This window comes from Chelon labrosus (assembly GCF_963514085.1).
Source record: "Chelon labrosus genome assembly, chromosome: 17".
Taxonomy (NCBI): Eukaryota; Metazoa; Chordata; class Actinopteri; order Mugiliformes; family Mugilidae; genus Chelon; species Chelon labrosus.
In genome coordinates this window covers 12247697-12353600 of record NC_140350.1, presented here as the reverse complement: position 1 = coordinate 12353600, position 105904 = coordinate 12247697, and the positions used below count along the sequence as shown (strand labels likewise).

The following is a 105904-nucleotide window of genomic DNA, read 5'->3' as shown; positions in this document are numbered from 1 at the left end:
AAAAACTGCAAGTTTGGGTCTCTTGTTGAATTCCACAGTACCTCTTAAAATGTGTTTTCTTTGGCGCCATCTGCTGGCGATGTCAGGTAATTATTATTTTGTTCCTCAACGCACATAGGCCCGATCACACAAAACACAAAAATCGTACACACAGAACAAATGAGTGGCAGTTTTAGGACGCAGCCTGAATATACCTCAATTAATCATAATTGTTTCTACCTGTCTCTTTTTCACGTTTTGTGAAAGTTTTTACATGATTCATGCATCACTCCTTATAAACAAAACGAGTTTTTTTCGCATTGCTTAAATGATCCAGCAGAGGGCGCAAATGTGTCAAGAGAGGCAGAAAAAACCCGTCTGAGCACAAGGATGCTCTGCCAGGTGTCGGCTGCAGCATCAGCACCACTCCCCCTCCTCCTCCTCCTCCTCCAGTCTGCAGTAGCTGCATCTCTCTCTCTCTCTCTCTCTCTCTCTCTCTCTCTCTCTCCCTCTCTCTCTCTCTCACCCTTTCCATGCATCGTTCCTGCTAACCAGAGAGTGAGGAGGGAGTGCAGAGAGACGCGCTTGTGTTTTGCAACTCCTGCATCATTTTCACCGACATCCTTCAGTGAATCAGCGCCAGAGAAACCTGGAGGTAAGACGCACAACTAAAAAAAAAATAAACACAAAAAACGCACTACATAGCCTACTGTATTTTTGCAACGACGCTCCGGAGGCCGGGTTTGATTCCTTGTAGAAGTGTCGCATTTATTTTTTTGCTGGTAGGAATCTGGATCTCGCTGCCGGTTCGGTCCGCCAGGCTTTCTCAGCTAAACGCGGACCTGATCAATTTAATTTTCCTCAGGCGAGATTTGGTGCAGTTTTGTGGGGGAATATGTGAAAGTGCGGCTCGTTTCTCGCAAGGTGGAAGTTGAACATGTGCAGGCTTGCAAAATGCAAAAACAGAAGCGTGTTTGGAGAGAAAGTGAAGTGAGAAGGAAGAGCGGGTTGGTGTGATGGATGGAGCAGGTCAAGTCTCTGAGGGAGTTGCTAATGATCAAGCATAGATTACAGGCTTTAGACCTTCCTCCAGCTATGATCCACTGTACTGTGCATGGGCATCCAAGAGAGTTGGGAGGAATTTGTGCTTATTTCTGGTGAAATGTTACTTATTGTTGACACAGTAATGAATTCAGAACACTGTAGAGATGTTGCTGTAGTATTTTAGATGTATTTGCTTACAGTGTTTTCATCCAGGCTTGGACTTTTGTGCCATTTACCAAGGAGATGGAAGTTTTCCACACAAGCCAGGTTTTGAAGTGGTATGACCCCCCCAGTACAAAGTTTAAAGTCTCTTTTCATGTTTATTTTTTTCACCCTGTTGTCCTTTTAGGTCTGTAAGGGCATGATTGTGACTGCTGCACACTTGTATCTTCCAACAGTTTCTGCAGAAAGAAGCGCGCAGTGCACAGTGGCAGTACTCAACACTTCACCGACACACTACTTAGAGGCGTGAGAGTAGAGACAAGACAGGAAGGGATGGATCAAATAAAGATGAGGAGGCCGAGGTCATGTCTTTCACACTCAGCTGTCTCTGTTCCTGATTGATCGGTGTCTGATGATCAGGTTGTCCTTGAGACTGTGGGGGGCTGTTGTTTTTTTTTTGTTATTTTTTTAATTTAATGTGCAATTGCTCTACCTGTTCTTTATATTTTCAGCTTTGTATCTGTTTAAAAGCTTGCCTTCACTATTCAAATTCACAGTCAATATGATTCTGCCCTGAAGATCAATATGAAGTATGTGTGGGAAGTGTGTTTTTTTTGTGTGTATTCATTGGATTTGTTTGCAGCCACGATTGATCCCAATATCAGAGTCTTCCCACATTTATGGATCTTCTAGTCCATCTTGCTAAATCTCGGCAATCCCTTACGGTCATGTTGATGTGGAGGTTGACGCTGCATCAAAGCGGGGCTGCACATCCCGTGGCCTCGGCTTGTGACCGTCTGCTGCTGCTGCTGTAGTTGCTGTTCTAGATGCTGATGCGTGTGTGATTGATTTATCACATCTGACCTCGGCTGTGTCTGAGCAGGGATCAATTCAGCAGATCTCTCCCAGGAAAGCCACTCGCAGCGGTGTGTAGCGTTTGAGTGCTTGATTCCAGGTGCCTCTGCGCTGTGTGTGTGTGTGTGTGTGTGTGTGTTTCTGCAGGTAAGACAGTTTGTCACAAAGCCCGTGTGTGTAACGCACCAGTGCGACCTTCAAGGTCATTTTATAGGACAGAACAGAGGAGAAGGAGGAGGAGAGAGGGGAGAGAGAAAATAGAGATGATAAGTGAAGTGAAGGAGAGAGAGAGGAGGAAAAGTATGTCAGTATGCCTCTCAGTTATATGTGAAAGGTTTTCTTTCTATTTTAACTGTGTCCTGTGTGGTAGATCTTTGCTACTCAATGTGGAAGGGGTTTTTGAAAAGAGAGAAGGCTATGAAGAGGAAGAGGCTGCAGTTATTTTAATAACGGGATTGTTGTGATCATTCATAACAGAACTATTTTCTCAGCGCGGACATGTATACGTGCCAGGGAGAGCCTGTGCATGTGCCTTCCAATTTCAGTGCGAATGGAGTGTCAACACGCACGCAAACACACATTCTCAAATTCACACCGCTTTTGTCTGGTAAGGTGCCGATGAGCCTGTTGTGGCTCCTCCCCTGCAGTCACGGGCAGGGCGAACGGAGAGGCACGCCTCCGCTCACACACACACACACACACACACACACACAAACACTCACACGTCTCCCTGTCCCGCGGGAGGCCGACACAGCAGACCCTTTTCACTTGTGTGTGTGTATGTGCGCATGTGTGTGCATCTATTCGCTGAAAGTGTGCAAACAGTTCGAGGGAACTGCTGCACATTTTATTTTTATTTCTGTATTTTTGTAATTACATTCGTCAGTGAGCTGCGAGCCTTGTTAAGCAAATGGATGCAGCACTATGAATGAAGTCAAAGCATGCAATAGCTTGCAGAACTGAGGAAGCTGTGGTTAACTTTAGTAAAGTCCACGTCATTAAAATTTTATGCTACTTCTCCACACTGTACATCTACGCTCTTTTTTTTTTTTTAACCATTACACTAAAAATAAACCTCTCCATCAGAACAGCAGCACTTGTAAACCCTCCTCCCAAAGGACTTCTTTGCACCTTCATTTATCCGCTGTATGGAAACAATCAGTTTTACTGCCAGTTCGTTTTTTTTTTCCTTTTTGTTTTTGTGCAAAAATCTCGCTCTGTTCTCTGCTCACCTCTCGCTGATCCTTTGCCAGTCCTCCCTCCCCCACACCCTTGGGGTTTACCACTTGCACATTACACATGCATACACATTACAATGCTAACTACAATGCCTCAAATCCCTGTTCCTCTGCAGCCTTGCTCTCTGCAGCATCATGTGTTTCTGTTACTAGATTTTTTTCCCCCCCTTAAATTATAGAGAAGTGACTCAGCCTGTCTGAGATGCGCTCGGCTTTTCTTTGTCTGGGCCGTCTCACCCTCTCCGGCCACCTTATGTCTGACTGCGTGTATGTCTGTGGGTTTGTGAGAGGACATGTGGCAAGTTCCTCACAGCCCACAGAGAATTACACTCTCATTGCATTTTTCTTTATCTGCACCGGTTTGAATGTGAAATTAACTCCTCTCCTCTCCTCTCCTCTCCTCTCCTCTCCTCTCCTCTCTTCTTTGTCCCACCTCATACAGTTCCATCCACCAGCCACGCAAGAGTTAACGTTTTTTTCTCTGCGACACGAGTGAGGGTGGTGGGTGGAGGGGCTTTGCTAATAACAATGCGGTGCTACCAGCAACCAGCGTGGACAGACACCCTCCTTTCTTCTCTCCTCCATGCCACCCCTGTCTGGATCTATATGTCAGATGCGCGGGGGCTCCATCAAGCCACAGTCTCTCGTCTTCCTCCTCCTCCCAAGTCTCTCCCCCAGACCAGACGAGTCAATTTATCTCAAAAGCGTTCTAATTTCTTGACCAATTCCTCTTTAACTTAATACCTCACCTCATCCCGGCTTGCCATGTCTCATTTCTTGTCCTTTACATTCATCATCCCTTTATCATTCACGACAACAGTCCATCATTACAGGCTGCACAGGAAAGTAACACCAGACAGTGCAGCAGGACCCTGTCTGTCTTGGTGCTGATTAATTCTCAGTACCTGCCACATGCGACACTGAAAAGCAAGACAGTCGAAGAGATGCTAAATTTCATCAGTCAGTGTGTGTGTGTGTGCTGGAGTGTAACACACCTCTGTTTTGCAAAGCTGCCTCTTTGTCTGTGCTCCTGCTGCAGTGGTTCAGCCGCTGCCTGAGCGCGTGTAGCTGTGCGTGAAAGGTGATACTCCTGTTTCTCCGTGTTTCATTTTGCACGTACATAAGTTCCACACTTAAGTGTCTTTCTGTATTTCTTTTTGAACACGCTGTGTGTGGGAAAAACTCAGAGACAAACCTCGTGTGCGAGCGTGTTTTGACGGATGTGTGTGAACGCGTGTCTGTGTTTGGCTATTTTTCATTTCGCCTCGGCTAATAAATCCTGTTACCGGCGTATTATATATTTTCTCTCGATTTCATAGCAGGTAGCAAACACAGCCTGCCTGCACGCAGTAAGGAAATAAATCAGCTTTTATTGCAGATGATCTGATTTCCCCATTCTCCTTATTCAGTTAGGTATGACCACCCACTCTGACCCGAGATCCTGCAGAAATCCTGTTACGGTCCCCCCTGAGGTACAAAAGGGTGTCCAAGTGTGTGCATGTGGGAGTCGAGTGGGTGAGAGAGGCAGAGGGGGGGGGAGAGACGAGTGGGGATTATTTGGCAGATGTAGGCTGCTGATGTGCCCTCCGTAAGGGTGAAAATTGGATTGATCACCTCACCCTGGCCTTATTAACCGTGTGATTAAGTGTGATTAAAAAGAGGCAATGAAAGGATGGGAAATAGAGGAAGGAGCAATGGAGAGAGACAATAATAGATATTTTTAGAAAGGGATGAAACAGACAGGAATCACTGAAGGAGCAAAGCTTTTGTTTAGCTGTTTTTGATGTGCGTATATGTCAGTGCAAAACAACAGTCAAGCAGCTGGAGAACTCCATGTCGCTGTGTTGTGTCGTTCTTTTTTTTTTGCTTTCCTTTGCTGCGCACAGTGAGTTAGTGCTCGCTCGCCGCGTACAGACACCGAGGCACACTCCAGTGAATCATCACTTGTGAATTTCTGTCTGCAGGATGTCTATTGTGTCTTGTGAAAATGGAGCGTTTAGCTTATTTCACTGCTATTCCTGTCCGTGTTGTGTCGCTGACGGAGATGGGAGGAGAAGGAACGGATGACTAAAGCTTAGCTTATTTCTGAATAGACTTCCTCGCTAAGCTTTATCCTGCCGGATGATTGTAGGTGAATAGAATGCAAAGAGAGGAATACAGTATTTTCTCCAAAAAAAGGGACAAGAGGATTGTTGTTTTTGTGCCTGTTTATCTTTGAAAGCACGGAAGCCACATGTCGGTAGCTGTTCGCAAGTTCACACTTGTTCATTTCCAACACATTATACCCTCGGGGAAGTGTACAAGGATACGCAAGGGTGATGTCATTAGAGATTAATTGCATGCATGGAAAGGCACTGGGCTGTAGTGGAGGAGCAGAGTTTCGCTGCGTTTTAATGTAAATCCTGCACTAAATCTAATTATGTCATGTGGAAACACTCAGGAGTCATAAATTATGATCAGGCACACGTCGCCGCTCGGTCCATTTCTGTCCCTCCTTCTGTTTCCAGTGTGCTGGAATCACATCTGTGCAGAAGTATGTATGGATGAAAGAGAGATGGGACGGGGGGAATGCATATGCGTGGCTGGGCTTCCCCCTTGGGAATACAGAGCTGTAAAACCTGTCTGCTCTCCAGTGGGGGAGGAGACGAATAAAGCAAAGTGCCAAAGACAAATGGCTTCTGTAATGGCCACATGTGCTGCTGGACCAACAACAAAGACGCAGGGGGAAGGCGTGCAGGCATCTGTTGATGTGTGTCTGTGCAGGTGTCTTTGTGCTGTCGCGCCTCATGTGTGTAATGCAAATGTAAACCGCCACAAGTCGACAACACGTTAAAAGAATAAAATGTGTGTTTTAGTTCCTACCTGTTTTTTTTTTTTTTAAAAAGAGCAATGGAGGAGATTTGTGGGCAAATTCTGTCTCCTATGAAAGCCTATACCATGAATGGAAGTGGGGGTAGGGAGGCAGATTTTAATTTCGTATTAAAAAGCACAACCCTCCAGGCCTCTTTTAAAATCTTCTCTGGAACCTCTCCTTCACCCCGGAAAAGTAAACTCCACACCCTCCGTTCCGTATCTCAGAATATTAATGTCAAATATAACAACATGTTGAATAATTCAGCACCATTCTCTATTTTTGGGCGAAGAGCGGCTAAATGAATCCCCCTCTCCTTTCGTTTTCCTCAAAAGCGTTGAGATATGTTTGAGGATTGTTCCCGGTTTAAATAATATGAGCCATTCGATGCTAATTAAGATGATGCTAAAGGATTTTTATTAATTATTTTGCTCTTCTCTCTTGGGCTTTGAGTCACTTCGGTAAAGGGGCTCTATAGCTCATCATACAGGTCCACGTCATGTATTCCCTTCCATCATCCTAATTGGAAAATCTGTAGCCCTGCTGCTACAACTGTCTTCTTTCCTGTATCCATCTGCATGTCTCATCTCTCCCACCTCCGGTCTGAGTCTCAGTCTTTCACCCACACAGACGGATTCCTGCTCGCAGCCAGAGGGGGGAGAAAAAAAAAAAAAAAACACGAGGAAGGCTTCTCGCTTTTCTCAATTCGACACCACTTTCGGTTTTCGAGTTTTCATCGAGACCCTCGTCACGTCCCCGGCCCCGTCGTTTCTCACCTTGTGAGAGGAGTTTAAACGCAGCACTCGATCGGTTTAGGAGCCCGGTGAAAATCACAAACCTGAGTCCTTCACTGAACTCGATCGGCGCTGAGATAGCGTCTTATCCTGCCCCGGGCTCTCATCACTTGAGCGACGCGGTCTGCCCACACATTTGCAGGGATGCTCTCGGCCCTCCACTTAACTGTTTCTAGTGCTGTGTGCATTTTCCGTGCGCGTTGTTGTGCGCCTGCATTGTGAGTGGGTGTGAAAGTGACACACGGCAGAATATGCATGCACCGTGAGTGTAAAAGCTGACCTTCGGGACTGTACTGTCTCTTTCTAAGTGACCTTTTTTTCCCTGGTGGAAGATGCAGGGGTCAGGTCGCGCTTTCTCTGGGGATATGGCATTTCCATGACAACAGAGACAGGACTGTTCAAATTTCTTTCCTCAGATTTTGCTTCCTGGTGTTTTCCCAGAGGAGTTTGGATTGAATAGTTACTTCAACTAGTGGAGCTCACCATTAGGTGGATCAACTCACCTCGACATGCATATATGCGGCATGGTCCTCTCTAGTGTACTCAGTGCCACTTCTAAGGACTTCATTTAATGAATAATATCATCATCTTATTTATTGATTGTGGATGACTGGTTAATAAATGTGAAAATGATCTGAATGAACTTGCCTAGAGCACTGTCGGCAACATATAAAGCCAAAAATGGGCCCTGTCTACTAAACTTATAGTGTCATAATATGTATGCCACCAAAAGAAGGGAGAACCTGTCAGTAGTTCACTGTTTTATTGTTTTTTGAATGTCCTGCTTCGCATTTTATTAAAACAGTCTGTCAGGTTCTCCCATTCTTTGTCTTCTTGTGCTGAGATTGATTCTGCCAGCCTCCTTGTTAGGCGAAATGCAGCTCATTCTGGTTCAGCCACTGTGACCAAGCCCAGCGCTCAGCCTCCCCAGACTGCCGTCGTCAGCACAAGCTGCAGCGCTACATCAGTGCCGTAATCGATCCGCCACCATGTCCTCGCGGAGAATTCTCTCACTCCCTAACGCCGCTCTCTGTCTCTCTCCCGTCCCCGCCTCTTCTGATTTAGTCTGCGTGGGTGTGTTTCCTAACTATCTAATTATTTGATTGTGTGCGGCAGTTAAGGGTAAATATTTGCAGTGCACACACAGAGGCAGAGTGGAGCAGACAGTGTGAGGATTATCGCAAATGTTGTTTGTCTGTTTGTCGTCTGACCGTATTTAGCTCCGCAGAACTGATGTTCTTTTATCAGGCAGCAATCTATGATGATATCTCTAAATTACTTTGAATATGCCTGTTGAGAAACCCAAATTTGAATGTTTCCTTTCCCAGGGTGCATTTGGAAAGAGTTTAGCTCTGCAAATTTGGAGCAGTGTCAAACAGGCCACAGGCTGTGGGAGCTGCCATCTTATTAGTCAGTTCACTACTACTGCTGCCACAGGACACATGGAGAAGCCACGAGGACACAAACCCCTGCTGCAAATATAATTAGAAGGTGGGAGATCTATCGGACTTTGGAGACTACTCAAATGTTCAGTGGGAGGGCTTGAGGACACATATTTGACTACACAGCGATCATCCTGGTCTAAATATACAGTATTTGCTGCCGACACGGAGAAAAGACAGGAAACAAGTCTCACCTGACAGATAGAATATGGCTGAAGCGTAACTTCAGTTTGTTTGAGGTCTGTCTGTGATGTAGGGAACAGGCGTACAAACTGCAAAAGATACTCTGCCTGCTGGGCCATGAAACTGAATACATTAATATTTGTTGGCTTTAACGCTTCTGGTTCAAGGCAGAAGATAAATTCCTCAGAGAAATTTAAAGAGCTATGCAAAAGTCTTTGCTCTGCGAGAAAAAACACAGTGTCACTGTGTGTGTTGTACTGGTTTATTAAACCATCCTGCAACCCAGTGGTTTAACGGCACCACTGGTTACTTTGAAATGGTATGAAGGCAAATTAAGTTAAAATTGTGCTTTCTGTACATCCTACTGATAGCAGATAACTGAAGCACGGTAAGCTGTTGCTGTGTAGTTTCAAAGTGAGGCTGGAGGTGTTGCTGCAGATGCGGTGACTGGTTTAGTTGAAGAAGTTGTTGTGTTTTGTTGTATTGGAGCACAGGCTGCGGTTTCATCGCTTGGTTTAGTTGCTGAAGTTGTGTTGCAGGTGTTACGCGCGATGACTGATGGAGTTACTGTAGTTTCGCCGGTTGGCGTGCCTCTGTTAAATTTCTTCTTCAAACATATTCTTATCAAGGAGATTTTGCAGATTTGACTTTCATCTTTCTGATCCGCTTTCTTTTCTTTACTTAAACTCATCTTGCTGTATTTGTTTTAGTTATTTATTTTATGTACTTGTTAAGTCGTGTCAGCCATATGGCATGCAGGAAAAGACAGAGAGAGGAGTGTTAATCTCCCGTAGTGATAACACCTGCTGGTGGCTCTAGCCGTCGCCTATGACGACCCCTACACATAATGTTCATGTTAGGAACAAGTACAGTATGTGGTGGAACACAGAGACGATGCTTACCGGTGTTTTGGAAAATGCTTTTATTACAGCTGATTTCACCCAGTCCTCCTCCTGACTCCTATTCCACAGTGTCCCTGGAGGACTAGAGCTTATTACAAAACAAGAACACTCATTACAGAGCACCTGTAATCAGACATCCCCTGGGTGATTCCTTTTACTGTCATCCAAACAGTCCTCTACTTCTCTTAGCCCAGGCATAAACTGAACGTCTCTAATTGTTGTTCCTGTTATTAATGCTGCACCTCTCTGTCCAGCACTCATTTAAAACATGCTGGCGCAAGGTTCCTGTTAAAACAGCATAAAGAGCACCCAGTTGTGTTTCAGATAGCTGCACATTGATATGAGTCACACACATAAAGAGAGATTGTGTGCGCAGTTGATTTCATAAATTGCTGCTAGCCAGTACAGACTAAACATAAAACACCTCAAGTGGCTCCATAGAGGGAAAAACGGTTTTACAAAAGTGTCTGCACTTTTATTCTGCATACTTGTAACTCTTTCTTACAGTTTCCTTTGTGTGTCTTTTATTTCAGATTGAACAGACCTCTGTGTCCCTGAAAAAGACGGCTTATGTGATAACTCGCAGTGCATTCATGACAAGTGGTGAGTTGAAAACATTTCATGAGATGACATTTCGTCCCCGGATTATTCAACACAAGGGCCGACTTCACAGAGACCTTGAAGAGGAGAGGCAGAGAGGGAAGTAGCTTTTGTAACTCCATAAATGGCCTCAGCAGGTGTCTTTGCGTGTGCCTGAAAAAATCGGTCCGACATGAGCATTCCTACTCGCTTCCAGGGACTGAGAGTCAATGTTGACAGAGGAGAAAAGATTGGAAATAAAACCCAGATCCAGTTCACCCAGTCTGGGGATGATAACGCCAATCAGTTATCTTTAATCAGTGATCGGGAAGGAGGAGGGTTGACTGAAGACACTGGGTACAGCGCAAGCTCCATTCCTCCCTTGGTCTCTCAGAGTGAATCCCCAGATAAGTTAGTGATCTGGGACTCGGAGCACCAGTGCATGGAGCCTGAGCTCCGAGACTTTGATCTTATAGAGTGTCAGGAGATACATACATTTTTGGGAAACCGGAGCCAGGAGGAAAACGAGGAAGACGATGATGGGGGAAGTATGCGAGATGGCAAAGACGAGGGACCCATGTCCATATCCTCCTGTTCAACAGCCAGCTCCGCTTCGACTGGTGCGAGGAGAAATGACAACGACAGCAACAAAGTGGAGGGCAGAACAGGCAGGGGTAAAGAGGCGCAGAAAAGGATCGGCTGTCATAGCACTGAAGAGCTAGACACGTGTGTGACGAGCTCAATAGAGAAAAGGGACACTAGGTCAGGCAGGGAGAGAGGGAAGGGTGGTCTGAAGGAGTCCAAGTCTGAGACTAATGTGTTTGTGTCCAGCCTGTCAGCTGTTTCCCTCAGTGGAAGCCTGTCTAGCGCTCTGGATAGTAGCGGACAAGCGTCTCTCGTCTATCCCAACGTCAACAACGCTACCTCAGCTCAGACCAGAAGAAGGGCAACCCCTGGCCCTGTAGATGCCAATCAGAACTGTCCACAGATGCATCCTCAGGAGAAACATGGCTGTCCTCAGTACAGCAGCCAGGATCAGAGACAAGAGGGAAATCATCATAGAAGAGGACTCTCCTCTGATGGGGTGCTGGGCCAAAGGAGAAAGGCTGGGTTTGAGGAGAGAGTGCTGCCGCCGCGACGGCAGCAGCTCGTCAGACCCCTGTGTCAGACGGAGATGGGAAGAGCGCGGAGCTTAGCAGAGCCCCCCATTCAACAAACCGAGACAGGGCAACCCTTCAACTCCCCTCTAGAGTCACACAGCAATGGGTCAAACATAAAGTTTACAAGATCATCTTTACGTGAACCTTCAGATTTCTCGCACCTGTACCACACATGTGGAGTCTTTCAGCCCAGACAGCCCAACCAGCCGTCCCATATGGAGGCCGCACCAGTGGAGAAACAGCCAGCTACAACTGCACAGCATAGTTCCCGTTCCTCAAACCCTTCCGCTTTGGAGAAGAGACCCCAGACTCAACTCACATACAGGAGGAATTGCTCCAGTCCCAACAGGACCGGCATTGAATCCAGATCATCTACACCTCCCCACTCCCCACTCAGGACGCCCCAGGGCTCACCACGCAAGCAAGCCTCCATGTACCTCGTTTCCAGGAATGCCTCTGGAGTGGTTAGACACATCCCATCAGGATGCAACCCTGCTGTACTGACATCAGCTCAGGGCTATGGCAACAGTTGCTTGAGAGCACCAGTCAAATCTAATATAAGCACAAGTGGAATCCCCAAAGCGCCTCTTAACAACCAGCAGAGCTCCCACAACTCCCCCAGGGAGAGTTCCCCATCACCTAAACTTAAACCTAAAGGAGTTCGCCCCAAAATCATTACCTACGTCCGAAAGAATCCTCAGTTCAAGCCCCAAGCTGCCGACGGACCTTATCAGGTATCATCTCTACCATCCAGACTCTCAATGTACACCAACAGCCAAACACCTAAAGACCCGTCCAAGCCTGATGCAGAAACCAGAGCAGCCCCGGTGCTTAGTGCCTCCAACCTGCTTTACGACAAGTACCGCCAAGAGATGCAGACAAACATTTTCCCTCCAGGAATGCTGAACAGGAGTGTCAGAGCTCCTGGGCACACGAACACCGTCCCCCCTGCGCACACACACAGCCACACCGCACCCCCGAAACTGGGCAGCAAAGCGGACAACTTCTACGGGGCGCCCTCAGAGGTGAGTGCAGGCTTCCCTACTGTACATGCTTTTGCTTTTCACGTCTTAATTAGAAAACTTTCACACAAAAATGAAGCTTGCGTTCTGGTTTATGATGCCAAGTCCAACTTCTTCTGTTAGTTTTGTTTCTCCGGCTCATGTCCATATATTATCAGTAACCATGTATAATTGATCACAGAGCTTCTGCATTTTATTCCCACTCTCAGAAGAGCTGCTCATTATCACTTTAAAATCATTTCTTATTGAGGCTGATTAAACAGCTTCATCTGGTATTCAAATTCATATGTCGTCAAACACCAGCATGTGGAAATAAATACTTAATCCTTGCCGGAGTGCAATGTCTACAGGGACAGGCCAATTCTCAGAGCTTCATATGACATCTTGTGTACGCACCGAATGTTAGCATTAGTACGTAGTAACGCCGCTCAGTGACAACACTCTATTGATCGATGTAAATTTATGGATCTCAGTTTCCCTGCGGGGCAATTTTACATTTTCTTTGAGAGCTAATAAAATCAGATTTGTTCTGTGTTTCATCATCCTGCTTATTGCTTCTACTCAAAAAAAATAATCATGCAGCAGAATTCAGATCTGAGAAAAGAAATCCTCACATTCAATCAATATGAATATAGATCACAGGGTGCATCATATGTAAAGCACAACAGCATGTAAATGAACGTCAGCAGAAAAATCCCCACAGGTACTCAAAGACTTTACGACGCACGCTATTTACATCTGTGAAAGCTGGATGTTGTTTGTTGTTTTTTCTTTTGCAGTCGGAGCAAACGCATACATTATTCTAAACGTCAGTTGTGTTGAAGCCTCGCTGTGTTTCCAACTACGTCCTTTAAATCACTTTATTGATTTTGATTTCCAGGTGGGAAGACCCATGGGTTTTAAAGGCAGCTCTGCCGAGGAAGCGCTCCAGTCCCGCACAGCTGCTCAGACCGGAGGGAGCGGCAGTCTCCTGCGCTCAGGCAGAGGTCTGCGTCTGGGTCTGGGAGCTGTCACCAGGACGGCTACGGGCCCAGCCAAGGGCAGAGGACCCACTCAGGGTCAGAGGTCCGCACCAGTCTTCAGTCAACCAGTCCAGCCGGTCAGCCCGGCCCCAGCGACCAATCAGAAGGGCCAGAATAACAGAGGTAAACATTTCCTCGCATTAGTATTCTGAAGCGGGCTCACATTTCAGAAAGTATCTAGAAATTGAGATGGCCTATTTTCAGCTACCGCGTGTGTCAGGTTTAATTTCGGCAACCCAAAATTTGACAAGCTGCCTTATCTTCACCCTCCTGTGCAGCAGTTGTGGGACCTTTACCCCCCTCGACTTGGCTCGAGATGAAGGCAGCTCATTAAAATGCGTTCTCTGAGATTAATTTTGGCTGATGTGATTGGAAGACGATCGAAAGAGACGCTCCGAGGGAACTTGCTCTGCACCGGGAGGCTGCCATCTGCAAAACAAAATAAATAAATAGCTTGCTCACTCTTTCTCTTCGCGCACAGCTAATTCCTTATTCAGGCGATTCAGATACCACCTCTGCCTGCTGAACTCAGCTTTACATTGCAGCTCAATGGAAACCTGAATTAGGAAATTTCCTCATCATCGCACGCTGTTGGCAGGCTGCGCCGTTTATCGCTCGCATGCATTTATGATCTGCTCTTACCCTGTAGTCAAAAAAATACTAAATATACAGAGACTCATATGTGTCCATAAGTACACTAATATATACAAACCTGGCACAAAACCGCACATACAGAATTGATCAGCATAGTGTTACGATGTGCCGGGCTTACTTATCATGATCTCTGTTAATGCATATGCAGAGTGTCTCCTTGCTGCTGGTCCCTCTGGGAACTACAGGCTTTGAAGTGCAAAGCAATTAACACTTAAGTAATGTCAGTATCTTCCTTTTGGAGCCGTCCTTGCCCTATGCACACTGCATTGATAAACAGCCTTATGTCCTTAGGTATATAAGCCGAGGAACCATAGCCACAACCTACCATAACCTTTATTCTCGGTCTATTCATTGCTGTAAATGTAAAATGTAATTTTTTATTTTTTTTGTCTTTTTAGCAATTATACCAATTATGTTGTCAAACTACTTTAACTACTTGCCAAATAACCATGTAGGTTTAAATTCTGTATTGTTATGATAATGAGGACCATCCACTTATATGACAGGACTTGTATGCCGAAGCTGCCGAAACTCGTGCGTGCCCAAGCCCATCCTTTGCTCCGGTAGCGCCTCTGAGATTGCAGTGCGCTCAGGTCTTACATTTTAATAACGTGCAATTTAATGCTTTGTGGAGGAAATCCATGCAGGTTTGCTGCAGCTCACCTTGGGCTGTGATTAAAGTCAGTTGGTCATAACAGCGCCCGCCCCAGCTGCCCGTCCAATTGACTTTTCTGGGGCTAATTCTGCATGCAGTAATTCATCTAAAATGATATTTCGCATGGCTCAGGAAAATGCCTGGGCTTCATGATTTATGGAGCATTTTTCAAACGTGGGAGATCTTGAGAATCCCTATATCAAACATTTTCAGTATTTTTGCAGGTGCACTGTGTGGAAAATGACTGCAAGGTTACATAAATAGAATTCAGTTAAAAGCAAAAAGAATTAAGGTCAGTCAGTGACATTTAAGAAAAGGTGTCTCCTTTTTTATTTAAAGTTGCTATTAATAATGGCTGTTTTCATTCAGGAGGAGCCTCCATCTGTGATATCTAGGCTAAAGTGGACGTCACTCCCTCGCCTCTCAGAGGGGGCAGACAGAGTAAGGAGAGAGGGTGGGAAGGGTAAGATGGAAATGAGGACATTCATCTTTAATGGTCCTGACCTTCTCACTCTAGAGGAGCAAGCGACAATCTCATAAACAGGCCGCACGGCACACAGGCAGATATTGAGGGAGGGGGAAGGAGGTGGTAAGTGTGATGATGCTGGAGGAGGGTTACACCGGAGACTTTTTTTCCCCCCACTTTCTGTCCCACTTTTCCTCTCTCTCACTGTCTCTCTCTCTCTCTACCAACAGAGCTTTCCTCCTTCCTCTCAAAGATTTTTTTCCCTTTTGTCCTGATGTGGTCGTTAGCCCCTAGCATGCGCTGAAGCACAAAGCTGTGCCAAATGGAGAGGAAAGGAGGGTTGCCTACCTTATCTCTGCCTCCAGCGGGGGGATAATGCTCTTCTTCTGCCCAGGATCTAGACCTTGTACTGCAGGATGGGGTAGCCAAGATGGGGCTTTTGTCCAAGGCCTGCAGATTTGCCCACTGTGCGTGCGTGTGTGTGTGTAAAGCCGGGGTTGTTCATGCCTGCACATTTCATCTGTTTTGCTCTTGGAAACCATAGATTACAGAGAAAGGACGATTTCTCCCAATTGCTCGCTGACAATTGCCACCTTTATAGAGCTATGATTACTTTTTTATCCTCACTTACGCTCTTTATTTTCCTCCTCTCCCTCTGTAAAGCTGTGCTCTATCCTTTCTTATCTCTTTTAATCCACCTTTCATTTCAGTCTCATGGTCCGTTTCAAAGTCTGAGAACCGGGATTTCAGGGACAGGGCTTTTAGAAATTTGTGGTAACTGCAGGAGCCGGTGCTCATGAGGATAACTAGCTAGCTCTAAACATAGGCAAACTAGAGTGCACCGTATGTATTTGCATCACCAGTGCCCTGAACTGTGAGTGTCACATTGAATGTCCTAACTGTGTTGGCGCGAGAGAAACCGCTGGCCGCTAGCCCAGTCCGAAAGCGTGACCAGAGCCAACCGCAGCTGTTCACAGGTTGTTGTTGTTGTGTTCAGTTATTATATTTGCTTGCTGTAGCAGCCGGAGTCGTAACACGGAGAACTTCCTGGTGCTCACTGAGAGCTTAGTCGACACGGGATAATGAATGATTCACTGGGGAAATAAACATAATAACTGTGTGGAATCTTACGCATAAATCTTTGCTTAATGAGTTTTTTCACTCACTCACACACATACACACACACATGCATAATCATGCCTCCTATTCAGGACGCACATTTAAACAAAGACGCGAAAATACAGCTAAATACTAAGAAAGATGTTTACCATTGTCCTCCAGTTAAGTGTTTTCTTTTGGTTGTACGGTCAGTTTTAGTATTTTAAAAACTGAATTTGGTTCTTTGCTAACAGATGACCAGGTTGTCACCCATCAAGCCGCTTCTCCTCTGGCTTCGACAGCACCAGCCCAGCCCCAGGCGGCCGCCGTCGCCGCCTCCTCCTCCTCCTCCTCCTCCTCCTCCAGGTCTCTGCTTCCCAAATCAAGTCAGTCGGGCCTGCGTCCCCCAGGCTACAGCTCCAGCCGTCTCCCCGCCGGCCGCCTGGCAGCCTTCGGCTTCGTCAGGAGCTCCAGCGTATCCTCCGTCTCCTCCGCCCACTCGGCCGACAGCACGCAGAGCGACCCTTGCAGGACGGCTCACCGTGAGTTCAAAATCTGTTGACGCTAGTTCGCGCCATACGTGAAATTTGATTCCCTCCTTTCTCCTTTGCCTACTTCTACGTATTCCCCTTATGAATATGGTTTGCATAAACAGCCCCCTCCCACACTCATTATGTTACAGTTAGCGTTCTCGTTCCGAGCTCCACCTCACTTACACTTTACTGTACGTTCGCTGTAATCAATAACTGCAGAGCTTTAGCTGCAACACATAATAAGATCCTTCTGGTGATAGATATTGCCTGTAAATGTGTGTACGGTTGTTGGTTGGGTGCTGTTCATGTTCATGATTAGATGAGTTTAATCATGAAGACATGTACAGATGCTCTACAGAATCCATGTATCACAAATTACTGAGCCAAATAATGGCACTAAGTTTAGTTTATTAAAGTAATGAGGGGAGGCTGACACAGTGATGGAAAGTTAGCATGACACTAAAGAGAAGAGGGCAGTGACTTTACAGTAAAAAAGTGATAGGCCACTGATTTAAGGTGCCATGACTCACCAAACCTCCTCATTGGACGGCTCAGCTGGTAACCACTTTCTCTTGTCTTAAAAATAACAGATCACATGACGTCACTCCCCAGACTCATCAGTAATTTAACAGGCTCTTAACAAGGCCTGTGCTGCAGATTGTCTCAGCATCAGCGGAGATAACGGGTCGACTGACTTTGAGTTGCTGACGACTGCAGGGTGTGGGTTGCTTTCATTTTCACAGTCGACTGGAACTCACAGACCTGACAGCCGAAATTTCAGGGCTGCTCGGCAGGCTGCTCGGTTAGTTGGCTGAATTTTGTGCTAGCAGCATGTGTATTTAATGTGACCTACATAGGAAACGCTTGCTCTTTTTCTCCCAGTTACAGTTGACGTAAGCGCCTCCATTCCCGCGCGCGTCAGGCCCCCTGTTATGTCATCACTCCTTTCGCTCATTCGCCCCTTGAGTACTCGTACTGTTTTCATCTTTTTTTTCTCTCTCTCTCTCTCTCTCTCTCTTTCATTTGTTGAAAATGAATCCAAACCGTGTGGTATCGTGGGGTAGGCACCGTGTCACCTGCTGTGAAGTAGAGGAAAGAAGAATCCCTTGGGTACCTTGGGTCTCCAGAGCAGAATGTGTTCGCATAAGTGGAGAAGTTTTCATTTTTGGAAAAAAAAAAATCTCATCTGTTCCAGGAATTTATATTAATTTTATCAGTCTTTTTATAAACAGTCTCTCCATCTCTGGGAGAAAACATTATTTAAGATGAGTGCTCTTATTGATCAAGAGTGTTTGAACGCATGTTGTGATTCATCGGTTTGCAAATCTGTTCATATTTAAGTTATGTTTAGGTTACTTACTAGACCGAGCCTTATGTCTTTCTGTTAGGAATGCACCTATTTACCAGTTATACACCGATCAGCCACTTGATTAAAACCACTGACATGAGAAGTGAATAACATTGACCCTCTTTTGACAATTCATTGTGTTCTGCTGGGAAACCTTTGGACCTGGCATTCATGTGGATGTTACTTAGACATGTAGCACCCACCTAGACCAGACCAGTCACCCCAACCCCACAGCAATGACACTCCTTGATGGCAGCAGCCATCCCCAGCAGGATGCCGCCTGAACGGTTTGGTCAACGGCACAAGGTGTTGACCTGGCCCCGTATTCCTAAAGATTCTTAGCGCTAAGAGTTGCTCCTAGTGGCCAAATTCTAAGAAAATTCTTAGAATCATGACGTTTTCTAAGAATTTCCTCTCAAAGTTAGGAGTAGCTCCTTGTAAAGATAAAAGGTATTCCTAAAGAATCTTAGCTCTTAAGAGTGCTCCTAAGGTGAGATCTGCTAAGAGCAGGGAGGAGGACTTTTAGGAGCCTTAGGAATTTCTTAAGCAGAGGAGAAAATGGCTGAAAGAAGAGGCAGGAGATATATTCCCCAAACACTGAATGACAATCAAGCTTGTTACAATCGCAATATCACCGGAAATGAAAGACATCACAACACTGAGGTATTTAGCAACAGGAAAAATGCAAAAATGCAACAATGCAGCAGTGATGACTTGGGGCCAAATCTACGTCTGTAAACACTTTTATTCTCATTGACCAGTTGATTTGAACCAACCAACACTGCTTCTTCTAGGCCGGTTAGCAATCACAGAAATTGATGAAAGCTGAGCCATTTTACCCTCGTTAATACCAAATGGGTGAAGTGCAAAATGTTACCAGCGTGGTAAATGAATGAAAGCAAATAAATAGAACTATCAGCATGTGAATACTGTGCAACTGGGCCTGAGTTTAATCACACATTTTATAAGATAATTTTTAAAGTATAGCTTACTATTTATTTATTTTTATGTAAAGTATTATTTATAATTACACAGTCTTCATAGAGATTAGATTCTGTTATTAAGTCTATTAATTTGACGTCCATTCTAGGCCAGTTATCACCAAAAGTGTATTTTTATCTAGCTTTTAGGATCAACCAATCACACCTCTTGAAATGATGACTCATACCTAGCAACGGGGTCAACCACACCTCCTCACTGAGATAAGAGTTTCTGTCCATTCCTTGCTAAGAGTTCTCTGAAAATTTTCTGGAATCACTCCTAAGCTAAGACTCCTAGCTAGGAATGTTTAGGCTAAGTTAGGATCTCTATGAGAGGATTCTTAGAATCTTTAGGAATATGGGCCCTGGCCTCCAAATTCACAAGATCCCATACCAATCAAGTATCTGTGGGATGATCCACAGAGGACCCTCCCCTCAACCCACAGGACACAAACACCCCCCCACTAAGGCCCATGTCCATTCTCTGACGAGTCACAACTGTTTTGGAGGCACAAGGGAGACCTACACAATATTAGGAAGGTGGTCATAATGTTATGCCTGAATGGTGTACATCGTTATCAGCTGATATTCACCTTGCTGACAGCCATTGGCCTGATTTCAAATCCGATTTGTTTCATAGTGTGACCAAGGACTAGAGGAAACAAACAAATGAAAATATCAGTAGCAGTGTCAAGTTGAGGTAGTGGGGTAAGGAGGTTAGGACCCAAATGGACTCAGAGGGTTGAGGCAGGAGTAGGCAAAAGGTATTTAATAAAAACAAAAAAGACAAAACTGAAGGCACTGCAGATGAGGCAGGAAATCCAAAAAAAAAAAAAATCAAAACACGATGAAAACTAGAAAAAGACATGAAAATCTATGGCATGGAAAGACATGAACTAGGCACTGAAACAGTATGACACGACAAGGAACAAAGGGGAAGGCAGGGCTATATATACACACGAGGAACAGAGGGGTGACGAGACGCAGGTGAAACAAATCAAGACATAACAAGGAGAAAGCAATGACCTAATCAAGAGGAAGAACACAGGGAGTAACACATAACAGGAAATCAAGAACTTAACAAAATAAAACAGGAAATAGAAAAACTAAACACTAAACCATGACTGTAAAAATCAAAGAAGTTAACTACAATAAATACAATAAACAGAAACCCAAGAAACTAATCAAACCATGACAGAAAACCATGACAAGCAGGCCAAATTGTTTTAACACTGGTGTCGAGGTGGAACGCAACTAATAAATTCTCAATAAAAAAAAATAAAATGTTAGGTGCAGATATAGGAATAGCAATATTTCTTCTAGTTTTTTTTTCTTCCCTAAATCCATATCAATCAGCTGTACATGGTGACACCATTTTCCCCTGCTCGATTTTCTGCCAACTTCAGTCTTCTGTAAAATCTATTCTCCTGATCTCCTCCTCCTTCATTTCAAACCTCTAACTTCCTACATAACTTCATCAAAGGCTCAAAGTGATATCTCCCTTCAGCTTCAGAGTTAAGCTGTGATCTCTAAAATATAAAAAGACAAGTGTAAAACAGAACATTAATCTGTTCAAACACCATGATGGCACTTGGTCATGTTATGGCGGTTATGGTCATTGTTATGAGCAACAAATGCAACAGAGACACCAGTTATGGATTTTTCCTGCTCCTCTTCCACACAACAGCTTCATTAGTTTGGTACTTTTCCAAATAAATGACCTCACAAATGTCAATACAATGAATCAATGAGATTCGTGCAGGGAGAGCCATCTCCGCCGCACGTCACAAGTTCACATTCAGCAGCATGTATTGGACTTAATGTGACTGCAACAAGTGCATTCACTGAATCCTAAACATACAACGATGTAACAGTGTCCTAACCTCTTTGTTCTGTGCAGATTTACTCCAAGAGACTACATGTAGTTCAAAACTCCTCAGGCGTTTCAGCCACTTTTTTAAATGTTACATCCGTAAACACGCACATAAACACACACACACACACACACGTTCTCCCAAACTCACAAAGCACTTGTAACACCTGTCAGCAGAGCAAAGAGGACTGGAAGTTTTTTTAAAAGCAGTGCCTGCAGCAGAATGTTCCTCCTCCTGCTGCTGAACCGCTGCTGCTCAGCGCACGGTGGGACCGAAATGGAATCAAGGATGATAGACATGAGAGGCAAAAGATTAAGGGCCTTTGATCCTGGTTTTTGTGTGTGTCTGTGTGAGTCAGAGAGTGAGCGAGGCAGGAGGGGAAAGCAGGAACATTTACTTCAACTTTTGACTCGGTGTGGTGCTCGTGACCTTTGTCTGTGAGGCATTTGAACCCTCCAGATTAAACTGGGCTTGACTGTAGATCCTGCTCGGCCTCTACCACTGTGTGAGCACTTGATGAGCTTTAAACAGAAGGTCGGCCGGTGTCTGGCCTTTTTCCGAGACAATGGGGAAACTTTTAAAGTTTCTTTTTTCTTCTGGATTGAGTTGTCATACATTTTACTGTTCGGGTTTGTCCAGAGCGGCAACCTCTGGGGCCGAAAAATGAAGACAAGGCAAAGTTTGCAAACTGCACTTCCTCAAATGGCCAATTCTCTTCCAAAAGATAAAATGTCCAAATTTACAGCAGAAATAAATCTGTGGGTGTTTATAGCTAATTCAACCATTTATGGCAACTGTACAGGGAGAACATTTTTGTATCAGTCATCCTTTAAATGGAGCCGAGGCTTAAAGTTATGCAAAAACTAAAGGCATGTGCAGCTTTGAGTGACAGGTTTGTGTAGTCCGAGAGCTAGCTACCTGCCCGGGCATCACCCACCCACCTCAGCTCCACTCACGCACCACCTCTTTGACCATTTTTGAATTTGAGAGTTAGGTCGGAGCCAGTGCCACCGACATAAAGGTTCAAAATGTTCGTCCGGCTTTATATTTAGTCAGTGTTTTGTTTTTTAACTTTAATCTGAGCCTTTACCTCCCAGTTAAGGCACTGCCATTTAATAACACTGGCAGAATAAGTCTGACATCTCATTCAAAGTGAACTAAAGTGAAGCTTTTCCCTAATTTAAATATTAGATATTGTCGGTTTCATCCAAAAAGAATTGCATCTTTGCATAACCCAAGGCGGTACGCGAATGATTGGGATGTGCTTCTTAGTGACTGCTTAAATCAATTTCGTAGAGGGTATTAGTTTTAGATATTGAACTGGTAAACAATTCAGTTTCTAATTTGCAAAAGCTAAACTGAATCTATTTACTGGTGCACGCACATCCTGCACACGTGTGTGTGTGTGTGTGTATATGCATGTACGGGATGCGTTTCAGCCGTACTCGATTTTCCTCTTCCGCTCCGGGATCTTTGCTCCCTTTTCACCAGGGCTCGTGCAGGGATCAAAGAACATGGAACTGACAGATGAGCTTTCACACATCTTTCCATCAAGGACGTCAAGGGAGCGGCAGCAGCAGCAGCAGCAACCCGGTACCTACTTGTGCCGAGAAGAAGACAGGCCGGGCTCAGTTGCCCGGTTTCCCCATTGATCGGCAAGAAAAACGGACTCCATTAGGGCCCTGGATGATACAGATAGAAGAAATCATTAAGGAGCAATGGGGAGGAAATGATTGCAGTGCTTCAGTAAAGTGGGTTAGAGAAAAATCCCTGGAGTTTGTGCTACTCTCTGTTGTAGTTCATCAACCAGCCCTGATCAGCGCCCTGATGTGTGCGTGCATGTGCATTGTGTATCTGTAAATAAAAAATAGTGAGAGGGAGAGTAGAAAGTACCTCCAGTAAGAACAGCCAATATATATATATATATATATGTCTATTTTTGGACACATAACACACACACTAAGATATTCAAGGTCACATTGAACTAAACTGCTATGGCCTTGATTGATTCTTATTGCCTGTTTGCATATAAATTAACATGCGAAATGTGTGTGCTAGTCCAGCGTCTGGTGGGATAAAGGTTACTCCATATGGCATTGATTAGCTATTAACCCAATCCACGCTGACATCTCCTGAGGTGCTTCACGGATGCGCGTGTGCTTTAGAAGGAGAGCGTCCATGCATGTAAGATGCGGGGCAGATGCGTCGTTAATTCCACTGTGATTGACAGACTCCGAGAGGCGAAACCAGCAGACGGAGGCTGATGAAGCCTGCGCCTTTGAGCCGCGCTGAGTCCAAGACGGAAACTCAATCGCCCAAAACAAACAGAGTCTCATCGCCTCCATCCGTCTTTTGTTTAGGTGATAATGAAATAATGGAGGCAGGGCAGAAGTGAGCAGGCAGCCGACGGGAGCTGAAGAGCTGAGGGGATGAAAGCAAATTCGATGAGTCAAAATGAGCAAAGGGGAAGAGAGGAAGGGGGAATGTGAAGGAGAAAAAAAAAAAAAAGAGAGGCACGGAGAGATCGGCGCAGGGAGCAGAGTGGATGCATACCCCAGATGCCATGGCTCAGATCTGGTCTGTGACTCATGCTAGCTCACTGTGAACAGATGGTTTCTGTGGTGCATGTGCACACACAGCTATACGCGAACATGCATACACACACACACACGTAAACACACACTAGTGGAGCAGCAAATTAGATGGGCCAATTAGATATGGCTGCCATTCTGTGGATGAGGAGAGAAAAACTAACATGGCAGAGGCGTATTGAAGCAGCAGAGCTGTGACAGGGAGGATGGGCTCGATGGGCCTGTTCATTAACTGATAAACTCCCAGTGTATCTCATCCAGCTCCGTGTTAATCAATGTTTATGAGCTTGGGCCGATGGTCCAGACTTACAACAAGTGTATTGAAATCAGATAAACTCCAAATGTGCTCTGTCTAACCTTTCACTTAGTCCCCATCTCCCCAAGATGTGAAAGAGCTGGCAGCTCTCAGGTTTTGCACTTATTAAACTCATCTAAATCTGCGAGCGCCTTCTCATTTTTCTCAATTCCTGTAATTATTCAGGAGACAGAACCTCTGTTTTTCATCATCTCGCCTGCTTGGGAAACCTCATTAGTGTTTATATTGTCAATAAATTACTTTTTCTTCTGCAGCATGTACAAGCGTTCCTCCTTAGCTTCTGCCTAATCAGCCTGGTGTTTTCCCCATCCTTGTCAAAGTGCAAAAATAGTTTGTCTTTTAGCTTTCACATTAGCTCTCACATTTTTCATTTATTTCCCATTGGGGTTCAGTTAATACCCTGCTATCCACTTCAAAACAAGCAAGTAGCGACTGCAAATATCCTTTGAATCGGGTCGTTTTAGAACAGCATAGACAGCGCTGTGGAAGCATTTTGGATTCAAATCAAATGAGGATAAATAGGAATTGTTAAGAACATTTGCCTCCTTATGTCGCATTTGCTGCTTGAACAAAAACTGGTGTCTGTCTGTCAGTCGACTGAAACTCCCTCTTGTTCATTAGTTTTGTAGATTCTTCACAGCTCGGGAAAATATTTTCCACCTGGTCATTTGTGACCTGTAAAGATGGACGGAAACACCAGTTTAAATGTGCCAATGTGAAGCCACTACACCCATGGAAAGAGAGTTAGAAGTGCAGTTTGTGTGTTTGTTTGTATTATACTTGAATAATATGAACCAGTGTCATACTAACCCCTATGTGCATTGAAATGAGCCTGCTGCTGGAAAACAGATCATTTATATTTAAATATTGCATATTTACATTTCTATTTTTCTCTTTTCCATTGGCTATATTTTTTTCTTATAGAGGTTTAAATTGTCTGCTTAATGTTATACCAGAAGCTTCGGTAAATTTGCACTGAATTTAAGACAGCGCCATTCAGGATTTTCTCAAAAGCAAACCAAAAGTGCTTGTTCACGTCGAAACATGTGGTTTCGCGGTGGAGCTGATTTTTGATCAAAGATATTTCAAGTACTTTTGTTGCCTGAACTCACGTCTTACCGTGCCGTTGTGTTGTTGAGTGAGATGATCACTTCCTGCAGATGGTCACCATCAAAAAGCTGAGCTTCCATGTAGCCGTCTGTTAATCTGGCCTCCGGTGCCTTGTTCAAGGACACTTGAGCAGGGATGATTCTGGCTGTCACTGAGTTTAGAACCCAGGCTGTGTGGTTAACAGATGGTCACCTTAGGTCGCTTTTTTTTTTTTGCCCTCACTCTCAAGCACACAACTTCTAGTTCTTTCCTCACTTGGATGAATCATTTCATAACTTCTGCCACTGTGCCTTTCCTTAGAACCAGCACTTTCTATCCAAACCCTGACAGCAGCACTGAATTCTATTCTATGATTTCTTAAAATTTAATTAAATCTGACACTTCACTGATTTAGTAAATGCTGGTATATCCACAAGCATAACTCTTTTGTTGGCCATGAAAGGAGAAAGACTAAACATGTCCTTTTCAGGTGGAATTAATCTTTAATCTCTTGACAGCTAGGAGAAGAAAATAGGCCGGCTGTTGTCGGCGTTATCATCTAATCTGTCTCTCCCTCTGTCCGTGACCCAGGTGTTGTCTCTGCAGAGCCATTATTCTGACCTGTATGTGTTTAATCTTGACTTTCACATGCATCATTGCAGATGCACAACTGGTATTATGTTATATTTATTCTCAGAATATATACAATGCTGTGATTAGGGACTGAGGTGTGTGGGACATTTTCAACTTGCCAGGAGAAGATATTTGGTGAAAACACTTACTTTTCAGTTTTTGTTTTAGTTTAAAGTTAACTCAATAAGTTCAAATATTTTTTAAGTGATCAAAAGCAATATTTTAGTCTTGAATATCAAATTCTCTTCTAAATGTTGCCGTTTAGACAGACTTCCATTTATCTCTTGTCAGGATGAGACATAATGTGGACACTACAGTGTGTACACACTGTATAGTATGAGCGCGGGGAATACAGTGGCCTTCACTTTATGACTGACGGATGGAGACTGACGTTTCAAAGCCAGCCTCGAATAAACGACAGGAAGCAACTATTAATAAGCAGAACAAATGAAAGCCTCTGATGAATACAGTCGTCAAGCTTAATTACACACGCTGTCTTTTGCAGTGAACGGCGCTGAATGAAGCTGACATCTGTCTGTGATAACACGTGGAGTAATTAAAAAAGCCAAAATCAAGGTTAGACTTTTCTGATCAACTAGAAATGTGACTTCAGCGCATAAGCACTGATTTCATTGCACGTGGGATCAAAGTTTGGTGTCAGTGGTTTTAATGTTGTGGCTGATCAGTGTAGTTTCACGGGAGTATTTTAGAAGTACTTGCTATTATGATTTCATATATGATCAGCTTATAAAATATAATGCAGGTTCGGCCATTGAAACATGATCAAATCATACGCCTGGTGCACATTTTTGCATTAAACCCACCACCCATATTAACAGGTATCTCCTATATCCCAATGACCGCATTCATACAGGATGCTTCAATAGCATATAATACAGTTTAAATTATCCCCTTATTTCCCAGAGGATACAGGTTTTTGAAGCATAAGAGCTATTTCTTTGACTTGTCAGCACTGCAAGCTGTGCAGTGGGTTCACTTCAGCAGCCGATGTGCATGAAGGCGCGTGCACCTGGGCGGTCTTGATCAACTCCTTTAGGACAGCAGGAGAGTTTATTTTGCAAAAATGTGCCGATTTGGCTGACGAGCACAAAACAGTTTCTGCTGCAATCAAATGAAAACACCTCCAAGGTCCGAATTTTGCCATTTTGCCATCAAATCAATCTGGTACAGAGCCATTTTTTTTTTTCACACCGGGTAAAAACTCGAAGAATGCACATGGCTCATTGTTTTCTTGCCAGCTGTCTGCTTTGTCTTCTGTCAGTGAGGACTAAGAGAAGTCAGCATTTTTCTACTGGTATTAGTTTTGCTGTGAGGGGCAAGCTGCTCCAATAAAACAGCCTCCCGCTGAGCTGGAAAAGAAAAATCCTGCTGTCTTTTGTTCTCGGCTGTTCACGGTCCCTTTTTAATATCGCCAGTATTTTTCATCTGTCTTCATAATATGGTAAGCTTGCCACCAGCTCCATTGCAGCTCCATCCCAGCTCCATCCATTTATTCCTCTTCCCCTGCACTTTTTATGTCCTTTTGTGAACCTCATCCTCTTCCTTCTTCTGTTATCCATCATGTGGCTGACGTTTCACCAATCAGCGATGCATATCAGCTTGCTTTTACCGTTAATGAGATACATCCCTTTCTTCTCTCTTTCCCCAAGCTCATGAATTACAGTCTCCATTTTATAATTCAGAGCATTTCTCAGTGCTCAGGGAGTTTGGTGGTACAAATTTGACCTTTGACAAATGAGCACATATCTGCTCATATCAACTAGACAGTTGATCTGTGTAAACTAAGATAACAGGGAACCAGTCGATTCAATTTAGGAATTTTCGGTTCAGTGTGGATCTGTGGATCAGGCTTGTTCCAGTGCATCCCACAGATACTCGATCAGTTTGGGATCTAGTGAATTTGGAGGCCAGGTCAACACCTTGTGCTGTTTTTCATGTTTTTTTTTAGTTGTTCCTAAACCGTTTTTGTGTGTGGCCTGTGTCAGGCGGCATCAAGGAGTGTCATTGCTATGGGGTAGGGGTGTCTGGTCTGGTCTAGGTGGGTGGTATGTGTTTAAGTAACATCCACATGAATGCCAGGTCCAAAGGTTTCCTAGCAGAACATTGTATTGTCTCAGGATGGTCAATGTTTTTTCCACTTCTCCTGTCAGTGGTTCTAATGTTGTGTCTGAGCAGTGTGTCAGTATTCACACGATTGCCACAATGCAAATTAAATAATGCGTTCATAAATAGTTCACAGCGTGCACACGTGTACGTGTTTGCTAATCCTATATACATGCACAGGAAGGTGGGATGCTTTTGTCTTCAAAACAATCCACGCCCCTGGCATAGCTGCTCCTCTGAATAGAGGAGGCTCCCCGCCGTGAACTATTCTAATCCTCCATGCCTGAGGAGCTTGGCACGACATGAGACAACGCAGACCAAAAGAAACCCTTGATATCTGCGTTTTCAAAGAATGATGTTTTTTTTTTTCATTGTGCAAAATGTGGATATGGGATGCAGAGAAGTTACGTGTTACGTGTCTCAATCACGTGGCAGCTTCACTTTAAGTTGCTCATCCCTGTTTGTCACGTGAAGTCGGTGGAGTAGTCCATATAGGTTATAGCTGCACTAAAGCCTATGCATGAGCAAAGATGGTGCAAGTGCTATGTGTGAGTGTGCACTGTATTTTCCTGTGTATGTTCCCATTTGGAATTTTCCCCTGCGTGCGTGCGTGTGTGTGTGCGATTGCAGGATAAGTGCGCCGCTTCAGGTTAACAACAGGAAGATTGAGAGCAGCAGCAGTGAGACCCAGAGGTTACAACCCATTTCTCAGTCCAGTGAACCTAAATTTAGACATTACACAGCCACGGCCAAGACTGTGGAAGAACTAATATGTGATTGTAAGAGGGGGGAAAAAAATGGGAATGGCAATTGAGATAAAGAAGATTTGAAAGGGAACTCTCAAGGTTATCCCACCTTATCTGCTATAAATTATTATAAAACTTGTGAAATAGATGAAAGGCCTTTTTAAAAGAATCCAATTTGTATTGCAGGTCTGAGTGTGAGCGAGGAGCCTCCTCTTCACAGGGTGACCACGGGCCCCGCTTCTACGGATCACCAGAGAGGGGCACCATGTCGCAGCAACAGCCTCCAGCCGCCCTCCACCCCGGCCCTCCCCAGGCGCTACCTGCCGCCGCAGCCCAGAAGCTCTCCTGGAGGTCAGTAGGCGTTTGTGTAGCAGGATAGTGCATGATTTATAGATTCTTAGTCTAGTCTGTAATTTGTCTCAGCCAGTGGCGGGACGTGCATTTTTCACCTAGGCCTTCAATGCCCTCCAACCTGATTCAAAACACCTCTTAATATGGTCATTGTGACGAGGAACAGCATCAATACAATGTGTTTCAAGCTTCAGCCGCCTGCAGTTTTAATTGTGAAGGCCAGCAACACGTGATGGTTGAAATACGATTGGATAAAAGCTCTAATGCAAAGTTACACTGCCAGAAGCACCGTAGCTGAGAGACAGACAAGCCATAACATGAAAGGAATAGGCTATCGGGAATAATTTAATAAGATTAATGGGAAAGTATTAAAATGCATAATAAAGTTTAGGCCAGCAGAGAAGGCTTTGCTGGCCCTGACGGCCCACCACTGGCATCAGCATAGTTCCTGCATGAACACTCTGCATTTTAATATATGCAGAAATGTGGTTAACAGACATAACACTGTGCAAAAATGTAAAAAAGGCATGAAGTATACACCTGGAAGAGTGCAATGCATTCATAAACTCTTTTTCAACAATAAATCCACATACAGTTTAGCAGCTGCTGAAACTCACTTTGAAAAATGCTGGTACACACAAATGCAATACACTCACAAAGTCACTTACGGGATGTAATGAGCTGTGTTAGAAATGTACAGTTGTCTTTTTAAGTGCACTTAAATCATGCTCTTTTCAGACATTTATTCCTCTTTGCCTCTGTTTGTGGTGACAGCATTTCCTCCAGTTCTGGGAAATCTGAAAAATGCCCAAATCAAACAGCTTAAAGTCTGTGGTGAAGCACAGTGAAATACAAACACTACACGAGCATTTCACATTTAGTACAGAATAAATCTGACACGTTAACCGTGTCAGGTGTGACACGGCTAATACGACACACATTCTGACTGTGATACTTTTCACACGCGGTTGTATTTCACACATGAGTCAACACCAGAAGCCCTATAGTATCACACTTCACTCAGTCACATGTGAGGGATGCTGGTGAACATTTTACAGTGGCTGCCTGAATGAAGGTCTGGATGAACAAAATTCATTTTAGACAGCAAAACGACACAAGCACTTTTGCCAACAGGTTCTTTCGTCTCTTTGTGTATCATGGATGCAGACAGTGTGGCGGCAGTGAGAACATCTCTCTCACCCCGTGGGTCCTGTGCTGATTTTAGATGTGCCATAAATTATTGATGCAGAAAGTCCCTGTCAAGTTTCAAGCCATGCACAGGCATTGCTTTTTATATGAACAACACATTCAGTTGTTTTAGTCTGTGTAGCTTAGCACAATACCGACTTGTTAAAAACACCCACATCTTATAAACAGACTCCTGCTGAACTCCTGAAAGCTTCAGAGAAAACCCTCTGTGCCGAAAGCCAACAGCGAGCTTCCACTTGAGAGTCACACTCATGTGTATGTGGCCACAAAAGACGAACAACTGAACATAACATTGCAGAACTATGGCTCTGATGCCTTGCCACATAAAATGTGCAGTACACCGATCAGGCACAACATTATAACCACCTTCCTAATATTGTGTAGGTCTCCCTTGTGCCTCCAAAACAGTTCTGACTCATGTTACATCCGGACTAGGGGAACCTAACGCAACAAGAAAGGATGCTCCCCTCTTTCCCCACTCCCAAGGATGACTATGGCCACAGAGCTGCAGTCCAACGAAAGATAATTTATTGAGGAAAATGGTAGCATTAAGCTTCAGGGTGAGCAACTTACCTAACCAAAACCAAAGAAAACAAATTACAGGTTTCTAACCTGACTCCCTGTAAAATAAACAGGAGAAAAAGAGATAAACCAAAAGAGCTACTCATCCCTACAACTACCTGGACTGCTAAATCTCAGCAAACAATACAAGTACAAGTTCAACACAACACAACCTGGTGCAGTTGGGTCAGGTAAGGTCAAGAGAAGAGAGCGAATGTCTCAAGCGGCAGCCATTTATAGCAGCTCCACCAGTCCATTCACCAATCGGCAACCAGCACCTGGAGAGACACCAATGGTGGTAGCACCACCCTCAGGCAGGGAGGAACAACAGCACAGAAAAATCACACATCGAGACCAAAAGAATACAAAATTATGACCATGACCCCGGCTCATAACATTCATCAGAGAATGGACATGGGCCTTCTGAGGGTGTCTGGCAACAGAATGTTGTTAGTGGGGGGCCTTTGGGTGCTATTCTGGTCTGGCCTGGAATGGTCTCGGTGGGTGGTACATGTCTAAGTAACATCCACACGAATGCCAGGTCCAAAAAAGTTTCCCAACAGAACATTGTGTTGTCGCAAGATGGTCAATTTTATTCACTTCTCCTGTCAGTGGTTTTAATGTTGTGGCTGACTGGTGCACCTTAAAGGTGCAGACTATGATCCAAATGTAACCAAATCGGTGTCCTGAAAAATCTGACGGGCTATCATTCTCAAATTGACAGTTTTATTTTTATTCTGTCAGACAAGGATAGTACCAAACCAGCCCACCATGAAACCTAAATTATTAAAAACTAGAGAAGAGGCCAATCCAATGCTTAGTATTGATTCTGATATTGGCCAATGGATCAGGTGTCAGAGGCAAATTAACTGTAATCCAATCCAATTGATTAGCTGTTCAATGCTTGACATAAGTTTGATTTCTGCCGTGACATGTAGACACGTGTCACGAGTGGCAGTGACGAGCAGCATGTGTCACGAAAAGCGGTAGCGGTAACGTGAGTGAGACCTGTCAGCAGTGCTGTCGTTGTGTGAAGTTATTTTAAGTTAAAGAAAATCTAACATAAAGCAACGCTGAATGCAACTTTCGTGGTTTTTGAGTGCAGCAGCAGTGTTGGAAAGTTTGCAAGAAGCATCATGGAAAGGTGTGCAAGTTGCTGTATCAGTATCACTATTGGACATGAAAATGTGGTATTGAGCCTTAATACTCAACACGCTTAGATAGGCGTGCTTTTACAGCCAAATGTGCGAGCATGACACTCCACGGAGGACTGCTAATGGAAACGATTCAGCTGTGTTATCCTGAGCTGCTGCGCGACTGATAAAAATGTGCGTTGACCCTTTGATTTCCCACCAACTCACAGTTTGTCTCATTTTACACACAAATTCAAAGGCTTATACACGGTTTTTGTAACGGTACACTGGTGCAATGTGACAGTCCGTGTATGTACTGGCAGTAATGAGTCACTCCGAGAAGCCACATTTGCATGACTGCATCAACATGCGGGGGGAACACACACGCGCACTGTCTCTGCAGGCCTGAAGTATCTCTCCAGGGTTATGTGGGGATTTGTTCAGGATCAGAGGCTTCTCTCCCAAAACAGGTCTAATTAGTTTCTTTTTCAAGGCCCCTCTCTCTCCTGCTCCACAACAGGCTCCCCGCTAACCTCTCCAAACTTCCTTCCTTCCTTCCTTCCTGCTCCTTCATTCGCAGCGTCCTTTTTTCCTTCCCACTTTGCAGCACTCTGAGCTTCTGCGCTAACACGTCTCACATTAATTGCTTCCTATCGAGCTTCTTGATTTACACCCACACGCCTCACAGAGTCTGCAACAGATTTAATGTGAAACACACGAGGGCACAGCACTGACACCATTTATAAGATATCCTGGGTTCCTGATTTTTGCCTACCTCGGCTACAAAGTGTGTAAAGTCACAAAGAGCAAGGAGGCGATAAGCACATAGGCACATGTGCTTCTCTTTGACCCACGGCCCTGTGGGACATAGTTATGCTGCACAGCAGGGGGGCAAAAATCCAAAGATTGAAGAAGAGCAGTGAAATAAAGAAAAAAAAAAAAGTCAGTGAGAAGGAAAATGAGCAAAGAAATGGGAAAAGAAGAGCATGAGATATTTGGTTTGGTTCTTGTGCGTGTCTGTGTGCGAGGATGTTTGACTGAAATGTGGAGTGGGGTTTTCTGAAGCTAATCAGCGCCCACTGATTTCTTTATCCTTCTCTCATCGCCTACAGTTGGCAGGAAGGAGTTTCAGCGGAGTTCAGAAGTCACGCGTTCCCTCCCGTCCTCCCCAAAGAGGCTGGCGGTGGTTCCTCCCAAACCTCAGTCCCCAGGTGAGTTTTTCCATCGTTGCCAAAACACCACAGAAAGAGAGGAGGAATAAATTGAGAAAGTGTCAGTCCCTTCCTCGCTCACAGTGTCACAATAATTGGACTTTTTTTTATTTTTGGGGGGGGTGTTCTTGGTAGCACCTAAACTTTTGCCAGCATGACAAGTCAGAATGTATTCTTTGAAAGAGTTCTATACCAGAAGCCTGGTGACTTTGACAGGTCAACAAAGTCCAGTACTTTCCTAATGTGGCTTCTCCTACTTCTCCTCTTCCATCAAACCTCTGTATTTACAACCTGTCCTTTATCCAGCCACAAACAACAACAGTTTGCATTTATTTCAAATATCTGCCCCTAAACAGTTTCAGAATAGGAGATAATATGTTGCTTAGCAATTTCATCTATGATGTGATTTACCGTCTGGACTTTCTGCAGTGGTAGAATCACTTTCCAAACGTTCCCTCGCGTCACAGAGTTGACGCACATCTCCTCGGGCCTCTCTCTTCTCTCACCTTTTCCCTGCATCTTCTGTGTTCTCCCCAGACCTTGTCCCCTCCCACGCAGTCACAAAATAAAATTGCGTTTCTTCTCTCTAATTCTCTTCTCGTTCGCCGAGCTTCGACGTCTCGTGTCGTACCCCTGCTCGCCAGCAGAATGCAAGCGCGCTGAAATAAAACCGAATATCTCAGCCTGACTAATGACCCTACTCAACGCGGCCCCTGCTCTCCGTATGGATCGCCTTCTCTCGCCGTTTCTCGCGTCGATACTCCTCACCCATCAACCCCTGTGCTATTATCTGCATGCCGCCTTCGCACACATCCGTATAAACTCATTTAGAATTCACTATCCTCTCTCTAACCTTTCAAGACGATGGTGAGAAGGTGTTATTTAAGGAGGATAGGGGACTGGGAATCCTAACGTGGCTCCAAGGCAAAATAAAAAAAAATGACAGTGATATAGATGTAACACTGCTGACATTTGCAGTTTTGCACATTTTTTCGAAGCATAGCCGGGGATGCTTATAAGGCACGAAAGCACACCTGCCTTTTTTATACACCTTTCTGAGTTTAGTTCTTAAGTTTTTTCGAAGAGAAATTCCCCCATCTTTGCGTTCAGTTTACACCTTTAGCTCCTCTCTACTCTCTAAATTGGTTTTACACGTCAATCACCATTAGAGTCGTTCAGTATCTGCACGCACCCCCTCTCCCTCCTCCCCTCAGCCCTGCTCCTTGAATTGAATTCATTGTCTCTCAACTATTTTCTCTCTTTTTTTTTCTCTCCTCATTTTATCCCCCTCCCCTCGCTACCCCTGCCTCCCTCCACCCGATCTTTTACTCATTACCTGGGTTCCTGCACCCTGAGCCCAGCCTCACGTTGTCATGGAGACCGCTCCCCATGCTTCACTAGTCCTGAATGATATGGCTGAGGCAGGTGATGTGGAGCTGCGGTGATTTCATGTCTCGTGTGAGCTATTTCGGACTCGAACTCCCGGATTGTGAATTTTAGCAGAATATTCCGCAGAAGACGTGTGTGCTCACGTTGTGTGTATGTGTGTGTATATATATATATATATTCTAGTACATGTTCCCACTGCATGACAAGGTGACTCACGCAGAGGTTAATTGACTTGCCGTGTTTGTCAGCCACGACTTAATGGTTCCGCCCTCTGAGGAAAAACGGCTTTCACGTGCTCTTGTTTGTCTGGCCTTTAAATGAGCTCCGATTAATGGATGAAACGCTCAAGTAAACAAGCTCCACCGGTTTTAGTTAAACTCATTGCAAATAACACCCCCCCACCCGTGTGTGTATATACTGTGACAGCCTCTATGGGTTATTACTGATTGAGTTCAATCAGTATTTGATATCGATCTCATTCATCATGAGATCAAATTGTCCATCATGAGGAACACCAGACTAGTAACTACCCCAAGGCTTCCTCTGTAGAAAAGATTCAATTAACTTGCTATCATTTATCATGTGAACACAGTCATTAGCAGTAGGTCAGGTCAAATCCCCTCGGATTTAATGCTCATCAATTTCATCATTGGAGATAGATGTGTCCTTCTTAGATTTAAGAATTTGTACATGATTAATTAATGATGTAGGAAATATGTCGTTACAATATTTCCATGTGTTTTTTTTTTCTTGTAAAACACATGCTCGTGCTCATTTTGGATTTAAATTAATCTTCTGTGTTTGCTTCTTCTTTTTTTCCCCTCCCCCCTGCAGTCCAGTCTGGGCAGCGGCCTGCAGCGGCGGTGCGAGGGTCGGCTCCCTCTGGGTCACCTCTTCGCGTGGCCCCCCTGAGGCCGCAGCAGGAGCAGCAGGAGAGCCTGCAGAAGGAGAAAGAGGAGGCCCAGCGGAAAGAGAGGGAAAGGCAAGCGGAGGAGAGAGAGAAAGAAGAGCAGAGGGAGGAGGTGAGCTATCGAGGAGGTCAGCAGCAGGACCCTTGGAGTTTGCGCCGTTATACTATATTGTTCTGTTCCGTTCTTTGCCGCTTCCAGGTTCAGAGGCTGCAGGGTCGCTGTGAACAGCAGGAGAGGCAGCTGAAAGCTCTCAGAGATGAACTGAAGATGACTTCCCTAGGTCTGGAAGCCTTCATCATCACCACCCAGCATTACTGCCTCAAGGTAGTGAACTGGAACTAGTGCATATATTATAATAACCCTACAATACCACCATGATAACAACCATGTTCCGCTCTGAAGCACCTGCTCTCTGTATGTAAAAAGGGCTTTTTAATTACCTGAGGGTTTACGTGATGATCCTCATCATCATCATATCTATTTCTTCTTCCTAGATTTGCAAACACAGGGCCCTCAATTTACTCCAATCCAGGATTGTGTGACACACATGTGCACCGCGCACACACTTGAACTCGAGGGCACATACAGAATTTAACACCGTGAGTGGAGCTTCACAGCACGGTCAATGAGCGGCGCAATGAGCGAGAGGGATCGTGACTGTGGATAGGGTCTGCTGGAGTTCAGTGTGTCACCGTGGTGGTTTCATTGAGTGTCTGATGGAACGATCCGGCCTCTGAGGTGTCACAGCTGTAATGCTGCTGCCAGACTGTGGTGTGACTGTCTTACTTCTTTATGATCGTTGTGAGGTCTGTGGTCTGAATGCAGCTATCCCTGGCCCTCAGTGTCTAGAGGATAGAGCTCCCTCTGCTGGCGCCAGTGGGATACACATGCTGTGAACAAAAGCACTCTGTAAACACTTACTTCATGTGTAAACAATATTTATATCAGTGTTTTGATGAAGCAGGTTCCATTCAGTTTAATCATCATATCGGGATTTTGTCTACGGCAGTACAATGGCACAATGGTTTCTTATCTTATCTTCTTTTTGTGACTCAGACTCATTTGATTTTGTGGTGCCGTTTGTGCTGGATAAATATTAATTCAAAGGCTCATTATGGATGAAGGAAATGATAAGGTTTTGTTTTCCCAGCTGCCATTTCTATATTGTGTTTTTAGCCATGTGACTTTAAAAACTTTGATAGTGAACAATTCCACCTGGGTCCTGGCCTCGCAAAGCCTCCAGCATCACTTTCGGTTTATCTTGTTACCAGAGGTTGCGCTAAACTTTTTCAGGGTCATAAAAGTCCCGTCATAATCTATTTTTACCCGTCACTTTAATTTTTTAAAATGATAATAATGACACATTCAATAGCATTTCATTTTCATTACATTTTCATTGACTTTAAGTACTTTTTCAGAACAGTATTGACATTAAATGGTTTGGGCTGCCGACTGGGACTGCTAGCGCTAACAGCTCTTAGACGGTACCGTAGGATTGAAGTGCTTCACTGGTATGCAAATTCCATTTTGGTAGCCATGTCTATGTCTGTATGTCTATGGTTAGCCGAGCTCTGACGTGTGCATCAATGTAATCGGTGTACCAGGAAATCGCGCACTGACACAAGTTCTGTGTCATCAATATTCGGTTAACGCGACCCCTGCTTGTTACATTATCCAACAGTTAATAGCTTGTTTAAATGGTATACCCTGTTCCTGGTGTGTCAAACTGACGTTCACTGCCGATTTATTTTCAGAATAAAACTACAGAAGAAAATCAAAGGCATTTGTCCCTGGAAATGCAGAAGATCAGAGAGGAAATGGGTGAGTGAGACCAGACAACGGACTTCTCCGCTGCTTTACTTTGTTTTTGTTGAAAAGGTACAGGTGTTGGGCACAGGTGTTAGATTGGAATTTTAATTGTGTCTCTGTCCTAATCATCTCTCCCGGTAGACTGTAATAGTGTGACAGTGTGCCACCGTTGCGTGTCCCAGAACTTCTCAGCATCATTCCTGTTATTACTAAAATGGATTCTCACACTCATCCAAATGTGTTCAGCGAATTTAAAAGACATGTAGAAATGTTTGTTTTAAACTTCCAGTACCTATGAACGTGAACCACGTCTGCACAGGCCTCCATATACACAGTACAAAAACTGAGAATATACTAAGATACAATCCTTCTCCCTGCACAGCATTCAACTCGGTGCGTTGTGAGAGACTAAAGCGGGAAAAATCAGCCCTGGAGGTGGCCTTCGAGCGAGAGCTGCAGGAGCTACAGGTGCAGCAGGAGGCAGAGCTGGCTGCCATGGAGGAAGGGCTTCGGAAGTGTCACTCAGCCGAGACGGAGCACCTGAAGGTGGAGCATCGGTCCGAGATGGAGGAACTGAGGACTCAGCAGCAGGAGCAGGTGAGAGAAAAGGCGTCATGGGAGGAGGTTTGACCGTTCACGCGGGACCTGATCTGTCATTACACGGTTTCACTGTGCGTGTGTCCACTTGCATGATGTGTTAGATGGAGGAGATTACAGTCAACCACCAGGCAGCCATTCAGGAACTGAGAGACATGCACAACATTACCATGGCAACACTGCACGAGGAGCACGCCCGTACCATGAGAGGTATGATCTGAGGCCTTGTTTAAAAAAACACAGTGTGATGCAGGCACTGCCGGAAATTACATTAAGCTTCTTTATATTGTGGTTCTTCTGAATCTCTGCGTAGACTTGAGGAAAGCACACGAGCAACAGAAGGTGCTTCTAGAGGAGGACTTTGAGAAACTCAGGCTTTCTCTGCAGGTATTAATAAAAAAAAAGAAATCCTTTTCTTTTTGATTACTCATGCACTTGTACCAATGTGGTGTATAATATGGTGCTTATGTGTGTACACTTTCTTAGGATCAAGTGGATACTTTAACATTTCAAAACCAGAGTTTAAGAGATAAAGCCAAACGCTTCGAGGAGGCTCTGAGGCGGAGTACAGACGAGCAGATAGTTGTGAGTAAATCAACCGTATGTATTTAAGTGTATAATAAATGGGAGCAGAGCCTTCAGTCCTGACAGTGTCACAAATGTCTTTCTGAACACCGTCTATCCTTCTCCATCTGTGTTTTTAGGATGCTTTAGCTCCCTACCAACACATTGAGCAAGACCTGAAGAGCCTGAAGGAGGTCGTGGAGATGAAGAACCAGCAGATACACCAGCAAGAGAAGAAGATCTCCGACCTGGAGAAAGTGGTAGGCTCAAATAAGCCATCTCCGCCACACAAAGTCGCACACGTGCGTCAGTCAGAGGTCGTCACGTGATGGTCAGTGTGTCTGGTAAATTAAAGATTGCGCTGTGGTTGTATTCTGATTTTGAGCAGGCCCAAAAGAACGTGTTCCTCGAGGAGAAGGTGCAGGTTCTGCAGCAGCAGAATGAAGATCTGAAGGCTCGGATTGAAATGAACCTCGTCTTGTCCAGGTAAGACACATCCATTCATCATCATTATCATCTGTGCTTTTTTTCCATCTATCACTATGTCATCTTTTCCTCATAGTGGATTTTTAGCCAAACACAGCATGTAACATGAAGCGTCAGCTGCTTTATCCAAACATTATCTTTCTCTGCGCTGTTTTCCCCGCAGGCAACTGTCAGAGGAGAATGCCAACCTCCAGGACTCCGTCGAGAAGGAGAGCACTGAGAAGAAGCGACTGAGCCGGAACAACGAGGAGCTGCTGTGGCGTCTCCAGACCAGCCCTCTCATGTCCCCCGCCTCGTCCCCGCTGCACCGCTCCTTCTCTACCTCCCCAGCCCCATCGTCCCCATTGTTCTCCTCCTCACCTGTAGCAGGGTGTGACTCCCCCACTCACTGCTACGGCTGTCCCCAGCAAGCTCAGTACTCCTCCCCCTCCCACAGAGCCAACCAGAATCTCTCCCCCGGACCGTCCACGCCCACTCACAGGGCGCCGGTCAATCAGAATTACTCCCCCGGCCCGGGCACACCCACACACAGAGCCGGTCGCTGTAACGCCAACGCTTGTCTCAGCTCATTGCAGAGATAAGCGCTTATCTGTTCATTTTCTTATCTGACTCATTCTTTTTTTCCTTACTGTCAAAGCACTGAGGTTACACAATTTTGAACTTCTGGTGGCGTCCATCATTTGAAACACAACTTTATACACAGAAATCAGAGCAGCAGGGCAGTTCTCTGTCCCCCATCTATACTATTAATGTAAAGTCTTGAACTGTAGACTGTACATACTGTATGATAGTGACGCAGAGAGTGTTGACGTATAGTTAAATCTGCATGGGTAGTTATGAGTCCTGCATAGTACAGATGAAAGTAGAACACTCCTATGGCCAGAACGCAATACTCTGCAAAGGTCCTTAGTTAAATAAGCTCTGTTCTCTCATTGGGATTCGTTTCTTAAACTTGATTCTGTTTTAATTGATGAATTATTGAAGCCGTCAACTGAAATATTCTTTTGTTTTCTTTCTCATCCGGAAAAAAAATCCCTCCAAAGCGCCTTACACTCCGTCCTGCCGGCTCACCAGCAGAGAACGACCAATGTTTTATTTCTAAAGGACTCTGAAATTTGTTTCTAGCCTCCTCTAGGTCCGTGTAACGTTTTCTAATTCGTTCAGTGCTGACGGTGTTACAACCCTCTCCGGAGACCCCAGCCATTTTACCTGCAAAATGCACAGACCTTAATGTCTTTTTCAAAACCTTGCCAGGTCTTCCTACAGCGTCTCAACACTTGAGCTACTCGCCACCTCTGGGAATCCCTCAGGTCAACTCGCAAAAACTATGTCTGCCATTTTTGTATTTACCTCAGTGGGAATGTGCAGTCTGTTGTGTCTATAGCTCAACAGCAACAACAACAAAATCACACAAGCTACCAGTGAGCTCAAAGCTAAGGAGGGGGAGGGGAAACCTAGCACAGGAATCACCGTCTTAAATGTTGTCGTGCATTTCTTTACGATGTGACGTTTATATCTGATTCATTTGTTACATGTATTTTGCTACTTGAGCAAGCATGTACTGTGACAGTCTTCCAGTTTTAATGTGAAACTTTATTATTATTATTGCCGTGGTTTGTCTATTTATTAAGCTTGAGGCGTGGAGGAGATGAATGGCGTTTGTGTAACTTTGAAAATATCACTTACGGGACACAAGTGGAATATGTGATGGACTGCGGAAGAAAAGTAGGTATACTGCAAGATATTTGACTAGTTGTCCTCACACATACAGCTGTGCGCAAAAGTTCTGCATCCTGATGAAAACTCCTCATTGTATTGAGGGGTAAATACAACACGATGCAAAATGAAAGAAAGGAACCGTAATTGTGGCAGATGCAAAGGTTTAAGCTCCCTTTTACGTCCTCTACCCATCAGGCCTTAATTAACTTGTTAGGATTTGTAATAATTGTCAAGAATTAATGTAATTTCATTGTGGATGCACAAACTTTTGCTTGCAACTGTACATAGATGGTGTTCAGGGGAATGTCTTATAATATACGTGTCTATAAGCTATGAAGGTTTTTATATATATAAAAAAAAAATAGGTTAACCTTCGGTTTACCTCGTTGTGGTGTACTAGATTAGTGTAGACCTTCCTGAACCTGTGTTAACCTCTGCATAACCTCTTCTGGTTTGTGTTTCTTTTCCGGTCGTTACGTTCTAAACTTTTGCAAACTCACACTGAGTCCTCAGCGTGCCAGAATCTATTGTTCAGGGAATTATTTTCTAAATTTTGACTAGATATCCTTTCAATTTTCTTTTGTAAAGCTTCTGGACGGAGCATTACACACCCTCAAGATATTTCCCGAGATGCTTTTCCATTTATGTAGAACACAGTAGAGGAACCGACCGCATAAAAATGAGAATTATTTTATAGCATACAGTATGTCATAGCTGCCTCCTGTATTGTACTCTAACGACAAGCTCACCCTCAGGGTCTTTAACTTTCATCTGGCTTTAAACGAGTCAACCTTGAAGACTATAACCTTATACGGTGGAATCTCAGTGATCTACTCAGACACAAACAAAGCAGACTACACAGGAGAAGGAGCTGCTGTAAATAGACGTGGCCGGAAAGAAAGGATGAATCTGTGTTGGATGTCAGTAGTTAGAATGATAAAGGGAGCATGAGCTGGGGTTAAAAACTAATGTAATATTGTGAATAGTTGAATAGATGCATGGGGTGGGGGTGGGGGTGGGGGTGGGGGCCTTCGTTACTGAGGCCTGGCGCAGATCCTTAAAATTTCTTGTGGCGTGAAGTTACATGCTCCGTGAAGTTACAGATGAAACTGTAGCCTTCCACCAGCATGTAAAAGACAGCATTTCTGACTTACCAGTTTTTCAGTACTAGACTTGTACCTGTAATTGCTATACCAGCACTTTTAATGGTCTTGAAAAGGTGATCCTTTTTTCTTTGAGATTCTTTTTCTACGACGCGTACACCGGGTTAAATGCTCTTAAACGAAAGAATGTCAAGTACAGCTTAGGAATTTGAGAAACGTATCTCAGTCGTCGCAGATTTTGTACCTACACCACCCTAATGATTTTGAGAATGTCTTTGCATATAACGATGAATTATAAGAATATACCAGTCAGAAAGTCACTGTGTTTTCAGATATTTACAATTACCGTCCGCCCACTGAGTGATTCTTTAGGGTTCAGCTAAAGATCAGGTGCAAAAACCTACAAAGATGCAACTAAAACCATTGTTTACAAATGACGGCGTAAAGTTACCAATTCCATTTTAAATGAATAGTTTCCTCTGACCAGGATTTCTTAACAATGAACTGGCATTGTAATGACCCTTCGATGTGTCCTGTGGACATCTGTGTCTCACTACGCGCTGAATGTCTAAAAATGTGATGAGTGCATTTTCTACGAGTCATTCGTGTAATTTTGTTTAATATAGAAGGACCTCTTTGTCTGACCACTATGTAGCAGCCATTTAATATGTAGCGCCCGGTTGAGCCTCCCCACTAAAATACATGGGAAATGTATGAAATGTTGATAACTAAAGGCTGTCAGTGCATTTTTTATTTTTTTTTTGAATGGCTCCACAACTTTCAGAACTAAAATTTGAATTTTTGGAGGTAACTTTTACGATTGCTCCTTAAGATTTGGTCCAGAGACAAAGTTTACCGAGGTTCGTTTGTTCTGGCACTGATTGTATGTTTGAATGTAAATACATTTACAACATGAGTTGTGTCTTAGTGCACCGACAGAGTAATAGAAGCATGTTTTTTTCCCCCCGTCTTTGCCGTTTGTGGCTCCCCCTTTCTCTTCTTTTACCTCTCTGCATTTGTGATGGTCAAACTGTAACTGTAGCGTAGAGGAGATCTAGAAGACGAGGAATGAAATAGTCCATCGATGTGATGTATACACAGTATGTTGATGCTTTTATTTGTACTTTTTGGGGAGAACACAGTATTAAAAATATTTAAGAAAAGATTGTAAAAAGGCTCACTTTCTATTGAAAGTCCTTCTGTGCAATCGCTCCTCTCAAGTGTGTTTAAGTGAATATGCTGTTGTTCCCATTTCCAACTCAAAAGCACATGAACACAGCTTCCCTAAGTGTTTATAAGACTGTACAAAATAACGTTCCACATAAGGCGTAAATACGCGACAGTATTTATCTAACTTTTGTGCTTTTCCTAAAGTTCTCCCTCTTTAAATATTCAAATAGGTGCTCTTAAGTCCAAATGCGACCCCTTAAGATACCGGCGTTGAACACACAGCCCGGGGGCCAATACTGGCCCGCCAGAGGGTCTAATCTGGGCCTGCAGCTTGGATTTGCAGTGAAATTTTTCAGTGAAAATAACTTCTATTCCTAATTTGTCCACTGTTTTAGCAAGAGAAGTGGACAGAACACAACACTGAGACCCAGGACTAAACAGCAGATGGCAATGTGCCCAAACTGCACTTATTTTTCTTAAGAAATTTCATTTTTTTTAAAGGATAGTTTATTTAATGTAAACATTCTCCTAATTTACTTGTTCTTCTTTGCACTAATTATTTATAGGTTATTATTGTTATGGATTTATCCAGGGAAGGTAGGACCCAAATGCAGGACAAAGAGTGAGGAGGCAGAAGTGGGCAAAAACTGAGATGTTTAATCAAACAAAAGGGCAACAAAAAGCACTGCTGAAACTGCAGGAACTCCAAAGGCAGACAAAAAAACTAAACTCTCAAAAAGACAAAAACGTAACACGAGACTGGAGACGAAACTCTGGGAACACTGGAGGCACACAGAGGAGTAGTAAAAAAAAACAAAAAACAGTAGAATGACACGACAAGGAACAAAGGGGAAGGCAGGGCTATATATACACACACGAGGAACAGAGGGGTGACGAGACACAGGTGACACAAATCAGAAGACAAGGAGGAAACCAATTACCTAATCAAAAAGGAGGGAAACACAGGGAGTAATACAACAGGAAATCAAAAACTTAACAAAATAAAACAGGAAACAGGAAGACAAGAAACACGAACGAAACTCAAAACGCGAACACAGGTGAAACAAAACCAGAACCATCACAATTATGCTTTTTTACTGGACCAGCCAGGTTGAGATCAAATTGGGCTGTATGTGGCCCCTGAACTAAAATGAGTTTTACAGCCCTGCCTTAAGATGAGGAACCACAAACAGCTCAGAATCGACAAAAGCGTAAACTTTATTTGAGGCATAAAGCGATATACGGGATTCAGGAATCAGGAATCAGGACGAACCAGAAGCTGTACAACATTTCACGAGACATTTCACATTCATGTAGATCAATTTTCAATTCAGTTTTATTTATATAGCGTCAGTAGCAATTGAAATTGTCTCAGGACCCAAAACCATGTATCATATATAAAAAATCTCTGTAATTTTAACATGTCAGTTAACAAACCTGCCCTGATCACAGCTCGTTCAGTGATATCAGTCAATCAATATTAGCATTATCTTACAACCTGAGAGTTGTTTTTATTTTTATTTTATCCCCGCTGTGGGATAAACAAAGGATTGTCTTATCTTAAATGTACCGCAATCTCATTCAGTTTTTTTTTTTTTATGACAGTCTGAGTTTTCTCACTTCCGCATGAAGTGACTAATGACATCCATGGGCAGGGGGAAGATGATGGTGGAGTTCTTCTCGGCTGCAATGGTGTTGAGAGTCTGCAGGTAGCGGAGCTGCAGGGCTGACGGAGACTCAGCGATCACCAGGGACGCCTCCTTCAGGGCACGAGAGGCGTTCATCTCACCCTCTGCTGCAATCACCTGCACATCAGGAAGAGATAGATGAGGACAGTGCACAAACGAGAACACATTTGTCTTTTTGTCAATTATTTAGTGCTTGTGCGTGCACTTTGCGTTTCTTCTGCTACTTGCTCCTAAAGCACTGTATGCATCCGTCCTGTGTGTTGTGCCGCGCGTGTTCTGACCTTTGCCCTGGCTTCCCGTGCAGCTTCTGCTTCAGCAGCCATGGCCCTCTGCATCTGATGTGGCAGCTTCACATCTTTTACCTCCACACGCTCCACTTTGATGCCCCAGCTGTCTGTGGCTTCATCCAAGGTCGCCTGGAAAAGACAAGGAGAGGACGAGCTTACACTTGTAGCTTAGCGTGCAGCATGAATAAATCAAATGGGATCTCTTTTGTGCATATGGAGAACAATGGTGACATTATTGCATACCATACAGGAAATACAGACACAAGAAAACCATGTGAAACTCCTACTCTTTTGCTGGATAGGCTAATAGGCAAAAAATAAAGGGGCTCAAACTGTCATCGGGTGAGAGGCGTTTCAAAGCTTTACATAAAAGGGCTTCAGATTCTGTACCTGCATGCTGTGAGCGATGCCCTCACGGTCAGACAACACCTCAGAGAGGTTCTTGGTTCCCAGGACATTTCTGAGGGTGGTTTGCGCCAGCAGACGGGTGGAAAAGTCAGCATTAGACACGTTGGCCACAGATGCGATGGGGTCACTGACCCGGAAGTACACCACACCATCCACAGAAACCGTGACTGAGTCCTTGGTCAGGATCTAGAGAGGAAATACAGTTTTGTGTGTACGTCCACATATTTTATACGCAGTAGAGGGCTCATTTTCCCCAGACAATTTTGCATTGTTCTTTGTGCCAACTCTACCTCTTGTGGTGGGATGTCAAATGAAATGGTTCGCAGATCCACTTTCACAAAGGAATCAGTGCATGGCAAAACAAAGAAGATTCCTGTGCACACAATAAAGGGAAGTCACGTTGTTTTAAAATTACAGATATTTTTAACAGCTGATGAAACAAATAAAATATAAGTTGTTGGCTCCTACCTGGTCCTTTAGCCTTCCTGTCAGTGATGCGGCCCAGTCTGAAAATAACAGCACGCTCATACTCCTGAACAATCTGCAAAAACCACACACAGTACAGGTTTCAGTTCACACTCTTATTTGCAGTAAAGGAAAATGTGGTTTTTGCACCTCAGCCCACTCACCTTCAGACAGAACCAGATCGTGATGGGAAAGAGGCAAAAGGTAAAGATGCCGGAGAGACAGACGATGAACCAACCGATGCAGCCCAAAGACCCGGTCCGTTCAGCTAGAAAGGGAGAGAAAAATGTTTGAATATATCTAACATACTGTAACACCCATGAGCAAATGAGAAATTGACAGGAAAACTACCTTGGAGCAAAGACTGGGATGTGAGCAGGAATGCGTCAGTAACAAGACAAAATCTGATTCATTGGGGGAATGATACGTTACATACGTTATTTTGGCATGATAACATTATTTTGTGCAGCAAATATAAAAAAGTGTTTAAACGGTGGCTCTTTGCAATACATGTGTGACGACAATGGGCAATATATATATATATAAGGGCTTTAGATTCTGTGCATATATACATATATAAAATAATAATAAAATTATATATTTATATATATGTGTGTGTGTGTGTGTGTGTGTGTGTGTGTGTGTGTATACATATATATATATATATATTTCTTTATCTATTTATTTTTTATTGAAAACAAACAGCCAAAACACTTACGGGAAACAACAAAACAATCAATATTATTATTAATATTAAATCCAGAAGTGAGTGTATGTATGTAAAGGAATAATGAAATATTCCTTTACAATAAAATAAATTAAAATAAAAGACAACCATAAGAAAACATTGCTAATTTGGTATTTTGTGACGATATGGGGATAATAGTATGGTGATATTATATATTACATACGGCATAATATGAAAACAGTACTAGTGTTATACCCATGACGGTAGGGATGAATGATTTGTGTGGTGCGTACACACACACACACACCCCCACACACACACACATACATAAAAGGAAACAAACACACAAAGGAATAATATCCATAAAGATTTAACTGTGGGAACAGGGACTACGGTTCATGATTAGTCTCTTGGCTCTTTATCTTAATTACGTCTTTTATATCGAGGACAGCTTTCAACTCTCACCTTCAGAGACTGTCAACACGTACTCTACGCAAAGCGGAGCTCAAATGACAGGCTTTTATTGTAATTAACATGGTCCTTGAGATCATAATAGACTACCACTGACTGACTGTACCACAGTTTTCCAGCTTAGATCACAAACACAACAGTTTACACAGTAAACAGTAAATCAATTTACACAGAGATCTATTTTCCACATGCATACAGCAAACAATGAATCCCTTACTCGTTCAACTGGATCTTTGACTATTGCATTATTAAAAACTCAATAAATGAGTCTGTGTGTCATACTGTGACGTAATTTTCAGCTCCAGTCACTCCATCTCTGTACGGTAAAGCCTTTTACATAACCACAGTCAACTTTATGCAAACTACTTAAGCAGTATGCAGACAATGTGTTGATTTTAAAGCCTCATTTTCAGTACCGCAACAATGCTTTTTCCACCAGTTCATTTGCACTGTTGTCTAAAAGAAAAAAAAACAGTTCTAGGTCAAACCACAGGAAATCGATTCACAACAACAGGGAACAGCTTCCTGATGTTGAACTAAACCGAACTAAACCGCTGAAGAAAAACACTGCAGATTCACTTCCACCGGTTCACATGACCTGTTATTAAGACACGCCATGGGTGCACGTTAAACAGATTCTGTTAAACAGACCTATCTGCTGGGAAGGAGGAACTTCCCTTGTGTGTGCATCCAGTTCACGTTTTGTTGTGTTGTGTCATTAATAAAGATCATACTGAAAATAGGTGTAAAAGATGTGGACATGGCTGTAAATGTCACACAGTCTTGTCCTACAGGTTGGTGACTAAGACCAGAAAAAGACAATATCTGATATGTAGCAGGGTCCTTATCAACAGCCAAATGAGGCGACATTTACATCCACACGACAATGTCAATGTGACAGCTCTACCTTTTCTCTCCGCTTTGGTGGACCTTAGCACAGACACACAAACTCATGGTCACATGCTCGAGAGATTGTTTATCTCAAAGGCATGTGATTTCTGTCTCTATGACGATGGAGTCGTAGGTGAGCTGTATGTGTATGTACAGGTGAGCTCCTAAGGACACAGAATACATAACACTCTCCTGCTGACATAACCCAGCTGTACCAGGGAAGAAAAGTGCTAGATAAATACCAATATAACACCACAGTAACACTGAGTTCTCAGCTCAGGGAAGAGTAAACAACTCCTTTGTTGATCTAAGTCTGTAATTTATAATATCTTTTAACACAACCAGTTAGGTGCCATTAAAGCTTGAGGGAGGAAGGAAATGTGGTTTAGCTTACATATTAAGTCCTCGTTGCTCGCTCCTCGTCTCTTATTGCTTTCCATCTGGTGCTCCATTTCCATGTACCGGTCTGAAGTGAGAGTAGGAAGTGTGTTGAGAGAGTGCAACTAATGGGGAGGAGGAAACCAGGCCTTTTAAAGCAAAGGAGGCTGAAGATGTGTGGGTGTGGCTCCGTCTCTGGGGTTAATCATCACGGGCAAAGTACAGCCGTCATGCTGCTAAGTGGTCACTGGACAATCTCTGAGGTTGTAAAGTGAGGTTGTATTGTGAGTGCAGAACGTGTTTAACGCATGAAAGGAAATCCAGCTCAAGTGCCTATAAATAAAGGAAGCCATGTTCAGTTGTAGAAATATTAACGAGAATATTAAACGCATTTATTACTCTAAATTTCCTTTTTCTTTCCATGACTGACAGCTGAGAGGTTGTTTTAAAACAATATCCCTTTTGCACTTCCTACTAGAAAGAGGAACTATGCAAAAGCCTAGCATCCATGTATATCTTTAAATAAGAAAATATTAGGTTTCTTTTGTAGTTATAGGGAACATATTTATGGTGTCTGCAAAAATGAGAGTACAGCTTTAAAGTCATTAGTTGACTAGTCATGAACTAGGTGCTGTAAATTTGTAGGAACATTTGGGGGCGTGATTATTACTGGTTTACTGTAGCGGGGAAATAATTATGTTACTGTCAACGCAAATACAAACCTTAGTAAAGCTTTCTCTCATAGCTAAATTCAGTTAAGTGAAGAACTTTAAAAATTCCTCACAAAATGTACCATGAGATTATAGCCCTATTATTTTGAGATTTTTTTTCATGTGTAAAAAATGTTTTCCAACTGCAGATGTTAATTTGATAGGTTTGGTTATGAGGATTACAGCATGTATAAGGTGAAGTGGAAAATTTCTGGCGCTTTTTCCACTGGAATCTCATGACGGGATATTGTCATGACTAGTGGAGGCACATGACTGATGGCTTGCGCAACATTATGATAAGTACACATGACAAGTGTATGCAGGTTGCACTGAGTCTCGGATTAATTAACTACAGAGGGAAATTAAACAATAAATGCAGACTGTCTCTCAATGCCTGATTTTTGAGAGATAAGAAGTACTTTCATTACATTTTTCACACACTTTTTGTCCCAATAACAAAACATTCTTCAACCTGTTAGTAACACTTGACCTGCACACCTAGGTGTCTTTATAATTATAAGTACCAATGAGATGTCTCCAATAACTTGTTTTTGTTTTTTTATTCAAGAAGTGCCTGATAATTATGGCATCACATTGACTACAGATACAGTAACATCTACAGTAACCAGCAGTTCATTGAAAATAAAAAAAAATAAAAACAGGTGCAAATACAAAAAGCAAAACAAGAACAACACAATGTAACAAACCAATTGTCTATTACTCTCAAACAATAAGGTAACTGCTTCTGAGTTAACCCTGTGGGACAGATTACTGCTGGGGTGTGTAGAAAATGAAGTTACAGTCACACATGTTTCATGTCCACGTATCAATCATAAGACACATACAGTACGTCTGGTCAGTAGTACTGTGTACTAGCAGTGCCGCATCCGTAAAGAGAACTTCGTAAACACACAAAATGTGAATCGCTGCCACAAAAATGTCAAACAAAAATAAAACTAAAACATGAGTAGAGCTGCCAAATGCAAGTTTTTTTGTGTGTGTGTAAAACACTCCCTGACACATCATGTGGATTTAAAATATTTATGGCGAAAAAGATCCTGTCGCTGTACTATATTAGGTTGAGGGCAACCAATTCATAAGCGTGTCCTCTGAGACTGGACATGAATACTGTTGATTCATTACATGATATCATTAGGGTTTTTCTAAATTTCTATAATTCAGTATTTATTAATGAAAGTTCATAAGCTTGGTTAAAACTGGGGAAAGTCATTCTAACATTAAAACCAGTCACAGTCTACTTGAAGAACCTAACAACTCTGACAACTGATATTTACAAGTTCACAATGAATTATATTACAAATATGCCTTCTTCCCAACAAACCATTTCAGATTTTCCAGGGTAGTGTTCTTTGTATCAGTGAGCCATTTTTCCTGCAAAACACACAGTAATGAAAGTTATCTGTTCTCTGTCCTGTTATCTTCTGGGTTCAAGGCCAAAAATATACCATCTGCCCTGCTGAAGGGTTAAGACTGGGTGAACCAAAGGGGTCAACAGGTAGGTCTACTCAATGTTTCAAAGTGTACAGTCGGCTTCACTGCCAACCCAACTGGGGGTGCAGGCCTGGTTGGAGGGGAAAGGGGTTTCCTGGGCCAGGAGGGTAGTTGGTGAAACTGTTGGGTTGAGGAGGAAAGCTCTCTAAAGCAGATGTGGGATGAGCCTGGAATGAGAGAAAACAAAACAAGTAGCAGAAAGGGCTTTAACAAACTGACATTGAAATACTTTTTTTACTTTTACTTGTGCGTTGGTAATGCATCTAATGATAGCAATGCTACTGATGGGTCTTTATCTTTGTCACTGCTGCAGAAAAAGAAAGAACGTCTATCTACAGGTTCTCATATATATATATTTATACATATACATGTATGTATAAATATATATATATATATTTATACATATACGTGTGTATATATATATATATATATATATATATATATATATATATAGCGCCTCTGTGTTTTTACTCGCTCTCTGCTGACAAAACCATAAATCAGCTTTGTGTATGAGAATGGGTGTGGGTGCACTACTACCTGTAGCAGGGCAGACTGCATGGCTGGGTTGTGGAGGCCACTAAGGGCAGCTGGAGAGGCAGAGGGAGAGAAGGCTGGTACCCCAGGGAAAGACAGCAAGCTGGGGAAACCGCTACTTCCAGGGGGTTGGAGTCCACTGCTCAACCTGCAACATGTACAATAACATCTGTCAGACTACAACAATCCTAATGACTACAGGCACAGGCACATTCCCATTCGGGAAAATATGATCAAAAGATTGATACAACTCTCATATCCATCAGTCAATGCAGATGCTAGAATGGTAGGCAAGTGTCCCGGCTACGGGCTAGAATGCTAAGAAAACATCTTCATAGCTTAGCATACTAGACTATCGTGCTACAATATAGGTGATCAGTCGCCAGGAAACCAGCGTATCTACGATGTCTCTGGGATGTCATAAAACAAATCAACACATTGCCTAGAAAGTTAGACTACTCCTTTAAGACTGCATGCGTGGTGTCGGTATAGCATATTATACCAGTGCATGTTTATATTTCATGAGAATGACAAATCTGATATGGATAATAATATATATATTCTTAATAAACAACTATTTTGTTGCCTCACATGTATGAACATTAAAAAGAATAACTTGCCGATTCATTTAACACTGCCTCTCACTGTCACATTAAAAGGTGAATTCTGTAACACTGACAAGATAACATACTACGCACAACAGTTATTCCACAACAGTAATGACCTTGTGGAGCTGCCCAAGAACTCAACAATTACAAAGTCTAGGGCCGACAATTCAGAGTAGGAATACAAGTGGACTTTGCACTAGGTATGTTCCGTGTTTTACTGTTGGTATTACAAAGTGGAAAATCAACATCGACATGATTTATGATGCCTTTTTTCCAATCATTACCAACCAGCTGGAAAATAATGGCTCTGGTGTCAGAGTGTAAAAGCTGGTAGAATTTGCATTCAAATGTAGTTGATTTTGTGGTCTTTCATATTAGATATATTAAGGGTTTATTGTATACTGGGCAGTAAAAACTCAAAGTTCACATACCCAGGCTGGAAACTTGAGCTGAAGGCAGAAGCAAAACCTGGTAAAACTGGTGATGATGATGGAACCCCAGCTGCTGCGGCCGCTGCGGCTGCTGCTGCCTGGAGCGGTGCAACCGATGCTACTGAAGATGGAGTTGCCCCCGGCAGTCCCATAAACGAAGATAACACAGGGCTCCCAGCACCATGCCCCCCTGACACGCCTAGTCCAGGGAAGGCAGTGGGGCTAGTGCCAGGCGGAAGGCCTGGGAATATAGATGGGGCAGAGGTGAGCCCTAGACCAAAAGGGGAGGCTACACTTTGGGCAGCATTGGGAGCCAAGCCTGGGTAGATGGAGGTTGGTGGGTGGTTAGAAATGTTGCTAGCCGGAGGCATTGTGGGCATGGTTGAAGGAATGCTGGACGGAGGGAGAGAGGAAGAAAGGGAAGAAAAAGGAGACAGGCCTGGATAATGAGAGGGTGTTGGGCTGGAAGACAGTGCTTGAAGGCCAGCGAGAGCAACAGGACTAGGGAGAGAGACTTGAGGAGAACCTGAGGGGTGTGACAAACCTAAGGAACGTGCCAGGGCAGCTTGTGCAGAACCTGGCGCCATCAGTGAGCTAACAGATGGTGTGCCAGAGCGAGACGTGCCCTTGAAGGCAGAGGGCACGGGGCTGTTACTGCCACTGCCACTACCTCCATGGTGTCGGTTCAGGGCTCCGGCCATGACAGCCTGAGCTTGTGCAGAATGCATATGGGAGGGTTTCGGACTGAGTCCTGGGGTGGAACAGTTCGGAATAACTGGAGTGGAAGAGCCAGGAGTGAGAGATTGTGGTCCAGAGGGGGTGTAACTTCGGATCACTGACCCAGAGGGGTTACCTGTTTGAGGGTGTATGCCAGAGAATGTGGGTGCTGACTGGTGGTCTGCGGACTGAGAATAAACCTTCTGCAGAGTTGAGCCCATGGAGTTCGTCTGAGACAGGGAATCTGGACCACTGCGGGAAGTGGCAGGGGTGCCTGGTCGAGAAACAACATGGAAGGGAGAGGAGGAGAAGCCCCCGCTGCCAGGGACTGGAGTTCCACAAGGGGTGCCTGAGGGGGTGTGGGCTTTAATGACAGATGAGGGTGTAGGTGTAGCATGACCACTGGGGGTCTGTGGTCCTGCTTTGATCACAGACGGGGAAGGAGCAGGGGAGTGAGGGGGGGCATTGGGATTGTGAGAGGGCACCATGCCGGGGAAAACTGGTGTGATTGGAGTTGTTGGAAGCGGCTGAGCAGGGGAGGCCTGGGGCACAGGGGTAGAAGGCGTGGAACCATGAGGAATGAGGAGGGGCCCGCTGTTGACTCCAGGAGTGGTGATGTGTGGATTGCCTGGTTTGCTGTAACCTGAAAGCATAGATCAGAGTTATTAAAAGTAATCTAAAATATTGACCTACAAAAGTGAATGGGCATTAATTAAAAAAGCATTTCAAAAGAACATAAATACAAATTATTTATTAAACATATTATGGTTAAAAACAGATTTCACTTCAAGACATAGAGTGGGTTAATGGCCAACACACTACTGTAAAAGAGCCGATCCATTCACATACAAAAAAAAAGAAGAGAAAGAGAGCAAGGAGGAATAAGCCAGAGAGAAGCCCTGCGTGCAAATTACACAGAAATTCAAAACAAATTTAAAATATGTCTTCTTCTTACCTTTGGGGAAATGTTTATTTATTTATTTTTTTGGTTTAGTCAACCTCGAATTAATTTCATTAAACTCGACTGGACACTTGACATTTGTCAATTTAACCTGCTGTCCTCTCTGACCAGAAATCTCCCCAAAGGCCATAAAAGATGCATTTCAATTGTGAAAACTGATAAAGACACGTTGTCATAAAAAAAAAAAAAGTTATTCCAAGCGATGCATGTTAAATGCTAGCACAAAGCACGATTTCAGAAAGAAACAGATTATTGACATTAGTTTGAAGCTGTTCCAAGCAACCTAAAACTTATCTTTATAAATTAATAAAACAAAAACATACTTCTACACCGACTGACCAGAAAACAGAAATATCTGCAAGATACACTACAATACAAGAGCCTCCCTGTTTATATGTGTAAGGTTGTAATTTATAGTACTTTTGTACTGCAATGTGTTATACTGACTGAAATTTTAACGTCATTTTCTATTTCTCCACCACATCTACTACATGGGGGACAAGAAATACTGGAAATATATTAATATAACAGAAATTCTGTTTATACTATAATGATATGATGGAATCAAATCCAGCAAAAAACCCTCAAAAGTGACACACAATTAAATCAAATTAAATCAAGGGGTGTATTTTTCTGGTCACTCAGTATGCTACAACAGAAATAAAAAGCACATTCTTCACCTGATAGAGGTGTTAGGCTTGGGCAGTATGTGTTTTTTCATACCTTCCTGACTCTTCGCTAAGGCAGATGACATGTGGCACTATTTGTGTAAAAATAATCATTGCAGCATGTATGAGCACTGATTTTTACTTGAGGACCCAATGTCATTTGCAGCTCCAGATAATGACACAGTAACGGAGGGAATATGCGGGTAAGGTTTTTTTTTCCTTTTGTTTTTCCAGGAAATCCTCCTATTCCTGTCAATTTCACTATCAATGGTGTAACTGTTACTAAACAGGATGAAAGAATGCCCGTGGACAAGAAGGAACAAGGTGTTTAAAAGAAATCATACCACTGATGCATCAACCCCCCATAAAAAATAAAATAAAAAAGAGAACAGAACACGGGAACAGATGGAACAATAGTCGTTCTTTTGGGCATCAGGAAGCACAGGAGTGATAATCAACCAGACAGCCAGTTGAGTAATATCATGTGGCTATATAAAATGCTTTTGTAGTTAAAGGAGGCCATCTCAGATAAAGTTGTTTATGGCAATATTTCCATGATTTCACTCTCGCCTTTTTATCACCGGGAATAAAACCAACATACTACCACAAAAGGGCAGAGGCTTTTTTTCTATTTCTTTTCCCTTTAACTAGTTCTATAACGTTGTTCATACCACTCCCAATCGCCATCTGTCTGGTGGTGTGTGCTCTGCACTAAGTCACTTCAATATAGAATATCCTTATCAGTTTAACAGAAAGATTGGCATCTATATTTTTGACGGTACTGAAAATCATATCTTTCGGGTGTACTGTAGTATCTTGATACCGCCCAAGCCTAAAAGGCGTTAGACTGGAGAAGCACAGGTAAGCAGCATGCCAGTAAGTTAGACAGCAAGCTTCAAGAAGTGTCTATTTGCTGTCACACGCGCACACACTTGCTTCCATCGAGTCGTACCTGCTACTTTGTGGGTGGAGCTGTAGGGGGGAGGGGGCACGCTGGCTGTTATAACCCCTCCCACAGAAACAAGGCCTGCGTTGTTGTACGCACCTGAGTAGCAGTTGCAAATATTAACAGTATCCACCTCGCATTCACACACACATACAAAAAAACACCCGACACACCCCAGCGCTGAACCAGTCTATCTAAAACAATCCCAGATGGCAGAAATAAAACATGCCTTGCTATGTTTACGAGATACGCTTAAAGCAGCCTTAACAAAGAGCCCAGTATCTGTTTTTATTTAAATCACTGACTGGTTGTATACATATTTTGAGTACTAGAAAAAGCAAGTAAAGGTAAAAACAGGTGTATTTAACTTTGCTGATTCTTACTTGGTGCGATGGTGGCATGGGGTCGGCATGGCGGTATGGGGTAAGGAACAGGTCGATGAGGATTGTAGGTTGAAGGAAACTAGGAAAGGAAAACCACAAAAAATATAAAACACTTATCAAGTTCTTCGTACTCACAATCAGTAATAGAACTATCAATACATGACAAAAGGCCACTAACACAATATAACACTGAGTGTGTGATAACGCCAATTCAGTATTTATTATGAGTATGTGGTGAAGCTTTTTTATACCAGTTTCTACAAATGTTTTACCTTATTTTATAAACTTTTATAACCTCGACAGTCATCAGAACATTTGCATTATATTCAGTAATGTATTATAGAACTTGGCAAAGTCAATAAGCCCTTATAATGTGTTCTCACTCCTATATTTGTTTCTCAGTTATTAGCTTACACAACCCAGCCTTTATTATTAAAGGAGTGGCATCAGTCATGTGAGGTCTTTTTTAGGCCATCATGAGTTTTCTCTGGGTCATGCTGGTGTTACTATTTCCCCCCAGTTTGTGATTCCCGTTCTTGTGCTTACGGGTTTGAAAGGGCCTACAATCCGGGAGGCAATTCCTTTCCCCTCCATATTGTTAGAGTTGTCGTCTTTCTTCTCACTTTCTTTTTTTACTGGAGGGATTCCCTGTAATCAAAAAACAAAACCCACGTTTTAAAGGTTTGGGTTTATTTTTGGTAGACAAAAAGAAAAAAGTAAAGAAGAAAAACACTCAATTTACTTTTTACAAAAACCAAAAGACATACAAATAAAACTCATTATCTATTTCAGTTAAGTTTTGATGTTTTATATGTCACAAACTTTTTGCCACTAGAAACCATCTTTACTAATATTAATCATTTACACGGGATGTACACAGATCATACATGCCAAAGTCAGCTACATTTATATCTTTATTGGTAGATGGAGTGGATAGCCTATTAAAAAAATCTTGGCTCATGACTCAGGTGTCTTCGAGGAAGCTCAACAAAGAAGCCGGCACATACTCACAGGGAATGTGCCAGTAACCAAACTGGGTCTGCCTTTTGGGTATGGATTTCCAGGTATTATTCCACAGGAAGAGATCATGGCTACAGGAGCCTTGCAGCCAACCTTACAAACCTAATGAGACAAACATATTATCATTAAACTATTAAAATTAATATGAAAAGTTTGCATTATTGTGATTGTAGATGCATCAAACACTTGCCCTTGATTAAGACAATGGTGTAGTCTAGTTATTCTGTATTTCAGAGTGTTATTAAAAGGACTGCACAACCTCCTTAATATCACAACCTGCGACTGACAAATACACCAACATACCTACAACACAAACATGAACATGACAAATAAGAATTAAAAGTGAGCTTACCTGCTCTAGTATCCTACGTGCACGCTTCTTCTCAGACAAGTGTATCCGAAACATATCCTCCACAGGACGATAATTTTGAGCATCCGAAATGTTTCTGTGCAGGAACAGGCATGTTTGTTTATCGACAAGTAAACAACTCACTGACTTAAACAGGATGACATGACAACACAAGACTTTACTTTCAGGGCATTTTAAAATTTACTTACAAAGCTATCAGTTCCAGGACAATCAATCTGTCCTTTGAGAAGGTGAAGCAATTCAGGATATTTGCAACCTTGGTTGTAGGTATTGCAACCATTTTCTAAAGGCAACATAAGTAGAAATATTTCACAAAGACATTAAAACATAACAGTGAAACAGAGACATGCCAACACTACACAAAGAAATACAAAAACTTTGAGGTCCTAATCACTAAAGAGACCTGCTACTTACATGCTGCAGAGCTTTAACTGCTTTGATCTGAGGTTCTGCCCATGAAAAGTACTTCAGTATGTCCATCACCTGCAAACGTTCAGGACACTGTTATAACAAACACTAGAGGTGCAAAGATCTGAACAGACATTCATTTGTCAAGAAAAATGTTATTGCAAATATGGGATGTCAATTATTATTCATTTTTTTTAAAACACTATTAATTTACACAAGCATGCTAAATCATTGGAACTAAACAAGATTGGTTATAAGGTCAGTCACACTGTTATGTCACATTATGGACCATTTAAAACACACTAGCTGGAGTTTTGCCACTGGGAATAAACGGCTAGGTAACCAGGTAACCACCACATGTCAGTAAAGCTGTTTGGACAGTTACCTGCTCACTGGAGAAATATCCATGCACCTGCTCAATGGCTCTGATGCGCTGGTCGGTCAGAACACACTGAAATACAGAGTGAAGAGTCAGTGCTAAGTTGAAATGACTTCCAATATTAAATCAGTCATAAATGTTTAGGCAATTCTTACCTTTCTTATCTCATCCAAGACAATGTCAAATGATTTCTTATCCATGTTTGCTGACTTAAACAAACGCTAGCCTCTTTGACAATAAACTGTTACTATATCACCCAATTGATAAACGCACTTACAACAGATGAGGTTAATTAAGATAAAATACATTCGGGTGACTTTCTTAAGTCTTAAATATTTTTCTCAGCCAAAGTCCCAGATTTACATTCATAATTCCGCAACAGCATCATTCAGATCAATACATATTTGCAGAACGTTATTTAAAACCCGCATAGTTATTACAGTCCTTTCATACGATAAAACTTTTCCACCGGTGAACAATGACTTCCATACAAGAGAAGCTGTCTGCAGTGTGCAAAACCTGTCCGTACCAGATTTGTCCGCAGCTAACAACAAGCTAGCTAGCTACAGCTAATTCAATTCTGGGGACAGTGCAATAAAACGACACTAGAGAAGAAAAAACAAATATTTGCGCGACTGTTCATTCAATGACAATTTAAATCGATTGCTTGTGATATTACAAGAGATACTGGAACAGGTAAAAATTCATTAAAATCTAAAAAATAACGAGCTAGCAAAGCTCCAGGTCTAGCTAGCTTCTGACAGCTGGCGCTCCCAACGTCAACACCGAAAGGACCCCTCGAAGGTAGCTGATCAGAAAACACATCCTGCAGCAAATATGTAAAAAGTAAAAAGCTACGGTTACTTGGAGACATATTATACAATAAAAGTAAGTATTCATAACCAACATAACTACTATTAGGACCGACTTTAGTTTATATTATATTTAAAATGTATATTTTAGTAATTGTCTGTAGGCACTTGCAGGGCATCTATGTACGCTGTACAGGAAGTAAACATGAAATGAGCTTCAGCAGCGGTGTTGAAGTTGAATAAGAATTTATCTAAATTGTTTTTGTAATATAAAAATGGACCGCTTTTCGTGGTCGAACGGGCTTTTAGAAATAAACGAAACTTTGGTTATTCAACAACGAGGTGTCAGGCTGTATGACGGCGATGATAAGGTATACTTGTATTATTTTTTTTAAAAGCTAAGTTTGTGGCCCGACAGCAACACGGCAGCTAAAACTTAACAAAACGATCCCAAAAAGATATCAGAGCAATATTACTGCCACACTAAGATGCTGGTGGAGTCCATGTTGATCGCCACGGTTTGAGATGCTTAGTTGTGTAGTGTAAGGAAGTCATACAAACAAATAATAACGCATAAGTTATCTCTTGTTATTGTACCAGGCGAAGCTGGATGTTGGAGTTGTCTTGTTGAGCACCCATCGGTTGATCTGGAGGGACGTTAAAAATCATGTACGATTTCCGTAAATATGACTACGTATTGACTGCACTGGTTGTGTGAAGAAATTGCCTTATTGTCCAGTCCTTTTGTAAGTTGTGATGACTTCTGTGTTTCTTTGGCCATCTGCAGGAATGCTGCATTGCCATGCCACTGTCTCAGATCATCTTCTTTGAGGAGCAGGCTGCAGGAATAGGAAAGAGGTCAGTAGAAAATGGGTCATTAAAGAACACCACATCACCACTACCCATCTTTGTACTTAAATATGCAATTTGACTAAAAATAGTTTACCTGCTATTTTCTTGGGGTGGGATTTAATCAGTTTTCGTGGAGATTGTTCAGTTGTCATCTGTGGTAATCACATTAGGTGTTGAACTTTGGTCTTGTGATAACTTGTATTTTGGGAAGAGATCATAACCCCTAACTTATAAGTTAGAGGTTATAACTGGGTTAAAAGCGTTCGGCTTGGTCAATATTCTATAGTGAAGCCTTTCTTTCCAGCTATAACAGTAAGAATTTTGAAAATGCAAGAAGAAAGTTGTATCTCTCTACAATTGATGTCTCTTATTTTAAAGTGCAAAAATAGTTATACACCTGCATGCAGCACCTGCCAACAAGGAGCCAGGCCCCTACCAACAAAGCAAGTACTCCTACATCAAGCTGTCCTTTAAAGAACATGGGCAGATTGAGGTACACCCGCTTAATCAAGTTGCTAAAAGACTTTCCCTTATTTTTTTGTACTTCTAGTGTTTGAGTTTTAATTACTTCCAACTGATATGATGTAATTTGTGTGCAGTTTCACAGGAGGCTAACAGAGGAGATGACTCAGAAAAGGTGGGAGACTACACCTGATTCACAACCAATCTCCACAAGAGCCGGTCCTCAGGTTAGATACTGGACGAACATGCTTCCGAATTTGATCAGAAGTTCCTCCTTTCTGCTGACAGTCTTCCATTTGCTGGCATTTTTATATATAGAGCCCAAAATGTTATATGAAATGTGTTAACACAATGCATTATACAAGAAAACTTAATTCAACACTTAGCAGGTGAAATACTGAATGTATCGTAAACTGTCAGTTTAACTTATGTTCCACTGGATGGCAGTGTTGTCTCTTTATTCCTGAACAAGTCAGTTGAAATAATAGTATTAAGTATTTAGTATTTTTCAAAAAGATTCAGTATCATTATTCATCAAATGTACGTCCGACAGCAGCTGGACGATACTTCACTGTGTCTGTTTAAAATTAAACCTTTGTTGTCACATCACTTACATTAGGCCATGTCTCCAAAAGAAATCTACATTATTCCTAATTTTTTAAAAACAATATCAAATAAAAAGATCCTTACAATTCACTCATGTTACAGTAGTTGACGTCAACAAGATTATTCTGTGCTGTTTGGTCTTCCTTCTACTTGGTTCTGACTTTTTAATTACTTGTGTCTTTCACCATGTGTGTTTTTGTTTCCTTCGTGGTCATGTAGGCAGGAAGGACACGTGCCGTGGGAATTGTTGGCATCGAGAGGAAGATTGAAGAGAGGAGGAAAGAAACAGACAAGAACATTTCCGAGGTACTGGGAAATATATCCGAATATTGGGTTACATTTAAATAGAATCTAATCTCACGTGTTATGTCATCGTGTTCCTATCTATTAGCTGAAGTTTTGTTGTTTGTCCTAAATCACTTAGACTAGAACGACCGTGAAAATACTGAGAATGCAGAGTGGTTTGGTTTATGACATTTCTATGTTTTGATAATTTTTTCTGCAATAGAAAGTTGTCCCTGTCGGAATTTATTGTAATTCACATAAATTCAAGCTGACCACGGTCGCCTCGACACTCCTTGGTCCCCGTGACCATTATGTGGTTATATGACCTCATTTGCACATACTGTATGTTTGTCTTGAATATGTGTAACATTAAATCAAAATGACATGAAACCTATGGCATTAATACAAGTGAGGGTTCATGGCCAGGGGGAATGTTCGGGCCAGAGAAGGGGTGGGGTTCTGTGGAATGATATTTAAATTGTATTGGTAGCCATAAAGTCTTGTGGTTTAGTTAACTGTGAACATTTCTGAGCACCATTACCCATTCGGTCTCTGTTTTTCAGGCATTTGAGGACCTTAGCAAGCTGATGGTGAAGGTAAAGGATTCATTTGCATGCTCACATTTTCTTGTAGTGGGCAGAACTGGTGACTTTTTTTAAAAAGTTATATTTTACCTATTGACACAACATTGTTTAAACGTCATAACTATGAATTTCAAGCCGGTGTGAAGCTTATTTAACCAAGTGGGACTTGTTGAATGATTGTCTAACCAACAGGCCAAGGAGATGGTGGAGGTGTCCAGATCTATAGCCAACAAAATCAAAGACAAGCAGGGAGACATAACAGAAGATGAGGTGAGAATTACAGAAACATTATACCATTCTCCATACCACACACATCAGAACGATATTCCACAATACACGTTTATGATATGTAATACAATCTAAACCTTTAAATGTGCACAACTTAGTATTTTCATATGATCTCTTTTATAGACAATTCGGTTTAAGTCCTACCTTCTGAGCATGGGTATTGCTAACCCTGTTACCAGGGAAACGCATGGCTCAGGTACACATTATCATATGCAACTGGCTAAGCAACTGGGAGATATGCTGCAGGCCCCTCTCGAGGTGGGTATTAATTTTTGTGTGTCACACGTTTTTATGTCTAGATAGGCTCATAAACCTATTTAAATCATCTTCACCTACTTATTTTTCATATTAATATCTCCGTGACTCTTTTTTTCCCCCCACCACTCTACTCTTTCTCAGGAACGTGGAGGCATGATGGCTCTCACTGAGGTTTACTGTCTCGTCAACCGCGCCAGAGGGATGGAGGTGATGCGCACACAAATCCGCTCTGTTCCTCATAGCTTAATCAGTAGTATGACTCAGCTTCGTTTTCTCTGCATTCACGCTATACACGCATTTTTATTTCCTCCGCTTTCCACAGCTTTTATCTCCGGAAGATTTGGTAAACGCCTGCAAAATGTTTGAGTCACTCAAGCTCCCACTGAGGTAAGCGTGCATTGCATTGTCTACGTTCTAGGTGTGCACTGCATTGCTTTGAACATAGACCAGGGAGTGTGTTTATTAAAGGAATATAGGGCAGGGTTGGCGCCGGCTTCACAGAGGCCAGGCTCTTCCTGCCTGGCTTCCTGTTGTTGGAAGGGGTGACCAGGCCTCTGCAGCCGTCATTTCCTGGCACTTCCCAGGGTTACAAAAGAAACACTGGCAGGGGTCCCGATATTGCTGGTTGAAACACCGAGCTGAGCTTGCTGAATTAAACAACACCTCAGCATAAAAATGTATCAAATTGATCTCTGTGCTGTGATTAAATTGATCTCCACGCTTCTCACACTTCTGCCCCTTCGCTCGCCTTGTCCTCTGTGCAGGCTGCGTGTGTTCGATAGTGGCGTTATGGTGGTTCAGCTGCAGTCTCACAGCGAAGAGGAAATGATAGCCTCAGCACTGGACAATGTAAGACACAAGTGTTCCAAACATCTTAGTGATCATGACATTACCATGCATTAGACTGATCAAGTGGTGTGTTCTTGACAGGTGTCAGACAAGGGCTCCTTGACAGCAGAGGAATTTGCAAAGCTCTTGGGTCTTTCTGTTCTGCTGTCCAAAGAGCGGTATGTTAACTCAGATCAATAGCAGTAAAACACTAAATACTGCAGCTTTTTACACACATTCACCATATTCACAATACTGTTATAATTTTACGATTATCTTCACTTGTTCCATTATCCTCATCTCCAGGCTGTTGCTGGCTGAGAAGATGGGCCACCTGTGTAGAGACGACTCCGTCGAGGGGTTGAGATTCTACCCCAACCTATTTTGACCTCTTTCCAAGTTGACACTGTTGAGATCGGACTTTCTCCGCTGACAGACGGATGCATTCAAACAATCGCCTGACCTCGTCGTGTGTAGCAGGGTTCCTGCTGTACATGCAACGCCATTGTGTACTCAAGTTTCAAATTCAGTCTCGTTATGATATCGGACGGCTGGCGCTCTGTTGTTGGTGGCGGCGCACGTAAAGTCTGCTTGCCAGGTGCTAGACTGAACACTGTCTGCAAAATGTTGATCGGTTTCCAGAAGTGGTTTATGAAACTGCAAGTACTGTACAAGAAGCAAAGGGGTTCCAGATTTACTATGCGTGTTAGAGTGATTGTCATGTTTGTTTAGTAATAAAAGGTTTTGGGTAAATGCTTTGTAAATGTCCTTTACCACTCACTCTTGCACAGTCTTGCATCTTTGCATGTAAAAAGTAAAACATCACAGCCAATGATGGCTAGATTAACGCTTTCCAAAGTAAAATGTACATGTTTGTAATAAATGGTTGAGGACTCAAGTGTGCCCTGCTGTTTTATTTTCTAAGGAATGTGACAGCACGCCAAGGTTTCCAGGCTGAATCTAAATATGCTACCTCACCTTTCAGGCAGGTCCATCAAAATGAATTTTTGTCCCTTTTCCAGTAAACCTTTCTGCAAATGTAATAGCTTAGTGTCTAAGATACATTTAAGGCAAGACAGGATAGAATAAAATACCTGTCAAATCTCACGCATATCATGGAACACAGCCAATTGTTAAGCAGCTAATCCCTTCAGTGGCGCGATTGTGTTATAGAAATACCAGTTATGACTGTTTTGAAGCCAGACTTAAAAGTGAGCACACTATTGACTGGTGAGTGGAGCTTCTGAAATAACTCCCTTTAAATTCTATCACACGTAACAATGTATGGGTGTAATGTAATAAATACCACCTGATCTAAATAACTAGATTTTATGTATTCTTACTGCTGGACTCGTTGAGATGCTGTGCATTTATCGCTTCAAGGCTTTTTAGGCACGTAATAGAAACGTTCATTGTTCCCATTGTGAACTGATCTGAGCAGTCAAAAGAGTTCAAAGAAGCTTCCTGTTTTGTGCCAACCCTCTCTAGTGGAAAAATGAAGGTCTGCAGAGCTGATTAGATTACCATGCCATGTGGCTCACTTACTGCATCTAGATAAACTCAATTGGTTCGGGAAATCTTGAAAGTTGGACTGAGGCAGGTCTGTGATTAGGGATTTATGCAGGACATTGAATTTTACTCTGTACAAAATGGGCGCTTGTTGCTTGCATGAGGGGATGAACTGATGAACTTCCATGCTCCATTCGAATAATCCATCTTGGATGGCCTGGTGTCATGTCGCAAATTTTGTTAAAGTTCGCTCTTTATTTTGTAATTGTGGGAAGACTCTGCTCGAGATAGATGGGCTGCGGTTTAAAATGTTTTATTGTGTTACCCTGCCACTTTGTGTGGGCCGTTTAAAATGAACAATGTTATTATTTATAACTAAAAATAAACTGGCTTATGAATATACTCCGATCAGATATAACATAACCCTGCCTGATATTGTGTAGGACACCCTTTTTACAGTCCTCTAAATTAACAGATACACTGATCAGCCATAAAATTAAAACCAGGTAGGTCTCCCTTGTGCCTCTAAGACAGTTGTGACTCATCAGAGAATGGACATGGTCCTTCTGAGGGTGTCCCGTGGTGTCTGGCAACAGAATGTTGTTAGTGGGGGCCTTTGGGTCCTATGGGTTGAGGGGAGGGGCCTATGAGGATCATCCCACAGATACTTGGATCAGTTTGGGATCTAGTGAATTTGGAGGCCAGGTCAACACCTTGTGCTGTTCTTCATGTTTTGTTTAGTTGTTCCTAAACTGTTTGTTTGTGTGTGTGTTCCTGTGTCAGGCCGCATTCTGCTGGGGATGGCTGCTGCCATCAAGGAGTGTCATTGCTATGGGGTGGGGGTGCCTGGTCTGGTCTAGGTGGGTGCTACATGTCTAAGTAACATCCACAAGATGGTCAATGGTATTCACTTCTCTTCAGTGGTTTTAATGGATCCTGCATTTATTGATATATGGTATCTTTTAACAACTTCTTATGTTAAAAAAAAAAAAAAGATTTATGTGTGACAGACACTTGGCGGACTGAACTATAGTATCTGTTTCACATATTTCTCTATGTAGTCACTTTCCTCAGGCACCTGCTGAAGCATTTGATGATCCAGGTGCCTGTTGTTAAAACTGATAACAATCTCCTGAATAACTGACTTTATATGATGCAATGCTTACACTACATTAAATAAGAAAATGTTTATAGGATACCCATAAAATATGAATGTTAATGTTATAGACGTTAATGCGAGTCACCTTTAAACCAGTAAATGTCTTATTAGCCTGGTTAGTTTAGCACGTTAATCCTCCCAGGCAGGAATGTGAAGAACATCGGTTTAAAGGGCAAACAATATACATGTGACATGATTTAAGAGAAAGGCCAACACGCGTTGTTAAGCTGGGGATCATTTTTAACTTTTAAGACAAAAGGTTTTTACATTCTGAGAGGAGAAAATAGCAAGTTGCACATAATGTCTTACACGCCCTGCTGCTGCTGCTGCTGCTGACCCTCAACTGACTGTGAGCGGATCTCTTTCACGCGCTCAGAGCACCAGCGCGCGCCTCCAGAGAGAAGGAGAGAGAGAGAGCGCGAGAGAGGGGTCTTGACACATTCGTCCCGCAGACTGTCACCGCACTGTATTAGCAGTTTATCAAGCGGGAGAAATGCGTTACGAGCACCGACCGGAAGGACCGACGTTGCGGGTTCTGTGTTTGGGAAAGCGGCGAGGAATAATGCTGTGCTGAGTCAACAAGACGTGTGAGTAGACAGCTTTATTTTCCAGCTAGCCTGCGCTGAACAGTGACGGTGGCCACCTCTATGCACGTGAAACATTATGCATGTCAATTTAAAACACAAGTTCGTTATTCAGTAGGCTAAGTTCTTTAGAGGTGAGGTTTATATAACTTTAACTTATTTATAGCACCTTTCATACAAACATGCAGTTTGTGCTTTACATGGCAAGTTTTAAATAAATTTAAATAAATCCACAAGTAATAATAATAATAATAATAATAATAATAATAATAATAATAATAAATGAAGACCGTAAAGCACAGTAGATACATAAAAGTCAACCAAATTAAACGTAATAAACACCAGGGATAAGAAATTAAAACAATATAAAGAATGTTAGGTATATGCTATAACGTTATTCCAAAAAGAAAAGTCAGTTTAAAATGTCAAAGCCTGTCATTTCCTTTTAAAAATAAAGGTCTTCAGAGAGCTTGCCATTTAAATGTCAAGAATCAAGCTTTTTGTCAGTTTAGGGACATGAAAACAGAAAGTGGGCCTCACTAGCGTTTTTATGGCACACACAAGGAACATTTAAAATAATACAGTGATATAGCAAGTTATACAGTATGTGGGAAATAGTGTCTTTCCTACACTTGAGGACCCCATGGCCGTGTACCAAAGGAAATCACCCTAACTATCTGGCTGGGAGTTTACACACGTATTTCAAAAGTTGTCTTCATCTAAGAATACGTATTAGGTCAACCTTTAAACCAGGCATTTATCAAATAGTGTTTTACTTTAATAACTGCAAACATACAGTTTGTGACTATTGCATCTCGGCCCCAATAGTCTGAACTGATATATATATATATATATATATTTTTCAACAGAAAAATAGGAATCTATTCTAAGGGAAACAACAGAGAAACTAAAAAATAAATAAATCAGCCAAGCAAATATTTGGCTCTGCTCATAAATTTTTGTTATGAACAAAGCCCGTCTGGGGAAATTCAGTTGTGTGGTGACGGCAGCTCCCTATAGCTATTGTGAGGATGAAAGGAACAGGAAGACACCACTGTAACTCCAGAAAAACTCAAGTTCACTGTTTCATTCTCCAGCCTTCCTGTTTTCCATTCCTCAGAGGACTGCACTGCTTCTTGCATTCCTTCTCCTGCCTAATGACATCCACACACAGAGAAAAATTGTTTCCTTCTTGAGGATTATTTATTTTTTGTTGATGTTCCTGTTTTCCTCTGATCAGGCCGGGTATGGTGTAATAGGACGGTCATGTGGTGTAGGAGAAAAAAGAGGCACAGACATCGGAATGCCACAGGTTGTCTCACTGCTGCCCCTCCTTGTAGCGCTCATGGGATATGGTGAGTGTAACCAAAACCATCAACTCAATTAAAAGTCCGTGCTCCACACTGTACTATGAGCTGATTAATGGGAGAGGGAAGGCAAGCTGGAGAAAATCGTGAAATAGTGGACGGGGTAATGCAGGGTCAGCCTCTTCCTCTTCCCACACCCGTTTTGCTTTGTGAGGATGTGAGGTTTGCACAACAGGATCTACACTCTGCACAGCACAATAGCTCTTAAAATAACGTGCTACTACTTTGAGTACTGAGTACTACCCTGATGAAGTGCTAAGAGAAATACTGTTAAGCTATTCACCACTAGGCTAACAGTTTAACTTACTGTCTATACTGAAGGACATAGCTTGTAGCTTACTTGATGTGTATGACAGTCTATGTGCTGAAGATTGAGTTTATTATTTAGTTTTCTTAGTTAATTACATCATAAAAGTGACATTGGATATATGAAATATATCGGTAGACCCATAAATGTATCATGGGATTTTGTATTATATGACAAAAACTGATACTTCCTATTGATAAGGTCACATTTCTCCCTTAAAACTTTCTAAAATCTGTGAAAATGCCCGTTTTGACTTCCAGTTTCTATACAATCCAGATATGGATTGGGTAATTTCACATTAAATAATCCACAAGCAAACTAATATTTGGTCCTTGAAAATGTCATGACTTTGAATCACTGCAGTGAATGGAACCAGAGACACAGAATGGGCACTTGCAAGGTCACACCGAAACTAAAAAAAAAATGGTTATGGTTATAAAGAGAGTCCAGATGCCAGAACAATGAGTAAACAATGTTTTCTGTAGCTTTTGCAGGGCTCAATGTCTGGCCCTCCTTCCATGTTGCCCTTAGCAACGGCAGTGTGTTTGTGAATTTCATCACAAAATCCAACGGCAGCGCTATCCGCAACGCAAGCCTCTCTCTGGTCAACATGGAAACCAACACCACCCTTCTGACCAGGACTCTCCCTAGCAACCAGCCGGACGGTAGGGAGGAGTTTAACTGTTCCTGTTTCTTGTATGCGGGAACTTTCCGGTTCCTGCTGAGGCAGGTCAGGATTGCCAGCGTTTCACATGCCAATGGCACAGAAATCAGTCGCACGGAGAGCATTACCTGGTGGTGGAGTTCAGAACTACAAGTTCAGTGGCCCACCTTTCACATTGCTGTGGACAGAGTCGGAAACCATTCAGAATCTTTTCAGGCAAGACAAACTAGATCTCAAACTTAACCCATAAAGTTGTTTATTTGTGCTGTAAAACGATGACCAGAATCATTATCATACTTGCCTTCTGTTGTCTCACCAGATTGGGATATCCACCAATGAACACTTCCAGGCCTGCTCCAGTGGTATTGACTCTGCTCTCTTCCTAGAGGTCAGCTTCATGGAGTACAACCAGATAGGGCGAAACAGCATCGACAAGGTCAAAACCCGCACGCGGCACCCAATCAAACCCCTCCGTTCCCAGAGTGTCGAGCTCTCCTGTGCCTTCCCTTTCACAGACAGAGACTTTATAAAAGTGGCTCTACGGTCCTCTCATGCAGAACAGGAGGTGAAGAGCTCTGGACCCCTCTACCTGTCCCGTATCTTCTCCTATAAGCTGCTGGTGGAAAATGCCAATGCCTACAAGAGTGGCTGTGAAGGGACTATGACTGTTAAATTGATAACCCCACCGTGTGCTCACATCATCGGGAAAGTACAGCTGTATAACGACCCAGGCGCTGGAAGAGGCGCTGCTGTTTCCTCTGCAGTGATGGGGTTAGGACCCGAAGAGCCGTCTTCTCCTCCCCTGGCGTTTAACTGGCTGACTCAGGGAGAGAATGAGACGGAATTCAACTGTTCGCTTTTTAACCCTGGAAAAAATAAGTACTGCTTTCGATTTGTTTTCAACTTCAGTCGCTCCCCCAGTCCAGCACAGACTTGTCTGGTGGTGTACAGGAGTTCAGGTGAGTTTTAACCGGTAGACACGTTCACATTTGGCAGCTGCCAAGAATACATTAACACTCTGCTCCTGTTTGTCATACAGAAGTGTCTGTGGATCAGAGGTGCAGTGATTCAATAAAGAACACCTGAGTTATGAGTGGGAGAAATAGTTGCTTTGTTTTATTCATCCAACTGATATAATCAGTAATAAAGGATCAGGTGTTTTGTTTTGTTTGTTTTTTACCGAATTTGTATTTTGCAATTATAACTATGTATTAATTACTTATATTATCTTATTTTTTTTTTTCATTTCATAAAAGTTCAAGTCAGTCGGTTATGATTAAAGCAACGACCTCACAATGTCAACAGAGATATCAGTCATATTGTTGTTGGAAAATAAGCATTTTATTCTGCAGAATTGTAACATCTAATCCTGTGTATTAACGAATGTTATTGAAAAGATAAGTATTTCCAAGGAAATGACTTGATTTCTCCCTTAAGCATTCACTTGCTGATGTCATGATCCTTTTTCAGCTGTCTGTAGTTTTGTTGTTGTACATCCTATTATTTTATTTTACCACCTCAAAGTCACAGCGTTTCATGAAACTGGCAGTGTCAAACCCTTTATCTCTCCTGACAGTTTGAAAGCGTTGTGAGCTCACTTGGCTCAATTTAAGAAAGTAGCAACACAGTATTAAGGCCCATAAACTACAAATTTATCTGCAATCTAAAATTTTTTTTTGTAATCTGCAGAGTCATGGGGGCCCTGGCAGCCCTGGAGCTTGTGCAGTGTGAGCTGCGGCGAGGGGGTGAGGGAGCGAGTGCGCGAGTGTTTACTGCCCTCAGGTGTACGAGGGATGCAGTGCACAGGCATGGTGAAGGAACAGTCTATCTGCTCGCTGGAAGACTGTGTCGGTGAGCCAATTCACATTTACAAGTCAATATATTCAGATTATTTAGTTTCTGCTTTACTACTTTCCAGTGCAGAACAAATCTTTTTTACATCCAAATGAGAAGAGCTCCCCCTTTCTATGTTGATTAAGATTGAAGATTAATTGGTTTCATTTACTCCCCAGTGTTACCTGCTCCTTCTTCATCTCTGCCCCCTCCATCTGCTGGAATTTCACCCCTGGGTGCTAACATGGTTGTAGTGGTTGGTGTCTCCCTTTGCCTGGCTGTGATTATGGCTACTGTTGTGGTGACAGTTTGGAGAAAGTTCTGCCAGACTCCACAGTGCAGCTCTGTCCGCAGAACCTCCGTGCATTCACCCGGGGGCCGCAAGCTCTCAGATGAGGCCTCCATCTGCGGGCACAGCCTCCAAAGACCCAGCCTGTCTGAACCTCATGGCCCATCAGGAGGCATGGGTGTAGGTGTAGCCCAGAAAGACAGACCTTCCCTGGGAAGTCCTCTCTCACAGACCCTGGTGATACCACTCTCACAGGACCCAGAAAGGCTGTCTCCGACAGGTCAGAAGGTGTTGCCACCAATATTTGGGTATGTTCAGAATATTGTTTGCTTTCATCATATATAGAGCAATGCCAAACTTACTTTCTTACTTGAAAAGAAAATAAGGTACAGTTGTCTCTCTCAAGGTACCGGTTGGCTCAGCAGCAGTTGAAAGAGATGAAGAAGAAGGGGTTAAAAGAGGCCACACTGCTGTACCATGTCTCTTCAAGCCCTGTCCACGACACCGTGATAGAAACATCTGCTTCACCCACCAATTCTCCTTCAACGACTGGATTTGCTCATTCTGCGCACACTTTGAGTGTACAGGATGATGCTGACCACAACCATTTTCGTATCACAGCTCCCTTTTCTGAGTTGCCGCCGCAGACCAGGGTCACGCCGGACAGACTGAGCCCCAGAGTGGAACTGATCTTAGGTCCACCTGTCTCTGCGCATTCAAGTCGGGGCAGTGCAAAATGGCGTGACCGCACTGCTGACTGGGTGGAGATGGTAGAGAGGAGCGGTTTAGCAGGTCTTAGAGGAGGAGGGGCTGATGCAGGAATGGCAAACTCCTATCATAAGAATCCAAATTTCCGGCGGACCTCCAGCTTTAATGACAGTAGGCTCCAACCACCATCATCTGCACAGTCAAGACAGTTCAGAGAAAGAAGCATGACTCAGGTCACCAATCCTCCTTAAATTATTAGATTTATGTAGTTGTACTTGATGTATGTCTTGCAGATCATATTAATGGAGTCTTTGGTCAAGATTAACAAACACATTTTGTCCTTTTTAGGTGGGATCTCGAACTCTTCCTGAAGGAAGTTGTTGGACCAAGGGAGGTTGGGAGCGGCAGCCATACCGCTCTTACCCCATTCCAGAGCACGAGTCCTCAGAGTGGACTAAATCCAGACCGAAGAGTAATAACCAGAGGAAGCCCTGGTTAGAGACAGTGGTTCCTTCTCATAATAATGACCTCAAACACACAGGAACCAACACAAACAACATTTCAGCATCAGAGAAACATGCTGAAGCAGAACTCAGTGGCATCAGGGAAAGGCAAACAAGTGGTAAGCCAGGAGGCGGAGAGCCAGTCTCAGGGATTGGTGGTCCAGGTATGGGGCCTGCCAGTTCTCATCGAGTGAACCAGCTGATTGTGGAGAGAGCTGAGCGGGCTGAGCAGAACTGGAATCGCCGTGGCCCATCGCCTATACAGAGGAACATCCTGGCCAGGAAATTAAAAGAGGCTCAGTCCTGTTCTGCGGCCAGGGGCCGCCAGCGCAGCTCCACTTTTAGTGTATCATCCTCGGAGCAGAGGAAGGACCGCTGCCGCTCTCTGCCGATGTCTGGAGACTATAGCGGCAGTGGTGGCTCTTCCTACAGGTTGAGTGAGGCAGAACAACGGATGCTGGACTTAGATCTGTCCTCGTCATTTGTAAGGGAAGAGGAATAGATCACACAAGTTTGTGGCATTACATTGGAAAGGAACTGCCTTTGCTATTTACATTTAGTCTTAGCCCCTGACGTCAACCCTCTCCCCTACATCTGTGTACCCATCTGTGTAATGTAACAGGTTTATCTATGAGAATGGGAGCAAAAAGAAAATATTTTTATAAGTTTTTTTATTTCTGTTGCGGGTTCTATTGTATTTTCAAAACACTTTGATTATCACTTAATTGTATTAAATCTAGTTCTTATGCTCAGAATTGCACGTTGGGGACATATTTCTGATTTGATCTGTGTATCAATCATTGGTACAGTGACTATCGTGGTCTTTTACGTGTATGCACTGTTGAACACAGACCCCATCGATGACGGTTTTTAAAAACTCTAAACCACTCTGGTTATGTTAATGGTTTACTGTTCAGAGCAATAGTACGTCATTGTAACCAACCAAATGTGAACATCAATGAGGCATTGCAGTTGAAATGCTGTTTGTTTTAATGAGTCATATGCAGCGTACACATAGAAATGATTACTGGAAGATGCTGTGTTATCGATATTTGATAAATTCACAAAATGAAGCAAAAGGAGACATTCCAATATAAAGGATTAAAAAGTGACAGACAGGCTTTGCGCTTATTTTTTTAACCTTTCACAAAAATAAGCCTTTACATTTCCCCTGCTCCACTGCCCACGGTGTCCAAGAAGACCAGGGGCCGCACCTTCATGGCGGTGTGTCTGAGGGAATACCAAAGGCCTTTCCAGGTTCCCCACACCACGCCATTGTCGTACTCGCCCTCGTACTTTCCCCTGCGGTAGAATTGTCCATTTAAGTTGGCTGCATGGCATCTGTAGAAAGAATTGTGACACAATGTCAGATATATATAGAAAAACAAGGGTTCCAAATGGCAATGGTTGTGCAGCCATCAAACAGAAGGAAGAGCTTGTCTTAATTTGAGAGGTCTTACCTGTTGTACCACCAGCCTCCCTTGTTCTCCTGGGCACAGCTCCCCTGAAGGTAGCGGTCATTGTCCTGTCAATCACCATCATCATCATTATCACAGCTGTTACCTGTCCTCAAAAGTACAATCATCAAGAGGAATGGGCGGCTAACCTGATCCCTGGTGCTGAACTGCATGCCACTCAGGCAAGCGGACCACTGCTCCACCATCCCAGCACCACCGGTCAGGGCATCTCCAGCCTTCCCACTGTACTGCCCATACTGAAGACGATACTTATCCTGGAATGGGCATTAGAGCAAATAATGTTAGCTGAGAAGATAGGAACATATCTGGCACTAATGAAAGACTTGTGTAAATGGTTTTTCTTACTGCCTCGTCAGTGATTCTGAAGTTCTCATACAATGCATAGCTTCTCTGCCCTTCCCAGTCCATTAGATCTATCTTCACCAGGTTGTTACCTTCAGGACAGTAAATAAGGGTTTTAATTAAGCAGCCAGGTGGACAGGAGGGAGCTGTATGTGGGTTCATCTTTAATTTTAGGTGTTAGTGGATTGTGTTGACCGCTGACCTTCTGAGAGCAGAGAATAAATGTGCTCATTCCCCAACCAGAACTCGTCATTCCACAGTTTGAAGTCACCGAAGCCGTCTCTGTAGTCCACCCAGTCTCTAAAATGAGAGTTAGTCTGACTTTTTGCCTCAAATTGAACAGCTTTATCGACAACAATGTGCAAGGATTTGAGGGCTACGTGGGCTACCTGTTGAAGTCAACTTTTCCATGCCGACGCCTCTGAAACACAGTCCAGCCTCCTCCATCCTCCATGTCGCAGTAGACTAAAAAGGGCTCTTGGTGTAATTTGGGTCTTACACGGTAGAAGCCGCTTGGTGGTCTCACTCTGTCAAACAATTCTGAACAGTCTACGAACAAACCGGAGATTGCTGATTACTTACCATGTTTACCTATGAACTAAATGATGTGAAAAAATGTGTTAATATGAAATCATGTACAGAATTGTTTTCCTGTACTTAAAATAAAAGAAAATACACACATATATAGCAAACCCTGTGCACCTTTCTTACCTTTGTCATAGACAATTAAACTGCCTGCTGGTGGAAGGGGTTTACTCAGCGTCACATCCAAGCTGTCTGAAGCCCCGCTGTCGTTGTGGCTCCCTCCAAGGGCGGCATCAGTTTTAGAGTTACTGTCAGACACAGCAGGCTGAAAAGGCCGGAAGTATTTATGCATCTGCAAGTGCTCAACTTGCCAAGTTGTGATCAAGAGTTTATTCTCCAGTTTCCTTATGTTGGCCTTGAGAGCTGCAAATTCCGGCCCACACGGATCTGGTGCCTTGAAACAATGAAAAAAAGATTTATAAGACCTTCCTGGAATGACTGTTGTTTAACAACCATGTCTAAATCTACAAAACAGAAAGAGTAGGATAAGCTACTTACAGATAGCAGGGCAGCAGAGGCCATGGCTGGGCACACCAGAGCCAACAACAACAACACGGGCAAGTCTTTCAGGAAAAAGTCACTTGAAGCAATATTTGCCTAAAATTATAAGTACAAAATATATTATAGATATAAGATGAACGGATACTAATAAAAAAAATAGTATTTCAACCATGAAAAAATGACTGTACCGCAAGCTTACCTTCATCTCACAGCGCTTCCCCATGTTTTCTCCAGGTTGAATGTTCTGTTCCTCAAATATTTGTCAGTATTATTTATAGGCAGGGCCAGTTCTGCATGGTCCACATTAGCGGACTCCGACAGACTCTCCAAACACTGAACTCTGGCCAGTTTTTTTGTTATCTTCCTCCACGGAGCATCGCTGTGTTTCACAGGTTCAGCCGATCCCAGAGCTGCTGATGGTCTCACGGACAGAGAGTGTTGAGAGGACCTCATTCCTATCATACCAGAAATGCTGGAATATTTTGTTCTTTTGATTTTGTTTTTCTTCTATATATATCTTTATTAAAATAATAAATAACATGTGACAGCAGTTACTTCATGAAACATGCGGGGGAGGAGCGTTTCGTTAAAACACAACCACGGGAAAATTAAGTAACACAAGAATATACAATACGATAGAAAAAAAGGTTTATGCTCACTACCTAAACCCTCAGAAGTCACAAAGTCTGAAATGTAAAAAATAAAATAGCAGCAAATTTGAATTTTAAAAGAAGTCAGTGTGCAATGTTGAAGAATGGCTCCCTCTCCTGTTCATGTCGGTTATTGCACCGTAAATTAACCCTAGGTCAACAGTTCACCTCAGAGATGAACAGACAGACACACAGGTCAAAGTTAAAACAATAAAAGTCTACAAAAATCAATATGAGGACTAATTAATACGTTTTAAAAAATACTAATGAGATCACATCTATGACATCAAGTGTCAGTGTCCTACATACAATCACATTTTTATTTTTATTATTTTTAATAAGTTAATTTTAGATATTATATTATATTACATATAAAATGTTTAAATAAATACGTTTCAATACTTTCAACTTTAATTCGTGCTTTCTTTAGATTTCGAAAAAAAAAAAATCACCATTTAGCTGAATAAAAAATATGACAGTATATTTCTGTAAACGTTAAAATGTCATTTGTTTTAAAAAATGGACTATTTGGCGTCGGGGAATGCGCCGTCCCGATCAGAACCAGATGTTAACGGGGAGCGGAGGGAGATGTGATTGTGAGAGGTCTGCGGTGTGTAGCGTAGCGACCCGTCGGCCTACTTTCAAAGCTTTAAAAACACCCCCCGAACAGGAAGGCTATGGTCACTTTTGTTTTTGCGCGAAAGCGTTCAGAGGAAGAAAGATGAGTAACAAGGGTGAGAAAGAGAGAGAAGAAGAAAAAAAAAAAACACGGGTGAGCGTTTTCACTGAAGTCCAGGAAGTCTGAAAACCGCTACGTCTGCAAAAAAAGAAAAAAAAAAAAAAAAAAAACGATGAGGAGTAGTGGATGGATAGAAGAGGGAAAAAAATCCACCCGGTTAACCTTTGAACCGTCTTCCTTTTGCCTTCACAAGAAGTCACAAGACGGACTCTCGTATAATTTCACGAATGACTGTCCAAACGGTAAGCAAGCGCTGCGGAGTTCAGCCTATTTTGTTTGGGAGGGAGGGTTAATTTGGGTAAATGCTCCAAAAGGAGAAGACAGGACTGTGTGGGAAGGTGCTTCTACACATTGATGGTTCGTGCTGCTAAAGCTTCTTAAAATATACCTGAAGGTAACTTTAATGCTAAACCTCTGACTGCTTTGGTTTCTTCAGCAGTTTTCTTTCTCAAAGGCTTCTTCAGACACTGCTGCTGCTCAGTGATTTAGGATTGTCTATACAGGCTCCTGTTTAAACAATGAGGGCTTGCAAAGATACAGCTTTTGTGCTCTTCTTCTCCACAGTTTTTAACACTGCTGTTTTTTTTTTTTTTAACCACTGGGTGCAGATTAACCTTTTGTCAACACTTTTGTTTTCAAATCCAGAGGCTCCACTTTCAGAACAAAGCCAGGAATAAGACGCACCCGCCACCATGTCCTCTGTCTACTTCGACCCAGGCTCGGATTCAGGTGTAAACGGGTGAGAAGACGTAGACCCTCTGTTTAGTTTAGCATGTGGTCCGCCCTGATCCTGCTCTCATCTGCCTTCTTTCTGTTTGTCTGTTAAGAAATGTTGCAAAAATGGAGGATGCAAAAGTGCAGATTGATGATGGGAAGGAGGAGAGCGCGCTGCCAGACACCATGTACTAGTAAGTTTCTGTTCTGGCTTGTAACGCAGGGATCAGGAGTGCGTTTTCCATTCAGAGTCACATTTGCTAATTTTCTTGTTTTGCAGCAATGTTAGGAAGAAAATCACGCCCTTCGTCATGTCCTTCGGATTTCGGTGAGTGTGTGTTTCTGCGGTAATGACTAATCCCCTTGCATCCCCATTTGTGCTAGATGAGGTTTGCTTATCTTTTTTGTGTTTTCCAGTATATTCGGAGTGACGCTCATCCTCGTGGACATCATTCTTGTGATCGTGGACCTCTCCCTGCCGACCAGTAACAGAGAGGCTGGGAATGCTCTAGAGGCCGTGTCCCTCACCATCTCCTTCTTCTTCCTCATCGATGTTCTCTTGCGGGTCTACGTGGAAGGGTGAGCGGGGAAAGAAAGACCTTGCACATTTAAGATGAATCTGTTGGGAATCCTGAGAAATGACGCAAACCATACCTTTGTGAAGCTTGAAATGAAAATTATTTGCAGACACTGCGTTGAAGAGGTTTTAACGTTAGGGAGTTGCTGTAATATGTCGAAAGAGTGATGCAAACATTCCCCAACATTCGTGTCAGCATAACCCGACTGTGATTAGCTGTTAAACAGGAAGTCATGAAGAGGAAGCTGGACAGGAAATGTATGGTCTGTGTTGGGGTGAACCCTGGCAGGCAAAGTCCCTCAGAAAATCTGGATCATCTTTAAACATATACCATTGCATGATCTGGACTGTTTTTACCTGCAGCATGTTCACTGACCTGTACCTCTTCTCTTGTGTTTGTCTCATTTTTAGTTTCAAAGTGTACTTCAGCTCCAGGCTGAACATCATAGACGCCTGCATTGTGGGTATCACGCTGGTGGTCACCATGATCTACGCCTTCACCGACCTGTCGGGTGCCAGCCTCATCCCCAGGTACATACGGTCCCCTTGCATTCCCAGCTAACCGTCACGCACTGAGACTAGGAATGGTTCACACGCTGGTTTTGTGTTTGTTTCTTTGTAAGGGCTAAAGAAGCATAAAAGCTATGTGTCGGGTCTGGGAAACGGTCGTAATAAATGCACTGATTTATAATCCTATGATCCTGATAAATTGTTGTTGACTTAAGCTCATAAGTAATAAATGTCATTTGTACGCTTGTTATTTAATATGATAATACACTTATAGGGGCCAGCTAAAGAACAGGCCTGAGGTTTTATTTATGGCCACCCTCTGAGCTGAACAACCATGTCTGTGCTCTTTAAACCACACGTTTTCAGTTTGAATGCATCATAAGCCCCAACAAGGGCTTTTTGGTTATACCATGACCCAGATAACTGAGAACCTTCACAGAAAATGCATCATAAGCATTTTATTTATTTATTTATTTTTATCTATGAGCCCTAATTTGACTGATTTTGGTGTTTCATTGCACCTATCTCCGTCATGAGCACCCTGCAACAATGCAAAAAAGCTTTCCTTTGGGAGTTCTATGTACTATACTAGTATATTTGTAATGCAGTAGGCGTATTCTGATGCACACTTCTTGTGTCTAAACATTTTATTTTAAGCAAAACTCAGATTTATGTTCCATCGAGATTTTCTGTTTTCTTGTCGATTTTGTTATAAAAGGTGTGTCGTGGCGTGACCATATCAAGGGTCGAGGTGTGTCGAATAGAGATTCATAATTATGTCTTTTCATTCATTCTCTACCAGGATCGTGTCATTTCTGCGCTTCTTGAGAATCCTCATTCTTGTGAGGCTTTTCAGGCTGGCAGCTCAGAGGAAGGAGCTGGAGAAAGTCACCAGGAGGATGGTAAGGTCATCGTCGTGGAAGCACAGAGAGCGGTGGTCGCCTGATACGCTGCCGAAAGGGTGGCAACTGTTAGGGCTGGCGTGGACAGCGGAGAACAGCGGAGGCTTGACTTGTTGTGTTTTCCCAGGTTTCTGAGAACAAGCGGCGTTATCAGAAGGACGGATTTGACCTCGATCTTACTTATGTCACAGGTTGGTGTCACATTCTGTTAAATGCAAAAGAGCACCATACGTGCTTTAGGGGTAGGATTCACAAGACAGAATATTATCACAATACGTAAGTCACAGTATGAAATTACTGTGACTTTAGACATTTTGCAATAGCATATAGTGCCTTCTTTCTTCAAATTGCTGTATGTTCTCAAAGGAAAACTTTGTCAACATCTGTTTTATCTTCTAAGATAAGTTCCAAGGCTGTTATCAAGTCAGTCATTTAGTCTACTACTAATCTTGTATATTATGGACAGATGAATATATAAACAGGAGATATCGAAAAGTGGAATCTTTAAGTGTATGACGACTGTACAGTGGTATCTATATGTACAACTGACCTGATCCAACTTAATTGAATGCAATAGCAGCGAAACAGCACCATCTAGTGGAGTATACATGCAATGGATTTGATATATTCACACAAAATAGAGTGATCTTATGCTGTATAGATTTTTTTCCCTCCACCCATAAATGCATCTAAAGTAGATTAAATTCGTTAACTCCTTGTCCCACCTCTTCAGATCGCGTCATTGCCATGTCTTTCCCCTCCTCCGGGAAGCAGTCCTTCTACAGGAATCCAATCAAGGTAAGTCTGGCTGAACTCGGGTACACACGTGCCTTAAAATTCATCTTGGGATGCGTGAGCGTACCTCCCTGGCTTTCGAGCTGTAATCACAAACGCAAATGTCAAAATCCCCGTCATCCCTCGAACCACGCACACAGACGTGCACAGATCCCTTAACCTACTTCTCTTCTCTTCCTGTGTAGGAGGTGGCGAGGTTTCTAGATACTAAACACGAAGGCCACTATAAAGTTTACAACCTGTGCAGTGAGTCAACACCTCCTCTAGTCACATGCACTGCATTCCTTTCATTTCATTTTTTTTTTTTAAAGGTAGGGCTACACCAACCCTGTCAATATGCTTTTTGTTTCCAGGTGAGAAAGGCTACGACCCCAAGTTCTTCCACTATAGGGTCGAACGGGTGTTCATTGATGATCACAACGTCCCCTCTTTGGAGTGAGTAGCCTGTGTTGTTTGCTACAGTGCCTATAAGAAACGGGTTTCTATGCATTATGTTACACAAGCGATTGCATGAACTCCTTTGAGTCAGTATCATCGCTGAGTCTGTGTGGATGTGACTCAGCCAGGCTCGCATTCTTCTTTGCAGCCACAAATTCTCCGTTGCATTGAGGTCTGTTGTCTCTGGGCCGTGTCTGTGTAGGTTTCACTTTAGGTGTCGTGTCGATGTTGTCTCCATAGTTGCAGTTCTCGTGTGGTCTGAGTCAGATTGTCTCACATTGCTGCAGATGAATTTGACCGTCTCGGGTCTGCTGTAGAGACTCGTCCCCGTTGTATGACTCAGCCACCACCGTGCTTCCCATTGGGGAGGCGTGCTTGTGGCGATGCGCAGTTTCCATCAGACCTTTTAGTCTGATGGTGAAAAAGTTACATTTTGGTCTAATGAACCACTTGAGGGTGTTTTTTTTTTGATCATGTTAATGATGCAGACGTATCAGGTTGACAAAAAATAGTTGTAAATGACATTATTCTGCCTGCTGTCAGCAAGGTTTATCTCCTGAAGGTCATTCTGAAAACTATCCTAACCCTTATTTCCAGCTTTTCTTGGCGTGCGTATAGATTACAAGGATTCCTTCATTCAAGGTTACAACTAGATATGGAAACAGGATCCATCACAAGCTTGCATTTCTACTTGGAACAATATTTTTGCAGCTTATCCCCCTGTCTTTGTACTGGATTGTCTCAGGGACATGCTGAAATACACGGCAAGCGTAAGGGAGTGGATGTCTGCTGACCCCAAAAACGTCATTGCTATTCACTGTAAAGGAGGGAAAGGTGATGTTTCCTAATCCCTACTCACTTACTTGTCATTGAGTGAATTATTTAAGTAAGTAACACCATCTAATGTGCTGGTGCTACTGCTTCCTTTCACAGGGCGCACAGGTACTCTGGTGTGCACCTGGCTTATCGACAGTGACCAGTTTGAGAGCGCACAGGTACACGCCGCTTAGTTTGAGATCATTTCAAGTCGGGCTCTGAAAATAGGCTACTCTGTTACCTTCATTTCCGTTTGTACTCCAGGAAAGTCTGGACTATTTTGGCGAGAGGAGGACGGACAAGAGTCAAAGTTCCAAGTTTCAGGGCGTGGAGACTCCCTCTCAGGTGAGGACACGACACTCAACTGACCAAGCCTACAAAGACTAGGCCAGTCTAGTTTTGCACTTTACAGCTGTTACCTGACTTTATAACTTTGTGCGTGCTTATATTCCTGCTCCTATCTTTATTTTTTTACTGTGCTGCTAATCTGAGAGTCTCTAAACATATTTTCGTTGTATGCCTACAATGTTATATAAATATAAAGATTTTTTTTTTTTTATATTATAAAATTACATTGACAGCTGCAGTCAGTGTAATCTTAGTTGCTAAATAGTGGCTACCCGGAGCAGACAGAAGGACAGAACCAGTAACGTATTGCCTCCCCAACTTTATTGACAGCACGACCAAAGTTTTTAGGTGGTCTGTTCCTACTTTTCCTACTATTAGTGTGATAGTAGCGCTCATGTGAATGTAGCAATCGTTGCAGGCTTGGGATATTTTGTTAAGCCTCGATGTAAACAGTTGAAGTGCCATCTCCATTCGTAATGATTTAAATGGGGCTGAAATAAATACAGTATATACTTTTTATTAGAACATTTACAGGCGTCAGTACATTATATAATATGGACTTGGTTATATAGATGTGAATATATTGATAAGAAATGTGTTGTGTTGTGGACGTCAGAGTCGGTACGTGGGGTACTACGAGGTCATGAAGACAAAGTTCAACAGACAGCTGCCTCCAGTTAAAAGCCTCAGGATAAAGAGCATCCGCATCCACTCCATAGCAGGTAAGCCAACTTACCCAAGGCACTTCAGATTGCAGCTACACCCACAGGGAACTCCACAACATATCACATGTCTATTTTTTTTCGTTATTTTTTGTGCTCTTGCCCAGGTGTGGGTAAAGGTGACGGCAGCGACCTCAAGGTGAAGATAATCGTGAAGAAAGAGCTGGTGTTTCAGTGCGTGTGCGCCAAACAAGAGAACTGCTCGGTAAGTCTCCACACACTCACCGGGTCATGACGCACCAGGAGGCATTTGATGAGTTGGGTGACTTCTTCTCGCTCGTTTTTTTAGGTATTTCCAGACGTGGGCAATAACGCAGCAGTCATCAGCCTGCAGAATGGGCCTGTGGTTGAGGGGGACGTGAAGGTCATGTTTGAGTCGAGCGCCGTGAGTTCTCGTTTTTGCACGTTTCAACTTGCATAAGTAGGGGGAAGCTTGTGTCACCACAGATTATCCTCTGATTTACATTGACCCATTCTCGTTTAGGGACTCCCAAAAGGATATGAAGACGTCCCGTTCTACTTCTGGTTCAACACGTCGTTCATAGAGGAGAACAAGTGCGTTCCTGTTGCTCTGATGGAATTGTTTCTGCTCATATCCTTCCTTGACTTGGTGCTAACTCCTTTCAATCTATCTGTCATCAGGCTGTTTTTACCCAGGGAAGAGCTGGACAACCCACACAAACCAAAGACCTGGAACCTGTACAAAGAGGACTTTGGTGTCACCATGTTCTTCTCAGAATCTGAATAAAAGCCCTTTAGAAGGACGGCACGTTGTTTTGATGAATGAATGAACAGAAACTGGTAAACTGAACACTAACTCCAGAATAACTGAGACATGCAATTACTATTATGTTATGATCTGTAACACAGTGGGATACCATCACTGATGTACAATTAATTGACTCAAGTGTTGCTCTAATCAGTTTCGGCACTTAAACAATGTATGAAATTATGAGAGATTGGTGAGGAATTGCTATTAAACAAACAGTAATGTCTTCCAGTGAACTGGATTGTGTGTGTGCATGATTTCTCTTAAGGTTGACTAAGAATTATTTGTAAATGAAATAACGCATAAACACTGGGCCCTCTTTATTACAGTCTATTGCTTAAGAACCACTGTTATTAATCATCCCACCCATTAAGTATTTAGTCGATTTGAAACTAGTCGTGTTTCATCCAGCTGCTACTACATGTTCCACATGATTAATTAAGACCGAGGGGCTGTCCTCCGTGAGGAAACCACAGGAGTTTACCAGAATACAGGATGAGACACGGTAATTTTATTTTTACTCCTTGCACTGAAATGAAAACGAACAGACAAACTCTTCACATCTCATCTTTTATTCATAATTTATACAAACTTTTTAAGTTATTGCTTATTTCACAAGTTGCATTGCTCGTCGTCACATACTCAGATCTGAGGGCCTTTTCTTTGCTCGTCACTCTTTCAGTCAAACCTCTCTGTTCAACCTCAAAAACCAACTAATCAAAGAATTAAAGTGCAGGCAAAAGTAAACCCCAAAAGTAAGAAATACTGCTTCCTTGTCAGGTTTAAAGCTGAGGCAGATGGTGCAGCGCAATAAGGCAGTAATATAAAAGGTTGACCTAAGTCCCTGTAAATGGAACTGACAAGACTATTAAAGTACAGAATCAAGAACAAGAGTGGCCCACAGAATCATTCTTCAAATCAACGTAAGATATGAAGCAATTTGAAAATCAGATTAAATTTTATGAAGCCCATCCTCTTGATAATCATTACGACATTAATGCTATGACATTCGGTGCAAGTTGTTCTGTAGAAGACAATTGAAGCAGCCCTAGAAGTTTAAAGAAGGCTGTTAAGGACTCATGTTTACTTGCTCGCTAATAAAAAGGCACTCCGTTCAAGAGAACTGCCAAAATTGTGACAACGTTGAACAGTTCACCCAACGCCCGTGTATTTCAAGTAAACACATCTTTCAGGACAATTTCAAGATCTCTTTACACAACAGGCATTGCAAAACGGCAGCTGACAATCTAAGGCTTGTTACCAAACAGTATCAGTCTAAAACATAGCTGATGTTAAGGCAGAACTCTTCAGACTCTAGTTTGATTTACTTAAGTTCACTCCACCTGTCAGTGTAATGAGCAATAGCTCAAATAACTTCAGCAAACATAAACAATCCTTGTTAACCAACTTGCAACAGTAAATGATTTATTTGGCTCAGTGTCATATTTGGTCATATTGCCCCCCCCCACCCAGCCGCTCGGCTCAAAGTTCCTCAGGTCAACAAAGAGTTCTCCTGGCGGCTCGGACCAAGTCTCCTCCAAATCCATTGACGCTGTCGCACTGCTCCAGCTCATCGGCCCGGCCACTTCGCAGAAAGCAGAGGACTGTGGTTTTGCAGGTCTCCTTGCAGGGCTCCGACACATGTCCTTTACGACTCAAGTACCAGAACTTCTCAAACATGCGGTCATCGCTGATAAAGGACCGCAGCAGTGCATCGTGGTCAGACGGGAACACACTGGAAATGCCATAAGCCTCCGTGGCCCGGTACAGGAGTGTCCACTTAGGGTCCTGTTCTGGATTATGGGGTGCCGCTGGACTGTGGTTCGCCTCCGTGAGGTTAAGGATGTAGTTTTCATGGTCAAGAACCAGCCGAGAGCTGCCTTTGTAATTCCCGTCAACATAGTAGACACGGTATCCTGAAAAGTAGACAGGGCAGCCATGGTATTCCTGCTATTTTAAGCAGTGTGTGAGTTGCTTTTGAGTTAAGTCAGTTACTTTATGAACTCACCTGGGTTTAGATTAATATAGGTGGTGACACTAGGAGCAACGAATGCCACTCCCAGCGGACGGGTCATGGTCGCCTCATCGTAGAACATTTGGAACTCATCCATATGTGTGTGGCCAAAGAACTGTCCGGTCACTGTGCTTTCATATCTGGAATAAACAACAAAAGAAAAGAATGTTTCAGAAAGTGTCGCACTTCTTCACTTGTGAGTCAAAATGGCGTCTACTGCAACAGAACCCCCGACAGTTTCAATCACAGAATGTTTAAAGTCCTCTGGACGTACCTGATATAAACAGTGATCTTATCACAGGGTCACAAAGACCAATGCAGCCATCTCAACACATCAGAGATAGTTTCCAACAATTTTTAGGGTATCGTAGTTTCAGAACAACATGTCCATACGTTATCAAAGTCCATTACAAGATACCAGATTCTCTGGGTAACTTTGAATCCATGAATCTACCAACGGTTGTTTAACAAAAACACCAAAAAAAAAAAAACTTCCTTCTATAATTGTGGGTTTCTTTTACATGCTGCGACTTAAGCCACATCAGAACGTTGACCCTTAAAAACCACATCAGACATCCCCACTGGCCACGCCAGTAAAAGGGGGAAGTGAAACGTTGCCGTGTAACAAGTTAGACATGAGGTCAGTTTCACAAAATAATCAGTGAACGCAAATTTCCAGACTACTGGCAACCTGCTACTAACATTACACTTACACTCTGCAGGTGCCTCTGGAAGAAACGAGAAACCACTGCTGAGCGTACAGATCCTCAATGCCCACTCTAAATGACGAAAGCGAGCTAACCACAGCCAAAATGATTCACAGCTGCTGCATATGTCTTTACCGCAACACACACTTCTGTGAATTTGCATTTTTAAAGTTGCCATGAGAACAAACTCAATAAATGAAAATAAAGTGTTTTTGTATGATCTGACTTGTCTCACCTATACACCAGTATCTGGTCCAGCATTGACTAAAAGCTTGTTTGTTGGTATTCTTAGTGGTACTTGGAGAAACTGTTAAAAAAAAAATGCTGATGCTAATTTAGGATTCAATGAAATACCTTCATATCCGTTCTCCATCTCTCTCTCTTCGTCATGAGATGCTACCGCATAAAAAAAAAATTTCCAGGAAGAGAAGGGAGTCGCCATAGCTTCCAGTATTTACACAAAAGCAAATAGCACTCTGTCGTTTTATTGGGACTTTAAATCAACACTGCAGCTACCTGTTGATAATATGATAGTAGTTCCAGCTCCAGCTGCCAAGACACAGGCCAGGTGGGATGTGACCGATGATATGCACCTAAAAAAAGGACCAAATGTCATGACGTTGAGGAAAGTTATAGCACTAATAAAAAACCTAATTTATGGTCATAAAATCATGCTCAGCACCAGTGACTGGAGGTAATGAAAATGAGGAAGCCACAGAGTTATCCACAATCCAGCATGGAGCGCATGACTGAGGTCATCTGAGCTTCAATAAAAACAGTTTCCATCAGTTTTGCGATGCTGACCCAACTAACCTTCTCCCCCTTGTCCTCGCTGGCCTGGAGTACATGTACTAGCCATTGCAGCTGGTTTGCAGGATCAGTGGAGTTTACCATCAGCCAGAAGTTTTCTCGAGCGCAGAAGTTCATGTTGAGGGAGACCACCCTCAGACCAGGCTGAATCTCCACCGTGTAGAATCCTCCGTATCTGAAATTTAAACCAAAAGAAATAACAGACAGACTGACTCAAATTTCCAAACCTTATACAGTATAGGGAAGACTACCGAGACATGTAACCACTTCTGCTCTAAAGCAGCAGGATGTGAAATACAAACTGAAACTGGATGAACACGTCAAGGTTTCCATCTTACACACCTTTTGCTTGGAGTTTAATTTTATTTACTAACAGCACATAGGCTTTTTTCCTACAGGGTTGCCTGGCCTGCACAACAATGGAACACACTAGACTGGATATAATAAAAGCAAGAGCAAGAATTTTAAGTACCTCAAAGTCTTCAAAGCCTGCTCTGGCAGCCACGTTGCCCAATCTTTCGCCATAGTATCGTACAGCCAGGAGGACGACCTGTTGCCACGAACAAAGGGTGGTGGGAAGCTGTTCACTGGCGTACTCTCGTGGTTTCCTACGGCAGGGTAAACTGTCACATTAGGTCCCAAGTGTCTGGAAGACATGAGCGAGAGGCAGGAGTCAGTATCTGTTTGGCTCAACTCTAGATAACACGTCCTCGACTAAGGAAAGTTGCACTAAAAAAAATAAAAATAAATAAATAAATAAATAAATGCAATCTTCCTGAATGCTGTCAACAAGTTTTTGGTCATGGACTAAACTACAAATCTATGTTAGAAATTACTTCTGGATGAGCTCGGAGATGACTGTAAGCTCCGTCAACTGTTGCTTTCTGGTTTGAGACCAGACATTGTGCGCCGGTATGTCTCCGGTCCAGTACACCCAGTCCCAAGGTCCAGTCCTGGCGACGTTTTTCAGGAGGTTCTCCACCGTCCGCAGAGGCAGGTCACACTTGCTGTAGGTTCCCCAGTAACCAGCCTCCCTCCTCTTCCAGCTCGGAGTGCCAGAGTCTTTACGACAACACAGAGGGTCCTTGCAGTCTGCAGCGCTGCCGACTTCGTACTCCTGCCAGGGGAGAGGTTTATGTTTCAAAAGTAGGGCTTGATTAAAAACCAAAGACAGATGATCAAATCGTTCCTTGCGTTTGTAGAGAGTATAACGTCAACAGCATTTTATCAAACAGAGGAGTGGCATAACCAGATTTTTCCAGTGTCAATCCGTGTGTCTGGCCCATCTGCAAACACTCACCTTGTCCCAGTGGATGTCGGTGATAAACAGGACCCTGCTCTGTGGAGAACCGGGTTTGGGAGGAGAGGGTGGCGTAACGGGAGGCTTAGGAACTTTCGGCAAGGTGATATTCCAGGGCGCGTAGATGTCAAACTTGCCACAGGAAGGGCCCACCAACACAGCGCACGCTTCATTGGGCCACAGCAACGACTCCTGCAGGGCCCTTATGACGTCGACCCTGAACAGCTCCGTTATATCGCGACACACTTGCGCGTCGGCCAGATGCAGACGGATACACGCCTCGCCGACTGCGTGTGCCACTCGCTCTTCATTTGTGTCGCTCTGAGAGAGGCAGCAAAGCGGAAAAGGGTCAGAGGAATTCCACACGATGTAAACATTAGATCAGGATTTAGAAAGGATTCCTCCCTGATGTATATAATTATAAACATGCTGAAAAATGAGCAAAGCTGGGATGGTTTATATCATCTAAAAATCCCAATTTATTAGATCATGAATGACACCAGAGTGCAGTACTTAACTGTATATGTATATATATGAACTTAAAACTGCTTTAAACAACCCATATTAAGCAGATTTAAAAGCACGCGGTTGCGGTCGATAGCTATAGCATCACTTTAGGTTAACACAGAGACCATATGACACAGACCATGTTTTTGTGCCAAGTCAGCTATAACAACACCAGTGAGGTGATTTTTCAGGAGGCAGAAGAAGAACTGAGCCTTCTCTTTTTGGGTCGTTGGTGTCACATGTCAGGATTTCTTGTGAACTTGGGCTTTGCGTTTGACAATCAGCTTCCACTAAATTTATCACCACCGAGGTTAATTCAAGAGCATATCTTGATGCTGACTCTTAAATAGCAAAAGTTGGTTAGTTTGCAGTTCTGTTCCGTAGCGTGCCGACGGGTTTGACCTAAACTGGGAAAGACGTGCGTTTGATACAGTTCTGCATGTAACGTAATACAATCCAACAGGAAATGCATGACCTCCAGAGACTATGAGCAGAAAAAACTAAAACTAAAAATACACCACGGGAGCAGATATTAATTGAAAAGGCAGTTGTATTCGTTTTAACTACGTGTACCCAAAAAAATAAAAATAAAAACTGCTTCTGCTATATAAATACTAAACGCATGATTGCACCTGTTTTGCAGACATTTGAATGTTGCCTTTATGGAGTTGGCCTACTTTTTATACTTTCGTCACAGCCCATATACAGTCACTCGCCAGTTCATTAGGCACACCAATGAAGGCAAATGCATTCTGATGCAACGATCCTGCACTGAATTTTTTATTTTTTTCAAGACTAATGATATGCAGCGTTGGTTTCTAATAACAGAGAGCTGTTGATTCAGCGGTGTTCATTTTTGGAGGGGTGTTGAAATGTGTTGCACAAGACGCTTGTTTCTATTATTTTGACAACCCCATTTTACACAGGGGGCTAGGCTAAATGACAGAAAACTTTAGTTGTTAATTCAATCCAGTTTAGTAGCATCACAAACTGCATCCTCCAAAAAATTATTTTGCAGTTGAATAACCACCTTTTTTATGCTTTTTCCAACATAAACTGAACATTATAACTTGTATGAAGAAGGATTTAGTGCAGGGCTGTAAGTAATATTTAGGTATAATCTACAATTTCTGTCACATTAAAGTTATTATTTGTAAACTCAATCCACTAGCCTAGAAATGGGGGTGGAAAAAAAATGGATTACCAGAAGGGCGATATCCAGAATAGTGAAGACTGCTTTGCAGAGGGGGCAGGTGACGTTTTTCCAGCTAAATCCGAGCCCTGGCCTGTTGAACTGCTCCATTAACACCAGTTTCTGCTGGCCTCTTGTCTGCATTGGGTGGCCGGACACAAACAGCGGCAGGGTTATCAGCAGTGTGCAGGTCATCAGTCCAAAGGACGGCCGAAGCGGCGAGATGAGCCCCATGTTTGTCCCGACGGCAGGTGTCCTCAGAGAACTGTTAGCCGGTGGGGTCTGTGTGGGGACAAGACAGGAAACAAGCAGAAAAAAAAAGGTGTTATGAGTCAAGGAAGTAACACTTACTCTTCAACATAGTTCACACACACACACCCAAAGACGGAAAATATCATGCAGCAGCCGACCTGCTAACAAAGCGAAGCAGCAAGCTAGCGACTCTTTTCTACTGTACCTTCAAACAAATGCGTCGTCTCCCAAGGGCGAGAGCCGACAGCGGCGAACAAAGGCAGGCCAGGAGCTTCAACACAGCTTCCTCTTCCACAAATAGTACGGTGAGACGAGCTCCGACCTCTGCGGCGTGCTCCTCGTCCGCCGCTTTAATAAACGTGCGGCTGACGGAGCTCCTCTCCCAGCTGCTCTTGAAAGCCACAGAGAGTCAGCTGACGCATCACGTGCCAATGTCCCCCCCCCCCCCCCCCCCCCCCCCACCACTTTCTTCCGGGTGGATTGAAAGAAACTGCAGGTGATAATCAAGTCAAATAATGGTAATCTCATTATACCCTGCGGTCAGGTTAATGCACTGACCTCTCAGATTTGTTATCTTTACTTATGCCACCACACTTTTAATGTCCCTTTCACGCTTTCACAGCAACTCTGCTCTTTGCCATAACTTAAGTCAAACAATAGAAGATAGATGAAACCGTACTATTTCCGTCCCCATGTTGCATTCATGGAAATCCGTTAAAGATGAATTCTCTGCAGCTGCGCGTGTTCTTGCATTTTACAACCGTGTATGGCTGTATCACAAGCGGCCTTGGAACTAGTTTGACAAACGCACGCAAAAGAGCGAGCGGTCTTGCTGTAAAATGTCTGTAGCTTTCAGCTCCATCTTGTGGCCTTTATCAGTGGACAGGCTGCAAGATGTCATGTGCATCCTGTGTATTTTCAGATAGTGGCTCCGCACAAAGCTAAGTTTGTATGAGGCTGTATGTATTTGTCTGCTTGTTTTTAATTCCCCTGCCTCTTCCTCTGTTTTTTCTTTTTTATCTGCTTTCAGTTTTGTGCCCTGTCATGCTTTCTCAGCACCACTATGCCCTAACTTAAGTTAAAACGTAAACCAGAGTCACAGTCATATACACACACAAATCAAAAATGTTGCATTCAATGACATCTATTAAATATTACTACTACACATATTCTTTGATCTACAACTTTACTGTATATGGTTTGGGGATTCAGAATTAACCCTGGAAATCTTGTGGCCTAGCTTTATCAGTAGATAGACCACATGATGTCATCTGCATTGGATGTCTGACATTGTACTGCCGTGTGTTCTCAGATAATACCTTTAGAAGCACAGTGTGTACATCTAAGCTGCATGGAGCTAGTTTTTCTTTTTTTTTTACAGTTCAGTGGTTATTGGTCATGATATGATCTGCTTCCTCTCTGTCTGTCCACCCAGCTTCAAGCAGAAGTGTCCCTGCATTGAACTGTGTTTTGCTCAAGATGCTATAAAAACAAATTGATGGACTCACTGAGAGAGTTTGCTCAGTGAACAAATGAACTAAAAACTAAATCACCTCGGTGACAACTAACAGATGTCATCCAGCTGAAGAAAGCCACAAATTTTGTCCAGCAATCGTCAAAGTATTCTTCTGTGAACTAACATGTGCATTAAATTAAATGTTACGCAAAATGAGGATGAACGCAGACTTGTCATAAATATAAAACATTTATTGCATTGGCAAATGCTGACGTGTATAAAAGCATTGATTCTATACACATTTCTTTGGATCTGACTCATCACTGCATATAATCCACACTGGATTAAAAAGTATGGCAACATTTCAGCGATCGGCCATAATAATAAATGAGCGACACAGGCGAAAGAACATTTAAACCTCAAATTTAACTTATACAAGAGAAGCAATATAATAGTGTTTGAACTGTGTGTAGCTAGAAAAGTGGTTTCTGGCATTATTTACAGTGGCGTAGCAGATATATGGCGGAGGTGAAGATAAAGAGTGGTTTGATGATAAAATGTAGTAAAAGAAATTGCTGCTGAGGCATTCACTTGTCTTGCATCTTCTCCAAGATTGGGACGATCATGTCAAACTTGGGTCTCTTGGCTGGGTCTTCGTTCATGCAGAGGCGCATCAGCTTACAGATATGAGGGGAAATCCCTGGTGGAATGGTTGGCCGAAGACCCTCAAGAGCCACCTGTGCAAATACAAAGTTGCTGTAAGTATCCCAAACACAGAAACATTCAAAAGCCTCAGGACAGTCTCATAGTTAACCGATGTTGTATTTAAAAAAAGGTGTGAACATGCAGTATAAGCCTGTGGGCGGATAATTAGTGTGTCCACTTACCTTCATGCCTATCTCCATGTGTGACAGATCGGCAAAGGGGACTTCTCGGGTAACCAGCTCCCACAGTAACACTGAAAAGCTCCACATATCAGCAGATCTTCTGTTGATGTCTTCGGGCCTCTTCTGCAGAGCTGAAAAACAAAACGTCAGCGAAGCAATATAATGCATCTTTTTCATCCTGTAACGAGGCCAAATGAACAGCATGACTGAGCTGAGACTAAATTATAGAGTAAAGCCGGTTCCGCACTGAATGACTCATAAAGTCAAAGGGAGCAGGCGGGAATGAGAAGAACAAAGACAGAACAAAAAATACCTTCAGGGGCCATCCACGCTGGGGCGTACATCCGGCCAGGGCACTGGAAGGAGAACTTAGCATCTGCCATGCTTATTCTGGCTGTCATGTCCTCATCAATCTGCGAATAAATCATCTTGTCACTGGCTAATCAGAATCAGCTTTAATCTAATTGTGGTTGCTTCTACGGCAGAGGCATCTTACCATGATGTGCTTACTGTTGAGGTAAAGCCGTGAAACCATTGGCTCTAAGGTGTGGAGGAAAGCCATGCCGCTGGCAATGTCCAATGCAAACTTTACCGCTTGGCTTTGGTCGACCACCAGAGCTAAGAAAGAAGAAGAAGAAGAAGATTGAACAGACTGGCCAAAAAGTGTGAAGGAAAGGAGGGGTAAAAGGGGTGAAGGATGTAGCTATTGATAACATCGGTCCTCAGCCATTAAATGTTGACTATACATTTTAGCCACAGTAACTCAGTTGCACATAAAAAACACTCTTGAAAACCACTAGTAGTTAATAGTTAAAATAAGAATTGAGCCTGGAAACAAATCACTTACTAGTGCCCTGGTGGAGTATGTTGTAGAGGGATCCGTATGGCATGTAGTGGGAAATGATGATAGGGTGGGGGGATGGAGGCGACTGACAGGCCCCAAGGACAGGCAGAATGTTTGGATGAGAAAAGATCCTATGGAGACACAACACAAACGGAGGCAAAGAATGTAAATGGCATTTTTAGTGACAAAAGAAGAAAAAAATATTTACTGTACATCAGGTGATAATGCATCACAAACAACAAATTTAAATGGGAGAAGATTCCATTTAAAAACATTTAAAAGCTCATCTTCACCTCTTCATCAGCACATTCGTATAATCTGCGGCCCTCTAAAGTTCAGATGAGCTGTCGTTCCGTGCTTTCATCATCTGGCGCATTTTCAGTTTTTGCAATAAACGTCAGATATTCTGTTGCCTCCAGAATTCTTCAGCACAGTCATCCAAGTACTTTCATGTTGGCATCAATACTTAAAAGAAGGCAAGACCTCAAGCCAACATGAAAGCACGCTGCCAATGTCTCCCTACTGCGCGAGCAGCCTCAACGCTGTGGTTTCTTTGCCTTGGACCAAGTCTTCACGTCATTTATTGAGTAACTAGGGTCAGTGGGGCTGATTGAACATATAACATAATCCTTTAATTTGTCCCACAGTGTTTTGCCTGTTTGATTTCCTTTGTGCAATGTGATGCTGTCAATGCCTGTGAGGTAGAACACAGCCATATTCATGTCAAGAATGCATTAATGAATGCGGAGGTCTTTTGGGGGCATGGTGGAACCTGTCTGAACTTGTTTATCTTTTCGTTGAATATTTCTGCACAGACGCCAATGTAACAAACTTGTGGGCAATAATGAGGCACAGGTCTGATTACTACAATGACTTATTCAAAAGGGTTCTTTGTTTAATATATATATATTAATTGCAACCGAAGTTTCAAATAATGAGTTTAACATTTATAGAAGCAATACCTGTGAGCCTAAAGGTTCAGACTGCCCTCAACACTCTGTTTCCTATGTTTCTTTCAACTTTAACTTCAACTGTAACAGCTGCCATCGCAAAAGCACTTTTCCATACAATTAACCACTTTTATGTCACATATTAAGCAGCTGATGAGGACCATTTTTAATAAACATCTGTAATTTTTGTTGCTGCGGATGAACGGATGTATTTGAGATGATTTCCAATCTTTTACGATAAATTATTACTTAGTAGATTTAGAGTTTGCTTTAAGAACCTGCGCAGCGGCACAAGAATAGGACAGTGTTTACAAGCAAAGGCTCCCACAAACCCTGTCAATCACAATAAAGTGCGGGTCTTAAAGAGACAGGCGCATATATCGCCTGTTTTCAAGCAGAGACTCAACTAAGGAGCTGAATAACAGGGAAAATGTCATAAATACGTTTTATTTTTGAACTGGGTATCATTCAAAGTTACTAGCGGAGTCCCCAAATAAAAATATGGAGCTGAAAATGAGGATGAGGCGTGCTCTTTAATTTTAGTGCTACAATGGAATTCATGTTCACTGCGGTAACAGGAGGTTTGTGCAATTTGTTTTTCACACTGTAGCGCAAAACACGACAAGCAATAGATAGCTGCCTTTACCACAACATCAACCAAAAACTATTTCCTTGTCCTTCACCAATAAAAACTCCTCTCACTACTGCACAAGAATCCTGCACCAGATCCCGAGTACTCGTTGACCGCTGACCTCTAAATCGCCAGCAATCAATCACATCCATCCTCACTTCAGGACTGTGTTTGTGATAGTGAGCCCAAATGTTTATTGCCCCTGTACGGCTGAGGCAAACACACTCTAAACATGTTTCTAAATAAATGTTTTAGCCTATGCAAGATCCATGATGTCCACACATAAACCATGATGTCTCTATATACAGGTAATACTGTTAAGGGCCAACCAAAAGCACCACAACAAGCTGGTGGGTATATTACCTGAGCTTCGGGTGCTCCTCGTTGAAGTCTCTGCTCTTCCTGGTGGTCCAATCTCTAATCTGTAAGACCTTCACTACAATTTCGTCCCCCTGCCACCGACCTTGCCATAACTACAAAACAAGAGCACATGATCGAGTAAACGACAAGTGGAGCTGAAAAAGACCGGCTCACAGAGAGTAAAGACAGAGCGCCGCTACCTCTCCGGACTGGTTCTCATTGATCTTTGCCAGGAGCGAAAGCTGCTTAAAATCAATGCCAGCCTGCTTGTTGAGGGTGCCATTACCTGAAAGAACAAAAGCATGAGTAATACAGCTTGATTTGATGTGATGGTTTGTTCCTGGCGTGTGAACTCAATGTTACTCACGGGGCCGTGTCCGCATGGTGCCCTTCCAGAAAGTTTCCTTGTACGGGACTTTGGTCATACTCTGGCCCATTTTCTCTGCCTTTTCTAAAAAAAATACATTTAAGAAGAAAACATTGAAAAATATTTAGCAATGTCATGATTTTCTTGTCGTGGGAAATAACTTTTTTGTGTGTTTTAAAAGCCCATAAATGGTGTCTGACCTTGCAGCAGCTGTCTGAGGTGAGGCTTGGCCTTATCCAGAGGTGTCTGTCCGTATCGGTTACATACGCACACCTGGGCACCACTGGCCACCAAATCCTGAAAAAGATTGGGAATACACACTGTAGATTATAAGCATATGTTTGGCGTTAAATGTAAAGACACTAAGCTGGAAGAAAGAAAAACACTGCAGTGGCCGTTCCTCCCCAGAAGAGGGCCTTTTAAACCAGCAGATCATGCCAAAGAAAATATGAGTGTGTACTGTGCGTACCTCTGCCACTTCATCTTGGCCCCAGAAGCAGGCGTAGTGGAGCGGGGTGTTTCCGTGCTCGTTGACTGTATTGGGGTCTGCTTTGCACTGAATCAGCTGCGATTCACACAAAATAAAGTCAGAAAATCGAGCAAAACAAGCAACAAAGGCGTGCGCCAGCTGTAACTGGGCTGCGTCCAGGTGCGTCTACCTTAGCCACGATGTCCCTGTGTCCGTGGCTGGCGGCCAGATGCAAAGGCGTGTCGTCTCCGCGGTTCATCACGTTGATGCGAGCACCTCTCATGATGAGCATGTCAACGACGCCGCTCCTCCCTTCCCTGCATGCCCAGTGGAGGGGGCTGAAGCCATGGTCGTCACTGAAACACAAGCCACAGAGTGTGAGGAGCAGAGAAGCTGAGATGAACTCTGAAAGACTTCAAAGTCTGACTAGAATATATTCAGAAATTGCTTTATGCAATGCTTCATACACTGGATGGTGTCCTTGTCAAATGTCTCCTTTGTCTCACTGTGAGACTGAGCTGAGTGACAGAGATCAAAGTGCGCAGTAGGCTTTCTGAGTCCAGCCCCCGTGCAACAACAGCCGGCGTCCCCCAGGGGAGCCGATCATCCCCACTGTTCTTTGTCATTTGCAATCAACAGTCTGGATTTTCCTTCTACTTCCCTCTGTTATACCTGTGAAATATGCCAAGAGCCATATAATCACGGAGCTCCTGATGGGTTTGCTACGTGGCCTGTTTCAAAAGGCTTTAGAGTCTGTGGTTGAGTGGGGACAGGAGCTGGATAATGAATGGACCGTGGATCGAGGCTAGGAGTGTGGATGACATCCCCTCTACTCAGTCTCCAATATCATCAGGAAAGGATCAACATTTAAGCTGCTCGGAGTTCACGCACATCACATACATGCTCAAATGATGTGCGTTTGAGTGTGTTTATTTGCATAATGGAGCAAGAAACTGAGATTGACTCATGAGTGCTGGCTGGAGACGCAAGTGGAAACGCATTTATGCCAGGTGTTACCACAGGTACTTAAACTAGCTGGCTGCGGTGTAATTGCCCAGGACTCAAGGTATGAATGGGCCTGGAGACACGGCAGAGGATCTATTACCTCAGACCTCAGAATTCGTCTGCTCCTTGAGTATGCCAGCCCAGTCTGTGGTGGCCTGAAAAAGGCGTATCTGACGAGCTGGAGATGGTTGAAAAGCGAAGCTGCGGGATTATAGCCGTGATGAGGCCACTTTGTGCACCCTCTCCAACATACTCAAGGACATTTCATCCCACTTGCATGATCCATCGCCTGCAACTTCAACAGTCGTTTAGATTCTCCACTGGTGCAGGGAATAGGTAATGTCCAAACAACTAAAAGGGGCTTAGACTTTCGATTATGATGCTGATTGCGTTTATGTTCAACACACCTTATAAAGTTGTGTTGTTATGCTGCTGTGTCCTGTGTACTGCCTTATCTAAACCTCTGAGGTCAACTTGTTGTCGAGAAAAGTGCGTAGGAGGGCTTTGTGGGCTCTTTTAACAACTCTGCGCACATTTCAGCTGATAGAATACTATCTGTGTGGTTCTCGCTTTGACACACATTCACACAGGTTCTCACAGACACCACCTTCTAATCTTTATTTAGACGGAAGCGCATGCTTGCTTCGCCTGCAGCCTATAACCCATCAGATGACACTGTTAAAAATGTCTGTGCTGGCTGGAATGCCTGCTAACATATGCAAAGACGAAACAGCGTACATGGCCTCGCTGCAGTCTGCGAGGAGCCAGACTGTCACCTCAGTGTGACTCGGCCCCCCCCCCCCCACACCCGAGCTGAGTCCTTTACATTACCTGACCCCGAGGCAGCTGCTCCTCGCAACTCCCTGCAAAGCCACTAACTCTGTCACACTCTGTTTAACAATAAACTTCAAGAGGGCTTGTATAGCCAGTAGGAAATAGCTGCAGCACAAACTCACACTGAAGTGAAACTGGCACATTCTCTGTCATTTCTGATGCAGCACTGTGGACGGACAGTTCAGTCTCTGACCAACCCTGTGGGCTATAAAAAGTAAGGGGGGGGAGAAAAAAAAGTTGGGAATGGCAGGGTGGAAAGTACACAGTGGAATCCTGAGCTGCAAACTCTCTCTCTCTCTTTTTTTCCCTTGTGTTTTCCTGTGTCACTCGGCCCCGAGGGCAGATCAGAAACAGCATTCAATGTTTGTCTAAGTGGGCTCCTCAGGGAAACGGCATTTCAGTTCCATCTGACCAATATATTTTCTTTATTCCACATTATTATTGGATATTTCGATGGGAGGGGAAAAGGGGGCCGGTCCAAATAGCTAAGCCTCCTCTGAGTGACAGCTAGAGGAGGCCTCCAGCTTAATGACTGCTCTCTCGTATGTTTATGTGGGATTGCAGCAAGCTGCCTGAGAAGCTCTGTCAGCGAGGGCTTGGCCCTGTATGGAGCTGAAGAGAGGAAATGGCCTTGGCTGGTGCGTGGTTGGCTAGCAGCTCGGCAGCCCTCGAAGTCAACGTCAACAAATTGCACATATATGGCCTGGCCCAAGAATGAGATAACCGAGGTCCTCAGCAGTGAGGTCTTCAAGCTCCCTTCAAGAAAAGAAATGATGTAAACAGGCAGAAGTGCTCTGTACAGCTTCTAAGATCCAACAGGGCTGCGACTCCTGCGCATTAAAAATTCGTGTTTGTATTTTAGATTCATTATTTTTGACCAGAAGTTGGGCCAAACATCTTCCAAGCAGCAGTTTTGTTTAACGTTTAAAATGAATATCCAAGGAGAGCACTTCAGCGCAAACAGCCATTTAAGGTTTGAGCTGTTCAGACCTGCGTGGGGCGAGTTATGGGTTTTGTCTGAGTCATCTGTGTCACCGCACAACCACCCCCGGATTTTGCAGATGACATCATGAGGAGAAGAAGAAGGGGGGAAAAAGTACAAACTGGGCTGGAATTACTGCAGCTGAGCGATGATCAGCCATTTGTGGAGTTGTAGGGAGAAGTCAGTACGGAAACTATTTGAACACCTCAAAGGTGCCAAGAAGCCCTCTGTATGAGCGCACACGCGCACACAGACACAGACACACACACCGGCACAGAAACCCTTGCCTTCCATACCAAATGTGGTGTGTTTTGTCTGTACTCCGATCAATGGGACGACATTCCTTCGTTTGTCACTGTGCAGACTTTGCACGCCACAGCTGGATTCTAACATCCACGAGGGGATAGCTGCAGGCATCTTCAAAGCTCTGCGCGCAGAAATATCCGCTTACCCCAAGTTGAGGTCATTCTCTGTGTTGTCCAGCCAGAGTCGAACCGCCACAGAGTTCCCTTCTCGGCACTGCGTGAAGATGTCATCCATGTGTGTCCTGTAGGTTGATCGTTTGCTCTTTCAGCCTCTTTTGAAATCAGGAACATAAAGCCTGAAAATGAAGTTAAAGAAATACTCTTATTGTTGTTGTTTTTTTCCTGCCAAAGAAGGTTTTGTTCACCTTCCAGAAAGTAATCAGATATCACACACTGTCTTTAAAGCTTGTACTGACTTGTGTCCATAACCGTATGAGTTCCCAGACTTTTGTTTTAATGCTAGATCAGCCTTAAACTCAGTGAAACTGGTGTTATGGAAATAAAATGCAACTTTTAAACTATTTCCCATTGCTCAAAGAGATGCATGCACACCAGTCCCAGTCCAGCCAAATCCACTTAAACTGTGAAGTCCTAAAATAGCACAACTTTCCCACATTTCCTTCTTGCCCCGTTGAATCGGATGGTCTGCTGGCCTGTTGGATCACTTTAAAAACTATTGTTAAAAATCCAAAGTCCGCAGCAAAACGTCCCCCACACAGTGAAGACAACCGTATAAACCGTGCGAAAAAAAGTTTTCAAAACTTACCAGCTGCTATCCGATCGATTTCTTGTCAGTTCTTTTTTTTTTTTTTTTTTTTTTTTCCTCTCTCCCCCGACCGTCTCCTCAAATGTCAGAGAAGGGAATGGTCGTCGCTCTGAGTCCACGCCCCGCTCCTCCGAGCTGATGCGGGCTACTGGTGAGAAGTTAGAGGAGATCTGCTACCGGCAGCCATGTCCCGGGACGCTGTCGCCGCAGCAGCGCCTCCTGCTGGACGCAATGCAGCGATGCAACTGGATGGTCAGGAGCGGCGGCAGAGGAAGGGTAGTGCAGTTTTGTTTTTCTTCCGCTATGTTTGAGAATGTATTCATGGGAAAGAATGAATGAATGAATGAATAAATAAATAAATAAATGCTGTTATCTACGGTGGCCGAGAGGTGCAAACCAACATTACAAAATGTGAAACACTTTTACAAAGCTTGAGACAAATTTACATTTTAGAAAACAATTTTACATATCATAAAACAAATTTACATTGCCATAACACATTTATAAGCCCCGAAACAAATTTACATTACATTACAACTCGTATTGGCCGCTCCCGTTATCACTTCCTGTTCAACCCTGGAGTCGGTACATTCCCTTTCCGGTTGATGGTTGAGGTTTGTAAATTTGTTTCGGGACTTGTTAATTAGTTTTCTGAAATGTAATTTTGTTATGTAAACACTTTGTGTTTCACATTTTGTCATGTTGGTTTGCACCCCTCGGCCACCGTAGTTATCAGTCGACTACATTTTCAAAATAAGATATTTATTTCAAATATGCACGTGAAAACTAATGAATGCATTAAGGTAATGGGATGGAGTAGGGGGCAAAGTTAATAATGTGTTTGAAAACCCATGAAATGACAGATTACTGATGCTATTAATGAATCAATTAAAAAAAAAAAAAACAACAACTCATATTTCCTTTGTAGAAAATTGGTGACTCTCCCCGATACATCTCAGGATTTATACCTGCACATTTCCTGTTAATGACTTACAGTTACTTCTAAAATCCTTTATCCACAAAACCAGTCCTCTCTTTTCTGTCTTCTTTATTTTTTATAATTTTCACGTTAGAAAACTTTTAAAACTATCCCTCAATATTAAACTATTGACTTTGTGATGATTCACTAAAAACCTTATATTTTTCAGTTATTTTACCCTCAGATATTCAAGCCATGTTCATGTAATTTGATCACATGGACTTTATACAGGCAGGTGTTCTGTATAGTGTGTTGACAAAGGGAAAATAAAACTGCACATTTTCTACTGTGGCATGTCAGAGGTTGAACAGATTAAGAGGATTTTACAGATGAAAAATAAACTGGTGAATAAACTGAAGGAGGTAGCGGCAACCTTGTGTCTGAACGACTGTAAACACATTTTTTAACGGCCTTTAATGGACATTTACCAGTACAGACGATTTATTGGTAGGCCTCTATGTTTTACCAGTTATAATTCAATTTTATGTAATCAAATGTGTCATCTTAATTCAATTTCAGCAGCTTTTTCCTGATTCTGTCTATAATTGAATCTGACCTATGTGGATTTTCGAGGCCAACACTGAGACATCTGGTCCCAAACGAGTGAAGAAGTCTGGTTATTAAACAAGTGTGACCAAAACATGTCCACATTATGGACATACAGTGCTGAAGCCTTGTTTTCAGTATCTGTTTTGACCCCCTTGTGCAGCAATAACAGCAGCTAAACATCTCTAGTAACTTCTGATCCGTCGTCTACAGCGGCTGGGTGAGATTTTAGCCCATGTCTCAGTACAGAACTGCTTCAATTCTGATATGTTGGTGGTTTTCCTCATTTGAATTGCTTGCTTCAGGTCCTTCCACAACATTTCTAATGGATGAAGGACTTTGACTTGGCCATTTCTAAAACATTTTGTTGTTTGTAGAATGACTTGTGTTCTTGGGGTCGTTGTTTTGCTGCATGACCCAGTTTCTTTTAAGAGTCCACTCAGAGACAGATGTCCTGACATTTCCTTTTAGTATTTGCTGATATAACTCAGAATTCATTCCTCCATAAATGATGGCAAACCGTCCTGGCCCAGAGGCAGCAAAACAGGCCCAAACAAGGACATTACCATGCCCATGTTTCAAAGATGTGATCAGGTTCCGATGCTGGAATACGGTGTCTTTTAGCCTCCAGACATGAGCCTCTCATTTAAACTAAACAATTCTACTTTGGCCTCATCCATCCACTAAACATTTTTTCTCAATAGTCTCTTGGCTTGTCCACATGATGTTTATCAAACTGCAGACGGGGAGAAATGCTCTTTATTGAAGAGCAGTGGCTTTGTGCTTGTCACATTATGGTGATTCAGTGTTCTCCTGATGGTGGATTCATAAACATTAGCATTAGCCAATGTGAGAGAGGCCTTTAGTTGCTAAGAAGTTACCCTGGAATCCTTTGTGACCTCTCAGACAATTATGTTTTGTTTTTGGAGTGATCTTTATCGGTCGACCACTGTCGTCTTAAATCTCCCCCATTTGTTCTCAATCTGTCTGACTGTGGATTTGTTGATTCCAAACTGCTTAGAGGTGGTGTTCTTACCTTTTCCCGCCTGATGAGCAACAACAACTCTTTTTTTTTTCTAAACTCATCAGAAAGCTACTTTCTCTATGCAGTCATACACTTCCAAAATATGTGTCAGACTGTGACAATCCTTTTTACACTGATTGGAAACACTTCAGAACAGATAGAATCTAACTTGACCTTGAAATTAACTTGTAATCCTGGAGGTGCACTTACTTTTGCAACTCACAGATATGTAATATTGGCTCATTTTCCTGAGTAAACAAACAAAGCAGAATATTTCTATTTAATTTGTTTGATTGGATTCTTTTTGTCTTCTTTCACAACTAATAGGGTTGCTATTTCACTCCTTACCATATACATATCTGTGAAGGATCATACAGATGATTACTAATCCCGGACGCAGCTGAAATACCACAGTATGCAAAGTGCACTTATACCTTTATACTGAATATTTAGATAATACGGTTCTTTATATATATATATTTGATTATTTCTATTAAATATATTCATACATGGCATCAAGAATACCAACTGCTTCAACAGTTCTTAAGTGTCACAGCTGGTGGCTATTTTAACATCACTGTGGTGGATCAATCAAGCCACTGAGAATGCCGTTTTAAGATTGTTTACCGTGGCTTTCCAACTGGATTAGAGAGTACAAAATGCTGATAGTGCCAAGACAGGACTTGATGACAGGAGAGAGAAATGTTATGCGACGCTGCTAGTGAACAGTAAACAGAAGTGTAACACAGACCCCCTAAACTACGGATCTGTTCAGACATGCGGCAGCAGGATGTGCTTCACGCAGTTAATACAGTGTGTTGTAAATGGAGCATTTTAAATTAAAAGAAAACATGAAGTTACAAATTCATTATATTATTGAAGATTATCCACTCGCCACACCCAAACTGTTAAACGTCTTTTGTTTTTCTTCCACTCAATCAACCAACAACAAACACTTTCCATTTGGGATTTTTATTTTTATAATTTCACATGTTTCCAATATTATGAATGAAGTAACTCTACGGTGATATATTTACTGATTTTCCGTAACCGCTTGCCCTCTGGAGGGTCACGGGGAGGGCTGGGGCCTATCCCAGCTGTCTCTGGGCGAGAGGCAGGGCACACTCTGGACAGGTCGCCAGTCTATCGCAGCGTAACTCTTTGGTTACAACGTAAATATTTGCTTCTTTTCTTTTGTTATTATAAGTGATGTTCCTGGCTGTACTTTCACACCATATCTGTTCATATTATACTCCTGCACAGCCAAAAGTGATGTCTTTAAGTGGCCATTTTGCTTTGGAGAGAAAAGATTTCCCATTCAAAACATGAAAAAAAAGCAACAAATGCAGACATTTGACACTAAAATGGTTCTCACATGATATCGTATTTATTAGTTGCTAAAAAGTTGACATTATTTTTATGTCAATCTATTTACCAAGCACCAATGATGCCTGATAGCGAGAGGCTAAACAGATTTCAGCTGTTTGTGGTGGGAGTCGGGGCCTGTGGTGCTTTATCTTGGCCTGACAGGCTCTCTGACTTAAGTGCTGGAGGGGCTGCTGTTAACGCGCCGTCTGAGAAGGATGTTGGTTGAGACGGCATCAACAAAGGCGTGGAGCTCCCAGAATCGATTTGGGCACCAGCTACCGGTGGCCGAGACAACCCTGTCATATATGAAGGTCCATTGCCTGCTTTATTGAGCACTGAGGGATTTACAGTTTCAGTGGCAGGTGTGAGGGCTGTAGCAGCTGATAATTTGACTTCTGTGGCCGATGCGGATACAGCGCCATTCACCTCAGCTGGAATATCTAATCCTGTTGGCTTTAAGGCTGAGCCATGGACATCTGCTCCGACATCAGTTAATGAAGGAGATAAAAACGAGGCTACTTGTGTGTTTGGAGATGGGGCAATGGGGGGTTGTGGTGCAGGTGAAGCCTCTGTAATTGCAGTCCCAACGGCTCCAGATGCTCCTGCTGCTGCTGCTGCTGCTGCTGCTGCCTCCGCCTTGGCATTCTCTGCAGCTTTGCTCTCCATCTCCTCCATACGGCGCTGCACCATCCGAGGCATCAGCTGCACGTAGGTGCCCATGAGCCGGTGGTTGGAACGAATGAGCTTCCCTGCACAGCTGTCCACACAGCGCTCCTGGACAACGACAATCAGACACAGTGAGTGAGTGTTGGATCACATACTATATGGCCAGTCGTATGTAGGGCGGATTAGTGAAAGTATTAAATCTAAAATATTCAATAGTAGTTTGGCAATATGAAAATGGCTCTACTAGACAAATCAATGTCACTGGCCTGCTCAAAACCCGACAACAGCCACATCCAACACCTTCATTAGGCCTAGATATACAGCTGTACATCATGTCTGAATCCATTAATGCTTGTGTGGCTGAACTGGATCAAACGTCCAAACCCTTATTTGAAGCCAGCACAGATGTGCAGAGGCTGGGCATCGTGCTCTTGTCGAAGGTTTGGAATGAGACGTTCAGCAGTATCAAACCCAGGAGTAATGTTAGGGTGTCCACACAATTATAACGCAATGGCATGAAAACGATCAGACACAGAACAGAGCATAACAATCACAATCATAGTTGCAGCTTTGTGAATAAAGTAGAGTATCTACATATATAGTCGACATGGTAATGATGAAATCCACTCCTCATACCTCATCCATCGTCATGTTTCTGTAGTTGAAGTTGCTGGTGCATCGCTGAAAGCAGATTTCTGTCATGCGGTTGTAAACCAGAAGAAAATCCCGCAGCTGCAAGAGACACATTCAGAGTCACAATCCGGTTGCGTTTATCAGCAAATAAGTCAAAATACTGCTACGAGCGAGGCTTACATTTCTCAGCTGTTGGTCAGGATCCATCTCTTGTCGACTGGCTAGCTAATATGCTAACATGAGAGCTGACTACGGAACTGAGTGAAAATGTTGTTTTCCTAAATCCTGGCTGTCTGAGACGAGTAAAGGCGCTTAAGAAAGCAAGATATAATTCACATATGAAATTTAAAGACTCAATAATCACACCTAAATAGACAGACCCGGGCTACAGATTAGAATGGCATGACATTCACATGTGAGCTGCCATGTTTGTATCGAAGATCGTCTCCGCTTGTGTGAGGAGGAGGTTTCACTCGGCGATAAATGAAAAGCGGTAGCGTTTCCGGTTTGCAAAAGTCGCGAGTTAGTTTTTGTTTTGCGGTAACCTTTTTGATTAGGTTCTGTATTCCCTGAGTTATGGATAAAAAAATCATAATCTTACCGGTACAGGTTTGAAAAAAACGTTTACACAAACAACACTATTTTGAATATACACTAGTCCCGTTCAAATGGTGGCTGAGAAGAATAATATTATATATTTTTTTGTTTTTAGTCTCATATTCATATGCAATCCTGTGACGTGACATTTTTGCGCAATTAAAAAACAAACAAACAATTCCCTCCTCCTCACCCAGCTTGAAGAAGAAGAAGAAGGAGAAGAAGGAGAAAAAAAAAGGAGAAGAAGAAGAAGAAGAAGAAGAAAAAAAACTTAGCTAGCTTGTTTTTCCCCCACTGGTGTCGCATAATGTATTTGGGTTCCCCTTGTATTTTTGACATATTTTGACCCGAATTAATACTGGTTAAATGGTGAAAAATAGTTTTTTTTGCTGAATATTTTTGTCACATTCAACCAAGAAGCCGGACCGCTAGCTTGTCGACTTCCGGGGACCTGAACAGGTAAGTGATATTAGCACAATGGCACAGAGCTGTGTTTTTTTTTTTGTTTGTTTGTTTTGTTTTTCTAAAATACTGTTTTTAAAACATACTGTCTATAGTTTGAGAAACATTTTTAGTTTGTTATAATTTGGTGTAAATATACCTGAGGCGAAAACAGGTGCAGTTTGTTCAAACATCACAGATCTGTTCATATCCTGTTATTGATGTTGTCAGGTAAGGAAACGACTATTATTCTGTGTAGCAAATGAAGACTTACTTTTGTGTACAAATAGAGGCGGTATTTCCAACGATGATCATCTTTCTAACGTGGCCAAGAAATTGCATTGGCCTAATGAACAAATGTTATGCACTTGCATTGTAAACATACAGAACATCTACAATCCAGCTGCAAAGTCAAACAGTGTGGATGCGTCCTTCTGCCACAGCTGCCCTTGTGATCACTGCAACCATAAAATCTGCACCACTGAATATTATGCTGCAGCATTTTACTGCGGGTCTGTGTTATATGAACTCATGTTGGCAATCCATATATATCACAGGAGTCTTACTAACTTGTTAAAGTTGAACTTTGAAGTCCTCAAAAATGAATTTAGTTTGGTTGAGCAATTCCTATAATTGAAACTGTGGGTAACACTTTTAGGAGATCAAAGTTATTCAGTAGAAAAGGATCATTCATTTATCAAGTTAAATGGCATCTCCCTTTGTTAACCACCCTTTATTGCCATACTGTAATA

The 105904-nt window shown here is 42.9% G+C and overlaps 10 protein-coding genes across 11 annotated transcripts; 4 read left to right on the top strand and 6 right to left on the bottom strand.

Moving 5' to 3' along the window:
* Positions 1-10222: 10222 nt before the first annotated feature.
* mtus2a (microtubule associated tumor suppressor candidate 2a) lies at positions 10223-39227 on the top strand (the record flags this gene model as incomplete). The annotated part of the gene is made up of 15 exons (XM_084565212.1): positions 10223-12214; positions 13092-13356; positions 16361-16648; positions 28527-28691; positions 32707-32805; positions 35029-35216; positions 35304-35429; positions 36860-36926; positions 37297-37511; positions 37616-37721; positions 37825-37898; positions 37998-38096; positions 38216-38335; positions 38461-38561; positions 38725-39227. The coding sequence occupies 15 exons, from the start codon at positions 10223-10225 to the stop codon at positions 39140-39142; spliced, it is 4323 nt and encodes a 1440-aa protein (XP_084421338.1). The 3' UTR covers positions 39143-39227.
* A 3918-nt stretch (positions 39228-43145) lies between these two features.
* stoml3b (stomatin (EPB72)-like 3b) lies at positions 43146-48017 on the bottom strand. Its single transcript, XM_084564044.1, has 7 exons — positions 47846-48017; positions 45566-45669; positions 45405-45477; positions 45227-45309; positions 44919-45122; positions 44523-44657; positions 43146-44358 (listed from the first exon to the last, which is right to left on the bottom strand). The coding sequence occupies exons 1-7, from the start codon at positions 47907-47909 to the stop codon at positions 44170-44172; spliced, it is 852 nt and encodes a 283-aa protein (XP_084420170.1). The 5' UTR covers positions 47910-48017; the 3' UTR covers positions 43146-44169.
* Positions 48018-49084: 1067 nt separating this feature from the next.
* On the bottom strand, positions 49085-58240 carry proser1 (proline and serine rich 1). 2 transcript variants are annotated; one of them, XM_084564602.1, is made up of 12 exons: positions 57632-58240; positions 57483-57548; positions 57104-57172; positions 56878-56972; positions 56672-56765; positions 56311-56421; positions 55846-55947; positions 55300-55378; positions 54923-55015; positions 51625-52984; positions 50589-50733; positions 49085-50218 (listed from the first exon to the last, which is right to left on the bottom strand). In XM_084564602.1, exons 1-12 carry the CDS (start codon positions 57674-57676, stop codon positions 50093-50095), a joined length of 2385 nt encoding a protein of 794 aa, XP_084420728.1. In that variant the 5' UTR covers positions 57677-58240; the 3' UTR covers positions 49085-50092. The 2 variants fall into 2 exon arrangements, with proteins under 2 accessions (XP_084420728.1, XP_084420729.1); XM_084564603.1 differs by lacking the exon at positions 54923-55015.
* Positions 58241-58416: 176 nt separating this feature from the next.
* On the top strand, positions 58417-63337 carry vps36 (vacuolar protein sorting 36 homolog). Its single transcript, XM_084565486.1, has 14 exons — positions 58417-58659; positions 58889-58957; positions 59076-59146; positions 59519-59633; positions 59740-59829; positions 60428-60514; positions 61057-61089; positions 61270-61347; positions 61489-61623; positions 61765-61830; positions 61946-62010; positions 62388-62472; positions 62554-62630; positions 62758-63337. Exons 1-14 carry the CDS (start codon positions 58564-58566, stop codon positions 62837-62839), a joined length of 1149 nt encoding a protein of 382 aa, XP_084421612.1. The 5' UTR covers positions 58417-58563; the 3' UTR covers positions 62840-63337.
* A 3514-nt stretch (positions 63338-66851) lies between these two features.
* thsd1 (thrombospondin, type I, domain containing 1) lies at positions 66852-71877 on the top strand. Its single transcript, XM_084565350.1, has 7 exons — positions 66852-67058; positions 67863-68257; positions 68361-69000; positions 69731-69892; positions 70054-70471; positions 70570-71104; positions 71220-71877. Exons 1-7 carry the CDS (start codon positions 66920-66922, stop codon positions 71874-71876), a joined length of 2946 nt encoding a protein of 981 aa, XP_084421476.1. The 5' UTR covers positions 66852-66919; the 3' UTR covers position 71877.
* A 22-nt stretch (positions 71878-71899) lies between these two features.
* On the bottom strand, positions 71900-74690 carry fgl1b (fibrinogen like 1B). Its single transcript, XM_084565349.1, has 9 exons — positions 74480-74690; positions 74278-74376; positions 73906-74173; positions 73584-73743; positions 73397-73494; positions 73198-73286; positions 72981-73106; positions 72835-72899; positions 71900-72715 (listed from the first exon to the last, which is right to left on the bottom strand). Exons 1-9 carry the CDS (start codon positions 74501-74503, stop codon positions 72535-72537), a joined length of 1110 nt encoding a protein of 369 aa, XP_084421475.1. The 5' UTR covers positions 74504-74690; the 3' UTR covers positions 71900-72534.
* Positions 74691-75556: 866 nt separating this feature from the next.
* tpte (transmembrane phosphatase with tensin homology) lies at positions 75557-82501 on the top strand. Its single transcript, XM_084565289.1, has 19 exons — positions 75557-75911; positions 76315-76408; positions 76497-76577; positions 76664-76711; positions 76801-76962; positions 77372-77491; positions 78273-78372; positions 78500-78563; positions 79106-79170; positions 79353-79413; positions 79521-79602; positions 80351-80439; positions 80539-80600; positions 80686-80766; positions 81386-81491; positions 81599-81696; positions 81781-81876; positions 81976-82046; positions 82134-82501. The coding sequence occupies exons 2-19, from the start codon at positions 76362-76364 to the stop codon at positions 82237-82239; spliced, it is 1539 nt and encodes a 512-aa protein (XP_084421415.1). The 5' UTR covers positions 75557-75911; positions 76315-76361; the 3' UTR covers positions 82240-82501.
* A 105-nt stretch (positions 82502-82606) lies between these two features.
* On the bottom strand, positions 82607-89420 carry smpd1 (sphingomyelin phosphodiesterase 1). Its single transcript, XM_084565288.1, has 9 exons — positions 89248-89420; positions 88803-89072; positions 87092-87412; positions 86628-86908; positions 86264-86437; positions 85795-85966; positions 85498-85574; positions 84269-84414; positions 82607-84176 (listed from the first exon to the last, which is right to left on the bottom strand). Exons 2-9 carry the CDS (start codon positions 89022-89024, stop codon positions 83758-83760), a joined length of 1812 nt encoding a protein of 603 aa, XP_084421414.1. The 5' UTR covers positions 89025-89072; positions 89248-89420; the 3' UTR covers positions 82607-83757.
* A 1314-nt stretch (positions 89421-90734) lies between these two features.
* ilk (integrin-linked kinase) lies at positions 90735-99025 on the bottom strand. Its single transcript, XM_084564802.1, has 13 exons — positions 98899-99025; positions 98279-98428; positions 95197-95362; positions 95007-95102; positions 94738-94834; positions 94538-94621; positions 94371-94456; positions 94174-94283; positions 92233-92360; positions 91882-92003; positions 91699-91798; positions 91386-91516; positions 90735-91235 (listed from the first exon to the last, which is right to left on the bottom strand). The coding sequence occupies exons 2-13, from the start codon at positions 98365-98367 to the stop codon at positions 91086-91088; spliced, it is 1359 nt and encodes a 452-aa protein (XP_084420928.1). The 5' UTR covers positions 98368-98428; positions 98899-99025; the 3' UTR covers positions 90735-91085.
* Positions 99026-102419: 3394 nt separating this feature from the next.
* Positions 102420-104799, bottom strand: timm10b (translocase of inner mitochondrial membrane 10 homolog B (yeast)). The gene is made up of 3 exons (XM_084564533.1): positions 104295-104799; positions 104118-104213; positions 102420-103589 (listed from the first exon to the last, which is right to left on the bottom strand). Exons 1-3 carry the CDS (start codon positions 104319-104321, stop codon positions 102924-102926), a joined length of 789 nt encoding a protein of 262 aa, XP_084420659.1. The 5' UTR covers positions 104322-104799; the 3' UTR covers positions 102420-102923.
* Between the last annotated feature and the right edge of the window lie 1105 nt (positions 104800-105904).

Excerpts from the sequence above, each read along its gene's own strand:
- vps36 (XM_084565486.1), top strand. The coding sequence starts at position 58,564 with ATGGACCGCTTTTCGTGGTCGAACGGGCTTTTAGAAATAAACGAAACT. Across the intron at positions 62,473-62,553 it reads TAGCCTCAGCACTGGACAAT|GTGTCAGACAAGGGCTCCTT; the intron begins GTAAGACACAAG and ends TGTTCTTGACAG. Across the intron at positions 62,631-62,757 it reads GTTCTGCTGTCCAAAGAGCG|GCTGTTGCTGGCTGAGAAGA; the intron begins GTATGTTAACTC and ends CCTCATCTCCAG.
- timm10b (XM_084564533.1), bottom strand. The coding sequence starts at position 104,321 with ATGGATCCTGACCAACAGCTGAGAAAT. Across the intron at positions 104,214-104,294 it reads CTGACCAACAGCTGAGAAAT|CTGCGGGATTTTCTTCTGGT; the intron begins GTAAGCCTCGCT and ends TGTCTCTTGCAG. Across the intron at positions 103,590-104,117 it reads GAAACATGACGATGGATGAG|GAGCGCTGTGTGGACAGCTG; the intron begins GTATGAGGAGTG and ends GTCGTTGTCCAG.
- ilk (XM_084564802.1), bottom strand. The coding sequence starts at position 98,367 with ATGGATGACATCTTCACGCAGTGCCGAGAAGGGAACTCTGTGGCGGTT. Across the intron at positions 95,103-95,196 it reads ACAGGGACATCGTGGCTAAG|CTGATTCAGTGCAAAGCAGA; the intron begins GTAGACGCACCT and ends TGTGAATCGCAG. Across the intron at positions 94,284-94,370 it reads ATGAGAACCAGTCCGGAGAG|TTATGGCAAGGTCGGTGGCA; the intron begins GTAGCGGCGCTC and ends CTTGTTTTGTAG.
- tpte (XM_084565289.1), top strand. The coding sequence starts at position 76,362 with ATGTCCTCTGTCTACTTCGACCCAGGCTCGGATTCAGGTGTAAACGG. Across the intron at positions 76,578-76,663 it reads CTGCCAGACACCATGTACTA|CAATGTTAGGAAGAAAATCA; the intron begins GTAAGTTTCTGT and ends CTTGTTTTGCAG. Across the intron at positions 80,440-80,538 it reads TCACTGTAAAGGAGGGAAAG|GGCGCACAGGTACTCTGGTG; the intron begins GTGATGTTTCCT and ends TTCCTTTCACAG.
- smpd1 (XM_084565288.1), bottom strand. The coding sequence starts at position 89,024 with ATGGGGCTCATCTCGCCGCTTCGGCCGTCCTTTGGACTGATGACCTGC. Across the intron at positions 85,967-86,263 it reads CAGGCTTTGAAGACTTTGAG|ATACGGAGGATTCTACACGG; the intron begins GTACTTAAAATT and ends TTTAAATTTCAG. Across the intron at positions 84,415-85,497 it reads TACTATCATATTATCAACAG|ATATGAAAGCACAGTGACCG; the intron begins GTAGCTGCAGTG and ends TGTTTATTCCAG.
- proser1 (XM_084564602.1), bottom strand. The coding sequence starts at position 57,676 with ATGGATAAGAAATCATTTGACATTGTCTTGGATGAGATAAGAAAG. Across the intron at positions 57,173-57,482 it reads GATATTTCTCCAGTGAGCAG|GTGATGGACATACTGAAGTA; the intron begins GTAACTGTCCAA and ends GAACGTTTGCAG. Across the intron at positions 55,379-55,845 it reads TTGTAGGCCCTTTCAAACCC|TTTCCTTCAACCTACAATCC; the intron begins GTAAGCACAAGA and ends TTCCTTTCCTAG.
- thsd1 (XM_084565350.1), top strand. The coding sequence starts at position 66,920 with ATGTTCCTGTTTTCCTCTGATCAGGCCGGGTATGGTGTAATAGGACGG. Across the intron at positions 68,258-68,360 it reads ACCATTCAGAATCTTTTCAG|ATTGGGATATCCACCAATGA; the intron begins GCAAGACAAACT and ends TTGTCTCACCAG. Across the intron at positions 69,001-69,730 it reads GGTGGTGTACAGGAGTTCAG|AGTCATGGGGGCCCTGGCAG; the intron begins GTGAGTTTTAAC and ends TGTAATCTGCAG.
- stoml3b (XM_084564044.1), bottom strand. The coding sequence starts at position 47,909 with ATGGAAATGGAGCACCAGATGGAAAGCAATAAGAGACGAGGAGCGAGC. Across the intron at positions 45,123-45,226 it reads TTGACATCCCACCACAAGAG|ATCCTGACCAAGGACTCAGT; the intron begins GTAGAGTTGGCA and ends TTTCCTCTCTAG. Across the intron at positions 44,658-44,918 it reads GCATCGCTCACAGCATGCAG|GCGACCTTGGATGAAGCCAC; the intron begins GTACAGAATCTG and ends TGTCTTTTCCAG.
- fgl1b (XM_084565349.1), bottom strand. The coding sequence starts at position 74,503 with ATGGGGAAGCGCTGTGAGATGAAG. Across the intron at positions 74,174-74,277 it reads CCTCTGCTGCCCTGCTATCT|GCACCAGATCCGTGTGGGCC; the intron begins GTAAGTAGCTTA and ends CATTGTTTCAAG. Across the intron at positions 73,287-73,396 it reads TTATTCTCTGCTCTCAGAAG|GTAACAACCTGGTGAAGATA; the intron begins GTCAGCGGTCAA and ends ACTGTCCTGAAG.